Genomic DNA, 120,073 nt, shown 5'->3' with positions numbered 1-120,073 from the left:
TTCATTCACTGGACTCTGAGAGGCTGGACAGGGCCGCCTACTTTTATTTTGTTGTTGTTGGTTGTGGGGCTTGAACTCAGGGCCTGGGTGCTGTCTCTGAGCCTTTGTGCTAGCTCTCTACCACTCGAGCCACAGTGCCACTTCCAGGTTTTTTTTGTTTTCTTTTTTGGGTCCAGTTATGGGGCCTAAACTCTGGGCCTGGGCGCTGTCCCTCAGCTCTTCAGCTCAAGGCTAGCACTCTACCACTTGAGCCACAGCGCCACTTCCGGCTTTTTCTTTTTGCTTATGTGGTGCTGAGGAATCAAACCCAGGGCCTTAGGCATGCAAGGCAAGCACTCTGCCACTGAGCCACCTTTCCAGCCCCGGCTAGTTTGGAACTGCGATCCTCAGATCTCAGCCTCCTGAGTAGCTAGGATTACAGGCGTGAGCCACCAGCTAGGCCGCCTACTTCTAATCCGCCATCTTGGCTTTGTCAGTGGTTACTTTTCAAAGCTTCTCTGCTGAATTTTTCAATCAAATACTGCATTGTCTTTATGATTTTATTTAATTGTGCTTTTTTTTGTAAAATTCTTTAAAATTCCTAGACATTTAATCCATTTTTATTTCTTTGGACTATGTTGTTAGAAAGTTATTCTTTTGGAAGCCGGGCGCTGGTGGCTCACACCTGTAATCCTAGCTACTCAGGAGGCTGAGATCTGAGGATCGCGGTTCAAAGCCAACCCGGGCAGGAGAGACCGTGAGACTCCTATCTCAAATAAACCACCAGAAAACCAGAAGTGGCGCTGTAGCTCAAGTGGTAGAGCGCTCGCCTTGAGCTGAAGAGCTGAAGGACAGCGCCCAGGCCCAGAGTTCAAGCCCCACGACCGACCAAAAAAAAAAAAAAAAAAAAAGAAAGAAAGTTATTCTTTTGGAGCTGTTACATTCCCTTGCTTTTTCCACATTTTTTTGTGCTCCTAAATTGACATGTATCTGGTAGATCAGATAATCAGTATTTATTTATTGCACTACTGAGTTTGAACTCAGGTGTCAACATACCAGTCAGCCAGAAAATGGAGAGAAATTACATGTGCAAAAGGCTTAGACAGCCTCGTGTGTATGACATGTTAAGCATGGATGGAATTGTTTTATGCTTCTACTATGCACTACCTTATATTTTAGCTAGGAGAGAAACCCAGAAATATTGTGTCACTGAATGGCCATCCAGGAACCGTTTAAAATTCGCTGTGAGAAGCCTGGTTAGATGACTTGGGCAAGTTAGATGCCCTGACTCCATTCCACTGGTGTCTATGTGACCTTTCCATGTCAGCATCAGTTGGCTGACTGACTCGCTGTTCCCCTCTAGCACCAGTCCTGCCATGCTTCTGTGCCCCATCCTTCCTGGAACTGCTGCCACATGCCTTGCTGGCTCCTCTCTAGGGGAGCGGTTTCCACACCTGAAATATGGGCGAGATTCTCTCCTTAGGATTTCAGCTTTCCCATTTGCTAGAAATTGGTAGATAGGACACTTCCCATAAAGAGGCAATCACCTGCAGCCCAGACACACATCTGGTCTATGCAGAAAAGGCTGGACGTTGGCAGGACGAATTCCTTCAGTGAAGCATCCTCCCAGAATGCTGGCATCACTGAATTGTCAAGGCATCACATTCCACATGGAGGGAGTCAAGAAAACACATTCGTGGCCATTACTGCTTTTATTTAGAAAATTACTGTTCAAATATAAACATCTCTAAATAGAAACACTTCACAGGAGACCGTCGCTGCCTCTGACCAGCGGCAGAGACGCTGTGGATGAAGACGAGTCCACAGGGGCCTCCGAATTTGCCAGGATTTTTAAGGCTGAAGGAGTGCTCGGAAGAGCAGGGGCTTTAAGGCTATTTTCAATTCCCTTTGTTGAAAGCCATCATTTCCCATTGCAGGGTAGGCTTCCTATCCAGGGAAGTGTGCTGAACCAAGTTTTTGGGGCAGATTGCTGGTGTACGGGTTAGCAAGTATCTTCCGCAGCTGGCGGAGGTCTTACCAGGCACTTTAGAACCTGGCTTTGAATACTGTCTCTGAAGCATGGAGGTTTGTGATGAAACAGAAAAATCTTTCCAAGACTAGGATAAGCTTTTCTGGGAGCACCTATCTTCATTCAAATAAGTCACATGGGTTGCGTTACCTGCAACTGTGCACACACCCAGGTGGCAGGATTGGGCCCAGATGAAGGTGAAAGGCTTCCAGTCTCCCACCAGAGCTGGCTGGTTTGAGACTAGTGCACAGCCAATACTTTTAATGGCTAGCTGGAGCTCCATTGCTGCTACCTGCTAGTCTAGGAAAATCTGTTGTTATTGAGCGCAGGGAGAGAAAGTCATGAGCACCCAGATTGTCAGGAAGTGGCATAGCGCTGTGTGGAACAGGGAAGGGGAACTGTCAGTAACAGCTGTAGGAAAATGAAGGCCCTAAGTATTTCTCAACAAGGGAGAGCTGTTCAATTTTGTATAACCAATCTCAGAATGTGATGAAATAGCTAAGATTTTATTTTAGGGACTTTAGAACTGAGAGAAAAAGAGAGAGAGAGAGAGAGAGAAGATAGAGGGGGAGAGGAAGGGAGAAAAGAGAAAAGGAGGGGGGAGAGGGGAGAGGAGGGGAAGGGAAGGAAGGAAAGGAGAGAGGAGAGGAATGCTGGACTCTGGAAGGATCTTGTTTCTGAAGCTCTAAGTTTGGTGCAATTCTGGTGCAATTCTGGCCACTTACAGAAGCATGGTCCAAGGGTGCTGAGAGCCCTACTTCCCCCCATTCAAACAGGTCAATTGATCACGGGCCACCCCAGACTCAATACGCTACAACCAACGCTGGCATCCTCTAACGTGAGCATACATACAATACCAGTCTTCTGATTGCAAACCTGTCATTTCCAAAGGCTGACCCTGGCACCTGTCTCTTCTTATGGTCACTGAATCATGTGCAAGGCTTGGGGTCCACTTCAAATTCTAGAAATCCTAGTTAGCGTCTGGGCTTACAAGCAATGGAGAACAGTGCTTGCCTCGTGCTCTGCCGCTGTGGATGGAAGCGCAGTGCGGGGCCTGTGTCTTCAGGGCAGGTGCCTGGTGGCCCAGCGGAGCCTTCAGCAGGCTGAAAGTGAAGGCAGCAAGGTTGAGTGAGTGGGAGGCAGCCTGGGCTCAGGTGTACTCGGTTTTGCGGATATAATTGGATGGGACGTAACCCTTCTTTCCGTTAACTTCAGCCAACCACCACTCTGTGTTGCCTGTAACGTCTTTAAATTCGAGGATCCTTAGTCTCTGATTGGCTGGCACACTCAGTTCATTTGGGTTCCGAGCGGTGAAGGTGTAGACAGCGAAATAGACCTGTAGAGGAGAGGGAGAGTCAGGAACCCGGAGCAGTGCTGTGCCACAAACCTTTCTGCTGTGAAAGGGATGTTCTCTATCCCGGTGGCTTCGGAGCACATGAAATGATGACTTGTGAAGCTGAGAACTGCATTTTACATCAATTAACTGAGGTTTAAATATCTGGAGGGGGCTGGAGGTTCCTGCAATGAACAGAATAGATCCAAAGAAATCCAAAATGCACACCAATTAATTCTTAAGAATTCAGAAAGTTTAGTCAATACTGAAGATGGATGAGCTACAGGGGTCCCTTCTGTACCACAATTCTGTATCTCATCCAGAAATTCTTAGTTAGGGCTGGGAGTGTAGCTGAACGATAGATCACTTGCTAACGCCCTTGGGTTCAATCTCCAGCATGGCCATAACCTTCAAACAATATTAATACAGCTGGGCACAAGGGTTCACACCTGTAATCCTAGCCTGTAACCAAAGGACACTCACTGCTATAAGAGGGAGCCACAGCAACAGAGGTGTGGGGCACAGACTCCTTAGCTGAGAAGCCTTAAGAAAGGTGGGTCTAGACGGGCTCACGCCTGTAATCCTAGCTACTCAGGAGGCTGAGATCTGAAGATTGTGGCTCAAAGCCAGCCCAGGCTGGAAACTCCCTGAGACTCTTATCTCCAATTAACCACCAGAAAACCAGGAGTGGTGCTGAGGCTCAAGTGGTAGAGCAGTTGCCTTGAGCTAAAGAGCTGAGGGACAGCACCCAGGCCCAGAGTTCAAGCCCCACGACCGTCAAAAAAAAGAAAAAAAGAAAGGTGGGTCTAAAACATGCGTGATGTAAAGGCGGCACTCACACTCACAAGATAGGAGCAGACCATTTCAAAAAAAGAATAGGAAAACTGAAATAGTGCCAGAATTTAATTTCAAAACGCTAGAACTAAAAATAGTCATGTATTGCCTGGCGCCTGTATTCCTAGCTATTGAGGAGACATAAGATCTGAGGGTTGTGTGCTAGCCCCAGCAGGAAAGTCTGTGAAACTCTTAGCTCCATTAAAAAAGATAGAAATGGAGCTGTAGCTCAAGTGTTAGAGCACTAGCCTTGTATAAAAGAAGCTAAGGGATAGTGCCCATGCCTCAAGACTGGCACACACACACACACACACACACACACACACACACACACACACACACACACACACACACACACACACACACACACACACACACACACAGACTTATACAAATAAGAAACTAAATTGGTAGGTAAAAACAGCAGACTTCATATGATGGAAAGATTAGTGAACTTGAAGAGTAGAAAAAGGTCCCATAGGGCTGGGAAGGTGGCTCAGTGGTAGAGTGCTTGCCTTGCAAGTATGAGGCTCTGGGTTCGATTCCTCAGCACCACATAAGCAGAAAAAAGCTGGAAGTGGCGCTGTGGCTCAAGTGGTAGCCTTGAGCTGAAGAGCTGAGGGACAACACCCAGGCCCAGAATTCAGGCCCCATCACCAACAATAACAACAACAAATTAAAAAAAAAAAATGAAAGAAAAAAGGAAAAGGTCTCACGTCCCGTTTTAACTACCCAGTGGAAGAACAGAAGTGATCTAGGAATGGTGTGAGCCAGATCAGGGAAGGCAGAGCGGGAGTGCTGGGCAGGCTCCGTCCAGGACCCAGGGATGACTTAGGTCCCAGGCAGGCAGACCTTCTGACCCCAAGGTACCAGGAGAGTGCTTACCTGGTTTCCTTCCACCTCACTGCTTTGCAGCTCTTTGTTTTTCTCTTCCAGAGCCTGGCTGGCTCTTGCATTTCCTTTCACAGGGTCATTACCTTGCCCATTTCGCCCTGGCACAGCGTAACCAGATGCCTCGGGATGCTTGTAGCCTTGGTAGCAGCCTTTCAGGGTGGCAGAGGGCTGGCTCGTATCTCTGGCCACATCCGCTAAGTGCCCGGGCCTGGGCTGGCAGGGGGGCTCTGGCTCAGCAAGGCACATGGCAGGACCGCTTCCCGAGCTCCCCGGACTCCCCGGGGTCAAGGGTGTACTCAGAGTGCCTTGGTCACATTCCTTCAGTGAACATGCATCTTGAGACTGCGGGGAGCAAGATCCTGGGGTGAAGGACACAGCCATGCTGCCCGGGTTGAAGGTCAAGGTGCTGTTACTATTCTGCCGCGGGAACCTGGGGGAGCAGCTACCCAGCTCAGACTCAGTGGATGAGTGGCTGCCAACCGAGGCGTCTGACTGGCTGCGCCGGGGGTTGTATGGCTTCAGGAAGGAGCTGTACACGAAGCCTTTGGTGACTGTGGAGAGAAGGGGCAACATTAAGAGCTTGCTGCAGAAGGGGAAAAGCAGGGAACTGACAGAAAGACTGCGGTTTAATAGCTGAGACAATGATGAGAGACAAAATATGATGCCTAATAGCAAAATACTGAACTCCAATCCCAGGGTGTACCATGCACGGCTGGAGACAAAGCCATGGCCAGCAGCCGGTTCATTCCTGCACTACTTTTTTTTTGAAGGTTCTTTCCTTTTTTATTTTTTTTAAATTTTTTTATTGTAAAGATACTATACAGAGGGTTACAGTTACATGAGTAAGGTAATGAGTACACTTCTTATTGAGCATTGTTATCCCCTCCATTGTTTTCCCCCTACCATCCCTTCCCACCCTACCTTCCCTGAGGTTCTTTTTTTTTTTTAATTGTGATTAAGTGATTACATAATTTCCCGAATTTCACAGTATTGTGGAATAATGATGCTCATTTAAAGTCACAAGTTCATTCTAGCTTTCCTGGAGCAAATTGTCTATCACAGTCTATAACATATAATGGTGTACACATATACACCATACATGTGATCAGCAGCATGGGGATATTTAGTAGTGGTTCGACCAGATGAGTGAGAGTTCTTTGTTTCTTAAGTCCTGTTAGTTTTGTCGTATCACCTAACATTTTGGATTTAGCATCCACTTATCAGGGAGACCATGTACCGTTTGTCTCTTTGCTCTTGGCTTACCTCGCTCAACATGATTCCTTCTAGCTCCATCCATTTCCCTGCAAATGCCATTATTTTGTCATTTCTAATGGCTGCATAATTGTGTATAGATACCACAATTTTTGGATCCATTCATCTGCGGTGGGACATCTGGGTTGTTTCCATATCCTAGCTATTGTGAACAGTCCTGCACTACTTCTTAACAGTGAAGTGATAGGGACCCTGCCTCCAACCAAGAGGGCAGTAGTTAACATCACCACATACTTGGGAATTTAAAGGGATATCTAGATCATGGCTCAGAACACCCAGTGCAAGCAAGTACATACGTGGCTGAGAGGGACTGCAGGGCCATCATGGTAGGAACTCCTCCCTCAGGATCAGAATCTTCTGTTTAGGGACTGCTGTGGAATGCTGGAAGCATTCTAAAGTGGGAAGCCATCAGCTAGGCTTTTCAAACTAAAGATTGGGATTAAGATGGTATCCACACGAAATTTCTTTTGTGAAGGTGCCAGTATGAGAGCTTGAACTCAGTGCCTGGGTACTGTCCCTTAGCTTTTTCACTCAAGGCTGATGCTTTACCACTTGAGCCACAGCTCCATTTCTACTTTTTGGTGGTTAGCTGGAGTTAAGAATCTCATGGACTTTCCTACCAGGGCTGGCTTTGAGCCAGGATCTTCAAATCACAGCCCCCTGAGCAGCTAGGATTGCATGACAAAGCAAGACAATTTTTATAAATGTATAAAGTTCAGACCCTGAGTATATAACCTTCATGAGAACAAGGACCAACTGTCTTTGAGATCTTTCTCAGGGACAGGGCCCAGGCCCTGAGTTCAAGCCTCGGGACGGGTGTACATGTGCACAGTGCAAGTGCGCACGTGCGCGTGCACACACACACACACACACACACATACAGAGGCCTAGTTGGTGTGCATAGAGATATTTAGTGCACAAGCTCCAAAACCTTACCTATAAAATGTTTATAGCAGGTATCTTGAAATTTGAATTTTTTTTTGACTCAGGAGAGATCAAGTACACACATGTTGCACAAGCCCCCCCCAGCTGGTGAGTCCACCATTATTAACCCCCTACAGCAAAACACATGACTACCCATGTTAAGATTTTTGCAACAGGTTTCTAAAAATACAAAACAAAAAAAATCCCTTTGTTTTTCTGTGCTTTTTGGATTTTGGAATAATAGACGAAAAGATTGTAGATTAATATTATTCTTTGTACTGTATGTATGTATGTATGTATGTATGTATGTATGTATGTATGTATGTATGTATGTATGTATGTATGTATGCATGTATTTTTTATGTGCCGGGCCTGGGCTTGAATTCAGGGCCTGAGCGCCATCTCTAAGCTTTTTTTGCTCAAGGCTAGTGCTCTACTATTTGAGTCACAGCTCCAATTCTAGCTTTTTGGGTGATTAATTAGGGATGAGAATCTCACATAGTTTCTTGCTTGGGCTGGCTTTGAAACAGTATCCTCAGATCTCAGTTATCTGAGTAGCTAGGATTACAGGTGGGTGAGAGCTTCTTCGTACTTTCAAATTTTATAAATTCCCACAACCCTCAAGCTGTGAGGTGTTTAAAGTCACTCCCCAAATAATCATGAGGTAAAATCTATTACAAGGGAGGAAAAAAAAGCGAACAAAAACTACACATGTTTTGTTCTTGTTTTTTTCTTTTTCTTTGTTAGTCATCGGGCTTGAAATCAGGGCCTGGGCACTGTCCCTGAGCTTTATGGAGCCACAGCTCCACTTCCAGTTTTCTGGTGGCTAGATGGAGTTACCCAGACTTTCCTGCCCAAGCTGGCTTTGAGCCACGATCTCAGATCTCAGCCTCCTGAGTAGCTATGATTACAGACATAAGCCACTAGTGCCTGCCTGACACTTACAGGTTTTTAAGTCATTCAAGAAGTTTAGAGAAACTGGGAGAGGGCAGCTTACTGTGTGACTCAAAGGAGATGAAGAGGAAACAGGATTCCGCTGGGCAGTCTGACTGCCAGGACAAGCTAGAAACATGGACAGATCTCACAAGACACATAAGGAAACCACCGCTGGAATTGATCAAAACAAAAACACAACCCAAAGCAGGGTATATGTCATTAATAACCTGAGTGTTGTTTCCTAGAAATGGAAATTACTTTGACAGCTATTTCCTCCTGTAATCAAAAGCTCTCCTGTGTTTTTCTGACTTGAAAAAGTAATTTTCCTCACTTAAGAGTCACGTGTGTCCAGTGCGTAAAATACTTACCTCCATTGTCGATCAGCCAGCGGTTCTGACTGCCCATAGGGTCTTTCTTTTTAATCACACCCACTAGGTCACCTTCCAGAAGTGAGACGTCCAAGTCCTGAGTGGCATTGAAGTTACGCTCTGCCTGGAAGAGTTGCTCTGGGGGGTACCTGGCCAGCAGGGAGGCGCGGAGCTCTTCAGACTGGAACATGTACCTGGGCTGAAAGGCGTCAGAGAGAGCATCAACAAGAGCGCCTGCCTGGCCGCCATCCTAGCAGCCTTATTTAATCTCAACATACCCTCCACCCTCAGCAGTGAGGCACAACAGCCAGCCACCCTCCCTCCCCACGGGATGCTTCTGTAACTGGGTGTTAGGATAAAACCATGGCCTCTTAGACATGTTGGTGCCTTTATAGCTATGAAGCAAGCCTAATAGACATTTCTGTCACAAAATTTGGATTAAAACACTACCTAAAAAACCCAAAGATTGGGGCTGGGAGTACAGCATGGTGATGGACTTTGTACTTAGCTTACGTGAGGCCATGGGTTTAATCTTCAGCACAAAAATAAAAATATATATATAACTGGAAAAAAGAAAAAGAAAGCACTATTCTCAAGTTTCTGATACGGTGCAACATAGCCTTAAACCATTGAGATTTCCCTACTTCAACTTCCTCAACTGTAAAACAAAGGTCATAAAAATAAGAAAGACAAAGGGAGTAATAAGTTCAATTCTCCCTTTTAGGGTACTATCTGTGAGATTACTCAGATCATAAATATAATGAAGGCAAAGTAGCAGTCCTTTAGCTTAGGAGCCTATACAATCTGGAGTGTCTTATTCTAACTTCTTACATTTTTTATTATTATTGTAAGGTGGGCTACAAAGGGGTTACAGTTACAGTCTGGTAATGAGTACATTTCTTTTGCACAATGTCATCCCTTCCCTCATTCTCTTTCTTACTCTAGTTTAAAAAATATTGAAAGTACTGAATTGAAAAGGAAAAACTTCCAGGTTAAAAAAAAAAGCCAGTTATGAATCACTTGACTATGTTAACTTTTATAATACATGATCAAAAATACACAGAACTGACAAAATAAATAAGTCATCTATTAGGTCCCTTCATGAACTCATCTCTATAGTAATACTTTACTCACACAGGGAACGATCCAGAGGCTGGCAGGTGTGTGAACAGTGAGCATGCATACCAGCCACTGGCAGTGGCCACTGGTGGCCCACGAGCGATGCTCGGGAATGCTCCCCAGCGATGCTCGGGAATGGCCACCAGCGATGCTCGGGAATGCTCCCCAGCGATGCTCGGGAATGCTCCCCAGTGATGCTCGGGAATGGCCACCAGCGATGCTCGGGAATGCTGAGGGAATACACAGCCAGGAGGGAGGAGACCCCGTAACCTTCATTTTTTTTTTTTTTTTAGGATACTGGAGTTTGAACTCAGGGCCTTGTGCTCACCACCCCATAGTCTCTTTGCTTTAGTTATTTTTCAGTCTCTTGCTTTTTGTTGTGATCCTCATGTATACAGCATACACTTACAGCTTGTTTGTTGAGATGGGGTCTTGCTAACTTTTGCCCAGGCTGCTCTCAAATTGTGATCCTCCCTACCTCTGCCTCACAGTAGGTAGCTAGGACTGCAGGTGTGAGCCACCATGCACAGCCTTTATTTTCTATTTCCTAGGAATGGGGTAAACTGTCATCTGCAGAGGCAGCACTGGGCCCACGGACATGGATGACGGTGACAACGCTTCCTGTGCCTTGGGGAGAAGGAATGCAGTGCCAGGAGTGGAAGAGGCACTTGGGACACAGTGCACAAGCTTCTGTCCTGGGGTCCACAGCCAGGGGGTGTGAGCCCCGAGTTCATCCTCACCCCCAAGTCCCACAGCCTTCCTCCGTCCCCACTCACCAGGCCCAAGAGGGACTTCCGAGAAGACTGGCGATCTGTGGTCTTCCTCTCAAATGGCCTCTTGCTGGCCGGAAGTGCCTCTGGGAAGAAGGTGAAGAGCTGGAGCTGCTGCAGGACCCTGCTGTGCTCCTCGTGGAAGATGGCGATCAGGTTGCCCTCTCTCCCGGTCACTTTGAGTAACTGAAGTCCATGGGCAGAATTATGATGGAGGAAAGAGAACAGAAATGAAGGATCTTTGAGAGTCACAGGATCTCTATAGAAAGCTAAAGGTCAGCTGCTGGTCACTGTGTGTGATGCTCAGCCAACAAGGGAGAGACCCGTGGTGCTACCTGAGGGCCAGGTTCGCAACTCTTCTGGAAATTGCTCTTGTTGGAAAGAGACATTTAAGAAGCCCCAGGTTTCATGGCATTATGAAGGGACCAAGACTTCCTGAGGGAAAAGATCTGATGACCCCACGGTACATTCCCAGCAAAATACCTAGCAACCTCCTGAGATGACTCCCCCAGAGGAGTGAGGGACTCACGGAAAGCAGCGGCTGCAATTGCTCTAGCGCCTGCTGCACAAAGTCGCAGTGGGCTTCGGCATAGCCGTGGATGCAGTTGGCGAAGAGCCCCTGTGCATACTGCTGGAACTTGGGCAGCTCATCCAACAGCTGTGCATTCAGGGCCTCATAATTGTTCCGGGCAGACTGCAGCTCCTCCAGGGTCTTCTTGTCCTTGAGCTTCTCTGCCCGTTCGGTGCAGTTGTAGAAATCCAGGAGCTTGTCAAAGCGCTTCTGCACCAGCTTGTGGGGCCCAGTGAACATGCTCAGTAACTGGTTTAAGGGAGAGATGACAAGCCGCTCCGTCCTCTCCTTCTGCAGGGACGAGAAGGCACCTGGCTCAGTACGGCACCCGGGGGTCTCAAACCCTCTCTACACGGGGCTTCTCCAAGTGCACAGGCTGCCCTGTGCACACCACAGGCACGTCCACTGGCCACGCGGCACCCGCCTCATCCAACACTTCCACACCAAGCCCTTTGCCAAGGCGCCTGTCACCTCATCGCCCTCGGTGGCGGGGCGGGGCTGCATGGTGCTAGGCAGTTCACATGGGAAGTCAAATGGGCTCGTCTACTTACACGCCCCCTTTCTGGGCGTGTCTATAGCGTCTGATTCCAACTTCAGACTTCCTTCTTATATAAATCTGGGTTAGTAATTTCCACACTCCTATAATTCTGTTTCTAGGTAAGCATTCTGCCACTTGATGGCTATCCCAGGTACAGTACTGTTGCTAATCATAACTACAGGCAATATCTGTTTTTATTTTTCAGATGATTTATTTATTCAATTTAGAAAATCAGATATTGAGGATAAGGGTATTGAACACATTAAAAAAAAATAGGTACTGAGTAGCATCCTACTAAAACTAATTTGTTACCAGGTATCAGTGGCTCATGCCTGTAACCCTAGCTACTTAGGAGGGGGAGATCTGAGGATCGTGGTTCAAAGTCAGCTTGGGCAGAAAAGTCCATGAGACTCTTATCTCCAATTTGGCAAAAGGCAGAAGCTGAAGCTCAAATGGCAGAGTGGCATCTTTGAGTAAAAAAGCCAAGTACGAGTGTGAGGCCCTGAAGAGATTAAGCCCCCATATTGCTGCACACATGCGCACACACGTCCATTTACTGTCAGAACACTTTCACCTCCTGAAGCTTGCATGCCTGCCTTAGCCGTGCAGAGAACAAATTGTCAAACAACACACAATTCTATTTATCATCAAGCTATCCCATACACATCTATGTAGAATCTCCACGAATTGGGCCTCTAGTACTTCATTTATAAAGTAGGTGGTATGTTATAAAAATCTATTTGGTTAACAGTTCAACTAGAAACACAGTTTTATTATTTATTTTTGTGTAGCCTCCTAAGTAGCTAAGATTACAGGCTTGAGCTATCGGCACCCAGCTTGGACTAACTTTTTAATCAGTTTTCTTCCCCTCTTGTGTTCTCTGAATCTAAGTGGATCACAAGCTATAAAGAAAACCCACTAACTACCTAACAGATCCTTTCTGTTCCTCTCCTGAACCAAACACAAACAAGCAAAGCAACCCTGACATGAAGACTACGGGCACCATGTGCTTCTGGTCTCTGTGAATATGTGTTGCGCTGAGGCTGAGACAGGCCCAAGCTACAAAAAGTAGGCTGAACAGAGAGCCACTCACAAAGCTGGCGAAAAGCTGGTCGCTGATGTAGCGATGCACCTTCTCAAACTGCTCCAGGTCACGGTGTCCCCTCTCCACGCACAGGTCCCACATGCTTGCTGCAGCCACCACTTTCACACAGGCTGACTCCTGGAGCCCGTGAGCCAGAGACACAGTAAGAACACTCACAAGTTCCTAACCTTCCTCACTCGCCCCACCCCCTCCCTCCAGAGCACCTGGGCCTGCTCTGCAGGGCAGAGCAGACAGATGGGGCTGCTCATCCAGGCCCAGGAGACAGTTACTTTTCACTCAGTTTGGGGCCTTTAAATTTTATACCATCTTCTGTAGTTTGTTTTTTTGTTGTTTTTGTTTTTAAAGAAGACAAGAAAAAAAGCAAAGAAAGCTATGTTTTATAAGAGCAGGGGTTCATGTGCGAGGGGCAGGGTCTACACACATAACATCAATAGCTTATAGGTAAGATGCAGGACTCTCGTTCTGCTTCTCTCTGCCAGACAGAACAAGGGAAGATCCAGGCCCACTTAGTCCCCTTCTTATTTTTTTGATCCAAGACTAAAACTCAGTATCTGACACTTTTGCTCATTGGCTAGTGCACTACCAACTGAGCCACGTTTCCAACCCCCCACCCCCACACCTCAGCTTCCGCAGTTCCCCAAGGCTACTGAGGGAACTAATAACTTTACAGGCTGGACATACAGCAGTTTTCTAAATTGCTCAAATGCTCAGGACACCTCCATACAAACTGTCCTTATCTTTCTGTCCTTGTTCTTTCTCTCATCTGTCTTCCTGATTTCCAGCTTCACAATCTTGGTATCAAATATTTGATCTTCAAAAATGATATTAATAAGATGAACTATGAAAGGTGCTTTGTTTTTGGTCGTGGAGCCTGAATTCTGGGCCTGGACACTGTTCCTCAGCTCTTCAGCTCAAGGCTAGCGCTCTACCACTTGAGCCACAGCTCTACTTCCGGCTTTTTCTACTTATGTGGCACTGAGGAATAGAACCCAGGGCCTCATGAATGCAAGGCAAGCACTCTACCACTGAGCCACCTTCCCAGCTCTGAAAGGTGCTTCTTATACAACTAGATCTAAAAGACAGAAAAAAAAAAAAAAAAAAGATGTATGAATGAGGGGAAAAGTGAAGACTGAAAGAGGGAGGTCACTATAAAATTAACACCTAAATACTGGTGGCTTAGGCCTGTAATCCCAGCTTCTCAGGAGGTTGAGATCTGAGGATCATGGTTCAAAGCCAGCCCAGGCAAAAAAGTCTGAGACTCATCGCCAATTAAACACCAAAAAGCCAGAAGTAGAGCTGTGGCTCAAGCGGTACAGCACTAATGTTGAGCACAAAAGCTCAAGGACAGGGCCCAGGCTCTGAGTTCAAGCCCCAGGACTGATACCGAAAGTATAAATAAGTAACAATCAATAATTAAAAAAAATAATAAGCAAAGGGATAGCACCCAGTTAAGGCAACAGTACTCATTTTCTAAAATAGCCTATAGGTATCCTAGTACCTAGTACCCATCCTGGGGCAGGATGATCATGAGTTTGAGGTCAGTCTGAGGTGTATAATTAGACTTTGTTTCAACAAACAACCCATATAAAACTCCACTAAATGGCCAGCATGGAAAATGACCCTTTGAGTTCAAATTATTTAAGTTTCATCTTAGCGTACTTGCTAGGTGTCAGGGAAGTAAACAACACAATGTCAACACACTCACTCGGATATGCTGGAGGTAGAGGGACAGGTCTCGGATAAATGATTTAATTAATCTCTCTTGCATTCGGAAGTTCTTTTCTGTTTCCTCAAATACTTCATCCTTTATCTGTTCAAAATAAACAAGTGCTGTTAGCACATTTGTATGTTTCCCCAATAGATATTATTGACAAAACCATGTTTTTTAGAATCACTGCATTAAAATTTAAACCTGTAATCTAACTACTCATGAGGCTGAGATCTGAGGATCATGGTTCAAAGCCAGCCCGGGCAGGAAAGTCTGTGAGACTTTTATCACCAATTAACCACCAGAACGCTGGTAGTGGCACTGTGACTCAAGTGGTAGAGTGTTCACCTTGAGCTAAAGAGCTCAGGGATAGCGCCAAGGCCAGAGTTCAAGCCCATGATGGGGGGGGGGGCGGGGCGGGAATTAAACTTCTGATATTTTTCTGAATCGTAGTGTTAATTAATTTGGACACTCTATAGCTCTGAAAGGTCTCTGCAACATGTAGTCCTCCCTGTCTCCAAACCACCCTCCCCTGGGCTCCCCTGTCCTCTGCCTCCATCAGGCTACCGGCACTGCCACATTTGCCCACACAGGGCTGTTTCCCTGGGCTCCCTGCCTAGTGGGCCTCCCACTCTCCATCCACCAAACCTGGGGCTCTCTGAAGGCTCAGCCGAACTCCCAGGACAACAGAAGCACACACTCTCATCAAAGGCCCATTTTTTTTTTCTATGTACTGCAGCACTCAGGGAACAAAGGACAAAACTTGGCAACTGAATATCCTCTGCCTTGAATTTTCCACTTGCTGTCAGATGAAGCCTGGAGACTTCCTGTCTGCTCTCCACATCACTCACTCTTTGGTGCATGCTTCCTTATTTATAACGTAAAGTAGCCAAGTAGGCGAGCTTCTGAATGTGTTTTCTAGCTTAACTGTCTACAATTTTAGATCTGTCTCCCCACATAGATGATCAGCTCCTTAGAGACATGGAAAAACCATAGTAATTATTAATGTGGCCTCCTAAGTTGCCTTTGTATTTAGTGTATGCAACTCACTGGGATACAAATGGAGGGCTGGATGGGTGGATCCACAGAATCAGTAGCTGCAGGCTCTGTTTCCACCAGACAGCAAAACCAAGCAGGCACCAAGAAGGGAACCAGGCCAATTGGCACCAGCAGCCACCCCACAGAGCCCTGAAAGCATCTTCACACGCAGAGCCCTCACCTGGGGAGCGAATCCAGTGAGGTGCTTCAGGTGACTGCTGACGCGGTTGGACTTCTTGATGATGGAGTGGATATTCAGTTTGGAAATCTTCTCCATAAGGCTGTCTTCATCGCCCTTTCGGTACTTGAGCACTAGGGGAGGTGAGTTAAAGGGTTGTCAAAAGAACAAATAGGGGCTGGGAATGTGGCTTAGTGGTAAAGTGCTTGCCTAGCATACATGAAGCCTTGGGTTCCATTCCTCAGTACCACATAAACAGAAAAAGCTGGAAGTGCACTGTGGCTCAAGTGGTAGAGTGCTAGTCTTGAGCAAAAGAAGCTCAGGGACAGTGTCTGGGCCCTGAGTTCAAGCCCCAGGACTGCCCCCCCCCAAAAAAAAGTCATTAAAAAAAATCAACAAATATTTTTGCGAAATAGACACGAAATTAACAACCCAAACTGGAATTGTACTTGTCTTCATGAACTTATAATTCAATAGAGAAAATAATAATGCAAAGGATCACTCAGGATTAGACACGATAGCTAAAGAACAGCAGAGACTCAGGAGCTGGAGAAGGCTGAGATGAGGGGAAAGAACAGGGAAATCTGTGTCCAGTGCCTGGGCCTGTCAATCAAGGTTATTTCTCTGAGCCTCATTTTCCACTTGGATTAAATAGGGAAAGTAATACTTTTGGCATCTCAAAGATTGTATATGATGATCTAGTACAAAAACGAGGCTTTTAGGTATAATAATCTCACACAGTAAGATGCTATTTGACTAACCACTGCGTCACATATCTGGGAAGGCAGAATGGCAGCAAAAAGGACACTTTCCTGTAGAAGATGAAGACACTGCACCAGAAGATGTTCCAAAAGGAAGAAGGGACTCAATGGCAGAGAGCACAAAAGCCACAGGAGCTGTTACATACAAATATGGGCGAGGTGACTAAAATAGAGGACAGCTTTAGGAAAAGTGTGGAACAGTGGAGGGACAGGTGGAAGGCACCACCCAGTGTTAAAGAGACTCTCTTGATTTAGCAGTTACTGTGCTGCACAGAGCATGCAGACTTGGGTCTCGGGAAGAGATTGATGCTCATTCTGTCATCTAGAAAGAGTGGGGTGCTGGTCAACTATTTGAAGCTGGGAAGGGAGGGGAGGGGCTTATACTAGAGGGCAGGTCACAGAGATCCTAGGAAGGTGAGCAGATATAGGTGAAAGAAGATAGAGTCCTAACTTTAGAGAAGACAACTAGCAGTATAGAGAAAACAAATCTAAAGCATAGATTGAAAAAGACTACCTTAAAGGAGCAGAGAGAGAATGACCTGAGCATGGAGATCTCCGACTGTCCTCCCTCCAGACTGCCTCTTCTGTCCTGGAAGATTCACTCACTTACCACCCACTGCTTTACCACCAATGCCTTTATCCACCACAGCCACCACTATGGAGGTGCTGTTGTCATTATTATGCCTTTCTTCTTCACATCACATTTCCCAAATTCTACTCCATTTCTTTATCAACGCCTATTCCACTTACAATCTTCCTTGTCAACTCTATTAAATAACCTTTGGAGGAGAGCCTCCTCTTCAGCTACTATGCCTTTCTTACCCAGATCTTTTCGACGTTTATATTCATTGATGTTCACGTTGATTTCCTTCACGGCAAGGACGGCGCTGGTTAAAGGTACTTTGTCTGGGTGGGAGTCTGGGGTAGAATTCAGCAGCTCCATTAGCAGCAATGGGTAGCGCATGACTCGCTGTACTGGCTTGATGAGGAAGGAGCCCAGATTAATATAATTGGTACACCCCCTGTAAAAGTAGGCAAAAAAAAAAAGGTTCCAGTCCACAGTAATAAGGTGTTTCTGGACACTATGTGCTATTCATAAATACAGCTCTGTTCTCCTCCCTGCTTTGTTTCATTTAACAAATACGCTCATGTATTGCAGCAAGTTCTGTAGCATGCCACTGGCTGATTTTCCTGTGCCAATATCAGAATGCACGACATTGATTTATATAGCCATATTTGGCCTACCAGTCACTAAGACCCACAAAATCATTGATATGTGACAAGACAGACATGCATCTCCTTTGTAGGCTGCCTGCAGTCTTGTCCACCCATACTGACAATATTGCATGGTCCATGATGTTATAAGTATCAAACTGGCCCCTAGCAGAAAGAAAAGTTCCCTAGTCCTCCACTGTTGACCCGATACTGATTATGCAGTGCATGCACATGTATTTACCAAATAAATAATAGGTACTGTACTAGTTGCTGGGGATTTAACAGTGACCCCAAAAGTCCTTGCCTTGGTGGGAAAAGACAAGCAACAAACAAACAAGTGTGTGTGTGTGTGTGTGTGTGTGTGTGTGTGTGTGTGTGTGCGCGCGCGCCTTGGTGGGAAAAGACAAGCAACAAACAAACAAGTGTGTGTGTGTGTGTGTGTGTGTGTCAGTCATTTGGCCATAGCAGTATAAAAATACTTGCCAAAGTAAGTCTGCTCATAGATTGTCTGTAGGAAAATCAAGTAAGACTATTAAGGGTAGGGAGAAATTTGCTGAATAAATGAGCTCATACATCAAGCAGACAGGGGACTTACCATTCATTGTACAGGCTCCTACAGGGCAGGGAGCAGGAGAGAAAAAAGAGACAACTTATTAGAGACATGATGTTGATTTTCTCATTCTTCTCGACAAAAAAAAAAAAAAAAAATACATGGTAGTGAAAATTGTGGTTGCTTATGGTGGCATATCTAGTCTACTAGAAGTCAGCAAACCCAAACTTCATTCTGATCAACATATTCACAAGCTGTATCTTTGTAACTTGTCTCCCTAAGACAGAAGATTCTCACTGACAGGAATAATTACACTTGTTCTCCTGTATGCTCTTGTGTATTTGGACCAAAATATTATCCTGGCTACCTCTTAAAATGCTAACTTAATACCCTGTATATATACAAGTGATTTTAGCAGAAAATAACACAAATAGAAGCTGTAGAGAACTTCGATGATATATAATGGGAATAGGGCAAGCTACATGTAAGACACACAATAATACATCACTCCTGTTTAAAATAAGATCAACAGGTAGAAGTCATGAGAAGCCCAGATATAAGCACAGGATAGCTTCTTAACAGCAGGACTAAAGAGGGATGATGGAAATGACTAGAACTTACTTAAGCTCTGCCAAGGAGTCCTGAAGATGCTTCTGGATCCTCTCGTCCTTCTCATAGATTTCTAGCAGTGAAATGGCCTCATCGTGATTCTGACAATAAACCCTGTATGCTCCTTCAAGTTCATCTCGGTGATCAAGAAACACAGGTCCTTTGAGTAAACACAAACATACCGCGCTATCAGCAACATTCTCACTGTTCAGTACAGGGTCTCACAATGAAGCCCACCTTGGCCTAGAACTCATGATCCTTTTTCCTCAGCTTTCCAGCGGCTAAGATTACATAAGCACACACCACTGGCTGTAATCTTTGGATTCTTAATTCCTATTTTAGTTTATAGACTCCATGAAATCCATATACAGACCCCGATCATTAGTCCCTCAGCAAACCATTACTAAACAATCCCTTCAAACCAAGCTCCCCATGAAAGAATGCTTAAACCCCCTTTACAAAACCAGCACCTGCTCACTGGCATCAGAAAGGAGGACTACTCCCCACCCCCCTACACACACACAGCACCATGGTGTTTGGACTGAGGCCCTCTGGGCCAGGAAGTCATCTGGCCCCCGACTGTGTGTGGCACATGCCACCACAAGCTCCTTCTCTCCAGAAGAAACTGCTTGAGCATCAGCTGGCATCTGAGTCACATCTTCGATGTGAATGCTACTTGAAGAAGCAAGTGGCCCTGGGGAGGCGGATAGCTAGGACCACCCAAGACCCCTGAACATAGCAACAGGCAATAGGACAAACTGGAGGAAAAATGAGTAATTGCCCGATTAGTAATCCCTTTTAGACTTCAACTAAATTGCTCTTGGTTTCTTTTATAGTTCAAATGACTTGCAGGTACTTATTTTAAATATGGTATAAAGGTTCATCCATTTGACTTTAAGCTTATCATTATATTAAGGCTAGGTCATCATGACTCAACTCACTGACTCCAGTCTACTGAGACTGACAACAAGGTTCCCAGGCTGCCATTTCTCTTACTATTTCAGACAGAGTTTACTTTTCAGGTAGGGCTATGCCCAGGGCATAGCCTTGGACTGTGATCCTCCTACCTCTGTCTCCCACATATCTGGGATTAGAGACATGAACCTTCACAGCCCTTTTTTTTTTTTTTTGGTCAGTCTTAGGGCTTGAACTCTGGACCTGGGCATTGTTCCTCAGCTCTTCAGGTCAAGGTGAACGCTCTACCACTTGAGCCACTTCTGGTTTTCTGGTGGTTAATTGGAGATAAGAATCTCATGGACGGAAGTGGTACTGTGGCTCAAGTGGTAGTCAGCGCTCAGGCCCAGAGTTCAAGCCCCACCGACCAAAAAAAAAAAAAAAAGAGAGACTCATGGACTTTCCTGCCTGGGCTGGCTTTGAACCATGATCCTCAGATCTTGGCCTCCTGTGTAGCTACTAGCTAGTAGTCACCAGCGCCCAGCTCCTATTCGTTCTTTGAGACAGAGGTTAGATAACCTTTTTTTTTTTTTTTTTGGGGGGGGGGTCCCTGGGCTGGCCATGACTTTCAATTTTCCTGTATCTGCCTCTAAAGTAGCTAGGATTATTCTTTCAACATCTTTGACAATAACCCATATAAATAGGATTTAACTCATGACCTACATATATAGAATGGAAATAATAATTAACTGATCCCATGATCCACTACTGAGCTGAGAAACATCATACTCTATGATACCTAAACAGTCTTTTTATTGCTAGCACATTTCATTACCTCAAAACAGACTCAGATGAAGGGGGTGGGGCAGTCCACACAACCAGTGAAATTAGCCAATGAGCAGGTGGAACAGGACCTACCCTCCAACCCCTATCACTGAAATAATGACAGAAGTTCAGGAGCTCATACCTACGGCATCGCTGATTTCTAGGGCCTCCAATAACTGCTTAGAGACCTTAATTACCATCTGCATATTTCCAAAAAGCCCCTCAAAGTCAATGTTTGGTATCTGTGAAAGGGAAACAAAACAAAGACATATAGAGATGAGATGAATGGCCTATTTCTCCTATTAGGAATATCTCGCCAAGGGCTGTGCAGAAACTGCCCTGGGTCTTTCTTTCACTTACATGCACATTTCCAGAACACAGTCATCCAACATTATCTTCAGCATCACCCTTTGTCCTTGACCCAACCAGGTTTGGGACTAGGGTGTTCCCCAAGGGGCATGTGTTAAAGGCTTGGTTGTAGCCTGTGGCATGGTTAGGAGTAGGGTATACTTAGCAGAAGCAGGTCACTGGGGAAGTCCCCTCAAAGGGGCCATTGGGACCCTAGCCCCTCCTTTCACCCTCTTTGCTTCCTGTCTGCTATGAGCTGAGCAGCTTTGTTCCCCCACCTTCTCCCCACCATGATGCACTGCTTCACCATAGAGCCAAAAGGAGTCAACCACCTCAAAAAATCTCCTAGTCCTCCATACATCTCTGCCATGCAAGTGCTCATATCCTAGCCCTGCAGGCTTTGAGGGCCACAGTAAGGTGGGGCTGTGTCTTGTGCCTCCCACCTGTGCCTGCTGCAGGGGCACCATGATCCGCTCAACGCACATCTCCAGATCCCGAATGTAGTCTCGTTCTGTCTGAAGAAGCTCTTCTACCACCTTGGCCCTCTTCTCCAGCATCCTCTGCTCTGGGGTTTCAGTGGACACAGAGCCAGAAGGGGCAACCAGGGATGAAGAATCAGATGAGAGGAGTGTCATTTCTAGAAGGAAAAAGGAGAAGAGTCAGCAGTTGTAGGTGTGAACACAGGATTCCTGCGTTGGGGCTGACCGGAAGCACTCCTGGAGGACTGAATTTCTCCAGTGATTGACTGTAGTGCCACTGAGGGATAGGGATGCCAATCAGGACATGTGAATGACACATTTGTATACCTGTGCTGGTACTAGGGCTTGAACTCAGGACCTCATGCTCTCACTTAGCTTTTTTCACTCAAGGCTGACTTTCTACCACTTGAGCCATACCTCTCCACTTCTGTCTTTTTACTTGTTACATGGAGCTAGGAATCTTTCAGATTGATTTGTCTGCTCAGGCTGGCTTTAAACTGTGATCCTCATAGCTCAGCCCCTTGAGTAGCTAGGATTATAGGCATGAGCCTAGTGCTTGGACTCATGAATTTTGTATTAATTCCAAAAATGAAAAAAAAAGTGACAATATAGTGGAGGAATGGATAATACCATGATGCAGTAATCACATTAAAATTACTAATTAGGGGAATACATGTGTCCAAATGTTGTGTCTAGAAACAATGTGTATCTCTTCAGTAACCCAGCCATGATATGTAATTTGAAAGTATAATTTGAAATGAATCTTGAAGAAACACCAAATCAAACTGAGGATTTGTATTCTTCAAAATGTTAATGTTGAAAGACAAAACAATGTAAAGCCCTTCAAGAAGAGTTCTCAGGTATAAATAAAGCAATGACAAATATATTGGAGAAAATTATATATATTGGAGAAAATACTGCTATAAAAGATACTACTGGGCCGGGAAGTTGGCTCAGTGGTAGAGCACTTGCCTTGCATGCCTGAGGCCCTGAGTTCGATTCCTCAGCACCACATAAGCAAAAAGAAAAATGCCGGAAGTGGTGTGCTGTGGCTCAAGTGGTAGAGCGCTAGCCTTGAGCTGAAGAGCTGAGGGACAGCGCCCAGGCCCAGAGTTTAGGCCTACTAAGACAAGTGATGAATCTAGAATGTACACTGTAGTTTGGGTAAATGACTAAATCAGCTAAGTGTTCTGAACTGGCAAATCTGTTGTGGATGTGTGAAACAATATCCAGACTCACACATAGGGCACACAGAGTGGCTAGCAAAGCGCTTGCCTGGCATGTATGCACAAGGCCCTGGGTTTGATCCCCAGCATCAACATGTTCATGCTGAAGCTTCCCAAGGACACGCCCTCTCAGATAACTGAGTACACTAGGGAGAAAAAGACTGAAGAGAGACAGAAAAGAAAGGAAACAGCGAAATGTTAAATACTGGTAAACCAAAATAAAAGGCATACAGGAGGTTCTCTGTACTATTGCAATTTCCTCTAAGTTTGTGATTATTCCAAACAAAATTTAAATAGACATTCCGGAGCTGGGCACTGGTGGCTCACACCTATACTTTTAGCTACTCAGGAGGCTGAGGTGTGGGGATTAGGGTTCAAAGCCAACCAGGGCAGGAAAGTCTGTGAAACTCTAATCTCCAAAAAAGCCAGAATAGAGCTGTGGCTCAAAGTGCCATAGCACTAGCCTTGAGCACAAAAGCTCAGGTAATGTACTCAGACCCTGAGTTCAAGCCCTAGGACAGGCAAAAACAAACAAACAAGATATATTGAAACATATCTTCCTTGATCTTTCCTTTTTGGTAGAATGAATGACAAAACTTCAAGCATTAATCTCAGCTCACCACAGAACTAAATTATGAGTTTAAATTAATTGTTATTGATAATACAAGGGAAGGAACCCATGGCGCGGCACATGCAAAGCATCTGCTTTACCTCTATACTTCTGGCCCTACAAAATTTATTTTTAATGGACCTGTTTCAAATTTTCTTGTAGTTTCCTAGCAGTAAGCTCTCAGTCCCAAATACATTATCATTAGTGGCAACTTGAAAAAGAAGACTAGAAATACAAGACTAGAAAGCTCTTAAAAAGTACACTGAGTTGTTAACACATGCAACAGAATTTACAAACTATATTCATGAACTCGTTTAATACTCTGAAATTTTAAAATATGTCACTTTTGTTTAACAGATTTAAAAACCTAGCCTTTGAGAGGTTGCCTACTCTATAACCTCACAAGTTGGCCAAACGGCAACAAAGTACAACAAATACATTTAAACTATCTATACACTAAAATTGCTTACCATTTTTGCATTCCTTGTCTTAAGTCTCAACTGGAAAAAGTCAGGCACATTTGCTTCAAGTCTAAAAATTCCAGAGAAAATATTCTCTCCCAGAAATTAGTTTACTAATTACAGAAGTCAAAAGCACAAAGTACCAGCAAGCACTTCCTCATCAATCAGAAGCCAGCAGCCTATACAGAGACTCTGACTTCATTTATATTCGAAACAAAGGGGGAGAGAAAAATTGGGGGAGAGCAAGGGAAAGGAGGATACTGTCCAAAAAGAAATGTACTCTTTACCTGACTTATGACCCCTCTGTACCTCATCTTTATAACAATTTTTAAAACGTTTTCTAAAAAAGCAAAAGTGCTGGGGACATGGCCCAAGTGGTAAAGCACCTGCCTGCCTAGCAAGTACAGGGCCTTTTATACAAAACCCCAGTACCAAGAAAAGAAAAAAAACCCAGAAGAACAAATGCTAACATTTTTTTTTCAAACTACCAAAGCCATTCATGAGATTTTAGACTCCAGAGCAGCTTTTACAAGACAAACTCCAAACACTTTAGTGTGATTTAACAATCCCTCCCACCCCCTTTTCCAGGAATGCTTTTGCTAAACTGCCAGAGAATCCTAATCTGGGTGAGTCCTGAAACCTGCAATTTTAACAAAACCCCAGGTGTTCTGAGAGGTGTAACTTTCAAGCCTGTTAACACACTCAAAAGAGTTTTCCAACGCCAGGCCATTAAAAAAAAAAAACCTGGCTTAAAAGGACTCAAATGCAAGACTGTTTTCCCTTTATTCCCTAAGTACAGCGAGGGCAAATGCTTTAAAGCATGCCACACGATTTTAGCCAGCTGGGGATGCCGCCCGGTGGTAGAGCGCTGCGTGACGAGCCTGTGAGGCTCCCGGTTCGATCCCGGGCTGGCTCGGCAGGGCCGGGAACCGGCTCTGCGCGGCCCCCGTCCACCCGGCTAGCAGGGAGCGCGGCAAGTTCACCGTGGGCCTCGGATGCCTCGTCAGCAAAGTGAGAATGGACCTGTTTTGTGGGGTCGATGAAGGAACTAAACAAGGTCATGGCTCAACTAAAGGTCGTCCAGTTCCCACGGACGGGCGTCGGGCGACCCCGGGCCCCGGTTCTGAAGTCCGACTTCCCGGCAAGAACAATGAAGGCTGGCGAGGGGCAAAGCACGTGCGGGGAGCCGCGCCCAGAACCCAGCCCCGGCCCCTTTCTCCCCGGGGTGGCCGCGCCTCAGTTTCCCGCTGAAAGGATTCTCTGTAGGGGAGCGGGGCCGGCTGCTCCCGGGCCCCGCGCCTTCCCTGCGGTCACCTCCCTCTTTCCAAGAAACGCGGTGGCGGCAACACGTCCTGTCCTGCAACTTCCCGCACGTTCCGGGGGCGGCCCGGGGCGGCGAAGGTCTGTACTCCCAGCCAGGTCCCCTCCCTGCCCGCGTGCGGGGTCCCCGCGGCTCCCCGCACCCCGCCGGTACCTGCAGTGCCGCCACAGCGCGCCCCGCGCAGCCCGGCGCGCGCGGCGGGATCTTCCCAGGGCTCAGGAATGCCTGCGGCCCCCAAGGTCTCAGAATGGGGGTGGGGGATGCCCCGCTCCCCTTCCCACATTTCCATATGAATTGTCCCCCGCACCCAGCCCGGCTCGGAGGGGCCGGGAGTAAAGGCCGGAGCTGGACTCACCCCCGCGGCGCGGAGCGGTCCCCTCGGGGATGACGGCTCTTCACTTGCACAGCCTCGGCGGGGCTTTGTGTTGGAGGAGCGGGAGGAGGGGGCTACACTTCCCAGGAAAAACTGCCCAGGCCACTCCACGCTCCGGGAGAAGCGGGGCGGGGAGCAGTGCCTTACTTTGCCGGAGGCTCCGCCTAGGAAACCCACCCCCTCCAGGCCAGGGCCTCAACCCCAAACCCGCAGACCGACGGGCGGTCTCAATGGGAAGGTCCAGGCTATTCAGAACCTAAGACCCAACAGTGATTGGCACCACCTGGAGCCCCTCACCGCTCACAAACTTAACATTTTAAGGAATTAGGGGAGGAGAAGGTTACACAAAATACCTTTGTTGTTGTTGTTGTTGTTTTGTAAGGAAAAAGAGAAAGGAAAAGGGAAAGCGAATATGAAAGAAAAGCCCCCGTGAGATGCACACACACTTCCCTACATTCACACCTACAATATGGGAGAGTACAGAGGAAGGTGTACAGAAAAGAAAGCACACTGCTTTAACCAGAGCGGGCCTCAGAAAAACCCTGGGATCTGGGGTAGAAGTTGAGATCCAAGGTGCCAACATACTAGGCAAGTCCTTCACCCTGAGCTACCCCTGTCATGCTAAGACAGCTCTCTATTGGTGACATTTTAAGTGATGTAAGAGTTTTCGCATGTGAATAAAAAGTCTTCCCCACTGCTTCTAAACTTGCTGTTACAGTGTGAGGGTTGATGGACAGCCAGCTTGTTTCCCTCATCCAAGGTTCTTTCAGAGGCTAGGTGACAGGAAATGGCTAAGGGCCAGGAACACCTTGTCTGGAACTGCTCTTCTCTCTTAACACATCTTTTACATGGGTAGCAAACCAGTTATTTATTTCTTAGTTTATTTTGTGCTGGCCCCAGGGTCTGGACTCTGTCCCTGAGCTTCTTTTGCTCAAGGCTAGCACTCTACCACTTGGGCCACAGCTCCACTTCTGGCTTTTTTGGTAGTTAACTGGAAATAAGAGTCTCACTTTCTTGCCAGGGCTGGCTTTGAACCAGGATTCTCAGATCTTAGCCTCCTGAGTGGCTAGGATTACAAGTGTAAGCCACTAGGGTCTGGCTAAAAAGCCCTTTATGGCACGCACTCCCCTAAGGTGCACCCTGAGACAGTAGGGTTCCTCTGATCCACAAAAGAAAAAGAAGAGAGAGAGAGAGAGATCCTTTTAAATTCAAATGGAAAATAGATCTTAACATCTGTTTACATGAAGGTCTTTTAAATGATTACATGAAGCATGTAGCACTAAGTATGTAGTATGAATTGTTGCCAGCTTCCTTGTATATTTGTATTTAGGTTACCATTATGTCAGGAAGCCTTCTAGGAAACATAAATACATACAAGGAAGACCCTACACCAAGCAGGTGCCCTCTCACGATACCAGCCCATGACAGGCTCATGCATTCATAAGTGTAACAGGAAAGGCTTAGTGGTTCTCACAATGCTGTCGATCTTGATTAGTACACTAAAATGCTGTATGCAATGGAATTAACTAGATTGTTTGATCAATTGCTGTTTGAGAATTTTTACGTGGCCACTCTAAGTCTTGTCATTTTAGTTCAGATCCTCTGGAGCATTTGCAGTCAGGTTCACAGAGGATGGTTCTTACAAGTACTTGTCAACGTGATCTTTTCAAACTGGATTTTCAGTAGGCCCTGCTTAGAAACTACTTCTATTGATATTTTTGCTTAAATTTGGCAAAAAAAAAAAAAAAAAAGGTTGCTTTCACCAACCTCCCCTCTAACATGGGATCAGAACCACTAGAGTATCTCATCCTGGAGTCAAGGGGAGACCTACTAGGGCAAAGCTTATCCTGGCAATGAGGGACCCTAACCTCAGACCAGAAGGGATGTTTGATTCCAAATGGAGTCACCTGTGTTTGTCCCCCAAGAGGTTAGGGAAAAATAGTTCCTAAGCCTGCCTGATATTCAACTGGACAGGTATTTAGATCTGTTTTAACAGGTCCAGGACAAAGCTGGGTGTCCCAAGTGGATTAAAAAAAATTTTTTTTTGCCAGTCCTGGGGCTTGAACTCAGGGCCTCGGCACTGTCCCTGTCTTTTTTTGCTCAAGGCTAGCACTCAACCACTTGAGCCACAGCACCACTTCCGGCTTTTTCTGTTTGTACTGAGGAATCGAGCCCAGGGTTTCATGCATGCTAGGTTAAGTACTCTACCACTTAGCCACATTCCTAGCCCAAGTCATGCTTCTTATACATACTCTCTCTCCTGCTGTAACATACAAATGATTAAAATGACATCACAGTCACTAACCTACTAGCACAGACAGGCTCTAAGTAGTTGGAAACAACCCATTTTGTCCTCTCTAAGTTCCAGTGTGCAGTCCTGGATCCTTCCATTCTAAGCTCTTCTTTGCTCTATTACTCATGCATGGCCCTTGTCTGTTTAATCTTGTGAAATTTATTTCCTTTTGTCTAGAGTACATCAGACTTGAAATGGTCATGCACACGGAAGCTCAGGTGGAAATTCCCATGGGGAAGACAGGTAGCTTCGACAGGTCTCTAGAATGCCTGACTGCCATTCCCCTACCAATGCTGCTTTTCAGCTTGAAGCAGAGTGGTCATTGTCCCTTCCCTTGGGTTTATTTCTTAGATGGGGTGGATATGACAGAGTTGGGACACAGGCCCTCCAGGGACAGCATCTTGGTTTAGCAGGCAGAAACTGTGCGAAAGAGACACAGTTTTGGAAAATATTGCCTCTTCCCTTTCCTTCTCTTTCCCTCCCAGTTTCAATAACCTTCTGACCCTATGGAAAGGCCTTGACCAAGGGAAATGATTAAGTATTAACAATCAATCAGAATGTTCTGGGACCTTCCAAAATACTTAATTATAATAGGGACAACCAATCAGCATCCAGCCCAGGGTATAAGAACCTCCAGTCTCAGAGATAGGTAGACACAGACTCACAGACAGACAGACACACACACATACACACACACACACACACACACACACACACACACAGGAGTGACAGTGACGCAGTCAAGACAGTATAAAGAAGAGAGGATAGATGACTAGAGGAGTAGCCTTGGAGCTAGATATTTCTCTTCCAAATAAAGTTCTTCATACTCATCCACCATTGTCCTAGGCTTCATTGTAGACTTCTGAGACTTGAACTGGAGGAGGCCACAGCAGCAGCATTAGAAGTGGAGCTGAACACTGGTAGGGGTTGTCTGCCTTGAGCTACAACACACAAGCTTAAGCAGGCATGCTGCTATAGGTTTGCAACCCTGCTGGTCTCTGCCTGCTGCTGAAGCAGGGCTGCCCGCCGAGGGCAACAACAGAAAGTTCTGTATCATCATGGAGCTGTTTTTAGTTTTTAACTTTATTTACAGAAAGTTCTGTATCATCATGGGGCTGTTTTTAGTTTTTAACTTTATTTGAACAAATATTTATATATCACTTTCTATATGTGGCATGCATGGTGGCAGATACTTTAAAATATTAGTTTGGTGTTGTGTTGGTCCTGAGCTTGAACTCACAGCCTGGGCACTATGCGAGTTTGTTGTTGTTGTTTTTCTGAAGGCTAGCATTCTAGCACAGCTCCACTTCCGGCTTTTTGGTGGTTACAGACTTTCCTGCCCCAGCTGGCTTCACACAGCAAGCCTAACATCTCAGCCTCTTAAATAGCTAGAATTACAGAGACAAAGAGTGCCCAGCAAGCACTCTATGCTAATATTACTCTTTTTCTAGTTATGTCCCTGATGAACATGTAATACTGATATGAGAAACTGGAGGGGAGGGAAGTTATCTGTTATTAAATGAGAATATTCTTGTACTAGTAGCTCTCAATTACCCGAGTCGCAGAGACTAGCACCTCAAAGTCTTTCTTCACTTTTTAATAAGCAGCGATTTTTTTCTTAACCGAAATCCTTTAAACTGATTAAGAAAACAGGCAAAAAAAAAAAAAAAACAAAAAGAACACTGTTGAAATGTCAACTTGCATATAAGAAAATAAAGTCTCAAATCTTATCTAGAAGCAAAAACTTTGTACCAAATCCTGCGAGGAAGTAGTTTATACACGGGCTCACTCTCTTCCTGCAGAGCCCACGCAAGGAGGAATCATAAATCCTGGTTTTCCATATTCCTGGTCACTGGGGCAGCTTACCCAGTTCCCACTCTTTCCCTGTCCTGCTCTTTCTTTGTAAACCTTTCAGCGCTGTGATCACTGTCCTCTGCAGGGTCCAAGGCAGAGTTCTTAGATCACCAACCTCAGTGTTGAATCCATCATACTGCGATCCTAAAGCTCAACCACAACTGAACAAAGTTTCCTGGTGGAACTTGCTCAGAAACTTGGCCGAGTAGCCAAGAGCAAAATCCCTGCTGGGAGGGATTGTACCTCCTTCCTAGACCTAGATCAAAGCTCCTCCCCATCTATTCCAGGACCCGCATCCAGAGGGCATGAGAGCCAGCCAGAATCCGGTGACTCAGCAATGAGAATGCGGCGTCTGACCCTGCCAGGAGAGGGAGTTTAATACTAGGACCAATGGGACATCACTTTTGAATAAATCCTCATACAGTATGCTGTTGCTAGGCTGACTGTGAGATTGTTATTTTTAAATCTCTAGGCAGAAGTAAAAGACATAACAAGGCAAAGATGGGTTTTGCAAGATAATTTTTTTTTTGTCAGTTGTGGAGCTTCAACCCTGGGCCTGGGCTCAGTCCCTGAGCTCTCTTCAGCTCAAGTCAAGGACTTTACCACTTGAGCCACAGTGCCACTTCCGGGTTTCTGGTGGTTAATTGGAGATTAAAGAGTCTCATGGACTTTCCTTGCCCAAGCTGGCTTTGAGCCACGATCCTCAGATCTCAGCCTCCTGAGTAGCTAGGATTACAGGCATGAGCCACCAGCGCCCCGCTTGCGGAAATAATTAAATAGTAATAAATCATTTCCCAGCTCCAGTGGCTCATACCTGTAATCCTGGCTACTCAGAAGGCTGAGATCTGAGGGTCAAGACTCTTAAGTCAGACTTCGAGGAAAGGGGTTTCTAGATTCCATGGAACCGATCTGTCTATGGAACCAGGCATGTAAGCCTGTGTCTTGCCACCAGAATCACACTGGCACACTCAAAAGGCTCAACAGCCTGATGCAAATGCATGGCTGTGCTCATTGGGCTAACAACAGCCATGGGCACTTACTGTTTTCTCAAGAAAACTCTGGTGCTAGGATAGGGGGCTGAGTGTGTCAGAGCTTCTGGATTCCTACCAGGACTTGTCATGAGGTTGTGATATTTCAAGTTCACTGCCTTTCAAGTTCTCCTCCCACTGAGGGTGATCAGGTCTGGCCACCACCATCGTGGCCACAGGGTGGATGGTAGGGTCTGGCATCTTGTCTTCATAGTGGGGGAAGGTGAAGCTCCAACCTCCCAGGTGAGCATACCTGAATCCTTGGAGACAGGAGTGGAGACTTGGATGATAGGTTATTAATCTGGGAGTTTCCTGTGATCCTGCCTCCTGACCTAGCCCTGTTTAGGCCCAGACCAGCTCTGGTGCCATTACGCCATGCCACATGTGTCCATGTTCATGTCCTGTCTCTTGTCTCCTGGCTCTTCTCCAGTTACCATGGCATCCAAATTCAGCTCTCCATTGGAGCTGAATTGATTTCTTGGTATTGTTTTTCTTCTTTCTTTCCTCTCTGGCCTTCCTGGCTCAGTTTCCTAACAGTGTTAAGTGTATTTGCTGACTGGTAGTCTTTGAGACAGGAGTCCATCATACAGTCACTGGCCTTTTTAATAAAGACTCCAAGATTCAACCTCTCAAAATGTGGCTTGTTTTCTCATCATACACCATCACACCTTTTAATGTTCTTAGCTCATGGAGGACACATTCTGAAGAGGCCTCCTTCTGATCCCACCCAATTTCTCACATCCCTATTGTATTTGTTTTTGAGAAAATGTTTGTCATAACCTACTAAATAACTTTCAAGACCCAATAATGGTTACCCAGTTTATAAAACCATGAGACTTGTCACTCTAATAATATTCAATTGTGTAGCCTTCCAACACTGAAAGACCTCAAATTCTAGTTTTATATAGTCTGTGGGTTTTTTTGTTTTTTGTTTTTGTTTTGGGTCTGGTCGTGGGGCCCGAACTCTGGGCCTGGGTGCTTTCCCTCAGCTCTTCAGCTCAAGGCTAGCACCCTACCACTTGAGCCACAGTGCCACTTCCAGCTTTTTTCTTTTTTGCTTATGTGGTGCTGAGGAATCGAACCCAGGGCCTCAGGCATGCAAGGCAAGCGCTCTACCACTGAGCCACCTTCCCAGCCCCTAGTCTCTGTTTTTCATATGGATATTCTATTACCATTTAAGTTCAACACAGGTAACATAAAATTTGAAACTCCTTTCCATCATAACGATTTATGGTAGTAGCCAAGCAAAACCTTCAAAACAACACTGTACTAAGTTCCTACTGACAACCAGTGAACAACTCTGGATAAGCTACAAAAACAATAATTAGAGATAGGCATTAGAAAGCAATCAAGAAGTAGGCAGAAACTGAAGCTCACATGACAAGAAAACCAAACTATGTAAGCTCCACATTCTCCCGTGGGCCCCAGGGCAATCCCTAGTCTCCTGGAAAGCAGGGGAATGAAGCCACATAAGAAAGCCTTCCTGGACTGAGGGACCAGCGCTTGAAGGCTGGAGCTAGATATGAAGAAAGAAATCCTGGAAAAGCAGAAGCCATAGAGAACTCTAATATCTGTGGAGAAATACCTTAAATTCTTAAGTTATGTGTGCCAGCAAGGAGACTCCAGTGAACCTAACAGAAATGACTTGAGCTAGGTCCTGGAGATACTCAGCAACTGAGGTATGCTGGGAATCCAGATGTGAAATCTGAGCTGCTCCAAGTTAGAGCTTCACTCAACATTCGGAAACCTTAGGGGAGTCAGGTTCTCTCAGGACTAGGGGCCACACCCTAAGGCCAAGGGCAAAACTGAAACAGACCTACCCTAACATACCCAAGTTGAAGGGTCCATAGGAGAATAAACTGACAGAGCAGATGAAGAAAAGAAAGCCAGAGGAAAAAACTGGGTTCTGACTGGGTTCTGGCTGGGGAGCAACCATCAACAAGATTGTTTTTCCTATGACTTTGGGACAGGGTAGCTACGGGACAGGAGGAAGGAAGAGATGGTATTCCACCATTAAAGATGAGGTGTTTTACAAGTCCTGGGCAAATGCCCAGTGGAGACTACCAATTTGGATCTCAGGGGACAAGACACTCTGGTAGGGGGTGGGAGGTAAGTTGATAAAACATAAAGAGAGTAGTTGATAAGCATGTGTTTCTGAGCTGTGAGTCAGTGTTTTATTGATTCTCTCTCACCATGAGACAGGTATTTTTATCCAAAGTTTAGAAACCCCAAGGTATTAGAACCCAAAGTTTAGAAACCCCAAAGAGCTGAGATTTGAACTCAAGGCACGTGCAGTCTACTACTTGTTTTTCCTTCTGTAACCACCGGTTATGATGTCACAGTAGGTGGTCATGGCTTTTTCTTTTTCTTTTTTTTTTTTTTGTCGGTCGTGGGGCTTGAACTCTGGGCCTGGGCGCTGTCCCTCAGCTCTTCAGCTCAAGGCGAATGCTTACCACTTGAGCTACAGCGCCACTTCCGGTTTTCTGGTGGTTTATTGGAGATAGGAGTCTCACGGTCTCTCCTGCCCGGGCTGGCTTTGAACCGCGATCCTCAGATCTCAGCCTCCTGAGTAGCTAGGATTACAGGCGTGAGCCACCAGCGCCCGGCTTTTTTTCTTTAGAACAGTTAAGAGAACATTAGAAAGCACAAAGATTACTAAGATGAGATTTTTATCTCTGGGAAAGGGGAATATCAGGGCCATGAAAAGGGGCACCAACTGAGCTATCTATTCATTATACTTCTCAAAGTTAAGTTCTCAAATACAAAGAAAGAGCTGTAAAAATGGAAATGATAAGTTGGAACTGAGCTGGTTTCTGGGAGATCCCAAGGCACATTACAACACCCCAGAGAGGAGGGTTGGACTCCAGCCACACCAAACACAATCAACACCCTGGATGACAGTTAGGAGACTCAGTAAAACAAGGAACTGTAGACAGGAAGCAAAGTTCACGTAAGGAACAAATGTGGGGGCAGGGAATAGCAGCAGCAATACAGAAACCAACCCACGGAATCACAGAATCAGACTTGTTTGTTTAAAGCTGGGAAGAATTTAGATATCACCCAACTTCTATCACTTCAGAGAGAAAATGTACCCCCCCCCCACACACACACAAAAAGACTAAGCCAAGTACTGGTGGCTCACACCTATAAATCCTAGCTACTTAGGAGGCTGAGATCTGAGGATTATGGTTTGAAACCACTGGAGGAACCAGGATCTCATCAAGCTGTTCATCTTTTTGGTCTTCAATGGCCCTGTACAAACCCAACCAGCCAGCCTATTCTGAAGGAGACCAAGGATGGTGTAAGAAAACCTATCCGATCACTTGCCTTCTCTGGCTCTACTCTATTCTCTGTCAATTATCCAGACTCTCCTAAACTGGCCAGAACTGAAAAGAACACACAATTAAAAAAAAAAAAAAAAAAAGCTCAACAAGGAGTCCGATAGTTATAAAAACCACACAGCAAAAATTCTATGAAGTTCACTTCACAGAGTTGAAAACACTGGCAAAAAACAAAGCATCCCTAATATGCCAATATTTCCATCTTATAGATAATTTAGTCAAGGAGCATTAAGAAGAAGTTATCTGACTACCTAAGAACACCATGATAAATACAAACAGTCTGTATTTTACAAGAGTTTCAATGTTCATAATTCACTTAAGACTCTTCAATGTCAAGAAATGAACAGTCTATATAAAACAAGTCCAATCTTCCTTTCGATTATATCTAAAAGAGTTGTAGGGACTGAGAGAAACATTCCTGGAAAATCAATTCTAGTCTGGAACCCCAATAACGAACTTGCTATTTCCCGTAAGAAGAACAAACCGTGCTGGGAATGTGGCTTAGTGGTAGAGTGCTTGTCTAGCCTGCAGGAAGCCCTGAGACCCATTCTCAGAAAAAGCCGGAAGTGGTGCAGGGGCTCAAATGATAGAGTGCTAGCCTTGAGCAAAACAAGTTCAGGGACAATGTCCTGAGTTCAAACTCCAGAAATGGTGGGACAAAAAGGAGAAGAAGGAGGAACAGAAGAAGAAACATTACCCTAAGAATGGAAAAGTATTTGTGACAAGAGGCATCTGACAGAACCAAGAAGAGTGAAGGCAAATTTCCATGAGATGGTTGTCTAGTCTGGGAAGCCCTGTTGCATTTTGTTGGAATTTCCAGGACTCTCACTTTACAAAATGCCTCCTAACAGGAATCTGTTAAAGGTTGTTCTTACACAAGATATACTTGGTAAGAAATGAAGTATACCATTGCTACGGACGGTCCCTGCTTTAGCCACCCATTTCACCTATTCTCATACTTCATCCTATCGAAGGGCTGGCTGAGTTCCTACCTTGGGATTTCTTCCTGTTCTGCACAAACTCTGAGCGTCTCAGGGTGCTGGGTGCAGTGCGGCGGAAGCAGCTATTCCTTTTCCAAGCCTCTGGGACAGTTAGTGCTCTGTCTGCTCCTAACTGCCAGGTGCTCTTCTCCAGTTCAGGACTCTGAGCAATCATAAATTGATGCTCTCCTTGCTCCCCCCTGGGATGTTGACTCTGCAGACCAGCAGTGATGACCCTTCTGCTCTGAGGAGCCATCATTCCTGTTTTGTCAAAGCCATGATAGTCCCAATTCTCCACTTGATGGAGAGAATCTGCTCCTCTGTTATAATCAAATTTATACTCATGGTTTACAAAGAAAGAATCATGCCCTTTATTTTCTGTATGAAAACTATTCTGACTCATAATATGAGTCTTTGCTTTAGGATAGGTTTTATTATTTTGATAAGTATTTCTGTCCTCCTCATAGTATTTAGCAAATTCTTTACCTTCACTGACACCATTCAAATGTGAGTAGTTCATAGACTGACCATTAGTATACTTCCCAGGAACTTGATATAAATGGTTGAGATCTCTATTATAGAAGTTAATTTCTTCACAGTCTTCAAGACTATCATTAAAATTCCTGAGGTCCATATACCATTCGTGAGCCTCGTATAAAATCCCCAAAGAATCATCCAAACACTTGTGGCCAGTCCACTGTTCTTTTTTTTTCAAGTCCTTGAGATTATAAATCACATCCTTACAATCTACATAACCATTCATCTTCCTATATCTCCCAGCATTCCGAATAAGCTCTGGGCTTTGCATAAGCAAATTACGCTTTGTCCCAGGCCTGAGATCCCCATCATTGGCATCTTCTACATCCCTATCAACATCACAGCCACCTTGAAATATACTTTCATTTACTTTCCCATAGTTCATGTAGCTTGATTCACTCTGCTCAAAATCCCAGTATCCACAGTCCCTTTTCCTGTAGGGCCGATTCCGCTCCTTTGCCCGGTGTGTAGAATCCAGGTCATTCTCTGTATAAAGTTTATTCTGGACTGTGGGGTTCCTTTTCCGGAGACGCCTGCGGTCTTCATACTTACAGCTGGAGCTCCAGGGACCTTTCTCCTCCACTTCTCTTTCTCTTCTAATCTCATGAGTTTCACTCATATTCAATACGGACACGAGTTTTAGTTCTCTTTTCCATGGACATGGGCTGGGCTGAAATGCAGACAGGTGCCTAAGGCTGGACTTGCTTAAAATGTCTTCCAAGCACTCAGTACACTCTTCCTGTTGGCTCTGGTTGAAGTGTAGAGCAATGTGGAGTCATTTCACCTTCAGGATCCAATCAGTGAGCTACTATTTCTTTCCCCTTGGAGGCCAAGGATAATTAGTAACTAGAGTTCTTGTGATTGGTGTTGGCAGCCTTGTTGGTGTTTCCCTCAAGCTGGTCAGACTGGCTTGGCTGCTTTATGGACTCTAGGCAGAAACATTCTGCTGCTCTGAAGGTTTTGCAGAAAAAGCTATGTGGAAGAGAAAGCAATCCCTTCAAAAGCTCCAGGTAGGGTCAGATGTCAGTCTGTCTGCCTCTTTGATCCTTTAGAAGCCACCAGCAGTGTAAACAAATACTTGTAAGAGCAGCTCAAACTAAGCCCTTATTCCTTGCCCTCAAGTCCAGCTTTTAACCCCTAGATCTCTGAAACTGTTCAGAACAGCCTTTCCTTTATGGACAGCAAAACCCTTCCTCCTTAAAATGCTTTACTTCTGTGGGATTCAAGGGATCAGGCAGTGCATACTGGAATCCCTATTAGCTGGGCCACTGAGGGGGGAAAAGGGCAATTCCATGGTGGTAAAACTCATCCAGGGGAAAAGCCAGGTATGCTTTCACATTTTCCTAGAATGTCACGTCCCACAATCATCAAAACCATTTATTTCCTAAAACTTGTTTTTATTACATTCACATAACATATTTAGGAACTGGAGAATGAGGTTAAAGAGAATGAGGTTAGAAAGGATGGCTTAAAAAGGTCTACTTGAATTTAGTAAATGTTAGCTGTGTGTGCGCACGGTGGAGAGAAGGGGGATGAAGCAGAAGTCTCTGCGGGGGGAGGGGGGGGGAGCCAAGCCACAGTCTGGAAAGTCAAGCAAACCCTCAGGGGCAGGGGACTTCAGAGACATGCCTTCAGGGATAAGCAGGATTCCCAACCACATTCCACACTGGAAAAACTAAGGAAATAAAGGGTGTGAAAGCCAGAATATGTAAGGAGAGATTAGGCTGGAAGGCCAGCTCCAGATGGAGGAATGCCAGAATGCCAGGGTTTATACAAAGGATAAGGAGGGGGTTGAAGGTCCACACACTAAGAACCAGCCCTTAAATCAGGTCAGTAACTATCTGATGATTGATTGGCTGTCCAGAAATGACTCCTGGAAGTTGTATTGAAGCCATGTCTGTGAATCAGTGGAAAGAAGTGGAGGAGAGCAGGGCAGTATGCTGTATATATACTATGTGGGGTAAACCATGCATCTCTCTAGGGTTCAATGGGCCTCCGTGACTTCTCTGTCTTTCAAGCTTTAGTCATCTCTGGTCCTGCTTTCCCTTACAACTTCTTTTTCCTCTCCACAACTACCTGATGTGCCTTTTTGTACCATCTAGACTCTCAGCATGACTAAAGGAGTCTCTAGACTGCCTAGTGTTTGATGACTTTGTGTGAGTATTGTCCATGTGTTCTGTCCCTTGTATCTTCTAGAGAGCAGTTTCCTGGCCCAGAAACTCCCATGGTTTCAGCAAGTGCTGCATGCTATGGTTGGCACTGGGAAATGAATACCAACTCCCTTTTTCATCTTCTCTATCCTGCAAGGAGGGTATGTAATTATTCTTATTTTACCACAGATAAAGAAATAATCTAGGAGCTGGAATAACTTGCCCAACATCACATAAGCTATGGCCAGGATTTGAACCCAGATCTGTCTGATATCAGGTTACAAGACTGAGAGGACTATCTTAAAACATAGTAACCCCTTAACTTCTCTCAAGTTGTAAGCAAGCACGTGAACTCTCCCAGGATCTCTGATTCAGAGTGGACCTCTTCAGAGTTAGAGATTAACTCCATCCCGCACATCCTACCATTCACTCCAGGCCCACCTGCCCTCCCTCCTAACACATGCACAGGAACATGCACAGTGAGACTAGCTGACTTTGTAATCTACAACTTACCAAATTTACCATAGGATGACTGATTGCATGATTCACAGAGCCGGTATTAGGGAGGCCAACTTTTACTATGAACGAATTCATAATGTTACAGGGCAATGGCATAATCTACAGAGAACCCCTGAGACACGGCTAGGAGCTATCAGCTTCTAGAAGCTCAATTTCTGTTAATAATCTGTTCTAGGGGCTGGGAAGGTAGCTTAGGGTAGAATGTTTGTCTAGCATGCATGAAGCCCTGAGTTCGATTCCTCAGTACCACATAAAGAGAAAAGGCTGAAAGTGAGGCTGTGGCTCAAGTGGTAGAGGGCTAGCCTTAAGCAAAAGAAGCTCAGGGACAGTGCCCAGGCCCTGAGTTCAAGCCCCAGGACTGGCAAAAAAAAAAAAAAATCAATTCTAGCTATGGTTAACCCCTGTGACTATTATTTTCTTTTTGATGGTACTGAGGTTTGAACTTAGGGTTTTATGCTTGTTAGGCTGGCCTGATGTTACTGAACCAGCCATACTCCAGCCCTGTATTTCATTGGTTATTTATAGGACAGGGTCTTGTTTTGGGGTGCATGCCTGAGCTCCCTCTGTGTACTTTAACCTTCCCACCATTGCTGTGTCACACCGCATTCTCCTTCCATTCAGTGGAGAATCTTGCACTTTTCTACCCTGGCTGGCCTGGAAATGCAATCCTCTCATTCTCAGCCTCCCAGGTAGCTAAGATTACAAGTATGAGTCATCTGTTTATTTTCTTATGTGTCAGACAATGAAGTTCATGGTTTCTCTGCTATTTTAAATCTATATGTCGTTGTTCTTGCTTATTTCTAATCCAATTAAAAGTAAAGATTAGCTGGGCAGACTCAGCTAATCAGTACTGATTAGCTGTATTACTGATACTCTGTAATATACTGTCTCAAAAAAGATTACTCTTTCCTTAATTGTTTGGGAAACAAAGTCCTCTTCAGCAACTTCATATCTGATAAAGCTAGCATGATAAGGAAAACACACCTAGTAAATCAGCCAGGAGGAGAAATGAAGACAGGGCCCTCTACTTCTTTTCAAGGCTTTTGGAGCCTTAAAGACACAGCTTGCATGAAGACAAAACTGCCTCTTCTTTCCCTCTACACTACTGTGATCCAGAACTAATCAAAAGTTGTGACTGTATTTTTCTGTGACATACCAGTGTAAACAGATGCAGATGAGTGAAAGGGGAGTTTCCTGCTTCCCTCAGCCCCGGGCAGCACTCAGCACCCACTCTGCTCTCTTGTCCTACACACAGCTTCTTCTTCTACCTGCTCCTTCAGCCCCAATGCACCAGCACCCATATGGTATTTGCATGTAAAGAGTGGGTTATCAGCCATAGTGACCCTCTGTGTGACTCCCAGAAGGGACAGAAACATGCCACACATATTCTAGAAGTGAAGCTGGAAGAAGAGAGAAAAGAGAGGTAGAGAAAGAGCAGAGGGAGAAATGAAGGAGATGGAAACGATTGTTAACGTTGCTCTATGGGCCCAAGCCATCCTCCGGTCTGACTGTGGGCTCCTCACTTCCTAAGTGTGAGCTCAGCAGCCTGTCTCACTCCCACAGCTCCTGTGGTTTCAGGGCATCCGCAGTCAGCTCTTGTCTCACCTGTTACTTCACAGTACTGGCTCAGCTCCTTCCAGCCTATGAAAGTCCTTGAGGGCAATGACCACACCTAATCACTTCCTTTCCCCAGCACAGCTCTGTAGCTGGATACAGTATGACTTAAAAGCTCAATGAACCTGCATAACACAGGAGGCAGTATGGCTTGGAGGCTAAAAGCACAGGCTTTGAGCGCACCAGGTTTGAATCCTGACTTTGCCACTTACCAGTGGTACAATCCTGGGGAAGTTAACTTGATCCCTGAGCTATCTATCCACCTTTCATACCAAATCTACCTGCTTACCTTCCCGGGACTCTGGGCTTCTACCCTGTACTGCTGTCTTCTTCTAATCCAATTTGGAGAAACCGCTCCACTCCAGGCCAATCTCTCTACTGGCTTACTACATTTGCTGTAGTTCCCCCTCTCCTGCCCACTCTGTGTGCTCTAGTAGGTCAATGTCCAAGCTCAGGAACAGGTGGTGATGGCTCCATCTTCTAAATAATTTCCACTGGCCTTTCAAGCTAATGTTCTTCCAGTGGCCACCCCACCTCTTTGCTTTCTTTTATAGTAAAATTCTGTGGAAGACTTTTCAGTAAGCCAAATACTTGAAGTCTCTACTTCCTTCCTTCTCATTCTCTCTTTAATGCACGGCCACCAGACTCAACCCATCATTATCACTTCAATGGAACTGCTCTGGACAAGGTCACAGAATCCAGCGATCATTTCTGAGATGTCATCTTGCTTGGCCATCAACAGCTTTGATGGGGTCACATTCTCCTCTCTTCTCCTCCTCCTCTTCCTCCCTTTTCTTCTCCTTTTCCTCCTATTCTTTTTTGTTTTGGTACTAGTGTTTGAACTTAAAAGAGATTCTGACTTGCTAAATAAATGCTCTACCACTTGAGCCACATCCCCAGCCCCTTTTGCTTTAGTTTGTCTCAGACACAGTCTCATGATTTTGCCTGGTGCTAGCCCTCAGAATATGATCCTACCTTTGCCTCCTGAGTAAAAGGCTATAGTTGAAGGCAGGTGACACACCGCCCTAGCCTGCTCTTTCTCCTTAAAACAAACAAACAAACAAAACTCTTCACTTGGCTTTCCTTCTACATGACTGGCTACTCCCTCTCCTATGCTGGTTCTTCTTCCTGGAAGTCCACAATCCTAAACATTGGATGCTCCAGGGCTAAGTTCTAGATTATATTCTCTTGTGTCCGTCAGTTACCTAGCACACAGCAGAAGTTCAAGAAAGATGGACGTGACTAGGAATACAGTTTTGCTCTTGTTCAGCGCAGCCTCTCAACCTAAGGGTTTATATATCACCATGGCCTGGAGCTGCCATAGTGATATGAGGCTGCCTGCTGGAGGATCTCATTGGGAGGGAAGGGGGGACTGGAGCAGAGGTGAAGAGCTCCATTTTGGTTGAGTTGAGCTGCTCAGAAGACATCCAAATCAAGGTACTCATTAGGCAGTTGTTAGAAGGCCTTGAGTACAGGGGATAGGGTAAAGCTAGGCATGGAGACATTATTTAAGGTCATACCAACTAGTAAGATTACAAAAAAAAAAATCTTGATGGATGGATGGATAGAGGGATGGATGGATGGATAAGAGGTCTAGGACCTATGCCCTATCATAAGCTGTGTAGAAAGAACTGGGATTGGGTGGTAATAGCAATTATATGGAACCCTTATTTTTATAAAACAGTGTACATAGGGCTTTTATACACTTCATTGGATCCCTGGCCTGTCCACATTTAACTCATGAGAACACTGAGGGCTGCCCAGTCTCACAGTAAGTAGGTAATGGGCTGGATTCAAGTCTGGGCTGGTCTGCATAACCTTACATTCTTCCCCGTAACATCATTGTATTTAGACATAAGATGGTACCACATGATTTCTGACATTTAGTGGTAGGATGCAGCAGCTGAAAATATCAGATAAAAGCTGAACAATGGTGTTTCTCACCTGTAATCCTACTTACTCAGGAGGCTGAGATCTGAGATCCCAAGTCAAACCAACATGGGTAGGAAAATCCTTCAAACTCTTCTCCTCAATTACCACCCCCCCACACACACACAAAGCAGAAGTGGAGCTGTGGCTCAAGTGGTAGAGCGCTAGTCTTCAGCAAAAAAAAAAAAATCTCAGGGATAGTGCCCAGGCCCTGAGATTAATACACACACACACACACACACACACACACACACACACACACACACACACACACACACACACACACACACACACATCAGATCTACAAGTGCTTACAGGGTAAGCTCTTGCCACTTACCTATTTAAACAAGTTATGCCAGTATTTTAATACTCATACGTATATACATAATTTAATACTCAATGTCATCCCTTCTATTTTTCTCCTTCAAGATCTTTCCTAACCCCATTCATACCCTCAGGTTATGTGGTTCCATTTTCACATACGTACATTGAATATAATGATTGTAAATACAATCAGTAAATACAATCATTTGCCTATCCTTCCTCTTTCCTTTCATCTGCCCTAGTGTGTGTGTGTTTAAGACAGCTCACTATGTAACCCAGACTGGCTTTGAACTTATGATCCTCCTGCATCATTTCACAAGTGTTAGGATTACAGGTATGGGTCATGTTGCCTCAAAAAAAATTTTTTTTTTTGTACTGAGAATTGAAGCCCAGACCTTACACTTGCTGATAGATGCTCTGTCACTTCAGGTGTGGTTCTAGCCCACTCTATATAGACTTTTTACCTCCAGCTTATCATGAAGTTACTCCGTTTTCCAAAATACTCACCCATTTGTGTTAGTAATCTCCGTGAGCTGGTCTCAGTTTCACCTTCTCTAGCTAAACCCTCCCTTAACTCATATTAAAACCTTGTGTTTCATTTTAAGCTCTGGAACATCCTAATCACTTATGACAGCCTGTCCCTGCTAGAACATTCACACCCCATCCTGGACTCTTCTGCTTCTCTTACTCCTCATGTCTAATCCACCTGCGAGTTCCATTGGCCCTAACTAAAAATAAAGCTGGAACTGAGCGCTGCCCATTCCCGTTGCTGTCCAGGTCCAGGTAGAGCATCCCTAGCTCCTAACTGGTCTCTGCCTCTGCCTTTTGTCTCTCTCCCAGTACTGCAGCAAATCAGGTTCAAAACCTGAAACCTTCTGCTAGCTGAACTGGCCTTCTTGTTACTCCCCAGACCCCAGGTGCACTTTCCTATCTGTTGCCAACAAATCTCCCATCTCGGAAAAAAGAAAGGTTTGGTTGTCTCCAGCCATCTTACTCAAATGTCATTTTAAATTTCTTCGCACCACAGATTGTTTTATCTTCTCATGTGCTATGTACTTGCAGTTTTACTTAGCATTGTTTGTCTATCCTCACAAGGGCAGAGGATCACCACTGAAACTCTGGACCAGCATGTGGAATGTGGCAGGAATTCAGTGATAACCACCTCAGTAATAACTGTCCTGCTCAAGGCTTACTACATTTGGTAGGGCAAGCAGTACAAGGAGAAGCACATTTAGGGGAGCCATGGTGTGAATGCTTGAGTCTAAGCATCTTACACTAGCAAAAGTTCTTCTCTGTCCTGCAAAGGCTTGGCAAACTCTGAGATCAATACCAGAGTGTGTGCCAATTCTCCGCCCTATGTCTGGAACTATTTGCAATGTCACATTACAAACTGACTCATGAGTCAGTTATTACTAAGTTAATGATGCTAAGCTTAGAAATGGAGCTCAAACTGTAGCTCATTTCCTGACATACATTGAACCATAGGAACAACTAGTTATTGTCTTGAATTAAAATAGACCATGAATGGATTTTGACTATGGTTTCTGTTTATACCAGTATAAAATCCAGTTAAAGAAACTGAGCTAATTTGTACCAAGCCAATACCCTCAACCAGATGTTACACAAGCCCAGGATAGTTGCTCTTTTTTATGTACAGACAAACTAGGAAAAAACACCAAATGATTTGGCTATGGTTATTAACTCAATGTCTCCTTCTCCCCGCTTTCTCTTCTCCTCTTCTTTACTTCTTTCTCCTCTCTAGACTCTCTTTTTTGAGATAGAGCCTATTTATGGAGATCTACCTGACCTCAGAATCATATTCTACCTCCTTTACCCATTCAAGTGTTGGGATTACAGTTGTGTACCACATGCCTGGCTTTAAGTCCACTATCTTTACTGGTTTGGGAAAGAGTTCTTATACCTAAGGCATTCCAAGAAATCTTCAGAATGACAAATTGCTTTTATATATAGAAAAACTATACATTAATAATAAACTTTAAGCAATTACACACACATACACACACACACACACATATGAACATGGGCTGAACTACTAGTCCTGAAAAAAAAAAAAGGTCAGGTAATATATCAGAAAAGCATCCTGTCAGCACCTATCACTTAGTGCCAGTCCATCAAGCCCTGTGTCCACCTTAACACACTGTTCATCCTAAAACCAAGAAGCCTCTATACCTGTAATTTGAGGTATTCAAACAAGAATGGTTTACAAGTGTATCTTGACACTTATAAGTGTGGGAAATGAGAACAAATCCTAGATCTTGCCTATGGCTTTGGGGACAAAGCTCCAACCAGCTTCTTTAGGCCCCCCTCAGGTTCTCTGAAGTCATCAGAGGCTCTGGCTCTCCCGGCCTCTTCCCCGTCCCCAGCTCAGGTCCTGGTGGTGCAGAGGAAATGTTAGCCCCTCCCTATCCTGTGCTTAGGGACAAATGCTGGTCCTGCCCCGGCTCAGCACAGTGACCTACGGCCCAATGGCCCCCAAATAGTCACACTTGCTCCAGGTCCCTTCCTACTGCCACATCTCTGAATCTGCTCTCAGCATATTTTGGATAGTGGCATACTCCCTTTCTACAACAGTATTTCCTTTCCATCTTTCAGAAAGCTACTCAATTGCTGACTTTCCAATAATACTCTTTCCTGTTGGAATTTTATCTTCTGCATTCTATTAAAGAGATTGAAGGGGGCTGGGAAGGTGGCTCAGTGGTAGAGTGCTTGCCTTGCATGCATGAGGCCCTGGGTTCGATTCCTCAGCACCACAAAAGCAAAAAGAAAAAAGCCGGAAGTGGTGTTGTGGCTCAAGTGGTAGAGCGCTAGCCTTGAGCTGAAGAGCTGAGGGACAGTGGCCAGGCCCAGAGTTCAAGCCCCACGACCGACCAAAAAAAAAAAAAAAAGAGATTGGAGGCAGAAGGGAAGGTAGGTGTATATGGGATGGTCTACCACCTTACCCTGGGCTTGCTGAACCACCATTTTTATGTTTTTATTTTTCCTAGTGTCCTCTAGTTCATAGACTCTCAGATCTACCTCCTTCCTTCCTTCCTTTCTTCCTTCCTTCCTTTCTTCCTTCTTTTTCTTTTTTCTTTCTTTCCTCTCTCTCCCTCCTTCCTTCTTTACTTCTTTCTTTCACTCAGGATTTGTGCTCACTAGAAAGATGATCTACCACTTGAGCCATACTCATAGACCTTTTTGCTTTTAGTTTTCAGATAGGGTCTTATAATTTTGCCTAAGAAGCCATAGACCTTGATTCTCCCACCTCTGCTTCCTGCATAGCCAGGATTACAGGTGTGAATCACAACATGCCGCTTATTTTTGAGAGGGAATCTTTGTGAACTTCTTATCTAGGCTGGCATGCAGCTGAGATTCTTCTATCTTCACCTTCCAAAGTACCCAGAATTATAGACATACGCCGCTACACCCTATCCCATGTTCTTTCCCATGATGACATGCAGCTTCAGAGGTCTCTGGCATATAGGTCACAAGTGAAGTACAGTCATGTCCTCCTAGGGCTCTAGGCCAATTGCTGTTGGCCCCATCTCTCTTCCTAGTTTGTAAATTATTTCTCCTGTGAGTCCAGTGAGTGTGAAATCTCTAAAGACTGGTCACAGAATACAAGTTTTTGCATGTGCATGGTGGGAACAATAAACTGTAGCAGTAAAACATACATGCTTAAATCTTAGCTTCCTTAGCAAATCACTTCATCTCTCTACCTCTTGAATTTCCTCCTCTATAAAGCAGCCATGTGAATTATCCTAGTAAGAAGATTATGAGCATTCTTTGTGTAAACAAGTGGCCACAAATATTTACTAAGAGTAGTAAGTGCTAGCTGTTATTAGGATTGAGTACCTAGACCATGCCTGGACTGCAGAAACAAAACTTGTGGTTTTCTCAGGAGGCTTAGCCCGGAAGTCCTGGTAAAGTGGGTTAAGAAAGACACGCTTAGGGACCTCCTGCATGCACCATACTACAGATACCACAGCAGTAGAGAAGGTATATATGTCAAGGGGTACACATGTCAGTGAGTACGCGTTTCTGAGGTCTGTGCTTCTGTATCTGAATGGCAGATAAAGTCAGGGGACACCATGATTATTGAATACAGCTACCATTTGAGCTGCAACTCTACTTCTGGTTGTTTGGTGGTTAACTGGAGATAAGAGTCTCACACACTTTCCTGCTTGGGCTGGCTTTGAACTGCAATCCTCAGATCTCAGCCTCTTGAGTAGCTACTATTACAGGCATGAGTCACAGGTGCCTGGCTCACAGCAATCTTGTTTTTTGTTTTGGTTGGTCGTGGGGCTTGAACTCTGGGCTTGGGCGCTGTCCCTGCGCTCTTCAGTTCAAGGCAAGCGCTCGACCACTTGAGCCACAGCGCCACTTCCGGTTTTCTAGTGGTTTACTGGACATAAGAGTCTTACGGACTTTCTTTCCCGGGCTGGCTTTGAACCGCGATCCTCAGATCTCAGCCTCTTGAGTAGCTATGATTACAGGCGTGAGCCACTGGCGCCCAGCTTCACAGCAATCTTAATTGTAATGATAGACTAAGGAATTGATAATGAAAACACAATTCATCCTCTGTAATCATGGGTGTCAAAAAACAAGTTTCCATCATTTCCTGGTCACTTACCTCTGAGTTGCTGGAGTTCCAGATTCAGACTTTGAATGTTACTCTCATAGGACTCGAGATTCTCAAGGGCTTCTTCTTCTAAGGATTCATCCTGCTTCTCCTCCAGCATGGAGCTGAGCTCCTCCTGAGCTCTGGTGTACATATCCAGGTCCTGCTCCACTTCCTGAATCCTCACCAGTACTGAGGGGCATGGGAAAGTCTGCTCCAGACTCCTTTCTAAATGCTCAGGGGCCTCCTTTTCTAGGCCCTCCCAGCCAGGATGATGACCAGAGAGGGGTCTGGGGGATGCTACATTCACCCTGGGCTGTGTAGAAGGAGGCAGGGGAGCTGGGCGAGAGGGTCGCATGATCAAGAGGGGTGCAGGCTTGGGTCTCTGGTCAGCTAGCAAGTGTGGGGATGTGAACACTGGAGTAGAGGGTCTGGGTGGTGGTGGCCTCAGGACCTTCTTCCTTTCGAGTGGCTCTTGCAGGGGGAGGAACTTGGAGGAACCACGAACAATATCCTTCTCAGAATTAAAGTCCATGATTGAAAAGTGGCGAGAAATTTTCTCTGGCTCAGTGCCAGGCCCTGACAGGCTCTTCTCAAACTCGATCAACTGTTGTGTCAACTTAGAATCTAGGTCACTGCTGTGTCCCAGTGACAGTGTGGTGACATCTGTGGCCAGCTCCTTACCTTGGGGACCAGGCCTTCTCTGTGAGCTCTCTAATTCAGAACAGAAGCTGTTGGCACTTTCTCTGGACGTGAAGTGCTTCTTAGCATACCGGGCCATGGCATGGAGCTGGGGACTCCACTGGCTGGGTTTGGCTGTTCTGGAGCCAGTGAGGGAAGAGGCCCTGTGAAGGGGAGGCCCTGGCCTCTGAAGGGCTCTTTGCTGGGCATATGTTTTTTTGTGAGGGAGGCTGGAGTAGTCTCTAGTCCTGCCTTCCAGTGGGAGGTCAGAGAACTGTTCTGAGCTTTTTGCTCCTAATGTAGAGCAATACTGATTTTTCTGCACTTTGGAATATAAAGGTACTTGAGGTTGGGAGGAAATACCATTGACTCCCTCCAAAGGCTTGGGCATGGAAGGATCTTTAGCAAGAGGTTTTTCATGCCTTTCACCTGAACTTCTGGAGTACCCTCCTGCTCCCAAGGTGGCTACATCTTGACCACAGAGCTTATTTCCATCATGTTCAGGAGCCCAGGGCTCTGAAGGAGAAATGCACATGTCAGAAGGAACATGGCTGGGCTTCACCGCCGGGTACTCTTGAGATTCCTGTTTTGGTTCCTCCACTCCTACTGAGTTCTCAAGTCCATCCAAACAGCTCTCCTGGGTCTTGGTGAGGCCATCTTCTTGTAGGGGAGTCGGGGCTTCCTCAGTCCTGGTGCTTGGACATAACTTTACAAACCGGTAAGGAAAAATGCCTGTCCTGCCCTTTAGCCTTCCTTCTAGCCAGCCATCTTCCAAGGTTGCCAGAATTTGAATTTTATCTCCAACTTCAAAATCCAACTCATTTGGCTCTAGGGCTTGGAATCTGTAGAGGGCAATTCCATATGAGCCTCCTTGTTCGCCTTCATCATCCTCAGCAAGCCCTCTCCCTTCTTCTCCTCCAGGGATTTCTATGTTACCATTAGCAACGTGGTCATCTCCCTTTCCAGAACTTACAGATTCATCTACAGTCCTCAGGGGACCCAAAAGCTCAACAAAACCTTCTGGGAAAATGCCTCTTCGACCCTCTAACTCCCCTTCAAACCAGCCCGGCTCAGGAACTCCAATAATGGTAATCACATCCCCTTCCCTGAAGTCCAGCTCCTCATCCAGCTGGGCAGAGAGACCCATCAGGGCCCGAGCTTGTCCCATGGAATATTCTGGAATTTGAAGCTGGGTACTCTGGGAATGCCACTTCCTGCTTTGAGAAGAAAGGCAGAGCTCCCGAACACAGGAAGATGGGAAGAAGCCCCGAGCACCCCAGCAGCTTCGGCCCTGCAGCCAGCCTGCCGTGGGAGTGCCATCGAGAATCACCAGGTCACCTGAGGGAAAATAAGCAGAAAATGACTTCCGCCGTCACCCAACATGATATTACTATGACCAAGAATGCAATTCAGCATTTTTCAACATCTGTCAACTCCAGGATATATACACCTGGTTTTAAGAGCACAAACACCCAAAACAAATTGGTGAATTGGAATATTCCTATAGACCTAGTTTTGTCAAGTGTAAGCCATGGAACCCTAGAAGTGGACCCTTGAGATCCTTTCAGAGGCTATGGGAGGTAGCCAGTATTTTCATACTTGATGTACATTTTTCACTATGTTGACATTTGTGACAATTGTGCAAAAACACTAGGGGTAAGGGTTGGGGAGGGTGGAATTAAAATTGCTGGCAATGTATAAAACAGAGTGGTGGCAACAAATTATATAAATGGTCACTGCAAGCCAGGTACTGGGTGTTGGGGGGTGGTCATGCCTATAAACCTAGCTACTCAGGAGGCTAAGATTTGAGGATAGAGGTTCAAAGCCAGCCTAGGCAAGAAAATCCCTGAGACTCAATCAACTAGTAAAAAGTGCCAGAAGTGGAACTGTGGCCCAAGTGGTACAGAGTCAGCATTAAGCAAACAAGCTAAGGGAGCATGTTCAGACCTGGAGTTAAAGCTCTAGAACACACACACACACACACACACACACACACACACACACACACACACACACACACACACACACACACACACACACACACACACACACACACACACACACACACACACACACACACACACACACACACACACACAAAACTTATAGTCACTATAGAGTCACTGCATCCTCACCACCAAAACTCATATGCAAAAATTAATAGTTTCTGTTAAGAATGTCCTCAAGGATATGTCTTTTGTAATATTCTACGTGATAAAATGGGAAGTGAGTACAAGACTCTTTTTCTGGCAATCTTGAAGCAAAGCACTGCACTAGCTAAGTTGTACACTTGATTCAGAAGCTTTTTCCACTGAACACTGTTTACGTGTAAGAATGACATATTAAAAAAAAATGACTGACAGACAGCTATGGTTATTTGGGCTTGGATACTGGCAGACATTTTCTCTGAAACAAAACAAATGAGTCTGTAACTGCAAGGAAAACAAACAGGGCAGGCACTGGCTGCTCATGCCTGCAATCCTAGCTACTTAGGAGGCTGAGATCTGAGAACTGGGCTTCAAAGACAGCCCAGGCAGGAAAATTCAGGAGACTCGTAGCTGCAATAAACCACTCAGAAAAAGCTGGAAGTGGCTCTGTGCCTCAAGTGGTTGAGCACTCGCCTTGAGCAAAAGAAGCTCAGGGTTAGTACCCAGAGTTTAAAGCCCAGGACCATTAAAAAAAAAAAAAAGGAAAACAAACACCACAGGATTTTGTGCCAATGTTAAAATTCCAAGTTCCATATTAAACATTATTATTTTGGAAAATAATACCATGAAACTGACAGTGTTCTCATACTTGAAGACTTTTAAAAAATAATATTAACAATACAATTTTATGTTATATAATAAGAAGTCAACATTTGGAAAAACTGAATAACTCACTGAATCAATATTTTTCTAAATGACCAATGCATGCTGTTATAAAATCACTCATGACCAAAAGGTTCATTCCAAAAGCAAGGTGAGTGAATGGATGTTAGCACAGTATTATGGAAAAGCTCACTGATACTCTGCTGGGTCCAGCACTGTGGTTAACTCTAAAGAAACTACCACACATTGATTGTGGTGTGATAGCAAAGAATAATTCATAATTTCTTGAAAAGACTATTTAGATACCCCTACTGTCTCTCATTACATATTTCTACAAGGGTGATTTTTCCAGTATACTTCAAATCAAAACAACATACGGTAATAGATTAAATACAGATGCAAATATGGAAATCCAGCTTTCTTCTGTTAAATCAAACATTAAAAAGATTTATGAAAATGTAAACCATTGTTATTCCTCACTAATTTTTTTTGTTTGGAAAGTTTCAGTAATTTTTCATAAAAATGTTTCTCACATTAATATATAATAGGATTTTTAGTGAATGGACAAATATTTTTTTTGTTTTGTTTTGTTTTGTTTTTGGTCGGTCGTGGGGCTTGAACTCTGGGCCTGGGCGCTGTCCCTCAGCTCTTCAGCTCAAGGCGAGTGCTCTACCACTTGAGCTACAGCGCCACTTCCGGTTTTCTGGTGGTTTATTGGAGATAGGAGTCTCACGGTCTCTCCTGCCCAGGCTGGCTTTGAACCGCGATCCTCAGATCTCAGCCTCCTGAGTAGCTAGGATTACAGGCGTGAGCCACCAGCGCCCGGCTTGGACAAATATTTTTTTAATTCCCTATGTTTTGTCCTTTTTTGAGATGATACTGGGACTTGAACTGCACTCTCACTTAGCTTTTTTGCTCACAACTGGTGCTCTACTATTTGATCCAGGCCTCCAATTCTGGTTTTTTGCTGGTTTTTTGGAGATAAAAGTCTCTTGGATTTGTTTACCCAGGCTGGTTTGGAACTGTGATCCTCAGATCTCAGCCTCTTGATTAGTGAGGATTATAGGTGTGAGCTATTGGTGCCTAGTTTAAATCTCCAATTTTAATAGTTAATACAATAAATGCTGTCCCAAAACATGATTTCTTCCAGCCTACCAAATGATTCATGCCAATTACAACTTACAAATGTACCACCAACTTTATCAAGCTTTCATTATGAGTCAGGGAGAGTCTATCACCAACAGCTTCTTCTCTAGCAATCCTATTCTTATTATCTGAAAGAGCAAAATAGAAGCTTGCTCTCAACACACTCTAAAGAGATTCACTTGGGATGATACCAAAAGACTATTCATGTTTATGGTTATTCAGTTATAAATCTCCTCTCCACCACATACCCGATAAGAGGCACCTAGGATCTGAGACCCTATTCTACACAAGAGGACTTTTGTTTTCTTTGCTTTTAAGACAAGGTCTCATTGTGAGGCTGAGTCTGGACTCTTTGGGATGCTTCTGCTTCAGCCTCCCAAATGTTGGGATTATAAAACATGTACTTCCATATCTAGCCCACAAGGGGACTTTTTTTTTTTCTCATAAAAACGATGTCATGAACTCTAAGCATTTACTCATGCATTATTATCTCTCTGATATCTTAGCTGGAATCTTTACAAAACTTTAGAAACTCACATTCATCTTGGCCATCTGTGGTCTATAAAAGAAATAATTGTTTTTATCACTAATTCTCTATCTGTATATTAACACACTATACAACAACTAACATAAGGCATTAGACTTAGTGGAAGTACTCAATATATTTTCACAAACTTCATGGATGTTCTTGAAAAGTAGTGTCCTTAGTCTTGTATCCCTTTCCTTTTTCGTTTGTTTCCTTTTTGTTGTTGTTTAATCTTAGGGCTTGAACTCAGGGTCAGGGTGCTGTCTCAGCTTTTTTGCACTCTACCATTTTGAACCACAGCATGACTTCTGATTTTCTAGTGGTTAATTGGAGATAAGATCTCACAGACCTTCCTGCTTGGGCTCACTTCAAACTGATCCTCAGATCTCAGCCTCCTGAGTAGCTAAGATTACAGGCATGAGCCACTAACTCCTGGCTTTTTGTTTCTGGTAGTAAGGGATATTGAACTGAAGACTTCACACATGGCAGGTAAGTACTCTGCCACTTAAGCCATATTTATGTTCTATTCTTGCTAAGTATCTGAAATTACAGGCATGTACCACTATGCTTGGCTTAGTCCTGTGTTTCCTTTAATCCATGACCCTATATCCATTGCTCAGAGGTGCTGAGAACTACAAGTGTTTTCTCTTTTACTGATCCTGAGGCCTGCTACCAAGGCCTCAGAGGGAACTCACTGGTGACATGACTCTTCAGAGACAATGGGTCTCTGGATGAATAGGAAAATCAAAGCATGCCTTAACTCCCACTCCACTGGCTTTGAAATGACTGGCTCTCTTGGAGCTGTGCAATGACAGTGTTTTCTTTGTTTGGTGAGATCCCCATGAACTCACATAATAGAGCTTGTTTGCCTGTCTACTTTCTGCAGAAGGACTGTTTTGATAAGCTTTACTACCTGGCAAACTGTTATTCTGTTGGCTATTTCTATATTATAAAGATGAATATCAAAACAACCTAACAACAATAAAAACCCCACAACTTTGATCCTAGAAGGCATGTTCATTTATTGTACTAGCTTTACTTTATAATACTGATCATTCCTAAGTTGTTTGTGTATGTGTGTGTGGTTGTTTGTTTGCACAAATCTCTCTCTCTCTCTCTCTCTTTTTTTTTTTTTTTTTGTCCGTCGTGGGGCTTGAACTCTGGGCTCGGGTGCTGAACCCTCAGCTCTTCAGCTCAAGGCTAGCACTCTACCACTTGAGCCACAGCACCCACTTCTGGCTTTTTCTGTTTATGTGGTGCTGAGGAATCGGACCCAGGGCCTCATGCATGCAAGGCAGGCACTCTACCACTGAGCCACCTTCCCAGCCCTGAAATCTCTCATTTTCATCAGCTGTGTAAAGCATTCCCCGGGAATCCTGGGTGATCCCTTAGGAAGGTAAGCTTTCCAGACTTCTGGAACACCAATCTAGGGGCCTCTTAGAAACGTGTGGCCAGATTCAAGAGCAGTCCAAAATAATTGTGGGCTTCAGGAAAAGGTGGAAGGGTGACACCTGCTGGAAAAGCACCTGATGACTCAACTTTCTCTGGGAAAACGCACAGAATTATGGGAAAACTGGCCCCAAAACATATCATGAAGACTCAGGACCCAAGATAGACTAGCAATAACTAACATTTATTGAGTGTTTCTCTCGTGCCAGACAGAGGCATTACATGCCTAAATTTATTTAATCCTCATGACTAACTCCTTATATTTTAGAAAAGGAAAGTGAGGATGAGAGATTTAATAACTAGCCCAAGTTTACAACTATTAAGTGAGGGAGTTGGACCTAAATCTAGAACTGTCAGAATTCTTGTCCTCATCAGATGCTGATGACACATGCTCTTGATCCTTGGCTACTCAGGAGGCTGAGATCTGAGGATCACAGTCCCAAGTTAGCTGGAGCAGACAAATCTGCGACTCTTATTCCAAATAACCAGTAAAAAGCAAGAACTTGAGGCATGGCTCAAGTGGTAGAGAGTTAGACTTGGGTGAAAAGCCTAAACAAGTTCAATGCCTAGTACAAGTACCAATACACACACACACACACACACACACACACACACACACACACACACACACACACACACAAAGAAATCTTGTCTCTTATGCTATATCACTTATTATTAACACATATACATATATAACATGCTCACATATGTGATTATAAACATAAATAAGTATATAAACCTGTGTGTGTACACATTTACTCTTTATTCTTATTAAGCCTGATGCTTAATATTAAACAAAATAACAACTAAAAGGTAGCATGGTAAAATATGAGATATGTCCAACACTATCCCATGTACTCTTAAATTTTACAACTCTGACATAATCATCAATAACTGCTGCAACAAGGGTTTCAAGAGAAAAAATCAATCAGAGGAGTCAGGATGAACAGTCTAGGGCAGAGATGAAGCAATGCAGACTACTCATGAGTTGAACTGGTGGTGAAGAAGTAGAAGGGCTGTCTCAAGCACTAGCCTTAAAACTCTGGAAACCTAGATCTGAGCTCAATAAACTGCATGGGGAATAAAACAATACTTTCATTTTGTAGTGACTTTGTTTCCAAATAGCTAAATTAATCTGTGTTGATGTGACCTGTCATGTATAGAAAGCAATAGGGATTAAAATCATTGCAGTGTATCGAGCTTATCTTCCCAGAAAAGACAAATTGTGTAAGTACATTGACCTGTCTTATGCATGAAAATGTGCCTTTCCAAATGAGAAACCATACTGAACTAAAAAGACTCATGAAGGGCATGGCAGAACAGAGCTTACTGGACCAGGATGCTCATGCAGTAGATACCACAGAGACAAGAACAAGTTTGAATGACAGGAAGCTCATCTTTTTCTAGTCTCTCCCCTGTGTACTTTGCCCTACATCCTCTTCCTTTAGAGTCCATTTACAACTTTCAGCTTCTTAGGCTCAGCTGGTTACAGATTCCAGAGCCAGGCTGGGCCTGGTGATCTTGGCTGTCTGGATACAGGCACCCATAGCTGCATGGTCAAGCCAGGGTCTTTTAGACTCTCTCTTTCTCTCTCTTAGAATTTCTAAGGTGGATTTTAATTTCAAAATGAGGTAAGAAGACATTAGATCAGTCTTCCCAACACATGCTTCTTAAGAAAATCTATCTCTCTTATTTTTGGTACCTTACTTGAGTACATAAGATGTAATTACAAAGATTTTTGATGCAAAACAGCTAATTCCAGAAGCCACATCCTCAAATTCCTCATGATATTGTAGATACACTGTGTAGAAATACACAGTGTGTGTTTCTACACAGTGTGTTCTTCTACCCATTCTTTACACAAGGATCCAGGCACAGGGAAGGAAAAGCCGTGTGGTGCATATCCACTGGACAGACTGATGGAAGCCCAAGTGCTCTTGTTCTTCCTCCATCCTACCTGGGCCTACTCTGGCATGGACTTCAAGCTACTGCCATAGCTCACCATCTATTTCTATCATCTTCCAGGTACTAAATAACAAAGATGTCTACAGAATACCATTTCCTCTTAAGGCTGACACTCTACCACTTGAGCGACCCCTCCACTTCCAGCTTTTTGATAGTTAACTGGAGATAAGAGTCTCATGGACTTTTCTTCAGGACTCTGGTTTTTTGTTTTTTTTTGTTTGTTTTTAAGAGACCTGGCTGTCAGGATAGGCACACTCCACCCTGCAGGCTCACACGTCTACTCTGATGTATAGCTTACCTCGATGGAGGGGAAGACTGCTCAGTTCCTGGGATGCAAACTCAGAGATGCATACAAAGAGCTTCTCTCCCTCCTTTAGACTGGGGATGGTCACAATTTCCACAAAACTGCTAGGAAACTGTCCTAAAAAATAAGAGCATATTGAATATTGAAATTTTTGTGGAGTTTTTGCAAGGATTTATTTGAGTAAAACAGGGTAAAGTAGGTAGAAGTAGAAAAAGAAGAAAATACTTCCAGCTCCCAATACAGGAAATTAGAGCTAAAGACTCCTTGAACATTGAATTTTATTTTAATATTGAAGTTTATTTTTCTGTCTGTGTACAAGGACAAGTTTTTTTTTTTCTGAGTCCGTTTAGAGACCCTGAATGGAAAACTCACTGAGTCTAATAAGTGGAGACTCTATTGTAGAGGTGCAGGGCACAGAATCACACGCGTGCTTCCAGGAAGGCAGAGAAGGTGCTTGTCTGTGAGCACTTAAATGATCCTCCAGAAAGGATGTAAAGGGAACTTGATCAGGAAATGCTGGTCTTCGAAAGTCTGAAAACTTAGCTCAGACACAAATGATAACTCACCTACAATCTTAATTCATTACACAGGTAGTAAGTTACCATGGAAGATCAGAGAAATGGGTCAAGAAGAACATGAAAAAAGACAGGGTCTCACAGGAGGGCTGTGAACCTTCTACGTAGCCCAAGCTGGCCTTAAACTCACAATCCTCCTGCCTCAACCTCCCAACTGCTGGAATCATTGGTGTGTGCCACCACATCTGGCTCTAAGAGCATGAAGCTTTTTATGAAAAAGATAGCATTTCAGAATGAAGATGTACAGGGTTTATTAGGTAGTTGTAGAAAGAACGAACCTCCCAATGTGAAAGAATAAGAACTACCCCCTGCCCTCAAGTCTCTTGAATCTGTCCATTTCCCTCCAGGGCTATCATCCTTTCCTACCTGGATGACAGCAACAACCTCCCACCTTGCCTCTCTGTTTTCAGTTTTGCCCCTTCTTCTCATCTTGAACTTCCTATGATACAAGTGTGACCCAGTTGTAGTACTGTTCCAGTTTCCCTTACCAGGCATAGTTTGTCCTCCAGGATCAGCTGCTGCTCCTCTGTACAACCACCCCCTCAACCATGCAAGCTTTGTGCCTTCCTGAAGGCTCCTCAGTCCCTTTGTTCCCTCTCCCTCTGGAACCTCTAAGGGAGTGATTCTCTTTGCCTGTTCATGTTTTGTCTCAGCAGAGACATCACTTTTGATGGGAAATCATCTACTTCACAAATGTGGGCTAAGTGTCCCCTGAATCTGCTCTTAGGACTGTATTACACAGTCCAAATAAGACTTTACAAAAAACATCTGCAAGTCAAAGATTAGATTTATATAGGCTCATTAATGAGAGAAACCCATATTCCTGTGTCTTAAAGAATGGGAAAAAGGGAACCAGAAGCATGTAATATGGGAGACAGGAATCTTTAGGGTCAAGATGACCTTAGTTCAGAGCAACCACAGATGTAGAAAAGAGAGAAAAGAATGAACCACAGGGCAGGGAAGGAGAGAAAAACACAGCAGAGGAAGCAGGTGGAGAACACCCTAGGTTCCATCAAGCAGAGGTGAATGTGGCTGTGAAAAGCAATGATCACAGGGCTTCTGAACACAAGAACAATACATACATTGAAACGGAAAAAAAAACAGCACTGAATACAAAGGCTCAAGCACTGGGAAGAGAAAGGAAAGAAAAGGGAAAGACATGGGTAGAAAACTAAGCTAGTGACATCTAATCAGGATGCTGAAGCATCCTGAAGGAGTCACTAAGGAGAGAAAATCACTAATGATGACAGAAACTGTCCTCACAGCAAAGGCTGCAGTATGCATACAGAAGACATGAACGCATTCTGAAGTTCCTGGTTCAGGTTCCACGGTCCATTGTGCATAGAAGGAAATATGGGCCTCTTACCTGTAACGTCCTCCTTCTTCCCTAGAAGCCAAAATTCATCCACCACTGCCAACACCTCGATAATATCCCCCACAAAAAGTGGCAGCTCCTCTGATACACTAGGGCAAAAGTCAAAGATGGCGCGGACCACTGAGCCAGTCTCCATGCTTCACAACCTGGAAAGGAAGGCCCAAACCATCAGAGATAACAACAGTTAAGATGTACTGTAAATCTGTTTCTTGAGAATGATAAAGCTTAAAACATTAAGACACTTACAATGAAATTTAAAAAAACAAGTAAATGAGTTTCCTTATTTTTTTTAAATAAAATATTTTCTCATGTATTTCTTTAAAGAATAATTATTTCCTCATATTTTTATTTGAATCTCAAAACAATTCTGATTCTGAAAAATAAAAAGTATACCCTATTCCTCAGATTGACAGAGAAGGCCAGGTATGGTGGCACATGCCAAAAATCCCAGCTATATAAAAGGTTCTCAAAACAAGCTGATAGGCTGAGTGCTGGTGGCTCAGACCTAGCTACTCAGGAGGCTGAGATCTAAGGACTGGGATTCAAAGTTGGTACAGGAAAGTCTGTGAGATTCTTATCTCCAGTTAACCACCAAAAAGCAGGAAGTGGAGGTATGGCTCAAGTGGTGGAGCACCAGCCTTAAGCAAAAAAAGTCTAGTGAGAGTATGAGGTCCTGAGCTCAAGCCTCAGTACTACCACATACACATACATATATACAACAAGTTGATAGTGATAGTGCAGGTCTATAATCCCAGCTACTTGAGAGGTGAGACAGAAGCATAGTGTTCTGAGGCTGTCATAAGGACAAAAAGCAAAAGACTCCATATAAATAATATGAGACCCTACCATAAAAATAAAGCAAAAAGGCCTGGGTGCAGCACAAGTGGTAGAGCACAAGGCCCTGAGTTCAAATCCCTATAGGGCCAAAAAAAAGTGAAAGAAAAGATTCAAGTTGGTAAAGTTCAGGACATGAAGTATCAGGCAACACATTACTTTTTTTGTTTGTGTTTTTTTTTTTAACTGTATTTTTTTTGTCTTTTCTTTTTTGGTACTGGGGATTGAACCCAGGACGTTGCACTTGCTAGGCAAGCGCTTTGCCACTGAGCTACATCCCAGCCCAACACATTACTTTTTAACTATTTAAAAAGTAGAGAGTTCACTGTGTTGAAAATGAATTACACAACTTACTGGCCAGGACCGGAGGGAAAAACTGGGAAAGAGCAAAAGAAGGGGTGACATTGTCCAAAAAGAAATGTACTCAAGGAAGTGGCGCTGTAGCTCAAGTGGTAGAGCGCTTCCCTTGAGCTGAAGAGCTGAGGGACAGCGCCCAGGCCCAGAGTTCAAGCCCCACGACCAACAAAAAATAAAATAAAATAAAAATAAATTAAAATTAAAATTAAGAAATGTACTCATTACCTGACCTATGAAACTGTAACCCCTCAGTACATTACCTTAGTAAAAACAATAAAAAATTAATATTAAAAAGTAGAGACTTGAGACAGGGCATTTCTTTTATTCCCCATACTCATCCTGAAGATCAGGACATGGCATTTATCCAGCAGGGCCAGGACTCACTGAGGCATTCTGGCTCCTGTGTACTGTGACCTGCCCACAAGCAGCAGGGCCCACCTTGCCTACGGCCAAGATTTAAGCACAATGAAAAGTAAGACTCCACAGAAAGAGCAAAAAAGTGCCGTGCATGGGGCTTCCAGGTGACGTTTAGTATACTATACTATATCAAGTACATGTTTTTCATTCAATGAAGCCTGGGCCAACCCTGGAGAGTGAGTTTCTAGAACTATCATGCGTGGTATGTCCATTTCCTTGACTCCTGTGGCTGGCAGCACCAGAACACCAGACCTCAGCAACTGCCTACGTCCACCAGTGGATACCCAGCCAGGATCAGAGCTATGCTCTCCCCAGGCCTCTTACAGGGAGCAGCGGGGACCTCCAGGGGCCAGGCCCCAGCCTCCTTTTCTTGATTCCCCTCAGGGACTGGTGGGTGGAGATGAAGACTCTAAGGCCTCTCACCAGGACTATGATCATACCCCCAAAGCATCAAAGGCCTCCAGACAAAACAAGACAGGCATCAAGGACTCCCAGGAAATAGAAGGTGGAAAAACATGTTAGGCATATACTTCAGTATACTAATGTGGACTGTCTATCAGATTTTAATGAAATCCTGCAGGAAAATTAAGCATTATACATTTAATTTTCTCTGTTGAATAAAAACAGCTTGTTACTGAGCCTTTTTTTTTTTTTTCCTATAATGAGATGATTGAGTCCAGAGTGAAAAAGAGAAGTGGCTATAACATTTCCCACATCTTCCCTACACAGAGTTGAAATTCATTCTCTTCCCCTGCTTCCCCTACTCTCCCTTCTTTACTTCCCCCTCCTGGGATGGGGGGGGATAAGTAAAACCTCAGGGCCTCATATAAGGCAAATGATCTACCACTGACCTAAACCCCCAGCCTCCAGATTTTCTGTATTTAAGAAATAATCTAACTATAGTTACAGTCTGAGGACATAGCATACTGTGAATGCAAAGCAAGATTTTGTAGTCAGAAAGACCAAGGTTCAAATCAAGGAAGGAAGAAAGGACTTTGCAAACCCCTTAGCACCCTAGGGGTTGGGACAGGGTAGGTATTACTGTCCTTCTTATAGTACATTTTCTCAAATTTCATCTCACTGACTGATATCAATCTCTAAAATGTCAAGTAACAAATTAGCATAAGCCCCACTGATTTCTCACAATTTAGCCCCTGTGATCTGAAAGAGTTAATGAGACTTTTTCATTCTCCCAAAAAATGACTCAGAAGCAGAGAAGAATCTGGCTCAATAAATTCTTTTACTGACTGACCTCCTACTCTGCTGGGATAAGTGTGTAATTGCCCAGAAACACACACCCTAGAAGGTACAGAAGTCACAGCCTACAGAGTTCTGTGATTCATATGTGAGACAAGGGAAGGCCTGCTGGCCCCTACTTTACAAATAATTTGGGTGGATTTGACCTCAGCCTTCCCTGCCCTGAGCACACTATGAAAAGCAACTATTATTACTCACACCAGGCCATTGTGGAAACCTGACCATATAGCTTAAATCTTTTGTTGTTGTTGTTGTTGGTCGTGGGGCCTGGACACTGTCCCTGAGCTCCTCGGCTCTACCACTTGAGCCACAGCACTACTTCCGGATTTTTCTGCTTATGTGGTGCTGAGGAATCAAACCCAGGGCCTCATGCATGCAAGGCAGGCACTCTACCACTGAGCCACCTTCCCAGCCCCATAGCTTAAATCTTAATCAGTGGCTTCTAAAAAATAATCTACACAACCCCAGATGGAAGGAAAAGGAAAGGCAGTAAAAAGGAGAGCAGCAATGGTCAGATAAAACAAAGGGAACATCTACCCACAGTGCATGACGCCAGCAAAGCTAGCAGAGAAATCCCCTCCCTCCCTGGTTGGTGGTTATCTGCGCTTCCACCCTGAAAGAGCTGTTCTGCATCTGCAATATAAACCGCCATGGAAAGGTAATTCTCCAAACACTTTGAGAACAAGAACTGTGGAGGGAAGAGTTGGTATTTGCTTTGTTCACTGGTATGCAGTGGACAGTTTCCTCTGTCAGGCAAAGAAACATTCTGAAACAACTTACTAAACCCTAAGAAAATGTATCACACCATTCAAAATCAAAATCTCTAGCTCCACTTACCTAAAATTCAACTAACCATCTCTTTCCCTCAAAGAGTAGCACTTTCCAGCTTGTCATAAATCCTCCAAGTCAAGCATTAATATCTGTGATCCTCCTTCAGTTTCCGTAATCTATAGTACACTAATAACCATGGCCACCATTGGAGCACTTGGCATGTGCCAGCCATCCCTATAAGGCAAGGATCAAACTTACCCAACTTCCTTAGCTAACAAATAGCTCATTCAAATCCAGGATTCAGGCCCATGTTCTTCCATTTGTTTATTTCCTTCCAGGGCTGGGGCTAGAACCCAGCTCTGGGTATGCTAGGCAAGTGCTCTACCATTGAGCCACACCTACAGCCTCTATGTTGTTTACTACAAAATTTACTCCTTTCAAATCTCAGTGGTCTTTCCTTCAAAATATTCCAGACCTCCATTTTCCTCTCTTTGTATCTCCAATATGTTATTGTGAAAATAATAAATTTAAAGTGATATATTCATGCCTCAAAGGTATTTTAACATTTTTTCCCCTTTTGCGGTGCTTGGGATTGAACCCAGGACCTTGTATATGCTAGATTCTACATTACATGACATGGTTATTTTATCATATACCATCCATTTTATTATACATGTATCAGCTCAAGTTATTTTGTGACATCTTTAAAAATAAATAAAATTTCGGCATATATATGTTTTTTGTTTGTTTTTTTGTCGGTTGTGGGGCTTGAACTCTGGGTATGGGCATTGTCCCTCAGCTCTTCAGCTCAAGGCGAGTGCTCTACTGCTTGAGCCACAGTGCCACTTCTGGTTTTCTGAGTGGTTTATTCAAGATAAGAGTCTCACATACTTTCCTACCTGGCTTTGAACTATGATTCTCAGATCTCAACCTCCTGAGTAGCTAAGATTACAGGCCTGAGCCACCGGCGCCCGGCAGCATATACATCTTGAATCCTATATTTGCTTATAATTTCTTTAAGTGCTTTTTTTTTTGTCAGCAAAAATTATAATTGTTTTCTTTTTTTTTTTCTTTTTTTTTTTTTTTTTTTGGGTCCGGTCATGGGCCTGAACTCTGGGCCTGGGCGCTGTCCCTCAGCTCTTCAGCTCAAGGCTAGCGCTCTACCACTTGAGCCACAGCACCACTTCTGGCTTTTTTCTTTTTGCTTATGTGGTGCTGAGGAATTGAACCCAGGGCCTCATGCCTGCAAGGCAAGCGCTCTACCACTGAGCCACCTTCCCAGCCCCTATAATTGTTTTCTTCCCACTAAAATGTCAGTGAACCTGATCAGTTTTTCCTAAATGTTGATTTTTACATATTACTTTGTTGCTTAACAATTTACAAGGCCTTCCTACTTTCTGTAATTTGTTAACATATTCAACAAATATTTATCAGCCTAAATAGGGCAATCAAAGGATCATGCAGGATAAAAATCTCGCTTTCCTGAGCAGGCTAGTATTTGATGACCCTTTAACCTGATCTTTTTTTTCTTTTCTTTTTTCTAGGACTGAGACTTGGACTCAAATTCAAACTCAAACTTGGTAACTACTGCTGCTTTCACTCACTGGCTAGAGCTCTACCAATTGAGCCACACCTTTAACCTCTAACTTGATTTTTTTTTTTGGGGGGGGGGGGGGTAGGCCATGGGGCTTGAACTCAGGGCTTGGATGCTGTTCCTGAGCTGTTTTGCTAAAAGCTTCCTGCTCTACCACTTTGAGCCACAGCTCCACTTCTGGTTTTCTGGTGGTTAATTGGAGATAAGAGTCTAATGGACTTTCCTGCCCAGGCTGGCTTTGAACCATGATCCTCAGATCTCAGCTTCTTGGAAGTAGCTAGGATTACAGTCATAAACCACCAGTACCCTGCTTCTAACCTAATATTTTAAAAAGTTATTCTCTCATCTTATGGGGGCTGGAAGTAATATTTAGACATCTCTACTATCATAAGTAATTCAGCTCCTATCCAGAGTATCCATCCTCCCTAGGGAAAAATTAAACCCTGTGACACCCTGAGGTCTCAATTTAGAAGCAGATACCCAGATTCAGTCATCCAAAGAGGGGGCAGGGGAGGAGAGCTTAAGTTTCTAGTGATATTTTAGTACCTCGAGGATATTTTAACATTTGTTTCTGTTGTTATGTTTGGGATTGAACCAGGGTCTTGCACATACTAGGCAAGGGCTACAGGACTGGCTCTCTCTCCCTCCCCCCCCCCCCCCCCCACCAATCTAGTTGCAAATTCTTTTTAATCCTACATCTCTCAACTGGCTCTCTCTCCCTCCCCATCCCCCCCCCCCCCCACACACACACCAATCTAGTTGCAAATTCTTTTTAATCCTACATCTCTCAACTTGTCTCAACTTGTCTTTTTCTTTTTTCTTTCTTGTGCTGGTCCTGGGCTTAAACTCAAGGTATAGGCATTGTCCCTGAGCTTTTTTGATCAAGGCTAGCACTCTCCCACTTGAAGCACAGTTCCACTTCTGGCTTTTTTTGGTGGTTAATTGGAAATAAGAACCTTATAGACTTTCTGCCTGGGCTTGTTAAACTGTAATCCTCAGATCTCAGCTTTCTGAGTAGCCAGGATTACAACTATGAGCCATGGGCACCCAGCTCAAGGTCTGGCCAAAACATAGTACTACTTTCAGCTTGCACTTCGTATTTTTCTACTTCATTCCACTCCACTCAGTAGTCAATGCAGCCTAACCCAATCCAACTGGTCTTTATGTTCTTAAGCATTTTCATGGCAGGTCCCATCTCCACCTGTTTAAATATACTTCCTACTCCCTGTGTCCTCCAAATGATTTCCCGCCTCTCCTGCTCACCTCCACCTTTCATGTTTCAATGCCTATGGCCATTGTCCCCATACTATTTTGTGGATCTGAGACATCAGATTGGACATGGAAGAGATGATGTCCTAAGAATAGTCATTTTTTTTAACTCAAAAGTGAAATAAAACTTTACAATGTACTTCCTGCAACCCAAGTGCCCATCGGTAGGTAGACGAACAAACAAAATGTAAGCCTCAAAAAGGATGAACATACTGACACATTTACCACATGGATGAACTTGGAAGATAGGTTATAGGCTACCGTGCACTTGTGGTTCACACCTGTAATCCTGGCTATTCAGGAGGCTGGGATCTGATTATTTCAGTTCAAAGCCAGCCTGGGCAGACAAATCTGAGAGACCAGCAAAAAGCAGAAAGTGAAGGTGTGGCTCAAGTGATAGACAGGAGCAAAAAAGCAGAGTATGAGCCCTTAAGAAGTCCAAGCCCTAGTACAACATATGTGTGCAAACACACATATGCACATACAAAGATATTATGCTAAGTGAAGTAAGCCAGACTCAAAGAGTCAAATACTGCATGATTCTACTTACAGTGGTCAAATTCATTAACAGAAAGAATAGTAGTGGCCAGAGCCAGGGTGGAGGGGATACAGAGTTAGTTTGGGAAAATTAGAAAGTTGTGGGGGTGACTGGTAGCAATGTTAATTGCTTAATATCACAAAACTGTACATTTAAGATGATGACAATGGAAAATTTTATATTATATCCATTTACTACCATAATCATGTTTAAATATGTCATCAAATATGACTGAATGTGAGGGGCTGGGAAGGTGGCTCAGTGGTAGAGTGCTTGCTTTGCATGCTCGAGGCCCTGGGTTCGATTCCTCAGCACCACATAAGCAAAAAGAAAAAAGCTGGAAGTGGCATTGTGGCTCAAGTGGTAGAGCGCTAGCCTTGAGCTGAAGAGCTGAGGGACAGCGCCCAGGCCCAGAGTTCAGGCCCCATGACCGGACCCAAAAAAAAAATTAAAAAAAAATATGACTGAATGTGAAAAAAGCCTGGGAGAAGATGGGCGCTAAAGACTCACACCTGTAATCCTAACTACAGGATCTGAGGATAGCAGTTCGAAGCCGGCCTGGGAAGGAAAGTCATGAGACTCTCATCTACAATTAACCACCAGAAAACCAGAAGTAATGCTGATGCTCAAAGTGATGAGCCAAAATAGCTCAGGGACAGCACCCAGGCCCCATCCCATGAACAAAAGAAAAAAAAGCCTGGGATACTCCAGTTGTTTGTTGTTGTTGTTTGTTTTGTTTTTGTTTTCGCCAGTCCTGAGCCTTGAACTCAGGGCCTGGGCACTGTCCATGAGCTTCTTTTGCTCAAGGTTAGCACTCTACCACTTGGGCCACAGAGCCACCTCCAACTTTTTCTCTTTATGGGGTTTTGAGAAGTCAGACCCAGGGCTTCCTGCATGCTAAGCAAGACTCTACCACTAAGCCACATTCCTAGCCATTCAGTAATTTTCATAAGCAACATATCTACAAGCCTGAACATTTTTTAAAAATCTACCAAGATCACAAACTATAAACTTTTACCCTGACACATACTGTTATCAACCAGCTTAATAAGTAATTTCCAATATGGCCTTTGGGGCTAAGGTCTGACCTTGGAACAGACTGTGGATACTGAATGTCAGTCCTAGCTCTGTCTTGCAACCTGCTCTTATGCCCAAGGCAGATGCCCAAGCACTGAGCCCAGCCTTCCCTCCACGCTTGTTTCTGTTAATCGATGGGTGGCACCTGAGGCCAAGGCAGGTCATGTGGGACTATTGGTGTCTTTGGCTTCTTCCCTCCTTCTGGTTATGAGTTGGCTGTACTGCCTATCCAAGGTCCCAGGTCTTGTCAGAAGTCCCCTCTGAGCAGCTTCTCCCTCCATTATGATCTCTGTACTGAAAAGATCTCTACTGTGACCCTGGGCAGAAGCCAGGCCTACTGGTATATACAAGTTATCTCAACTACTTAGAAGGTAAAGGTACTTGGATTGTGGCAAGGCTGGCTGGATAAAATTAGCACAAGACCCAATCTGAAAAACTAAAAGCAAAAGTGCTGAGGGTGTGGCTAGAGCACCTGCCCAGCAAATATGAGGTCTTAAATTCAATCCCCAGAGGAGAAGGGACAGGAAGAGATGGACAAGACTAAGGGCAGAGAATATTGGAAAGTATAAGGTAATTTACTAAACCTACTGTTTTAAAACTCCATAAGAGAGAGATGACAGAATATAAACCTGAAGACTTTGAAAATTATTTAGAAAAATGTCAACTCACAAGTCTCTTTCCTAGACAAAAAATCAAATTTAGCCAATATATGCTGGGTGCCAGAGGTTCGTGCTATAATCCTAGCTACTCAGGAGGCTGAGTGAAATCTGAGAATTAACATTGGAGTCAGACAAGACAGTGAAGGAAAAGGCTGAGCAGGAGCACACAGCCCTGCATTCAAGCCCCAGAACTGGCCTTGAAAGAAATTAGCAGATTGCCTTTCTCTCCCCTGTCTTCCTCTCCTTGGGTGGGAGCTGGCGTATACCTGTGGATCCCTTTAAGGGACCGGGAGTGGAGTCCTCTTTGCAGTGGCTCTCTAGGACAAGCTCCCCAAACAACATGCTTTCATGAGCATCTTGAGGTTTCTCATGTTTTGGAACTGAACTTTCCAGAGCATGCAATACTTAGAGAGTATGAATCCATTTCAAGATTTCAAGTCCAAGCAGACACAAGAACTAAACTCAAAAGCAGCTGAACATTTCTCTTACCTTCGACAACAGAGGACCAAAAGTATAGTTCTCCTCTTGTTAGGATCAAAGGTGTTAGAAATGAAGTCTAACTGCTTCAGGAAGGAAGGAAATGACAGAAGCTATGAAACAGCATTTCCTCCTCTGGTTTATGTCACTGGAGTTAGCTTTGGACAGGTCAGCAGTCACTGCCTGGCGATTCCTCAGAGAACTACAGATTTGGTAGTAGAGGAAAAGGAAAAGTAACGGCATACCAACCAAGAGGTCTAGGCCGGGTGGAGGAGGATGGGCTGGGTCACCAGTGAGCTTCAGTGTGTACTGGTTTTACTGGCTGTGGAATGCAGGAGTGGCCTGCTCCGGTTTAGAAGAGATGATTGGAGAAACTAAGGTAGAAAAGTACAGGAATCTGCTGTCATAAACTGCCTTACAAGATTTTATTGCAACATCTGGCTTATCTCAGCAGATGGAATGGGATTATGTCAAAGTTTATGCCAATCATGGAAAGGCTCTTCAGTCTTTCTTAGGATCTGAACTGAAACAAGCCTTGTTCTAAAATAACCAATCCTTCCAGAACGTTTGTTTTGACAGAGACAGAACTAAATGAAAAAAGATGCAGGACTGTACACCCCCGCACAGCAACTGTAACTAACTTAAGGCTATCAGGCAGTAAACTAATTTTTTTCTCCCTTTTCTAGAATTCTGTCTAGGTTGTTTTTTTTAAGTTATGCTAGTGGAGGAAAGGAGAGAAGCTTTATTGTCAATAGTTTGGAACTGATGAGGAAATTTATATTAATAAACATTTTCAAGTGGCTTAGCCTACGAGTTCCTTAAGTATTCTCTGAGACTGACATTTCTTAAATCATGCATGAATCTCACTTATGGGTGGAAATTTAAAAACCACTGACTCATAACTAAATGAACTGGACAAGTCTGAGCTAAGCAGCTTAGCAACACATTGAAAGGAACAGCTCCATGATGATGCATATGTAATAAATGCATAGATAATCCACAGATAGCAGTTGCATACGTGCAGGTCGAGGTAAAAGTATGGAGTAAAACTTCAGGGTGTGGCTGCAGATAACAAGAACACAATAAACACTGAAAATACAAGCAGCTTGGGAGATATTTTCTAAGAGAAGCTAGGAAAATGTTGCAAACAGTAAGAACAAATGTTACAGAAGTCTGCAGTGCATGTTTCTGTTCTTTATCTGTCCAAGTACAAGCTAGGCTTTCAAGGCTCAGAAGATTTAAAAAGACACAGGACTATGCCCACCTATTTTAAACTATAAAATATGCTTAATATTTTAGAAGACAAAATCAAGAAAGTGGATTAAGAAAACTGAAGATTCTGAGCAAAGAAAGAAAGAAAGAAAGAAAGAAAGAAAGAAAGAAAGAAAGAAAGAAAGAAAGAAAGAAAGAAAGAAAGAAAGAAAGAAAGAAAGGAAAAATAAACTGTTCAATTGGAGTTAAAAATATCTTGAATCCATTCCCGGAGTAGGTGATTTTAGGTCATTTTAAGCACAGGGGAAAACAGGGACTTGCAGCTTTATACGAACAACGAACAACCAAACTACCACTTGTTTTTTTATAGAAAGGAGCATATATATTTGGAAACTTTCAGCAGATCTTATACAAGAAGACTTAGGGAACATGACAAGACATAGCAGCATCCAATGAACATCCTTAGGCGATCAGAGAGAAGGATTTAATGTCCTAACACAGGACGTCAACCCTTCCACCCCTAAGGGCAAAGGACTACACACCTTTATTATCCATTTAAGAAAGACTCTGTGGGGTGGAGGTGTGGTTAAGTGGTAAAGCATCAGCCTTGAGAGAAAAAGCCAAGCAAAAACAGGAGGCCCAGTGTTTAAGCCCTAGTACCAGCACACAAAACAACAACCACCACAAAAACATGCAAAATGTCATTCAATAAAACTCATCCTACATCAAGAAAAGTCATAGCCAGGCACTGGTGCCTCACACCTGTAATTCTAGCTACTCAGAAGGCTGAGATCTGAGGATCATGGTTCAAAGCCAGCCTGGGCAGGAAAGTCCATGAGACTCTTATCTCCAATAAAAACTACTAGGAAACCGGAAGTGGCACTGTGGCTCAAGCGATAGAGCGCTCGCCTTGAGCTGAAGAGCGCAGGGACAGTGCCCAAGCCCAGAGTTCAAGCCCCATGATGGACCAAAAAAAAAAAAGGATAGTCATGACCCACATTCATCTTTTTAAAGTTCTGATTTTAAATTTTATATCTTTAGCAATTATTAATAACTAAATATAACACACTGAGAGTAATGATATCACAATGATATGCTCTGGTAAAGGATGCTTGCTCTCAAAAAAAACAGTAGGTAAGACAGAAAATGATTATAATTACTTTACACAAAATTTGGGCATGAAGAAAAATAAAGGGCAATGTATACCCTAGAAGACTGAATTGCTATGCCAACATATTCACTTTCTTAGAGTAGCCCTGTACTGGCTAATCCTGCCCTGTGGGTGTATTTCCCTGTCTGTTTTGTTGGGCCTGGCCATGTGACCTGCTGTGACCAATAGGTTATCAGTGGAGATAACATAAGCAGAGGTTCTCTGCACCTATTTTGGTTTGGCCCATCCTCTGTGCTCTTCACTCTGCCAGGAGGAGAGCAAGCTCTGGTAGGAACCTACCCTTTGCCTAGACTTTGGGAGACAAGGAAAATCAGACTGGAACTCCAGGGGAAGCCTGAGGTTCAGCATGGGCCTGCCTCGATCAGGTACACTGCTGTGCACCCCACTCTTCTATCAAACACACACATCACTCACACCACTAGGGCTCACTATTAATGTTTCAGACTCAACTCAGAGACCTCCACTCTGCAGCCTGCAGGACTAGCCCCACTCCCAGCATGCTCTCCATTTTTTCTGAGCACTGTCTGATACACTGTAGGCTTTCCACAGATGTTTGCCAGATAAACAGCCCAGCACATTACAATACACCTTCATACTGCCGATGCTCTTCCCACAGGACTGTAGAGGGTCACTTAACTGCAAGTCACTTACCTTCTAGGTGCCTTAGTTTCCTCCCATGTAAAAATGGGCTTAATAATAGGGTCTGATCCTAGGGTTGTAGTAAAACGTAAATGGATTCCTATATATGAAGCACTTTGCATATAGATAACACTACATAGGAACTATTATCATTATAGTAATTCGCTGCATCAAAGACAGGGAAGTTGTGGCCAGATACTCTTTTTTTTTTTTTTTTTTTGGGGTCCGATCGTGGGGCCTGCACTCTGGGCCTGTGCGCTGTCCCTCAGCTCTTCAGCTCAAGGCTAGCGCTCTACCACTTGAGCCACAGCACCACTTCCGGCTTTTTTCTTTTTGCTTATGTGGTGCTGAGGAATTGAACCCAGGGCCTCGAGCATGCAAGGCAAGCGCTCTACCACTGAGCCACCTTCCCAGCCCCCAGATACTCTTTTTTTAAAAAAAAACTGTTATTATAAAGGTGATGTACAGAGAGGTTACAATTACTTAAGTCAGGTAAAGAGTACTCATGCCTGAAATCCTAGCTACTCAGGAGGTCAAGATCTAAGGATTGCGGTTCAAAGCCATCCCAGGGAGGAAAGTCCTGTGAAACTCTATCTCCAATTAACCACTCAAAAACCGGAAGCGGAGCTGTGGCTCAAAGTAGTAGAGCCACTAGCCTTGAGCAAAAGAACTCGGAGACAGCCCAGGTCCCAAGTTCAAGCCGCACAACTAATCAAAAAAAAAAAAAAAAAAAAAGTGCATTTATTTTTTGGACACTGTCACCCCTTCCCTCTTTCTCTCAGTTTTCCCTCCCATGCCCCACAAGTTCACATACTCTTAAATTCCTTCCCATAGCTTTGGGATAAGTTTGGGAATTTAATAGGTTTTAAAATGAGGGTCTCTAAATGTATGGTGGCTCTTAGCTACTGGGAAGATTAAAGATCAGGAGGATCAAGATTTGAGGACAGTCTAGTCAAAGACCTATGAAAGCCGGGCATCAGTGGCTCACGTCTGTAATCCTAGCTACTCAGAAGGCTGAGATCTGAGGATAACGGCTCAAAGCCAGCCCGGGCAGGAAACTCCATGAGACTCTATCTCCAATTAGCCAACAGAAAACTGGATGTGGTGCTGTGGCTCAAGTAGTAGAGTGCTCACCTTGAGCTAAAGAGCTGAGGGGACAGGGCCCAGGCCTACAGTTCAAGCCCCATGACTGACCAAAAAAAAAAAAAAAAAAGAGCTAGTGAAACTCCATTTCAACAAATGAGCCAGGTATGGCAGTGTGTACACCTGTAATCCCAGCTATGTGGAAAGCATCGGTAGGACTGTGATCCAAGGCCAGCCCTGGGCAAAACCACACAATTTACCTGAAAGATAACTAGAGAAAAATGTGGGAGGCCAGAGGGTGTGGCTTATGTGGTAGAGTGCCTGAGCTCAAATCCTAATACCACTGGAAAAAAAAAGAAAGAAAGCTATAAAGAAAAGAGGGAAGAGGGTATAAGGTGGGGAAATGGGGAATGATTTTACTAAAGGGTACGTGTTCTCCCCCATCAGACGGGTAAGGGAAAATGTTCTGAAACTGGCAATGGTTGTAGAACTCTGTGAACGTACTAAAAAGCACTGAAGCACTTTCAAAAAGTGGATTTAATGACACATGGATTACTTCTCAAAAACTTATATTAATGTGTCTCCTAGCTGAGAAATACTCCTTGCAAAATAGTGAACACCTACGTGAAGACTTTGCCCTAATACAGCTGGAAATATAAATCATCTCCCTAACCTGCCCAGCCCCCCCAGCCCCTGCCCTGTCCCTGTAGTTTTTCCTGCATGATGTGTTTTAGTAAATATTTTGTTCTTGTGATTTATACCTGGATCAGATGAAAATGGATGGAAACATTGTGTCATTGGCTGGACTATCATATTTGTCAGTAAGTGTCAGCTATTCACTGTCAGCTGTGAGAACAGTGATGGTGGTAGTGGCAGAGGTGAGAGAGTAGAAGAAAGGAGTGGGGAAGAGAGGGATCATCAATCAGGCTGCAATATAAACAATACGAATGAGACTGCAGTTCTGGGCAGAGCTCACTTCTCAAAACTGTGTAGAAGAGAAATGTGGCTGTGGTTAGTTGTCAGGAAGACCAAGCAACCGATATTCCCTACACTCTAAATGAGCTGTGTCTTCCCAACAGAGCCCCAGGACTTGGCAGCAGTTTAAGAAGGAGATTGCTGCATTCATTCGGGTTCAAGAAATCCTTTGCCAAATGCCTTCCAGGGATAGAAGAAGTTCATTTATTTTACTCTTCTAAAAAAAATACCCTGTATTTCTAGGAAAAACACTGGCCCTAGTGTTAAACCCTTCAAACACATCAGCTTATGCTTCACACGTCTCTGTCCCTAGGCGCTGCATTCCACATAGCAAAGATTATCTCTGCACAAGCAAAAATCACACACTTCTCAATTGCCTAGATAGTTTTTCCATCTATCACTGGCAGGAAGTAATTGTGGTAGGCCCACCATGATCTGGTCCCCATCTGTATGTTTGGGCCTCACTTACTACTACTCTCCTACCATATACAGTAAGCTCTGGTCTCACAAAAATACTGCCAGTTCTTGGGGAGGTCACACGTCCCTTTGCACCTGCTCCATGCTTCCGCCCCCACAAGAAGAAAAGAACTGAAACACAGCAGACTAACTGGTTACACAGCATTACCATACACGTTATTCCGATACAAGGACAGACTGCTTTTCAAATATGTTATTTCTAGTATATTTCACTGCAACCATCAGAAGTATGGAAAGCAATCAGGCCAGTGAGCACTGAAAAGAACCACCAGGAAAGCAGCAAATCACCTCTGATTAACACTTCAATTGTGAATCATAATCATATTGTAACTTTTAATTATTTCAAGTCACAAGAGACAATACTGACCAAATTTGAATGCCACCTATGGAATATAAGAACTAGCTTCATCTAGTTCAAACTAGATGAAAATACTGACATTGAAAGTCTGTATTCTTGCAACCTTCAAATCACCAAATGGCTAAATGAATAAAGGTAAAGGCAGCTTCAAATCTCAACAATTTTCATTCTTTTTACTTGAATGTTTGCTCACTGCCTAACAAATCGTTGTTGGTGACAAGGTAAAGGCAACAAAAAAGAAAGAAAAAAGGAAAAAGAAAGAGAGAGAGAAAGAAAGAACAAAAGAAAGAAAAGAAAGAGAGAGAGAGAGAGAGAGAGAGAGAGAGAGAGAGAGGGAGGGAGAAAGAAAGCAAGCAAGCAAGCAAAAGAAAGAAAAAACAAAATTGGATTTCTTCATGTCCCAGCAAGAACACCAGGTCCTGGAAACCATCTGCGTTAGCATTATTATCCAAATCCCACTGCTGGTCAGGAATCCAGGATGGCAGAAGGCCCTGACAGAGTCTGGTTCCAATGTAAACTTGGTCTCTTCTTACCTGACCCTCCAGGGATCCTCAGCCGCTTCCTGATAAGCAGATCTAAACTATAAGACAATAATATCCCAAGGTGGTTCTGGCTCTGAGCCTCAGAAATCCTTAAAGCAACAAGCACTGTCTAGAAAAGGAAAACCAGAGCACTTCTCCTGGGAACATGTAAAATTCTTTCAGAGGCATGATGTGTTTAAATAGAGATGATCTATTGTAGACCATGTCACCCCGAAGACTCCTCAGAAACAACCTCAGGGCCAGACCTAATTCTATAGGCCAGTGACCCTTTCTATTTATGGATGCCTGAGTAACTTGGGACCTGTGTTCGGAATGGACAGATTAAAGGGCAAGTTAACTGAGAGACAGAGACAACGCTGAAGTTACTCAAAAGGCCCTTAAAAAGCCAGAGTACCTTTTGGCCAGCCAGACAAAAAGATAGTGAGACTCCACTTTATCAAACAAGCTGGGTGGGTAGGGTAGCATGGTCCTGGAATCTCAGCTATTCTGGTAGTATAAATTGGAGGATTTCAGTCAGAAGCTTGCCCCAGGCAAATATGTAAGACCATATTTAGAAAATATCCTTAAGCAAAAAAGGGCTATAGTATGGTTCAAGTGGTAGAGGACTTGCCTATCAACTACAAGGTTCTGAATTCAAATTCTAATACCCCCCAAAAGGGGGGGAGGGTGGGAGTAGGAGGGAGCACATGAATAAAGTGACCAAGCAAATGAGGCCTGACCATTCATCATGACAACTCTGAACCAGATCCAGAAAGCTACTTATTGTTCACAAACAACAGAAAAGGCAAAAAGTGTCCACATTGCTGGGGACAGGAGAAAAGAATAAACTAGAAAGGGGAGGGCATGGGGGATGAGGCTGGGGAGTTAAGCACAACCCGACACATCCATTGCAACTTTTTCTGCTGATGGGGCAGGCTCATTTATGCTATGAGAATCACCTCGTGAGAACAATGCCCAGTGCGGGCCAGGCCCAGAACCCATGGCTAGAGTGTCAGCATTGGGCCATTCTTGCCTAGGCCCTTCTCCTACTGCCACCATGATCACATGTCTGTCAGCAACACTGGTCCTCACGTTGGTTCCCAGCAGGGACCAGCACAGATGCAGCTCCCTTCTGGGTTTCTGGTTCTTGTGATCCTGCTCACAATGACCAGGAAAAGGAGGCTCTACCAGCCCAGGATACACACACACACACATGCACAGAAAGGACAAGAAAACAGACTTTCCTCATCCTCTCTTAGTGTGCTTCTGTCTGGATCATGAGCTGCCTCCTGACTCCTGAGAGGGCTGATGCATGTTATGGATTGCTTTGTGAGAGTTCACTGGGTGGCCAGCACTGCTGGAGGTGTCTGGGAGATGAGCAGAGAATTTAACAACTCCTTTCCTTAGAGAACTTCCTCCTTGAGGGATGGGGAAGGCTGACGAGTGCATGGCAGAAGTGTTACAAGTGTGACAAAACAGAAAAAGAACAGATCAGGGTAAAAGATGGGAACTGAAGAGGGAGGGCAGCAGCTGGATGGAGTTCCCAGGAACTTTAATTTAGGAATTCTGTCACTTACGGCTGCTTAGGGTCACGTGACCTTTATCATACACCCCAATGGCAGCCACAAATAGGGAGAATCAAATCATGGTTTTGGGGTTGTTTTCAGTGTCAAAAGAAAGCCAAGTACTATTTTCTCCATTCTATTTACTTTGTGAAAGATGAAAACAGGTGTAGGGTACAGAAAAAAAGGGACCTGAGGGTCTGAACTGAAGTAGACATGAAATGGTCTTCTCCCTTCTGTCTGTGCCCTCCAGCTGGTCTTTGGTGTGTTGGGCTCTGGACCATGACTGCTGTTCTGAGCGTGAAACTGGGCTGACTGGGCCCATGTCTCCCTCAGGCAGGGTCTGTTCCAAGGAATCAGGCAACTCTTGATCATTCAAAAGCTAATCAGATCTTTCTGATTCCTGCTCCTAACCAGAGGACCAAAGACCAACAGGAGCTGATGGCCTAACTCTGAAAAGGAAGGAGGGATAGGAAATTACACAGTCCAATATTAAGTGCAACTCCCACTCCAAAAGCATAATCACCTCTCCCCTCAAAAAAAAAAACTAAATAAAAAACACCAGAGGGAAAAATATCATTTTAACAGAGATTGGTGCCATGAAGGGGGACTCCAGATTTTATTTTTTATATTTTACAAACTGTCTACCAGAGGCCTATGTTTCTAATTTTTAAAAATGGCTATTTTACAAACAAACAAATAAATAAAAAAGCAAGAGATAGCTATGGGAATCCTTCACCTGACACCCTAAAAGTTAGCAGTTACTGATGCTGAAAAAACCCACAGATCAAGCTGGGCACCAGTGGCTCACACCTGTAATCCTAGCTACGTAGGAGGCTGAGATCTGAGGATCACAGTTCAAAGCCAGCCCAAGCAAAAAAATCCATGAGACTCTTATCTCCAATTAAGCACCAGAAAAACAGAAGTGGCACTGTAGCTCAAGTGGTAGAGCGCTCGCCTTGAGCTGAAGAGCTGAGGGATAGCACCCAGGCCCTTTCTTGAGTACACATAACTAAGATGTACACCAAGGGGAGAGACTGATCCAGAGTAAGGACACTGTAATTTTGCATGTCTTCTAGTTACAATCATGCTGACAGCTACAGGTGTGCAGGTGTGGTGTTGAACATGGTTCTTCCTCTTAATTTTTCACACCAGCTACTTAAATTCTGCCTCTAACCAGTAGGAAGAAGAAGCTGACCTCATCACGAAATAAGCTTACATTAGAATCTTGCACTTGTATTAAAAATTATATATATAAATATATATATGTATGTATACACACATATATGTAGTGAAAAAATATGTAGGACTCTTATTTATGTCCTTTTCATAACAATTTCAGCTCAGGCTTAGGACTTTGGACTACAGCTTGACGAATGCTGTCTCTTTCTGAAAACATCAGGTATGGTGGTTCAAACCTATAATCCTAGCTACTTAGGAGGCAGAGATGAAGCAGATCACAGCGTAAGGCCAGCCTGGGCATAAAAGTTCACAAGACAGCATCACACTCAATCGCTGTGTACAGTGGTGTACACCTGTCATCTCAGCTATAGGAGAAGCATACTGGTTGAGCACAGTGCTGCACTTCTGTCATTCCCAGTAACACAGGGAAACATAAGTAGGAGGATACATGCAGGCCCAGGGAAAAAAGAAGACCTTACCACAAAAATAACCAAGGCAAAGCTGGGTACCAATGACTCAGGCCTATAATCCTACCTACTCAAGAGGCTGATATCTGAGGATGGCAGTTCCAAGCTTTAATACAGGACATGAAAATGAGCTAAGTATTCAGTGGTAAAAACCGAGCTCTACAACTAACTCAAAAAGAGTAGGAGGAGCAGGGCACCAGTGGCTCATGCCTTCTGACTACTCAGGAGGCTGAGATCTGAGCATTGTGGTTCAAAGCCAGCCCAGGCAGGAAAGTCCAGGAGTCTCTTTTTTTTTTTGGGTCCGGTCGTGGTGCCTGAACTCTGGGCCTGTCCCTCAGCTCTGAGCTGTCCCTCAGCTCTTCAGCTCAAGGCTAGCGCTCTACCACTTGAGCCACAGCGCCACTTCTGGCTTTTTTCTTTTTGCTTATGTGGTGCTGAGGAATCGAACCCAGGGCCTCAGGCATGCAAGGCAAGCGCTGTACCACTGAGCCACCTTCCCAGCCCCCCAGGAGTCTCTTATCTCCAATTAACCACTCAAAAACTGGAAATGGCACTATGGCTCAAGTGTAGAGTGCTTGCCTTGAGCTGAAAGGCTGAGGGACAGCGCTTGGGCCCAGAGTTCAAGTCCCATGATGGACAAAAAAAAAAAAAAAAAGATGAGGAGGAAGAAAGGAAGTAATAAAGCAAATATGGCAAAATGCTAATATTTGGAGACTCTAAGCAAGGAATAAGTAATACACAGTTCTTTGTACCAATCCTACAAGTCTTCTGTTAGTTAGTTTTTCCAAGATGCTTAAAAAAGACCAAACCTTTGGTAAATGGAAAGCATGTTACATGCTCTGGGATGGAACATGTTGCCATCAAAAAGACATCAGGTGTTGGAAGAAATAATTGTATTGTCAAAGTTCATAGAATTCACAAACTTTATAAACCATTATGAAGGTTAAAATGTGTTTGTGACTTTAACCTTGCGAAGGTTAAAATGTGTTTTTTACCTCAATTTAAAAAAAAATAAAGAAGAAAAGTGAGAGAAGGGATGGGTTAGGAGCAATGGGTGACAATGTTATCAGACACTTTCTATTCATATTCTGTTTTGTAGAATGGGAACCTCTTTGTACAGCCACTTAAAAATAATAATAATTTTTTTAAAGACATCAGGTGTAGGTAGCTCAGCAGTAGAGTGCCTGCCTAGCAAGCAGAAGGCCCCAGCACCATGAAAAACAAAGTTCAGGCTCTTCAAAATAATTTATGAGCTCACTTAATCCCAATAGGAATTCCTCAAAAAATATATTTTAGTAACTTGGTATACTTACTTCAGATTTTATATGGGGGTGCAGGAAAAATGTGGTGCAGGAAGAGCTAAGTAAACTTCAAAATGAACACTGCTGTGCCCGTTATTACAACATAAGTACAAAGCCACCCTAATAAAATAAAAGCAATAAAAAAAAAAATGGAGCAAGAATGGATAGACTAATGGAACAAAACACAGGCTTGGAGATGAGCCAGTGTGCCCATGGAGATCACTATGAGAAAGGGCACTACTGCTCTCCTCAGTGGACAATAGCATGGATATTTCTTAGATGTTATTAGAAAACAAAATGGGACTGGATCGGTAACATCACATGCAAAGGTGGGCTGAGGGTGGACAAAACACATAGACATGATCTAGGGAGAGAAAAGGGTCTCTGAAGTAAAACTTTAAAAGCATAATTAATGTATTAAAGAATTCATTCAAAATTAAGAACTTTTCCTCATAAAAAGGATGGCAAAGCAAAAGTTAATAGATGACCAAATGAGAAGATATGTGCAACATGTAAACATATCAAGAAGTAGATACAGTACAAAATTACTTCTGCAAATCATGACAACAGCTATCAACTACAATACAAAATGGCAAAAATATGAGCAAGTTATTGACAGCAGAAGCTGTATGCCTAAGAAATGCTCAAGATCATCAGGAATCAAAGAAATATAAACAAAAGGCAGGGGCAGTGGCTCATACCTGTAATCCTATCTACTTGGGAGGTGAAGATTGGGAGGCTGAAATCAAGAGGCTGATATTGGGAGAACTGAAGTTCTAAGCCAGCACAGACAAAATAATTCACAAGATCACACTCTAACATAAAAAGATGGACATGGTAGCGTGGACCTGTAATCCCAGCAATAACAGGAAGTGTAAACAGAAGGATCATAATCTAGGATAATCTGGACAAAACAAAAACAAAAACCCAAGACTATCTCAAAACCAGAGCAAGCCTGCCTAACAAGCATGAAGCCCTATAAGTGTAGGAGGAGGGAGTAGGGGAGAAACCACCAAAATGACAAGATACAACTTTGCAACTTATGAGATCAGACAGTTGGACAAAGATGAGTGTTGTTGGGACATGAAGATATGGAAACCCTCACTTCTGGAGGGAAAGAGACTAGTGGAGCTGTTGTGGAGGTGAATCCAGCACTATTTAATCAATTCCAGGCCATGCAAACCTATCATCCAACAGTGTCCTTCTAAGCATGCACCCCTCAGAAATACTGTTATGTCTTGGCTTCATAAACAGAGATTACAGCAGTACTCGTGGGGTTGAGGGAGGGGCACACGCATCCATCACACAGACAGCAGGCAAATCAAACTGCAGAGGATGCACAAGGCACAGTGTGACACAGTTTGCTGAAGCAAAGGACCAGGGTTACACATACCAACAGGCAGGAATCTTAGAAACAGTGTTTAAGGAAAAAAGAAATAAGATGAACTAAAGCATTACAAATTAAGGTACAAACCTATAGAGCAAACACTCTGCTTTGCAAGATCCTATACAGCCAAAGAAAGAAAAACACAGGAAATGCATTAGAATGAATACCTATAAGGTATGGGGTAGGTAGGAGTCAGATAAGGGAATGAAAAACCAAAGAAATCTTCTAGAATCTTCCATGAGTTATATGATAGTTCAACCAACCTCTGGTAGACAAGAAATTAGAATTGCTTTCTTTCCCAAAAATTTCAAAATTTTCCTGACAACAAAGCTACTCCAGTTGCCAGCTCTGTTAATAAATAACAGCTTTACTTCTTTTTTTCAATCAGGAAGAAAAATTCAGGGATCTGCAAAGTATGAAAAGGAATGAACAGATAATACTTAACAGAAAGGTGTGAAACCCTTACAACAGGACAGAAAAGACCTGACTGTTTCTTGATTTGGGATGATCCAGCCCAAAGTGCTTGGTATCAGCTTTTCAGGTCATCTGAAGACTTCACACTTATTTTTATTCATTTCTTTTTCTTTTTGTCGGTCATGGGTCTTGATCTCTGGGCCTGGGCACTGTCCCTCAGCTCTTCTGCTCAAGTTGAGTGCTCTACCAGTTGAGCCACAGCAAGTGGTTTTCTGGTTTTCTGGTGGTTAATTGGAGATAAGAGTTTCACGGACTTTCTTGTGCGGCTTTGGCTTTGAACTGTGATCCTCAGTTCTCAGCTTCCCAAATAGCTAAGATTACAGGTGTAAGCCATCAGCACCCAGCTATTTTTATTCATTTCTTTTAAATTTTTGTAGTAGTCAGGAAGCTTCAACTCAGTACCTCATGCTTTCACTTGGCTTATTCCACTCAATGCTGGTACTCCACCCCTTGAGCCACAGCTCCCTTTCTGGCTTTTTGGTAGTTAATTGGAGAGATAGAGTCTCATGGACTCTTCACCTGACTGGCTTCTAAACGATTCTCAGATCTCTGCCTCCTGAGAAGCTAAGATTACAGCCCTGAGTCACCAGTGCCTGGCCCCATCAATTCATTTTTATAAAACAACTATTTTTCACTTAATACGTTTGCACATCTTTCTACACTAATAAATTTATTTTTACAAGAAACAGACAGCTCATTTACATAGCTAGCTGTTCAGTGTTCTATTGCACAGGGCTAACACAAGTTACTTAATCAAATTTTACTGCTTCCCACATTTTTGTTAGCATCAATTAGTTGTACAAGGGGGGTTTAATCTGACTCGTCTATATGTGCACAGTGTACTTCAGTCAGCCTTACCCTCCCCATCACTCTCTCTGTCTCTCTCCCTACTTCCCAAACCAATCTCAACAAACTTCATTTTCCATCCTGACATAAAGCATTTTGACCATATCCACCCTCCTTCACTCTGTCTGTGATTCTTCCCTTCTTCCTCATGGCATCCACACCCAGGACAGGAGTTTGCAGCTTTTACACATTGACCTCTTCCTGTGCAACCCTTCAGTCTTCCGGTAGAAACATCCCACAGGACTTGAAACCTCACATTTTCCAGCTACAGGGGGCCCAGTTATTCCACAGATGAAGAACAAAGGCCCACAGAAGAACTGTGGGTATGGTATGCACAACTAAAGTGAAAAATCAAAAAAAGGTCTCCCTGATTCTGCCCTCATTCCCCTTTGTCTACTTTCAATCTTCTTTCAAACATACATCAACATGAGCTTCTCCATACAACTCGCTACTCAGTCAAGTTCTTATAATGTTACAGTGATGTGCCCCTCGGGACTTCCACCATGTTCTCCTTGCCCACACCTACAACTGCCCACCAGGTGAATTTGTCATCCCTGACACATGTCAATCACGCTCCTGCAGCAGGGTGTGGAAGTCACTCCTGCTCTGCCTCCAGCTCCCTCCCTCACTTCCTTCCCCTCTCATTGTCTAACCACTCTGTATAAAAAGTAAAGCCCCCTTTTCCTACTGATACTACTTTAAAGTTCTCCATACTGTCCTGATCATCAGATCTTCCATCCATTTAAATCCTGTCTCCATCCTACAAGACACAAGACTTTGTCTACTTTGCTCACATGGCATCTCCAGCACTTATGGCAGAGCCCAGCACATACAAGTGCTCAAAAGTGTATCTATCTGTGCTGCTAGGCACCAATCGCTCATGCCTATAATCCTAGCTACTGAGGTGGCTGAAATCTAAGGATTGAGGTTCAAAGCCAGCCTGGGCAAGAAAGTCCATGAGACTCTTACCTCCAATTAACCACCAAGCTGGAAGTGGAGCTGTAGTTCAAGTGGTAGAGCACTGAGCGAAAAATGTAAGAGACAGCCCAGGCCTGAGTTCAAGCCCCAGTACTAGTACACATACACACACAAACACACACAGAATATCTGCAGAATGAACAAATGAATAAGTCAGGAACAAAACTCATCTAACTTCAGACTCCTTACACAATGTCCTGTTTCCCCTATTGTGCTATCAGTTCTTGTGGACATTTCCTTCAGCTGGAAGAAAAAGCCTACAAAGGCAAAAATGAAATAACACATTTTAGCTTCCCTACATCAACTTTATGTCTCACACTGCCTTTTTTATTTCACCACCAAGGATAAAGTACACTTACTACCATGGCACATTTAATGACTCTTTCATTACAAAGCCTTCTGTGATCTGCTTGAGGGCTGCTATTTTAGATCTTTCTACCTTCCCAGGCAAGAAACATTTCATAATTAACTTCTGACCAACAAGACTAATCTATCCAATCTTGAAAATTAGTATTTTTAAATGCTTTCCTGAGGTGAGTATAATTAGCAACTTTTCTATATTATGTGAGTGAATGTTGTGAAACTTTTCAGACATATTCGAAAAGAATGTTAAGGATGCGTTAGCAAAAGTTAAACTGTGAGCTGGCACCATAATCCTAGCTACTCAGGAGGTTGAGATCTGAGGATCATAGTTCAAAGCCAGCCCAGGCAGGAACATCTGTGAGACATTTATCTCCAATTAACCACCAGGAAACTGGAAGTGGCACTGTGGCTCAAGTGGTAGAGTGCTCACCTTGAGCTAAAAAGCTGAGGGACAGCACCCAGGCCCACAGATCAAGCCCCATGGCCAACAAAAATAAATATAAATAAATTAGATAAACTGTGCTTGAAAATTTCACAGGAGATAATCTTGTAATAATATCATGTTATAGGAAAAACAACAGATAACAGCAATAGAATACAGATAGAGGTTTGTGTACCTATTGCCATTGTGTTGTTGTTTGTGTTGGACAGAGACTAGAACTCACACTCACTGTTGCTTATTGGCTGGCCCTCTACCAACTGGGTGTCTACCCCCAGTATTGTATTTTAATTATTTTCATCATTTAAAAATTTTCACCAAGCAAGGCATCATGGTACATCACTGTATCCCCAGCACTCAGGAGGCTGAAGCAGGAAGATGATAAGTTGGAGGTCAGCCTGGCTATTTATATAGCAAAGCCCTGTTTAAACAAAATCCTCAAAAGTAACTTAAAACTAAAATACCTGTAGTTTGGAGCATCACGGCACTTATTTTAGTCCAAAATAGATAAATAAATAATAAATAAACTAATATGCTAAACACCATGAAGAAAGGACATTTTCTGAGAAATGAAGAGAATGAGTTCATTGGCTCCGCAGGCATTTTATATTGTCCTCTGCAAGTATAAAGAAGATAAAAATATGAACCTAGTCTACAGAACCTAGTCTTCCAGAAACAGAGCTCATGGAGTCCCATTATCTTCTAAAAATGAGGAACTACCTATAGTTTTTAGATCCCAAATGGCAATTCAAGAATCAGTATTGATCCTGATCCTGTTCTCTAGGAGAAAAGTAATCTAAGTCCATCGGTGCTTTGGAAGGGGGCTCTGCATTGAGATAGATGTGAGTGAAGAAGGAATGTGAGGAAGGTCTCTGCAGGTACGAGGGTTATCCAAAGAAGAAAGAAGCCAGAGAAAGAAGCAGAGATGGGTGAAAGGAGGAAGGTTTGTAAAGGCCTGGCTTTGTGGCTGCAAGACAAGTAACTCATTACATATTTAGACAGTCTATAAAGATTATTATCATATCTCAGCCAAAAAGTATGCATGCACAATATGAACGCTGTGTAAAAGTCATCTTATCACCATTTCTGAGTCAGAATGTTCTCAGCTTATTGCAAAAGTTAACTGTGACACTGCACGAGACCCCATTCCCATGCCAGGCTTTTGCTGTTCTGCACTATCTGCCATTCCAGACTCGGGACTCAAATGAATTTACTGCTGAAACCTCAATCTGAAAAACCCTTTTCTCTTATTTTAGCCCAACAGTGATAACGTAACTGGGAAAGTTGAGAATAGTAACGAATTTGAAGATCTGCTATGCACCATGCAGAATTATTTTTAAGCATGGACATGTTACCGTGAAGCCCCTTATTATGTGCAATGCAGTATATGCCAATAAAAAAGAACATTTAATTTTTTTCTCACAACCTTTTTGTTGTCACAATGAGTATCAAGTGCTTAAAGTTAACATGTAAAATTAAATAACTTTGAGCTGGGCACCCATGGCCTGTACCTGTAATCCTAGCTACTCAGGAGGCTGAGACCTCATGTCTCATGGTTCAAAGACAGCAAAGGCTAAAAATGCACTTGAGACTCTTCGCTCCAATTAACCAGCAAAAAGCTGGAAGAGAAGCTGTGGCTCAAGCCATAGGGTGCCAGCCCTGAGCAAAGAAAGTTAAAGGATGGCATTCAGGCTCTGAGTTCAAGTGCCAGTACAGGCACATACCAAAGAAAAGAAGAGGAAAAAAAAAAGAGAAGAAAGGAAAAGAATAGAACTTGGGAGATGGAAAAATGCCTTAAGGACTTTTTAATTCAATATTTTAGAGAAAAATGGGTACTGAGTTATAAACTAACTTGCTTATGACTTTGAATCACGCTGTGAAGGTTTAATAAAGGTAGCACTAAGAAATTATTCTTGCATGCTTCCAGTACTTCAGTCTTGGAAAATACTACTACAAATTAAACCAGGTCCACCCACCCCGTAGCTCAGCCTCGTCAAGTGGAGCTAAACTAAGCTTAAACTTTAGGCCAGCCACAAACCACACCGTCACAAAGCCGGAGATGCTCAGATGACTGTAAATAAATAAATACACACAATCCGCGCAAAACAGACCTCAAGGCAAGTTACCTTCACCTCTGCTTTACTGAACGATTTAAGTTGAGGAGCAGTAGGGACATGAGACTAACTTTGGTTGTCGTTGTTGGGGGTTTGAACTCAGGACTCCCAAGTCGCTTGCCAGGCAAGGGCTCAATCCCCGGCGCCAAGCCTTTAACCCATGATGGTTGGGGTCTTGTATTCAAATTTCAGCTCCATACCGCCAAGGGTTCTTCACGGTTCCCAAGCCGCCCCAGACCCGGGCCTGCCTGGTACCCCCCCCCCCCCCTTCACCCGGCCGGCGGCCCCGTCCTCCTTCCCGACGCTAGGACACCAGTACCTGAGGCAGAAGTGCAGGCGTCCAGGGCACCGCGGAGCTCCACAGAACCGAAGCCCAGGCACACCGGTCGCTCTCGGGCACCCGGCTGCGGGACTCCCGCACGCCCTGGAAAGAAGGGGCTGGGCCACTGCGCTCAGACGCGGCCGCCCCGCCGAGGGGCAGGGCGGAGAACGGCGCCCGGGCTTGACACCCCGGAACAGTCCACGTGGGGACCCCCCACTGCCCCTCCAGCCCCCGTGGGCGCGCGGACGCCCGGCCCGGCGGGGCCCGAGGGGGCCCGCGGCGCCCACCGCCCAGGCCGGCTCCGGGACGGCAGTGCGCAGGCCCGGCCGCGCGGCGCGGCGCGGCGGACGGCTGGGGTGGGGGGTCCCCACGGCTCGCGGGACCCGGACGGCGAACCCCCTCCGCCCCGCCCTGCCCGGCCCGGCCCGGGTCTGACCTGCTCTCCGCTGCCCGGCGGTCCCTCGGCGCGGCGGGCACCCGCGGCCGCCCGTCCCGGGCCCGCTGTCACCTCCACCCCTGTCGGCCGCGGGCGGGCCGATACTGGGTGACTCAGCGCGCCGCCCCGCCCCGCGCGCCGCCCCGCCCCGCCCCTCGTGCCCCTGCGCCCCGCCCCGCGGGCCCTGCGCCCCGCCCCGCGCGCCCCTGCGCCCCGCCCCGCGCGCCCCTGCGCCCCGCCCCTCGCGCCCCTGCGCCCCGCCCCGCGCGCCGCCACGCCACGCCCCGCGCGCCCCTGCGCCCCGCCCCGTGCGCCCCTGCTCCCAGGCTCCCCCCCACCTCCCCCCCCCCCCCCCCCCGCTTCCTCCCCGCGCGCGCGCGTCCCCTAGCGGCAGCCCGGGCCCGTGCACTGCGGGACTTCCGAAAACTAGGCTGCGGGGGAGGCGGGGGGGGGGGGGGGAGGGCTGGGGGGGGGGTGGCTGTGTTCTGAGGGCCCTTCTTGGGGAAACTGAGGCAAGGTGCACCCAGCGTTCGGCCCCAGGTGCTGCCGCAGCTAGGGACATGTTCTTCCCGCACACGTGTACAGACACACACCCCACCCTCCAGGCTGGAAAAGTCAAATGCCCTGCAAAGCTGTCTAGTTCAATTTCTGTCTGTCCCCGAGGCAGTGTTCTCTGTCAGCTCCCGCCGGCGTGAGCTTCGGTCTGCGTCCCCACCCCTCCACCCCCCCATCTTTCCTTTCCCTCAGAAGAAAGTGTTTTAGGACAGTTTTGACGATTAAAAAAAAGCCAGGAAGGACAGGAAACAAGAACTAAGCAGGATTGCAGGATTTTTCTTTTCCTTCGTGTGTTAAAGATCACAACATCGTACAATTTTGCCCTGTGGCTCAAATTGCTGAGCTTGAAGAGTTCAGGACTTACCTGGGAGAATCAGAAGAATCAGAAGTCTTCTCACCCTGCACACAGCAGAATAGCCTTTATCTCGAAAATAGCATTGGTTACATTTTTCTTTTTTATTTTATTTACTGTAGCAGCATGCATAAAGATGAATCAAAAAAAAAAAAGAAAAAGAAAAATGTGTGCGTACACGCACAACAATACTGGTGCAGATTTTTCACTCAAAGCTGGAGCTCTACCACACTTGAGCCACTTCAGGTCTTTGCTAATTAATTGGAGATAAGAGTCCTGTCTGCCCCTAATGGCTTCCAAATGCTTATCTCAGCCTCCTGAATAGCTAGGATGACAGACGTGAGCCTCCACCATCAAACACCCAGCCATTTTAAACAGTTTTAAGTGTGCAGTTCAGTTGCGTTAAGCTGTGTGCAATCACCACAACCAGCCCATTCCAGAACTTCTCACTGTGGAATCCATCCCATACTAACTATTCATCCCCCACACCCTAACAACCACCCTTCTACTTTCTGTCTCTGTGAATTTCCCAGCTCTGAGTGCTTTATATAAGTGGAATTATGCAGTATTTGTCCTGTGACTGGCTTATTTCACTTAGTGTAGGATCCTTAAGGCTCATCTGAGTTGTAGCATATGTCTAGAATTTCCTTCCTTTTTCAAGCTGGATAATATTTCATTGTTTGTATTGGCTTATCACCATTTCATCTATACATTGTCCTTTGATGGACATTCAGGCTGCTTCTACTTTTGGCTAGTGTGGGAAATGCTACATGAATGGAAGTATACAAATACCTCTTTGGAGTTCTTACTTGCGTTCTTTACATCCACAAATGGCATTGCTCAATCATAGAGTCATTCTAGCTTAATCTTTGGAGAACATGCCACAGTTTTCTTAAACAAAACAAAAGAAACACCTAAGTGTGAGAATACTAGGGACAAACTTTTGTAAATGAAATATCTCTGATTTGGGGCTGGAAATATGGCTCAGTAGTAGAGTGCTTGCCTAGCATGTATGAAGCCCCAGGTTCGTACCACATAAACAGAAAACGCTGGAAGTGGCACTGTGGCTCAAGTAGTAGAGTGCTAGCCTTGAGCAAAAAGCTCAAGAACAGTGCCCAGGCCCTGAGTTCAAGCCCCAGAACTAGCAAAAAAAAAAAAAAAAAAGTTCCTGATTTAGTTTTTGCTAGCCTTTTTAAGGAAAAGCTTCAACTGACTGCCTGTAAAAACTTTTCCTCCAAAAAGGCAACATTGCAAATCAACTGCCTGCCTTAATAATGGTTATTATTCAATTAACTACAGTTTTGTCTTCTGTGGATATACTTTTCCAATGTGTCTGGGGACCAAGGAAACCATATGAAATCTAGATGAATGTAATAACATCAAGTATTTCATTTTGAAAATAAAACAGCTTTGGGATATTTTAGTGTATCTTTCACCCAATCCAACCTTTTTCCTTCCACCTACGGTTCAGTTGCAGAACACTATGGATACCGAATCTCAGATGTGGGCTCTTCAGCAGCTACACTGAAGTTCAGGAGCGCTGCTCTGGAACATTGCAGAGTCTTAAATCATCAAGGGCATAGTAATATTCATCCACTCATCAATAAAAAACTTACGTATCTTTGTGATTCACCTAGCACAGCACTGTGCTTGGTGTTTGGGGTTTAGCCAGGCCAACAAAAACAATGAGCTCTCTGTCTTCATGGGGGTCAAATTCTGGAGTGTTGACCCAGGAAGCATGGGTTATGTGCTATGAAGGAAATAAGCTAGATGATATCATCCATTAGGTGAGAAAGAATAAAGCCTAAAGCCCTAGGCATCCATTGTATGTAATGAAATAAATTCTCTCCTACGCAACAGGAATATTGTTGTTGTAAACAATTCTGAACTGAAAAACAGTTGCTCAACACATTGTGGTCTGTGATTTGGATCAAGAATCTAGGTTAATAAGGACCCAGGTAAGGAGTAGCAAGTGGGCTGGGAATGTGGCTCAGTGGTAGAGCGCTTGCCTTGCATGCATGAGGCCCTGGGTTCGATTCCTCAGCACCACATAAGCAAAAAGAAAAAAGCCGGAAGTGGTGCTGTGGCTCAAGTGATAGAGCGCTAGCCTTAAGCTGAAGAGCTGAGGGACAGCGCCCAGGCCCAGAGTTCAGGCCCCACGACCGGACCCAAAAAAAAAAAAAAAAAAAAAAAGGAGTAGCAAGTAAGCGTCCTTGAATATGAAGGTGGTAAAAAAGTCCTATGTACGTTGCTGTGGAGGCTTGGTTTTTCCCACAGGAGAAAGTGCAAGTGTGATGAAGTCTTGCAAGGGAAAGCAACTTGGAAAGTTTAAGAAATGCAAAAACACCCGGGCAAGTAAATGAAGATTGTAAAATGAGATTAGACAGCAAACAAGAGAAAGAATCATTGAGGGCCTTGTGGGCCAGGATATAGAGACTGAGTTTTATGACAAGTGTATTCATGACAATGTTTCAATACATGATCAATTTCCCCAATTGGCCAGGTGTCAGTAGCTTATGCCTGTAATCCTAGCTGCTCAAGAGGCTGAGATCTGAGGATTGAATTCAAAGACAGCCCAGGTAGGAAAGTCCATGAGACTCTTATCTCCAATTAACCACTAAAAAGCTGGATGTGGAGCTGTGGCTCAAATGGTAGAGTACTAGCCTTGAACAAAAAAGCTCAGGGGCAGTATCCAGGCCCTGAATTCAAGCCCTATTATCAGCATACACAAAAAGAAAGAAAAGAAAAAGAAAGAGAGGAAGAGAGGAAGGGAAGTAAGGAAGGAAGGAAGGAAGGAAGGAAGGAAGGAAGGAAAAAAGGAAGAAAGAAAGGGAGGGAGGGAGGGAGGAAGGAAGGAAAGAAGGAAGGAAGGGAGGGAGGGAGGGAGGGAGGGAGGGAGGGGGAGGGAGGGGGGAGAGAAGGAAATACATGTAGTAAAGGCAAAATGGGGCTTGAGGTATGACCCAGGTGGTAGAGTACCTGCTTTACAAAGCCAAAACCTGGACTTCAATCCCAGTACTGCCAAAACAAACAACAATAATGACAACAAAAACCACTTGAGCCCAAAATTAATAGTTCATTGCTAGGTTGGGAAAATATAAAGTTGGAAGATGCTATTGGTCATTTTGCTTCCTTTATGTGAGGAAAAAGTTACCACGAGTCAATGAAATTAGGAAGTGGGCATTCTAGACCTCATAATTGGACACCTGGATTCAGCTATATCTGAAGTCCTCATTTATAAATGTTCAATTTTGTGAGCCTAAAGGTCCTATTTTCCAATTCTAATGTTAAATGTAACATTTATTCTTCACTTGCAAAATGCGAAAAATAATTTGACTTTTGACTTTTTTTCTTCTAATGCTAAAGCCACAGCTCTAATTTTTTGACACTTCTGAGTATACAGTGATGACAGTATCTAGCAATTGTATTTTTTTTCTAATTGTCTTTAATAGAAAATTAGGCAAGGAAAAAGAGATAGTAGATTTTTTATTCCTCCATTAAAAATTATTGGTCTGTGAAATAATAAACCAATTTTATTGGTCTGCTATAAACTTCAGCATGAGTAGACATTGGGGTATTATTAAAAAAATAAATTGTGATCATTTTATTTCTTAGCTCTTTTATGCTTCATCTGATTCCAGAAGGGATTAAGGAAACTCATTAACTCCTTTGATCTCCTGTTCAGCATGGCATCTCCATCCCAAAGGCCTTGCTGAGGACATTTTAACAGGAAGTTCCAGGCCGGTTGGCTCCTGGGTGTGGTGAACAGAGATCCAAGGAATGGTTTCATTTGCCTCCTTCTCAGACTGAGCAATGGGAGGCAGGCAGGGTGTCAGCCAGGCTTTTCCTCCCTGGCTGCTGTCCACCTACATGGCCCTGAATGCAGCCCCTCTGGGCCTCAGGTGAGCATCGTGCATGAGGCAAGAATGACAGAATGAGGGGAGCATGGTGAGGAGGGGAGGGTCATTCATTGGGGCAGGCTGCAGAGAATGTGAGGGGCATAAAGAGCCTCTCTGTTGGTGGGATTTAGGTTTTTAGGAGGAGGGAGAAGATGGGTGTTTGCTTAGGCATTTGCTCCCCCTGGAATGTTTACTCACGGTGGGACAGTCAGAATGAAGTTAGTGTGGAAGCACCAGGCAGCTGGGGCATGCCGGCTGGCTAGGCTGAGGGGGTGGGGGGGAGGGATGGCGCCCAGTCTTGATGTGAAGACCACCTTCTGCACGCAGGAGCTTTGGCTTCTCCAGTAGAAGCAGATTCGTCCCCAGCCATGCTGTGCTGTCCCTCTCTCTAGATCCCTGTTTTTCTGAGATGGCTGGCCCAGTTTAAGGCTTTTCTGTTGCCATGGAAAAAGTGAGTAATTGGCTCACTTAGGACTAGACTCAATGAGGTTTGGATGTTGCGCTGTCTTGGCCCTCTGCTGCTAAAACTAAGCACATCTGCACACCACGCCATACACACACATGAGCACGCACGCACCGTTAGATCCAAGACAGGCAGCCACTGAGAAACAGGCTGTTTCCTGCCACTCCTGCATGGAACTATCCTTCCTATTCTTCACAAGCCTTCCTTCGTATCCTTTTCTTCGCTCCCACCATCTCTTCAGATAAGTCTTCTCTTACGATCCTGTCTCAAAATCATCCTGCCATTTCCTCTTTCCATACTGCATCCTAGATTTAATTTAATTTTGTATTTGTGTATTAGCTTATTTTCTTCTTTGTCTCTCCCTCCAAGTATCTCCAACTCCAAAACAGAGAAACCATATCATTCTAGTTCGTCCTCTATCCCCCTTCACACAGAGACATAATGGGACTTTGTACCCAGGAACCTGAAAATAAAGTAAGTGATATTCAGACAAATGCAGCACCTAGAGCATATGGCAAGCTCAGGTATAAAAGGGCCTTGGAATTAAGTGCACAGTGCCTTCTCAAGTAGCTGCTTCCTGATGACAACAAGGGTATCACAGATTCGAACTGGAAAGAAAGCAAAAATATAAAAAAAGGATTGATCGTTTAATCTCATGAGAGAATTCTCTTAAGTGGAAAAAGATGATTTCTTTTGACAATGGATTGAGACAATTCCAGTAAGAGAAAAATGAATTATCTATGAATCTGAATTTTGGAGGAAGGGTGCTCACAGGTTCTGGTGGGTATGGGATACAATGCTTTTAAAGGTGTTAAATTACACAGCAGTAAAAAAAAGATCTGGGTTAATGGGGGTTGGGGACAAAGTCTACCCTTTCTCCTAGAGGCTGAATCCTGAAAGGAGATCCATGATGAAGAACATCCCCCCCGCCCCCCCCTCCCAGTTCCAACCTTAGCACACCACTAGGGCTTATGAGATTGAGTGCTTCCCAAATGTAGAAGACTGCACACCTTCTGACTTGGTGACACTGACTTGGCTCAGTTATGCTTTCAGCAAGAGTGGGTTTATTCTGGGAGCCCACTGGCAAGGTACAGAGGGCCGGCTGTGTGCTGCCGGGCACAGGGCTAGTCAGGGAGGTATCAGTGTCATACCTCCATACTCAGGAAAGGTTTGAACAGACTCATGTTGTCCGCGATGCCTATGGATAGATACGGGGAACAGTGAGATTAGATGTCACATGTCAAGTTCTGGACTTTCTAGGAAACTTGTTTGCTGTTGGAATATAGTCCTTGGGGTTTCCTGGCTTTGCTTCAGTTCACCTTAGTATTTCAGTCATTTAGAATCCTTCCATACTGCATTGGAAGCTCTGTGCCAGACTCTGGAGACAGTCCCTGCTGTAATGTGGACTGGCATAGAGCCTGAATCAGACTTCGAGAAATAGGAAAGCTTCTGAACCCTGCTTGATGGCTGTACAACTGTACCACATTTCGATCTGTTCTGATTCCTTTAATGCTGGTCCAGAGAGGGTATGCTCCTAGACCAGGTGGAGACCATTCTGAACTATAGTGAATATGCTTATATTGAAATATGTCCTATATAATAAAATAGGAAGCAGGCTCAGGGGACCCGAGAGCAGGCAGGACAAGGCCTCTTTGCGGTGCTGTGGGCTTCAGGCAGGACCTCTGTGTGGCTTCTTCATCCCTGGGTCTTTCTTTCTGGACGGCCGGGATAGCACTTTCACACGGGCTGCCTGCTCTCCGCTGGGAGTTCTCCTCATAGGGTACACTTGGGCCTTACTTTTCTTGAGGTAGAAGTTAACCTGGAAGGGAGAAGGCAGAAGCTAGAAGACAAGCTTGGACACTTTCCACAGTATCAGGTTCCGAAGACAAGACCTGGGAGAAGTAGTCTAGCTACAACCCAAAGCAACACGTTGGTATCCTGGAGTCTTGGCAATTCTTTTCCACAAGACTGGCACAGAATCACTGGTGACACAAGATGTGGGTGGATGAACAAAATCTACGTCTGTTTCATATGTGTTAGAAAAAACTTCCATGTACACCTCCAGCCGGGATTTCACCAATGCTGTTGCTTAGGATGAGGGCTGTGAATGGTGGTCTCCTAATTGCCATTTGCTTTGTGCTGGCTGTGACTCATAGGTGCCCTGTTCAGGCATCTCAGGCCTGCAGAACTCTAGTCCTTCTGGCCACCCAGTGTTTGGCAACTGGGGTAATAGAGTTGATGGAGATTGCCCTAAATTTCCATGGGTATCATGGAATCCTTTCTGAGGGCTACAATGGAGCTTCCCTCTGGCCACAGCCTGCAGAAAGCAAGATTTTGGCGGGCAGGCACTGTGGAGCGCTGGCTGGCAGGGAGGGAAAGGAGAGAGAGAGAGGCAGTGTCCTAACCACACTCCCCCGCAGCCCTGCCTTTTCCCTGGGAAGGACTGGAGCTGCCAGAGCAGCTGGGATTACAAACATGCCACTGACTGAGAGGCCTCTCTATGGGGTTATTTCCTGCTCCTTCCATAGATTCCACAGCCAGCTTTTCTGCTAATTCTCCGGAGGGGGAGGGGAGAATCTGAGCCAACTCTACAGTGTCATTTCCTATTTCCTATGTAGCAATACAGAAATCTAGGAAAGAGAGAGGACAAGAAAAACAGGAAAGAACAGAGGGAAACCAAAGGAGTCCCTATGTCTGGTGGGCTGAAGAGAAAGGTAAAAGAGTGCTGGGCTCCAGGACAAATTTGAAAGCGCAAGTCTAACATGAAAATCCTTTAGGAAACCACCTCCCCTCCCCCCCCCCCCCCCCCCCCGCCTTAGACTGGGATTTGAACTCAATATTCGATGCTTTCAATTCATTGGTAGGTACCCTACCACATGAGCCATGCCTCCAGCTCCCAGAAACAATCTTTTCTTTTTTTCCTTTCCTCAGCCTGATAGCTATCTGCTTTAGAATGGGGAGGGAAACAGAGTCTATTATCAATAAGTAGATTCTTAGTTGTTACTGTAACTGAGCACTGTATCCATATGATAGTTGTTTATTTTTCTGAGCTATATTCATATAATCAAGGTCTATGTTTATTTCAAAGATGTGAAAAAAAGGAGGTGAAATACTGTCAAACAGAGGGTTACTCAAGATGTGTAGCTGTTATATTTGGCATTGAGTAGATTTGTGTAGCACAAGACTTACATGTGTAATTGCCTGCTGTTCATATGATTTCAGAATATAACAAGGAAAAAAAAGATGTGTTTGTTGGGAAATCTGGACCAGACATCAGGTTACAATGAAAAAGTCACTCTTTTCTTCCTTCTCTGCAAATAGAATGTATAATATGCAGGAGATGGAATGAAGGGACAGGGGATGGGGAAAAACTTCAGAACAATTTTCAACGAAATTAAAGAACAGCTCTGCCCTGATCCTTGTATTAAAACAGGGTTGTGAGCAGATTTTGAGAACAGTGTGAGGCCCCGTGGCATTAGTTAAGGAGGAAGCTGAGAGTCTGTGATAGCTTTAAATCCTGGCTCTCACCACTTATTGTGTGATACTGTCACATTTTCTTATCTTTTCTAATTTTCAGTTTCTGGGGCCACAAATGGATACACTTATGTATCTGCCTTACAGGAGTGCTGTGGACTAAATAGGGGACAATTCTGGAAAGTTCTTATACAGTGTCTGTACATAACTCCTATTCAGTAAATGGTACCTGATGCTATATTTACGGATAAGCTGCCTGTCTGACTGCATTGTGCTGATAAGGAAAGGGAGAGGGAGGTCTACCAAGCTCCAGGGTTGTGTAGAGAAGGAATAGGACCTTGGGCAAAGCTGATTGTAGTAACTAGGTGCAGTGCATGCTCCTTAAACAGAGCTACCTATTTATTTAGTTAGTTAGTTAGTTATTGTCATTCTTGGGGCTTTAACTTGGGGCCTGGGTGCTGTCCCTGAATTCTTTTTTTTTTTTTTTTTTGTCGGCCGTGGGGCTTGAACTCTGGGCCTGGGTGCTGTCCCTCAGCTCTTCAGCTCAAGGCAAGCGCTCTACCACTTGAGCTACAGCGCCACTTCTGGTTTTCTGGTGGTTTATTGGAGATAGGAGTTTCACGGTCTCTCCTGCCCGGGCTGGCTTTGAACCATGATCCTCAGATCTCAGCCTCCTGAGTAGCTAGGATTACAGGCGTGAGCCACCAGCGCCCAGCCTGAATTCTTTATGCTCAAGGCTAGTGCTCTATCACTTTAAGCCGCAGTGCCACTTCCAGTTTTCTGGTAGTTAATTGGAGATAAGAGTCTCATGGACTTTCCTGACCAGGCTGGCTTTGAACTACGATTCTCAGATCTCAGCCTCCTGAGTAGCTAGGATTACAGGATGAGCCACCAGTGTCTGGCCCTGACTCATTATTGTTGTTGTTATTATTACTATTATTATTATTTTATCTCTGAGCTCCTTTAACCTCTGATATTCCAGTCTGTTACCTAACATGAAAAATTCCAGGCCAAAATTTGAGAGGTTGTTCTTGCCTCTTATCTGTGAAGGAACTGGGTAGAGAATTGAGTATTAGAGGTGACTGGCTTTTGGCTAACGCAAAAGCAGAACTTCAAGAGGCCCCATAGGGCAGGAGTGAGCTGAGAGAGCACCATCTAGTGGTCAGCCTTACTTATGACACTGAAGAACACAACTCCGGAATTTGTTGCAAGGGCTCTAGGACTTAGAATCCAACATTTGTTGAGTATTTCCCAAGTGTCAGTCACTACTCTAAATGCTGGATGTAAACTTTCTCTTTTCAACCTCTTGTGAAGAAGGCATGTATGTTAGAACCAATTCACCAGGAAGAAATTGAGGATGAGCGAGATCTGTCTAAGGTCTGTGGGCAAATGAACTAGAATGCTTTTAATGACAATGCTGTGTTAATCAGAAGAATGAGGAAATGTCAGAAGAAAGGATATAACAACAGAGCACCAGAAGAAAAATCAGCACAGAAGAGCAATGGATTTTTTTTTTTAATGATAAAAGAAAACCTCAGGGAGACAAGAAACTAAGCATGGATTGTATTTCACATGGCATAAGGTGACGTTTACAAAGGCCTTCTAAAGCTTAGCCAGACTCACCAGTGTTGGTTCTGCTGGACCCACAGTCACACTCACAGTCTGGGGATCGAACCCAGGGGCTGTGGCCGTGACAGTATAGGTGCCTGGAAGCAGCAGGCGGAAGTAATCACCTTGCTCACCTGAAAGTTTACAAGAATGTAAGTCAGACTGCTGGCTTAAAACAGTGGGCTGGGAAGATGGCTCAGTGGTAGAGTGCCTGCCTAGCATGCATGGAGCCCTGGGTTCGATAGTACCACATAATCAGAAAAAGCCAGAAGCGGTGCTGTGGTTCAAGTGGTAGAGCACTAGCCTTGAGCACAGAGAGGCTCAGGGACAGAGCTCAGGCCCCAAGTTCAAGCCCCAGGACCAGCAAAAAAAAAAAAAAGCATGCCTCCAATGCAACCTTGATTTCAAAAGTGATCTGGAGGTTCTAACAACTGAAGCTTGATTCTCCTCAACAGTATGGTGAAACCCAGAGAGGGCTCAGTCACTGGCAAACAGATTCCTTAGCAGGATTTACTAAGAAGATGCTCTATACAGTGTAATGAGAGCAGTGTGTTCCATTTCATACCCTGTATTTTAATTTTAATATATTGCCAGCAGATTGAATGCAGATGCAGACATGAGAATCCAGCTGTCCTCCATAAAGCAACATTCAAGAGATTTGCAAGAATGTGAAACTGAGCCAGACATGGTGTCACATGCCTGTACTCCCAGTACTTAGGAGGCTATGGCAAGAAAATCTTGAGTTCCAGGCTAACCAAGTTCTAAACCAGCAAGGGCTGTGTAATGGGATCCTATCTCAGAGGAATAAAAGTGACACTGAAACACTTCTCTCATTAATATTTTTTTATTTTACAAAGTATACTTCTTTTAATTAAAAAATAGGTTATCTGTTCATATGAAATAGGCTTAATTTTTTAATTAATAAATATTTTGCACATAAAAGGGTAGCTACTTATCTAGGAAAGATTTGAGCCAGATTTCTAGCTTAGTTTAGAAAGTATAAATGCAGCCGGGCGCTGGTGGCTCACGCCTGTAATCCTAGCTACTCAGGAGGCTGAGATCTGAGGATCGCGGTTCAAAGCCAGCCCGGGCAGGAGAGACCGTGAGACTCCTATCTCCAATAAACCACCAGAAAACCAGAAGTGGCGCTGTAGCTCAAGTGGTAGAGCGCTCGCCTTGAGCTGAATTGCTGAGGGACAGCGCCCAGGCCCAGAGTTCAAGCCCCATGACCAACAAAAAAAAAAAAAAGAAAGTATAAATGCACCCAGATGAGAGCTGACATTTTGAGCCACTTGTTCCGCCTCTCACAAGTGATGAGTCTCTTTTTTTTCTTCCTATTTCTCCCTGCTTTTCTTTGCTTTACTAAATAAATTATTCCTAAACTGAGAGGGGAGGGGATTACTTTATAAGTGTTCTTAGAATCAGGGGAAAAGCTACACATGTGAGCAGTGCACAACCTGTGCTAGTCATGGTCCTGAGTTGGACAACCAGTCAGCAATGCATGCGTTGTATAATTTCCTATTCAATGGGAGGGCCAGACTAAATGATTATGAAATGTCTCCTTGGACATTTGGTTCCATTTGAGAATGAGGATACTCAAAGAGATTGTCTGATGCCTCACTACAAAAGGCTATTGCCTTTGCCTTGAATAAACCTTTCCCTGAAGATATGCTGGCACCACCTTAAGAAACATAGAAGAGCCAGGTTTACGCCTATAATCCCAGCTACTCAGGAGGCTGAGATCTGAGGACCCTGGTTCAAAGCCAGTCTGGGCAGGAAATTCCTTGAGACTCTTATCTCCAATAAACCACCAGAAAACTGGAAGTAGCACCGTGGCTCAACTGGTAGAACACTTGCCTTGAGCTGAAGAGCTCAGGGACAGCATCCAGGTCCAGAGTTCAAGCCCCATGACCGACAGAAAAATAAAAAGCACATAGAAGAGAGATTTCTTTTGGGGCTGGGAAGGTGGCTCAGTGGTAGACTGCTTGCCTTGCATGCATGAAGCCCTGGGTTCGATTCCTTAGCACCACATAAGCAGAAAAAGCCGGAAGTGTCATTCTGGCTTGAGTGGTAGAGTGCTAGCCTTGAGCTGAAGAGCTGAGGGACAGTGCTCAGGCCCAGAGTTCAGGCCCCATGACTGGCAAAACACACACACACACACACACACACACACACACACACACACACACACACACACACACACACACACACACACACACACACACACACACAAAGAAAAAAGAGAGATTTCTTTTGCCAGAATACTGCTTGAAATAAGATGTCTACAACTAATATTTGTGTGGTAAGATCTAGCTGAGCCTTGCTGTTATTAAGATTAAAAGGAGGTAGGCAAATCTCACCAACCTCTGACTATTGGTAGAAGAGTTATTCATCAGAAATGCAACTGGCTCAGGGTGTAACACTGTCCTTCCATGAGACAGTTCATACCCTTTCTAGGAGATTCCAGGGAGCTCTCTAAGATTTACCTCCACCATCAATCTTGTGCTCTGCCAAGCCTGTAAGATCATTCTTGTTAACTTTTCCCTTAATGGACATATAGTGAAAGCTCTGCATTGCCGGGGGTGGGGGGGATGAGCATTGGTTTGACAATCCTCTGTTCTCCCTGGTTTTGCTCTAGCATAGCAAATAGCTTCAAGCCAGAAATGGTCCTAAAAAACTGCACTGGCCTGGCACTGGTGGCTCACGCCTATAATCCTAGCTACTTAGGAAGCTGAGATCTGAGGATCATGGTTTAAAGCCAGCCCAGGCAGGAAAGTCTGTGAGACTCTTATCTCCAATAAGGCACCAGAAAACCAGAAGTGGCGCTTGGCTCAAGTGGTAGAGTGTTCGCCTTGAGCTGAAGAGCGCAGAGACAGTGCCCAAGCACAGAGTTCAAGCTATCCACTGCCCCATTGCCCTGATTCCTGGCCTGTGATGAAAGTTACATTTATATCCCTCTTTCTTGGTACTCGCCTCTCAGGGATAGCTTTGAAATAAAAAGATTTTCCATTCAAATCTCTTCGTTGCTTGACCAAGCTTCCTAATTGACTGTCTACACTTCTAGTACCCTTTCTTCAGTTGCCTCATTCCCTGTAGCTGTCTGCCAGTCTTGCAGCTTAAAACCAGTGCCCAGGTCTAACCAGGCAGAAGAAGATGAGAAGTTCCCTTCACACTCATGAGCAGGGGTCACTTACCCGGAGTGACATCGTGATTAATCCCACTGACAGAGATGACAGCCCCTGTGAGATTGTTGTAATTCTCATCAAGCACCATGCCCTTGATGCCCTGGTGAACCTACAGGAAAGAGCAAGTCTAGAGTTATGGTCACACAACACTGCAACAGTGTCCCAGGCTCAAATGTCTCATATGTCTTGTACTCAATCTTCACAGAAAGGACTATCACAGACCTTTGACTGATCTCTGCTGGCCCACCCTAATCAGAGAACAGTAGGAAGCATGCAGTTAAAGCCTCAGTCACATGATGTCACTGTTTACTCTTTGCTGAGAGCATAGCTGAAAGTTTGTGTGCTGATTGTTAGAGGGGTTCCATGCTGCATATGGTCAGACATTATATACCTATGTAGAAACAATGCCATGAAACCCTTTTTACAATTAATATACACTAATAAAAACAAATCATAAGCTGGATGCCAGTGGCTTATACCTTTAATCCTAGTTACTCAGGATGATGAGATCTGAGGATTGCAGTTCAGAGCCAGTCTAGCTAGGAAAGTCTGAGACTCTGTTTTCCAATAAAGTACTCCGAAAAAGCCAGAAGTGGCACTGTGGCTCAAATGGTAGGGCACTATCCTTGAGCACAAAGGGACTCAGGGACAGAGCCCAGGCCCTGAGCTCAAGCCCCAGTGCCAGAAAAAAAAATCATTAAAAAAAAAAGAGCTCCTATGCTGTTCTGTAAAACTGTCATCTTGTTAGCTGTCTGATCTCATTCCACTTACCCTTCATCTTGCTCCTGAGATACTGAAATTCCAGCCAGATGATGTCCCAATTCTTTTTTGTTTGTTTGAACTCAGGGCCTAGGTCGTATCCCTTAACAGTCTCACTTAAGAATGGCACTCTACCACTTGAGCCACAGCTCTGCTTCTGGCTTTTTGCTAGAAATTTTGTGGATTTGTCTGCCCAGGCTGACTTTGAGCCAGGTTCCTCAGATCTCAGCCTTCTGAATAGTTCAAATTCATTATAGAAACGAGCCTAAGTCCTCAACTTAAGTCCTTGTCTATGCTAGTCAAGTGTTCTACAATCTTGTTTTTAATTTGCGGAAGAACTGCCATGCTGTTCTCCCATAGAGCTTCCCACTCACTGTGACTGAGTGTCCTAGTTTCTCTACATCCTTGCTTTATTAGCAGCAACCATGCTAACGGGTATGAGGTGGTATCTCCTTGTGATGTTGGCTTGTATCTCCCTGAATATTTGTCTATTTCTTTATTAAGTAGTTGTATGCAGTGGCTATAATTCCATAAATCAGGTTATGAGTACAATGCTTCTTGATCAAAGCCACCCCTTTCATTGGCTCCCCCTCCATTTTCTCCATCCTCCCCTCCCCTCAAGAAATATATAGTGCTGGTCCTAGGCACTGTCCTGAGCTTTTTTGCTCAAGGGTAGTGCTCTACCACTTGAGCCATAACTTCATTTTCAGCTTTTTTGGTGATTAACTGGAGATAAGAGATTCAAGGGTTTTCCTGCCCGGGCTGGCTTCATACCATGATCCTCAGATCTCAGCCTCCTGAGTAACTAAGATTATAGGCATGAAGCCTGGCTTGATTTTTTTCAAATGTTGCTTTTACGATTGACTTTGAATTTGTTGTGTCCAAGAAAATCCTCCTTTTTCCCTGTAGATACCTGCATATCCTCTCCCTCAACTTCCTGAAGTCTTTGTTAAAAGACAGCTTCTCTGTAAAACCTTCTTCTTCAGCATTTCTCTTCAACATGCCATAAAATTTACTTAACAGAATGTCAGTTCCTTATGGACAGGGGCATGTGATCAGTGTCTTAGTTGGCTTGTTTATTCATAATCCCCAGCTTATAGTTGTACTAAAAATTGGACTAAACACATCGCACTCGTAGAAGCAACCCACATTCATTGTATCAAGTGAGAGTTAAAGTCAGGCCTGCAACACCAACCACTGGGAAACACTTCTCCTTATATAACCAGGAAAGTTGGAAAATGAGGTTTTACCTGTTCCAAGAATTGGATTAGAGCTTCCCGGTTACCCAGCCACTCTCGCTGTAATTCCTCCTGGCGAGGAAACTTATTGCAACTCAGTTCTAATGTGATCTCAAAGCAGTTGGTGTGGAGATAATTAAAGTCTTGCATTCCTAGGATGAAGAGGGCAGTGGTAGATTGGTACAACTGACTCCCCCCCAGTGCTTCTCTTTATCACAATCGGTCCACATCCCTCCCATTCCCTCCTATACTACATCAACCACCGTTTATTTTCCTCCCTCACCATCTCTCCCCAAGTTCCCAGTTCACATGCCTTTCTCATTCCAGTTTTCTTTTCACTAATGCATATTTTGTCATCTGCATCTTCTCTCATAATTTAATTTCCCTTTTTGTCCCTCCTGTTCCCAAAGCCCACTGGAATGTGAAGTTCTAAAACTGGCCATTCAGACAGAAAAGGGGCACTGTTCTACTTCAGCACATGCAATTCCCAGGATTCTCCTCACCCTTGCTGAGTGAATACCAGGAAGCCCCGTTGGTGATGCCATCTGGGAAGTAATCCCCACAGTTCCAGCCCTGGTACATCCATCCATGTGCGTAGGAGTACACCTTGGCCAGCTGAGGAAGTGCAGGCAGAAAATGACCTCGTGTCAACGCTCAACCTTGAACTGTGTAGATCCAAGCCACTCACACATCTAAACAACTGATTATATGTGTTAGGAAAAGAAAATATGATCAGAGACAGTGTGTGTGTGTGTGTGTGTGTGTGTGTGTGTGTGTGTGTGAGAGAGAGAGAGAGAGAGAGAGAGAGAGAGAGAGAGAGAGAGAGAGAGAGAGAGAGAGAGAGAGAGAGAGAGAGAGAGAGAGACATGGACTAGGTAGGACATCTGTACTCTGGTTTTTCCACTCTCTTGACACTAAGTGTCTTTACATGCAAAGGGAAGAGTGACATTAGATGATACAGAATGTCCTTTTTAGTTGTGCAAATTTTTTAGTAGTAGTTTATTTTTTAAAAATCAAAGAATGAGTAAATTAGGAAAAGTATTATATTTTGTTGGGTGAAAGATGTGTGTTGAGTCTAGGGATAGTAGCTTAAGCCTATAATCCTCATTATAAATAATAATCTTCATTATAAATAATTACTTATAACATATTGATATAGTTACGTATAATTCTAATTTTATAGTCTAGTGTTTTATTATAAAATAATTATATCATAAAAATGCATTTTAATATTAGTATATAGATTTTAATATATAATTTATATTCTATTGCTTTACTGTTTCAACCTTTTTCATGTACATGGCTTATTTTTTAATTAACACTGGATTATCATCTTAAAATTGTAAATTAGAATCCTCCAAATTCAAATTAGTTCCACTAATTTAACAACCAGTGTAATTAGTTTTTTGGCATGTTTCTTGCCAAATATTTTTTATGTCATGGGAAGTATACTATGCAGCTCTCCTTTTTCCAAAGTTTCATCAATATATGGCTTACCATTCAAAGCAAAATGTATCTTACTAGACAGTCCCTCACAAGTAGGGGGTGTTTGCTTTTTGCAGAGCTCTTGTTAAGGGAGCCCTGTGTCACTGACTTCAAGCTCATTGTCTCAGCCCCAAGTTCCCTGGGTAGATGAGCTGTCATTCTGTACCTTTTGGAAAAGCTTGTCATCAGGAGTGGGGGAATTGGAAGAGTGATGGGAGCTTCGGGACCGATGCTCAAGGGACTTGTCATATGGGTAATTGGCCACCACTGCCCCTCCATGGAGATTAGCCGAGAGGACAAAGTTGAAGGAGCGTATCCACTGGATCACAGCCCGAGTCTCAGGTTCCACCTGTGAGGAGGAGAGACAGACAGACAGACAGACAGACAGACAGACAGACAGACAGAGAAAGAGAGAAGAGGAGAAGGAGGAAGAGAGAGGAGGAAAAGAGGAAGAGAGAGGGAGGGAGGGAGGAAGAAGCGAGCAAACAAACAGGCACTCTGAAAATGGATATGAGAGTTTCAAAGCTCCAGTTTGGTTTCTTTATCACCCCTGGGAAAAGGTTTCACAAATTACCCACTACACCAGACACTTCTGCAGACATTTAGGGTTTCTAGTAAATGAATCTGAATGTCATTAGTTTATAGTAATGGTCTTTCCTTCCTTCCTTGCTTCCCTCCCACTTTCCCTCCCTCCCTCCCTTCCTTTTGAAGCACGTGGGATCAAACTCATGGTTTCATCTAGTAAACCCACTGCCACTTGAACTATATCCACAGCTCTTTTGTTTTGAGTTTTTATTTTGTTTTTGTTTTTGAGATAAGATCTTGCTAACTTTGCCTAGGCTGGCTTCAAACTCACAGTCTTCCTGCTTCTCCTTCCCTAGTAGCTGGGGATACTTGTAATTTTTTTTCAACCTCTTCCTGCTATATTGTAACATATAAAGTGCATGAAATAGGGATGAATAACACTGCTTAATAATTCATGGTACAGTATTATGATAATCAACTGAAACAATGGCTATGAAAGAACATGAAATCATTAAGTGCCATGCAACTATATAATACTGTTTTCACTAACCGCAACCAGGCAATGAGCTTGGGGCCCCTGAAAGGCTCATTGCTGGGGAAAAGAACAGATATGAAGAAGCATAATACCTGGTTATTGTTTTGCACAAACTAACACAGACATACATTGATGCTTAATTCTTGCTTGTTTTGTTGACTGTTTAGCACTCTGTCAGAAATTTTAGGTGCTGATTTATCTGCTTCTGTTGTCATATTTCTTATCTCCTACCTGACTTTTCCAGTTGTCTGGAAGTGGCAAGTGGTGGTTGGGACCTCCATACTTCTCGTTGTAATAGAAGTAGGTATTGAGATCAGGAAAGTTGCGGTTCAGGTCCACTCCATTTGCATTGTTCCTGCCAACCAGATACCCAGACATGTATGGGCCCTGGGGAGAAAGCAGAGAAATGGAAAGTGAAGGTTTCAGGCTAAATCTTCAATCTGAAGAATAGTGTATAACTCTTTTAGTTATTAGTTTAATCTAGCAAATGATGTAGCGTTTTCTTTTTTAACTTACCAAAATCCTGGTGGTATGGTTCAAGTTTCCCAATAGACAATGAAATCCTAGGGGATCCTAGGAGAAGCTCCAGTAAAAGTAAGGTGTTTCAAGATTATGGGTACCCTAGGTTTTCAGAAATAGTTTTACTGAGCTATAATATACATGACACAAAATTACTTGCTCTATATGTACAACTCAACAAATTTGGTATACTTACCAAATCTAATTTTAGAATATTTTTATTTCTTAAGAAGAAATCTCATTCTTATTCAAATAAATCCTCTCATCCAACCCAAACTTAAGGAATCACCCTCTTCCTCCAGAGACTCACATTTTCTGTATTTGTCACATAAGAAGGATCATATATTGTTTGCTTTTCTGTTTCCCACTTTTTTTTTTGGTGCCAGTCCTGGGGCTTGAACTCAGGTCTAGGCACTGTCCCTCAGGTTTTATGATCAAGATTAGTGCTCTACCACTTTGGCACAGCACCATTTCCAGCTTTTTGGTAGTTAACTGGAGATAAGAGTCTCATGGATTTTCCTGCTTGGGTTGGCTTTGAACTGATCCTTAGATCTCAGCCTCCTGAGTGGCTAGGATTACAAGCATGAATCAATGGCACCTGGTTTGGGCATGTTTTTTTGAGGGTTACTTCTGTAGCATATATTAGTTTCATTCTTTTTTATTGCTAAGGTAGCTCCATTATAGGGATTTGTCATGTTTTGCTCATCCATTCACCAGTTGATGAACTATCTTAGCTTTCCATAGCTATTATAACAAAATAACATGAACAATTATCTTACAGTTTTAGAAGTCAGAAAATTGAAATGGGTCTCCCAGGATTAAAATCATGGTGTCAGTAGGGCTTGTTCCTCAAGAGGGTTCTAAAGGAATCTGTTTCCTGATGTTTCTAGCTTCTAGAAGCCATCTACATTCCTAGGTTCATGGTCCCTTCTATCTTCAGAGCTATCAGCATAACATCTTCAAATCTCTCTCTGATTCTAACCTTCACTCTTCCTCTTCCACACATAAAGGAGGCTTGCCATAGATTGTATTGGGGCCACTCAAGCAATCCAGGATAGCTTAGGTTAAATCATTAGCAACCTTTATTCCATCTGCATCCTTAATTTCCACTCATTGAATAATATAACATATTTGTCAGTTCTGGGGATTAGGATGCAGACATCTTTGGGAGACTATTATTCTGCCTACCTTTAAAGTCTTGTACTATCTGGCTTTAAAGTCAGGTGCTGGCTGGGAATGTGGCTTACAGGTAGAGTGCTTGCCTAACATGCATGAAGCCCTGGGTTCAATTCCTCAGTACCACATAAACAGAAAAAGCCAAGAGTGGCACTGTGGTTCAAGTGGTAGAATGCTAGTCTTGAGTACAGAGAGGCTCAAGGACAGATCCCAGGCCCTGAGTTTAAGCCCCAGGACCAGCAAAAAACAAAGTCAGGTGCTAGGTGAGTCTCATTGTACAACCACGTGGACTGCTTTCCTATGAGAGGGTATCCGTGTTACCTGAAAACCACCTGGGTCTTCTCGGGTTTAAGTTCAAGGTCTGCTCTCTTGGGACACGTACATACCAAGCAAACAGAGCTAGGCTTCCCAGAGGTATATTTAGACCACGGTGGGCTAAGGATTTCTTTCCTCATTCTCATTCCATCTACCACAAAAAACATGGGTTCTCCAGTACACTCCTCACTATATACAGGAAAAAAATGACATTAAGTTGGGATTTTCCCTGCATCCTCCCTATTTTTCCTGCTCTATGGAAACTCAGGCCTTGAGCCATGATAATGGACACCTCTGGAGTTTCCAGCAGTCACGCAAAGTTTTCTTTTTCATTTGTTGAGCTATTTAATCAGGAAATTGTGTGCCTGCATGAGTGGTTTATGGTTGAGTCAACGTCCTGGCTCTATTTCTATATCTGCCAACCACTTATCTCCACAGCAGCCATATTCTCAGGTAAGTTTAAAATATGCCTTACTTCAGCTGGGCATCAGTGGCTCACCTGTAATCTTACCTACTCAGGAGGCTGAGATATGAGGATTGCAGTTCAAAGCCAGCCTGGTAAGCATAGTCTGTGAGACTCATCTCCGGTTAAGCACTACAAAAGCCAGGAGTGGAGCTGTGGTTCTAGCCTTGAGCACAAGCCTTGAGCAAAAAAGCTTAGGGACAGCACCTAGGCTCTGAGTACACACACATACACACACACACACACACACACACACACACACACCACACACACACACACACACACACACACACACACACACACACACACACACACACACACCTTACTTTAATAACACCACCTCCAAAAATTTTTTTTAGACAGAGCTTTAAAAGTAATGCAGCTATCATGTAAGGCAGAAAGAAGCCTGGACTCAGCCTTGACATTTCTAATTTAGTAGTCTTAGGATGGACCCTAGAAATCTGTTAAGTGTCTTTTAATTCTGAAAGCATAGCCCTAAGGGAGAACTACTGACTTAAAGTAAAACATACTGACACTTTGAATCTATGTTAGGAAAGAAAAGGCCCAGACATTGTCTTATCTGTCTTTCTCTCCAAAATAAAGAACAGAAATGCTGACTGCTACATTAGTAGAGGAACAAATCCTATGAAAATACCACGAGGAATTATAACAAACTCCCCACTCTCAAATTGGGGGAAAACTCCTTGTCTTTGATATATCCCCAAATGGAGGTGGCGTGTGAACATGTGAAGGACATTTACAGTTCAAGATAAAAATTCAAGAAAGGCACAACATTCCCATTGCACATCATTCCCATTGCATATCATTCCCATTGATACCATTCCCATTGCACAGTTCAGTTTACAGTGTTGTCATGCTATGTGCCTGTAATGAGTCCTGAACTCAAGGCCTGCAGTTCTTGCTTGACTTTTTCACTGAGTCTGGCACTTGAGCCACACATTCACTTCCAGCTTTTTTTTTTTTTTTTTTTGGCTGGTTAATTGTATAGGAGTCTCAAAGATTTTTCTGCTCAGGCTGGTTTCCAATCATGGTTCTCAGATCTCAGCCTCCTGAGTTGCTAGGACTGCAGGCGTGAGCCACTGGTACCCAGCTCATTGCTCATTGTTGAGTGATATTTACAATGGGGCAAAGAACCTATTGTCTACTAGCATTTATTTTGTGAGTTGCTTCCAACCTGGGCAGCTGCCACCTCGTAGCCATCGGGGTTCATGGAGGGCAGGATATGGATGCGGGTGTCATGGATGAGCCGCAGGATGCGTGGGTTCTGGTTCCGGAACTCCTCACACAGGAACTCAGCCAGCTGCAGGAGCAGTTCTCGGCCCAGCACCTCGTTGCCATGCATGTTCCCCACGTACTTGAATTCCGGTTCCACTGAGAGCCGAGAAACATGCGCAGGAAGAGGAAGGATGAGACCTTTGTAAAGGCCAGGCATTGACTCCCTACCTTGCAAAGGGATTCCCTCCCCCCCCTCCCTTTTCAGCAATGAATAAAATAAAATAACAGGCATTCACTGTGTGTTTCCCAACAGTCCCTGAGTCTCTTCCTAATCAATTGGAATTAAAAAGACTACAAAAATTCATGCCAGAAAATAATCAATTCATGTGTGTGTGGGGGATATAATGACCCCATGCTGCTCAATGAATGTCATCCCTCACACTGAATGACGGGATTTTAATGTTCATTATCGTCAAACTTCACAGGAAGCCAGTAGACACTACCGAGGACAGAGGGAAGGAACTATCTCTACCTCTACCCTCATATCTTCTTTCCTTTGCTGGACTTAGCTTTACCAAGGCACAGATAGACTTAAATTTTCTCTCACAAACAGTCCATTATAATTTATCTTGGGATTCCTCCTCCTCCATCTTCCCCTCCTTCTTCTTCTTCTTTGGTGCCTGTCCTGAGGCTTGAACTCAGGCCTGGGCATTGTCCCTGAGCCTTTTTTTACTCAGGCCTGGCATTCTACCACTTAAGCCACAGCTACCCTTCCAGCTTTTTGGTGGTTAGCTGGAGATGAGAGTCTCACGAAGTTTCCTGCTTGGGCTGGCTTTGAATCACAATCCTCAAATCTCAGCCTTCTGAGTAACTAGGATTGTAGGTGTGAGTCATGGGCTCCTGGTTAATTTAGAATTTTTGGGGGGGAGGGGGTCCAGTCGTGGGGCCTGAATTCTGGGCCTGGGCACTGTCCCTCAGCTCTTCAGCTCAAGGCTAGAGCTCTACCACTTGAGCCACAGCGCCACTTCCGGCTTTTTTTTTTCTTTTTGCTTATGTGGTGCTGAGGAATCGAACCCAGGGCCTCAGGCATGCAAGGCAAGTGCTCTACCACTGACTCACCTTCCCAGCCCCTAGAAGAATTCCCAAAGGAATACTTGTAGTCTCCATTCTTTCATCTTAATAGTATTTCTTTTGCTGGAAACTGGTGGCTCACACCTGTAATCCTAGCTACTCAGGAAACTGAGGATCTGAGGATCTCAGTTTGAAGCCAGTGGGGCAAGAAAGTCCATGAAACTCTTATCTCCAATAAATTACTCAGAAAAAGCCAGACATGGCACTGTGGCTCAAGTGGTAGAGTGCTATCCTTGAGCAAAAGAGTTCAGAGACAGCACCCAGGCCCTGAGTTCAAGTATTTCTTTAATATTAGATTATGTCTTTTTTGTCTTGACGTTAGAAATAGCTTTTAGGAAATTTGGTGATAGCAAACGTGCCAAGTAGTTTTCTTCATGTCTTAGTAAAAATAAAATTAGGGAGATCTGCTTTAGTGTACTCCAATCTCTGTTAGTTATTAAAAATAACCTTGCTGGGTGCTGATGACTCACACTGTAATCCTAGCTGTTCAAGAGGATGAGCTTTGAAGACTGTGGTTCAAAGTAAGCATGGACAGGAAAGCCTGCAACATGCTTATCTCCAATTAACCACCAAAAATCTAAAAACAAGCTGTAGCTCAAATGGTAGCAAACTAGCCTTGAACAACAAAGCTCAGGGACAGAGACCAGGCCCTAGTTCAAGCAATAAGACTGGCACAAAATAAATAAATAACTTATCTGTGATACCTAAAAGTCTGGGTACCAGACTAGTACTGGCCTATGGAACCCGTATACAATAAGAAGGTACTCAGTATCAATGTTTTTGGTGCTTTATTTCAACAGAGTCACAGCACAATCCTTTCTTTTTTTCCTCCCTCCCTCCCTCCCTTCCTGCCTTCCTTTCTTCCTCTGAGCCTGGGCCCTCTCCCTGAGCTCTTCCTTTCTGGGCTGGCTTTGATCTGCGATCCTCACATCTCAGCCTCTTGAGTAGCCAGGATTACAGGTGTGAGCTATCAGTGCCAAGCTTGACCAGTTTTTTTCTACAAAGGACCTAATAGTAAGTGGTTTAGACTTTGTGGGGGAATAATGACTCTGTCACAGCTACTCAACTCTTTTAGTAGAAGCAACCACAGACAACACACACACACACAAAATGGACTTGACTGTGTTCCAATAAACCTTCATCATCAAAACAGGTGGCTGTCCCTTGAGTTATAGTTTGCTGACCTCTGTTCTGAGTGATCTTTTTAAAACTTGAGTCAGGTCATGTTACTCTTCTCTTTAAAACTCTCTAGCTGCAGCCTCCAGCAGGAGTAGGGAGAGTTGACAAAGATAATGAATAAGGATGAATATGATCAGTGTAAGTGTATGTACATATATGAAAATAGAACAATCACAAACAAGGCCATACTAAAGCTACCAGCACAACTATGTTTATCGCAGCATTATTCACCATAGCTAAGCTATGGAACCAACCCAGATGCCCCTCAATAGATGAATGGATTAAGAAAATGTGATATATATATATATATATATATATATATATATATGTGTGTGTGTGTGTTTTATATATATATATATATATATATATATATATATATATATATATATATATGAATTGTATGCTTCCATCAGAAAGAATGACACCACCTCATTTGTTAGGAAATGGAAAGACTTGGAAAAAAATCATATTAAGTGAACTAAGCCAGACCCAAACAAACATAGGTCCTGTGGTTTCTCTTATTTGCAATAATTAGTATATGTCTAGGATAATCTTAGCAGATGAGAGAATAGCTCCATAGCCATGTACATATGACCATATAAGATGATGCTAAGCAAAATGAACTCCAAGACATGGACACAAGAGGTTTTTCTTTGTTGTTGCTGTTTTTAATGTACTATGTGATTATTTGTTTCTTTCGTATGTTCTTCCCCATATGGTATATCTCCTGTTGTCACTGTATTTGATTTTGGTACCCTGGTATTGTATATACGTTTATTTGAATTAGGGAAGAGAAGGGAAACAACAGAATAGTGAGACAAAGGACAAGGGAACCAATGCAACAGTGATACACACAAGACAATATGCTGGAAATTATCTGTGCAACTTGTGGAGGGAGGGGAAGGGAGGAGGGAATGAGAGGAGAAAAATAAAGGAAGGAGTAACAAGTTTGACAAGAAATGTGCTTATTACCTTACTTATGAAATTGTAACCCTTCTATACATCACCTTGACAATAAAAAATAAAGATATAAAATAAAATAAAAAAATAAAAACAATCAAATCTTTTGAAATTGTTTTCAGAGAGTGGGATGGGGGAGTGGGATGGAGGGAGGGAGGTTGATTGTTTACATGTATAAAAATGTCACAATGAACCCTGCCTTGTACAACTAACGTGTGCTATAAAACAAAAAACTAACAAACATTCCAATTACTTCATACTTTACTAAAAGCAAAAGCCAAAATCTGTGCAACGGCCTAAGTGAGTTTCTATTATTCCAGCACTTATAGAGCTCTGACCTCCTCTCTGTTCTCCCTACTGGAACTGCAATGACCCCCTCACAGGGTGCTCCTGACCCTGAAGCCTTGGGTTTGCTTTTTCCTCTGCTTGTCCCATTGCTGGGTATGGTGATACACATCTGTGGTTCAAGCTAGGGCAAGAACATGAGACTTGACCTGAGAAACAATGAAAGCAAAAAAGAAATGGAGGGCTAGGAATGTGGCTTCATGGTAGAATGTTTGCCTTGCATGCATGAAGCCCTGGGCTTGATTCCTCAATACCACATACACAGAAAAAGCTGGAAGTGGTGCTGTGGCGCAAGTGGTAGAGTGCTAGCCTTGAGCAAAGAAAGCTCAGGGACAGTGCCCAGGCCCTGAGTTCAAGTCCCAGGACTAGCATAAAAAGAACTGGAGGAATTATTCTGGTGGTAGAGCATCTGCCACTTAGTACACTTAATGTTTGGAGTATCAATCTCACACAACCGTAATGCCAGGCATAAGTAGGAGAGTCATGGTCCTGGGCTAGCCATGGCAAAACCATGAGTCCCTATCTGAAAAACAAACAAAACCCAAAATGGGGCAGCAGGGCATGGTTCGTGTGACAGATCACTTGCTAACATGAATGAGGCCCTGGATTCAATTCCCAGTACCACCAAAAACAATTAGATAAAGTAAACCAACAGGCAATGAAAACCTCACCTCATCTCTCTCTCTTTCCTGACTTAGTATTTGCTATAGCACTTGATTTCATCTGATATATGTGTCTATGTAGTCACCATCCATTGCTACTCTTAATCTGCTAGAATTCAGGCCTTTGAGGGTCGTTGTATTGTTTTCTACTGCTAGGATCTACAAATCTTCTTTTTCCCTGCCTTGGTTGTGGGGATTAAACTCGGAGCCTGGGCACTGTTCTTGAGCCTCTTTGTGCTGAAGGCTAGTGCTCTACCACTTGAGCCACAGTGCTATTTCCAGTTTTTGAGTGGTTAATTGGAGACAAGAGTCTCACAGGGACTTTTCTGCCTAGGCTGGCTTTGAACAGTAATCTTCAGATCTCAGCCTCCTGAGTATCTAGGATTACAGGCATGAGCCACCTGTGCTTGGCTTCTATACATGTTCTTGCATGTAGTAAGCTACTGGCAAATATTTTAAAATTTAGTAATTGAAAGGAACAAACAGGAAATAGCTAAAGTTACAGGATTCTAAAGAAAAGAGGGATCAGGAATTGGAGGTGTGCTCAAGCAATGAGTGCCAGCCTTGAGCGAAAAAATCAAGAGCACAAGACCATGAGTTCAAATCCCAGTATTGGCAGAGAGAGGAAGGGAAGAAGGGTATCAGTGAGAGCTAGCATTGTCTGAAATAGCTTCAAAGAAAGCCTTCAACACCAGAAAGTACAGAGGCACCAAGAAGGAGACAGAGTAGGAGGCTAGCCCCATAATGTACATTAGCAGCAATGGGTGTGCGATCTGAGTAAAAGCAGGTATTTGCACTTGTATAACAAGTGCAGCTTCCAGGTAAGGCCCTTGCTGGGTGACAGTGGCTGACACCTGTAATCTTAACTACTCAGGAGGCTGAGATCTGAGGATCATAATTCAAAGCCAGCCCAGGCAAGCAAGTCCATGAGACTCCTAACTCAATTAACCACCAGAGAACCTGAAGTGGTGCTGTGGCTCAAGTGGTAGAGCACTAGCCTTGAGCTGAAGAGCTCAAGGACAGCACCCAGAAGCAGAGTTTAAACTCCCTGACCGACAAAAAAAAAAAAAAAAAAAGGCCTTTAGCTCCACATAGACATATGACTCGGATAAAAAATTCTAAAGCTTTCACGTCCAGAAAACAGTGGATTTTTTTTAAAGCATGAGTGTAAGAAGATGCTGCTAGGAGCTAGGAGGAAGGGATATTATTCTGGTATCTGGTGCCAAGTGGGTTCAGAGAGTGGCAGCAGTTAGGGAGTTAGGAGTTAAGAGGCCCAGTGGAAGTTTAGTGCAACAACTTAGACAAGTTGTGATGGAGACTGGGCTAGGGCTGTTCAAGTGACTAGGCCTGTTCAAGGGATTTGGAGTTGATGATTTAAAGGAGGAACTGACATAATACGAATGTCATAATTGCCATAAATAAAGCCCTGAGAATTCAGAAATCACATAAATGTTCATCAATGTATGAGAAAATGCAATAGAATATTATGCAGCTGGAAGTTAATGACAAATATTTATAGATGAGAGATACTGTTTATAACAGACTATAGAATGAGGAAAGCAGTTGAGTCTGATTCAATTTGTGTGTGTGTGTATATGAAAAAATATATGCATCGGAGAGGATTACATAAACACAGAAGAGTCTGGAAGGATACAGACATCAACATGTTAATAATGGATATCTGTGAGAGAAGGGATTATGGGTAATTGTTTTGCCTTATCTAATTTGTAATTTGTTTGTTTTGACATGAGATCTTGTCTATTGCCCAAACTGCTCCCAAGCAAGCATGACTTTAATGATAACACAAGCAAACTATAATATATAAAGCTAGTACCTGGGGCTTCAACTCTAGAATACCATGCTCCATGCTGCCATTCTTGGAAGAGATCATCCTAAACCCTTTTTACTGTTCCTGGTAGAACTATAAGAGAAACAGTTCCTGCTAAAACTCCAGAGCTTTGTGAAAGAATTACACTAAGGACAGGTCGCCAGATGGGAGGGAAGGAAACAAAGAGGATGAGATAGGATCAGAGACAAAGACTTTTACCATTCAGGTCTTGGGCAAACAGAACCCAAAGAGCCAGAGGCTGGAGATGGAACTGCTTCCCAGAGGTGAAGCTGAGCACTAGACGTGCAAAGCTTTACCAGGTTGAAGGTCAGCTTCACTGGCCTTCCTAGAAGCGATTCCAATGACTGGGTTTGCGAGGGAGGGGGGCTGCGCCCCACCCCACCAAGCCACAGAACCGCTCAGCACTTACGAGGTTCGTGGGTTCCAGGGGAGTCGCTGAATTCCAGCACGTACAGCTGCCTCCCCCTCACGCTGCGCCCGATGCTGTAGACGCGCGTGACGTCGGGGCACTGGTTTCGCACCTTGTACAGCGTCCGCACCAGGTCATCATAGCGGTGATGACGGAAGGTCACCGGGGCAACCAACTTGAAGAGGAGGAGGAGGCGCAGGAAGACGGACAGCAGGTCTGACATCTTGCAGGGCTTCTTCAAAGACAGCCTCTGGGCTGTGCTTCCGCCCCTCCAAACAAATCGGAGCTGGGCCCACGTTCCTGTCAGGAAAGCCCAAAGGGTCAGCACCTGGAAGGGGAGCTCAAGAGAGTCTCTTTGGGTGCTGGAAGTCAGCCTGTCCACTCTCCACACTCATTCCTCTTCCCATCCCAACCTGGAAAACCTTTAGGAAGGTTTTTGTGCATTCCAGCATTGGTAGTCTTTCTACCTCTGGTTTACTGATTAACTGGACAGTAAACAGGCTTCAATAGAGAGCTGCTTATCATCCAGTGATTCCCTGAAGGCTTTTGAGAAACCTGGATGTGCCCAGTCCCTTTGTCACATCTTACAAAAAAGAGTTCTTGGAGCCTTTGATCTACCTCTCATTCCGCAGTCAATCTTTCTTTCTTTCTTTCTCTTTCTCTCTCTCTCTTTCTTTCTCTCTCTCTTTCTTTCTTTCTTTTTCTTCCTTCCTTCCTTCTTTCTTTTTCTTTCTTTTTTTCTGACTCTGACCCTCCTTTGATAGCTAATAGCTATAGTTTGGCTTACCGCACATAAGAGAAACTTCTCTACAGAATGTTGGATTCTGCCACTACTGGGGTCTTGGCTTAGTGGCCCCCAGGGCACCCCAGATTGTTCCTCTGTAGGAAGAAGTCCCACTCTTCTGGCAAATGTGCCTTTGGTTCTCTCTGGAAACACAGCGTATGCTACAGAGATGGTTCCCATTGTGTCTGGGATAAGCACGCACCTACCTGCGTACTATGAAAAAGGAATACTATTCTATAATATCCCTTTTCGTTTCTTTTCTTTTCTTTTTTGTCGGTTGTGGGGCTAGAACTCTGGGCCTGGGTGCTGTCCCTCAGCTCTTCAGCTCAAGGCTAGTGCTCTACCACTTGAGCTACAGCACTACTTCCAGCTTTTTCTGTTTATGTGGTGCTGAGGAATCGAACCCAGGGCCTCATGCATGCAAGGCAAGCCCTCTACACTGAGCCACCTTCCCAGCCCAGGAAAAACATTCTGTTAACAGAAAATATTCTGTGAAGTGTGAGGTTGGGATGCTTTCACTCAAATTCAGTATAGAGTCCTGGAGTAAAGTCACTGAAGTAAAGGGAGTGTGAGCTTGAATGTTAAAGAGACATGCTTTTAAATCCAAGTGCCACCCTCTTTGCAGCACCTGCCTGCAGAAATATTCAGTAAATTGAGTAGTGGTAGCAGTAGCAGCATTAAGCACCTACTCTGTACTGGGTACTACTCTAGATGATAACTCATTTGTTCTTCGTTCAACCAATATCTAGAATCATTTGTTACTGAAGCCAGTCTCTACATAGACTATCAAAACCTGCAGAGGTTCCTCCCCATGTGGTACTTAGGTTCTAGACACAAGAGTAAAAAAGATAACCTCTCTCTCCCCCCCCTCTTTCTCTCTCTGACAAGCAGTTTCACTCCTTTTTTGGGGGGGTATTAGAGAGGGGTTTCTGGAGGATATTTGGGAGTTGAACTAGATTGTTGCTATTGGTTTTCTCTCCCCTTGTGTTGGGGCATATTAATTTTCTTCCCTATTATCCCTTCCTTGTCCATGACCTAACCTCTGGAAGCTGTATATGGTTACGTGGTAAGAGGAATTTAAAGTTGTTTAGCCAGCTGTCTTGTGATGAAGAGGTCATCCTACAGTACCCAGATGGGCTCTGTGTAACCACCAGAAGAGTAGGTGGGAGAGGCACAGAATGACAAGATATAGGAAAGACTCAACTAGACATTTGCTGGCTTTGAAGATGGAGGAAGGGAATTTGAGTGAAGAAAGCTCAACAGTCTTTAAAACTACAAAGGACAAGAAAGATTCTTCCTTACAGTTCCTGGAAAGGAATCCACCTTGATGTTAGTTTAAGTGAGACTCATTTTCAGACTTTGGAGCTCTTTAGGTGTGCTTGATAATGCTCTGGTTGGGTTAGTTTATACTATAGCAATATGAAATACATACATTCTGTAAATACTTTTTTTTTTTTTTGGTCAGTTGTGGGGCTTGAACTCTGGGCTTGGGTGCTGTCCCTCAGCTCTTCAGCTCAAGGCCAGCGCTCTACTGCTTGAGCCACAACACCACTTCCGGTTTTCTAGCGGTTTATTGGAGATATGAGTCTCATGGACTTTCCTGCCCAGGCTGGCTTTGAACCATGATCCTCAGATCTCAGCCTCCGGAGTAGCTAGGATTACAGGCGTGAACCACTGGTGCGTGGCTTATAAATATCTTAATCCCAGGAAAGCCTGTGAACAGGATGGAGCAGAAAGCTTAATTTTGAACAAATTCCAAGGATCTTGACTCAAATCTTGGGAAGGTAGCCCTGCAGATGGCTGTGTACTCACACCAAATGGCATCTCCAAAGTTCTTTTATTTCTCTAATTTTGGGCTTAGTGTCTCCAAAGCTGTTCCTTTTGTAGGCAAATAAACCATCCTCCCCAACCCAGATTCTACTTACCACAGTTTTAGATTTTTCATTTCTTGGTATCCTCTCATAGTAAGTATCTAGGATTACAGGCGTAAGCCACCGGCGCCTGGCTGGAGTGAATTTTTGAGAGAAGAGTTTGTTAGTTCGGGTTTTTAACCTTAGCTGTTGGAGTCAGTAGGGTACTTCTTGAATTTCTTTTCCTGCACTCACTTCCACATGGTATCATCTGTGAACCCCACCAATAAGCCGCAATTCCCAGTTGTTTTTTTTTCTACTTTTCTGCGATCAGGTATCCATCTATTCCTAATGTCACCCACCTTGCTCACTCCTCAGCATCAGAAAAGAGCCTTGCAGATACACACGGTTCCTATCTTTCTTGAGAGATCATTAGATCTCATTTACATATGTGGGAACTACAACACTTTAAATAACTTTATTTATTTATTTATTTTTATTTTTATCAGTTGTGAGGCTTGAACTCAGGGCCTGTGTGCTGGTCCTGAACTCTTTTTGTTCAAGGCTAGTGTTCTACCACTTTAAGCCACAGTACCACTTGCAGTTTTCTGATGGTTAATTGGAGATAAGTCTCACAAACTTTCCTGTCTGGGCTGGCTTTGAACAGTGATCTTCAGAGCTCAGCCTACTGAGTAGCTAGGATTACAAGCATCAGCTACCAGCACCCAAATAAATGAGTTTCTTTAAATGATCACAACTTTTTTATTTGGAAAATCTGAAGATTAAATTGGCTTTCTGACTAAGAACCATCTTCCCAAGGTCTTGACTTAAAACATCACATTATGCTGATAAATAAATAAATAAATAAATATATAAATTACTACTTGTTAATAAATATATATATATATATATATATATATATATATATATACATATTATATGTCTATGCCTGTGTCTTTTAGATTAGTCTTGAGGAAGACTAAGAGCTCTTTGTTAATGGGTTACATTTTTCTCTTATTTTCTTCTTGAGCTCTTCCAACTCAATTTCCTTTCTTTTTGATATTTTATCATCTCCTTGCTCTTCTCTTAATCTTCTTTCTTCTTTAAATGTTATCCTAAGTTAATCATAAAATTTGTAACTTGAGACTTTGGAGGGTTATTTTCTGTCCTGTTGTCTGGAATAATTTATCTTCTGATGTATTGACTGCTTCTTTCTGGTTATTACTCATCTCTCAATGGGGGATTTCACAATGTTGAAAACTAAAAGAGTAAGGTTAGGAAAAGTGAGAATTTGTCCCAGGGTTAAATATTTCAAACACCTTCCATCAAACACCTTATACTCAGTGATATTACATGTTTTCTCTGAGGTTAGAGCTCAGGAAATGGTGTCTCTCAAAACAATACACTTTATTCAGTTGCTGTCTTGGAATCTGGCAATCCTCTCTTCCTCCTCCATCCCACTTCGCAAACACAGATATTTTGAAAAATGCCATTTGTGACAGCGTGGATGAACCTGGATGATATGTGCTAAGTGAAATAAGTCAGGTATAGATAACATTTGTTAGTCTGGCTCTTTTTTTAATCCGTCTCCTAGATAACATTTGTTAGTCTGGCTCTTTTTTTAATCCGTCTCCCTGTTCGTTCTGTCTTGTGAATGGCACTCTCTATCTTCTCTGGTTCTTTAGTGGTATGCTCATTAGAATTGCCTTTTTTTCCCCCCACATAAGTCAAGTTTGGAAGCAAGCCGTTTAAGACCCCTGCTTCTCTGGCTCCCTCTAGCTTGTTGCTCTGCCAATCTCAGCACACATTTTCTTTCTTCTCCGAGGCAGTTCTAGACTTTTCTTAAGTTTATATTCTGCCATAGGAAGATGTACATCTTCTCTTTAAGAAAAAATTTCCTAATCTTTCACACTATTGCTAGCAATAAGAAATGAGATAGCTTTGAAAAACAGTTTGGGCAATTCTTGGAACCATTAAACCCTATATCATATCTATATTACTTAGCAATTTCACTTATGAGTAGCTACCTGAAAAAAGCCAAAATGTCCACACAAAGACTTGCATATGACTATTCATAGGAGCATCATTCACAATAGCCTCAAAGTAGAAACAAGCCATATACTATCAATTAATGAACAGATAAGTACAATGTAGATATCCAAATATAATTAAACGCTAAAAAAATAAAATATGGAGACATGCAATAATCTCATGGATGAACCTTAAAAAATATGCCAAGTGAAAGAAGGCAGAAACAGAGACTACTGATTCTATTTACATAAGCAAGTCTTTAAAGGCAGAATGTAGAATAATGGTTCTCTGGAGCTGGGCTAGGGGAATTGGGGGATTGAAGAGTGATAGCTAAGGGGTGATTTCCTTTTTTGGGGTATTATTGGGTTTGATCTAACATTTGCTCTACCAATTGAGCCATGTCTCTAGCCCAGAAAGGTGTGGTTTCTTTGGAAGGTGAAAAAAATAATCTAGCATTGATTGTGGCAATAAAGTATACTTTAAGTGGCTGGATTATGTGATATGTGAATTATAACCCAATGAAAGAGAGCTAACATCTCACAATTGTACACACCACTTCTACTTCTACCCCACACATCAGAACTTGATCCTATGGCCTTGCCTACATGCAAGAAAGGCAGATCAATGTAATTTTGAATCCCAGATACCATGTGTTCAGTTAAAAAGAAGAGGTTCTATTATGATAGAGAGACCATAAGGCAGAACATAACCATCTTAGCCTCCCACTTAATCAGAGCTGATACCCTGACTACCCACTGGCTGCATTCTCAGGAACAAGACACTGAAATTCAGGGAAGCTGGTCTCTTTCCCAGTGTCCACATAGGTATGTATTGACTCTATGTCCTCACATATTTTAGACCAGAAGTCACTTAATTTGGCAGTAATTCTTTATAGATTTTTTTTTTGCCAGTCCTGGGGCCTGAACTAAAGGCCTGGGCACTATCCTTGAGCTTCTTAGTGTTTAAGACTAGCGCTCTACCACTTGAGCACCACTTTCTGAGTTTATTGGAGTTTCACAGCTAGGCATCGGTAGTTCATGCCTGTAATCCTAGCTACCCAGGAGGCTGAGATCTGAGGATTGTGGTTCAAAGCCAGTTCAGGCATAAAGTCCATCAGACTTTTATCTCCAATAAACCACCAGAAAACTAGAAGTGGCGCAGCGTCTCAAGTGGTACAGCACTAGCCTTGAGCTGAAGAGCTGAGGGACAAGCCCAGGCCCAGAGTTCAAGCCCCATGATCAACAACAACAACAACAAAAAGAGTCTCACAGACTTTCCTATCTCACAGAAGCCTACCAGGCAGGCTTCAAACTGTGAGTCTCAGATCTCAGCTTCCTGAGTAGCTAGGATTACAGGCATAAGTCACTAGCATCCAGCTTCTTTAGTTTTTTGTTGTTTTTGTTTTTGTCAGCCATGGGCCTGGGCGCTGTTCCTGAGCTCTTCAGCTCAAGGTGAGCGTTCTACTACTTGAGCCACAGGGACTTTCCTGCCCAGGCTGGCTTTGAATCTCAATCCTCAGATCTCAGCCTCCTATAGCTAGGATTACAGGTGTGAGCCACTGGTGCCCAGCTTTAGTTGTTGTTGTTGTTGTTGTTTTTTAAATGACATACTTCTTGTATTGAAAGTGGGAGTTTTTTTTCTCATTTCTGTTGCTTTTAGTTGGAAGTGAGCTCAAAATACCGCTCCTATTTTATTTATTTATTTATTTATATTTTTATTTTTGGGTCCGGTCGTGGGGCCTGAACTCTGGGCCTGGGCGCTGTCCCTCAGCTCTTCAGCTCAAGGCTAACGCTCTACCACTTGAGCCACAGCACCACTTGCGGCTTTTTTCTTTTTTTGCTCATGTGGTGCTGAGGAATTGAACCCAGGGCCTCATGCATGCAAGGCAAGCGCTCTACCACTGAGCCACCTTCCCAGCCCATCCGCTCCTATTTTAAAAGTAGATTTAAATTCAATTTTCGTATCTTTTTTCCCCTCCTCTTTTGCCAGTCTTAGGGCTTGAATTCAGGGACTGAGCATTGTTCCTAAGCTTCTTTTGCTCAAGGCTATCGCTCTACCACTTGAGCCACAGTGCCACTTTTGGCTTTTTCTGTCTATGTGGTACTGAGGCATCAAACCCAGGGCTTCATGCATGTGAGGCAAGAACTCTACCACTAAGCCACATTCCTAGCCCTTAAGTTCAATTTGCTAAAATATGTCTTGAACATATCTTCTAAAAGCAGCCCTTAGAAAATTCTGAG

General features: G+C 43.9%; 2 protein-coding genes across 6 annotated transcripts; both read right to left on the bottom strand.

Annotated features, from left to right (window-relative positions):
* Nucleotides 1-1,666: 1,666 nt before the first annotated feature.
* Nucleotides 1,667-84,933, bottom strand: Dnmbp (dynamin binding protein). Of its 5 annotated transcripts, XM_069995516.1 has the most exons (18): nucleotides 84,847-84,864; nucleotides 66,789-66,913; nucleotides 57,281-57,435; nucleotides 55,334-55,456; nucleotides 46,471-48,477; nucleotides 21,242-21,435; nucleotides 20,593-20,692; nucleotides 18,744-18,891; nucleotides 18,168-18,185; nucleotides 17,180-17,379; nucleotides 15,600-15,730; nucleotides 14,378-14,482; nucleotides 12,661-12,789; nucleotides 10,988-11,320; nucleotides 10,465-10,644; nucleotides 8,570-8,768; nucleotides 5,061-5,620; nucleotides 1,667-3,344 (listed from the first exon to the last, which is right to left on the bottom strand). In XM_069995516.1, exons 3-18 carry the CDS (start codon nucleotides 57,423-57,425, stop codon nucleotides 3,159-3,161), a joined length of 4,758 nt encoding a protein of 1,585 aa, XP_069851617.1. In that variant the 5' UTR covers nucleotides 57,426-57,435; nucleotides 66,789-66,913; nucleotides 84,847-84,864; the 3' UTR covers nucleotides 1,667-3,158. The 5 variants fall into 5 exon arrangements, with proteins under 5 accessions (XP_069851617.1, XP_069851595.1, XP_069851626.1 ...); XM_069995494.1 differs by lacking the exon at nucleotides 66,789-66,913 and having other exon boundaries at nucleotides 84,847-84,933; XM_069995525.1 differs by lacking the exons at nucleotides 66,789-66,913; nucleotides 84,847-84,864 and adding an exon at nucleotides 72,988-73,017.
* A 5,901-nt stretch (nucleotides 84,934-90,834) lies between these two features.
* On the bottom strand, nucleotides 90,835-113,600 carry Cpn1 (carboxypeptidase N subunit 1). The gene is made up of 9 exons (XM_069995480.1): nucleotides 113,169-113,600; nucleotides 106,593-106,789; nucleotides 103,156-103,311; nucleotides 102,031-102,213; nucleotides 100,883-100,994; nucleotides 100,392-100,531; nucleotides 98,392-98,491; nucleotides 95,213-95,331; nucleotides 90,835-91,934 (listed from the first exon to the last, which is right to left on the bottom strand). Exons 1-9 carry the CDS (start codon nucleotides 113,389-113,391, stop codon nucleotides 91,785-91,787), a joined length of 1,380 nt encoding a protein of 459 aa, XP_069851581.1. The 5' UTR covers nucleotides 113,392-113,600; the 3' UTR covers nucleotides 90,835-91,784.
* Nucleotides 113,601-120,073: the final 6,473 nt, after the last annotated feature.

Source organism: Dipodomys merriami, unplaced genomic scaffold, assembly GCF_024711535.1.
Source record: "Dipodomys merriami isolate MVZ:Mamm:240054 unplaced genomic scaffold, mDipMer1.0.p SCAF_102, whole genome shotgun sequence".
In the NCBI taxonomy this organism is placed as follows: domain Eukaryota; kingdom Metazoa; phylum Chordata; class Mammalia; order Rodentia; family Heteromyidae; genus Dipodomys; species Dipodomys merriami.
The sequence above is the reverse complement of the archived record's forward strand: the minus strand, read 5'-3'. Positions and strand labels throughout refer to the sequence as shown.

Coding starts and splice junctions, on each gene's coding strand:
- Dnmbp (XM_069995494.1), bottom strand. CDS start 57,425: ATGGAGACTGGCTCAGTGGTCCGCGCCATCTTTGACTTTTGCCCTAGT. Junction 15,731..17,179: donor TAAACGTCGAAAAGATCTGG/GTAAGAAAGGCA, acceptor CACCTCCCCTAG/TGCTCAAGTACCGAAAGGGC. Junction 11,321..12,660: donor ACCAGCTTTTCGCCAGCTTT/GTGAGTGGCTCT, acceptor TCGTCCCTGCAG/AAGGAGAGGACGGAGCGGCT.
- Cpn1 (XM_069995480.1), bottom strand. CDS start 113,391: ATGTCAGACCTGCTGTCCGTCTTCCTGCGCCTCCTCCTCCTCTTCAAG. Junction 100,532..100,882: donor CTGGTATTCACTCAGCAAGG/GTGAGGAGAATC, acceptor TCTTCATCCTAG/GAATGCAAGACTTTAATTAT. Junction 98,492..100,391: donor TAATCCAATTCTTGGAACAG/GTAAAACCTCAT, acceptor TCTTTCCTGTAG/GTTCACCAGGGCATCAAGGG.